At 40.4% G+C, this 144,179-nt stretch overlaps 2 protein-coding genes across 3 annotated transcripts; both read right to left on the bottom strand.

Moving 5' to 3' along the window:
- Positions 1–46,694: 46,694 nt before the first annotated feature.
- On the bottom strand, positions 46,695–47,645 carry LOC135713586 (uncharacterized). Its single transcript, XM_065236716.1, has one exon. It carries the CDS (start codon positions 47,643–47,645, stop codon positions 46,695–46,697), a length of 951 nt encoding a protein of 316 aa, XP_065092788.1.
- A 6,417-nt stretch (positions 47,646–54,062) lies between these two features.
- Dr (Drop) lies at positions 54,063–129,329 on the bottom strand. Of its 2 annotated transcripts, XM_065236699.1 has the most exons (3): positions 128,265–129,329; positions 74,157–74,186; positions 54,063–55,294 (listed from the first exon to the last, which is right to left on the bottom strand). In XM_065236699.1, exons 1-3 carry the CDS (start codon positions 128,860–128,862, stop codon positions 54,954–54,956), a joined length of 969 nt encoding a protein of 322 aa, XP_065092771.1. In that variant the 5' UTR covers positions 128,863–129,329; the 3' UTR covers positions 54,063–54,953. The 2 variants fall into 2 exon arrangements, with proteins under 2 accessions (XP_065092771.1, XP_065092772.1); XM_065236700.1 differs by lacking the exon at positions 74,157–74,186.
- Positions 129,330–144,179: the final 14,850 nt, after the last annotated feature.

The following is a 144,179-nucleotide window of genomic DNA, read 5'->3' as shown; positions in this document are numbered from 1 at the left end:
GAATAAGGATACCCACAGCTTACGGGATTTTCACTTATAGGGGATTTTGGGTTCAACATAGCATATTTCTTGATCCTGGCCATGTAGAAAGTTACCGTACTGAGCAAAGTTGTTCAGGTGACCAAATCCTTTCAGATGGTGGCCCTCTTAGCTAAGAACTCTCGCAGTACGTGGCGCTAGTGTGCACATGAACTTCTATATGTATCTAGAGATCCTGGCCATATAGAAGGTTACTGTCTTCAGTAAAGTTGTTCAGGTGATCATTTTGGATGGTGGTCATATTAGTTAAGAACTCTCACACTACGCGGCACTAGTGTGCACATGAAGTTCCTGTATAACCTGTATCTTGAGATCGTGGCCATATAGAAGATTACTGTCTTCAGCAAAGTTGTTCGGATGACCACGGTCTTCCGGATGGTGTTCATATTAAAGGGTGTCCCACATCAAATTGCATCTCGGATAAAATTTGTAATTTGTTTGTGATTAGCCCGGTCCCTTTCAAATTGTATCATTATTTATGTACGGTCCTTATATTTGAAATGACGTTTCACATTAATCGATTAACGAACCGAAAAGTAAGATATTTTTAATCGGTTATATCACGCCGATATAAGCATTAAATTCTCTAGAGGATCAATACCGATCGTTTCAAACATGTACCACAAACGAAGTGACAGACGACTAACTGGCGAAGAAATCCATTTAAATAATGTGGTTCACTGTAACAGAATTTTCTTGGAAGCTTGTGCCATCATCCACCAGATGGGTTAGTTTTTTTGTTTTGATTTGAACAAAGTTGATTTTGTGTACAATGATTCTTTGACAGTGTGCAAAGAGTGTGTATCATTTTATCATTTTTTAATGCATTTCAGTTATGAGTAGAGTGAAAGAGATAGAACCAAAACATTCTAGTACATTTGGTGAAAATGCTAGTTCAATCTAGTAGTAGTGTTGCTATGTGGTACAATCCAGTAGTAGTGGTGTTGCCATGTGGTACACTGAAAAATTGCAATAGCAGGTTAGTCACCAAGGTTTTCGAGCCGCTCCGTCTGTCACTTCGTTTGTGCATGTACTGCACAGCAAAGAAAAAATAATCAATTAGTTGTTAATCGAGTAATTAAAAAATGGGACATCTCTGGTTTTGGTATGATTGTTTTGATAAAAAGTGCGCAAAATTTCATCTCTACCGAGGGGGTAGCAAAACCACAAAATTACCTTTCCTACGGGGGGTATTCATTGGATGAAAGGGACCGTGAAAGCGGACACTAAAATAGTAAGTTTTTCTTCCGACAGTTACATCTCAGTATTCTTGTTTGGAATTACCTAGTTGGCCGATCCTTTTCAAACTTTCAGACAGTAAAATATAGCCCATTGGTAAGCTTTTGGCATATTTTTTCATTCATAATTCATCATAACCGTAAGCTTAACTCCACTCATAAGGTTCTGTACAACATCTGACTGCAGCTTCCTCTGTACGGAAATCCACTTTTTCTTCATGTCTTCCTCAGATTTGACCTTCTTGTGATGCTTCCGTAGTGCCTGCTTCATAATAGCTCAGTATTTTCGATGGGCCTTAGTTCCGGTGCGTTGGGGGTTTCGTGTCTTTAGGTACCAAAGTGACCCCGTTGGCTTACTACCACTCCAGGACAACATTTGAATAGTGGCACGAAGCTAGATCCGGCCAAAAGATCGTAGGGCCCTCGTGTTGCATCAACAGAGGAGATCTCCCCCATTACAGTCCCGGTAGTAACGAACGGCGCAATCCGTTTGCCACATGAGCAGATCGCTTGCCAAATTATGTATTTCTTGTCAAACTTTGAAAGTTCCTGATTCCTTACTTCCTCCGGAACATCAAACTTGTTCTGGGCGGTGAAGAACAGTAGCCCCAGAAGTTTGGGGCTTCGTCAGCATCTGGGTGTACAGTTTCCCGGCCCGTGACTTTCTCACTGTATTTTGCCGTTCGTCACGATTTGGAGCCTTCTGCACTTTGTACGTATGCAGTCCCTACTTGTCCTTGGCTCTCTGAATGAAATACTTGGACAGATTCAACTTTTTGGCCACATCCCTGACCGAAGCATTGGGATTCCCAAATACCCAATGGGTAATTTTCTAAAGCGTTTTTTTCCGAGATGCAATTTGATGTGGGACACCCTTTAATTGAGAACTCTCTTAATACGTGCCGCTAGTGTGAATATGCTTTGTCTCAATAGCCTGACCATATAGGATGTTGCTGTGCAATGGGAGTATTTTCGGAACAGAGGGCGAATAGAGGCCGGATATTGATGCAAGACGTCATGTTGGAATCCATGATGGCGGCCATTGGTTTTAGAAAAAAAAAACTGTAAAATACCCTACAATATGGGAATTTTTGGCACGACAATGATGTGTAGATATCAAAACTCGATGTCCGCTGCCATTTTGAAATTCAAGGTAGTATAGATAAACCAGAAATCTTAAATATATAAAAAATGAAATCCAGAGGGCATTACAAATATTATTGACTATCTGAAAATTTTTATGAGAATTCCGGTAACATGGGCAAATATTTAATTTGAGATTTCAATTGAGATTGGAGATCTTCAGAATAATACTTGATGCATCTGATTCAAGCTTTAGCAATATACAGTCAATTTGATGGAGTTCTGTGATCTTCCAACGTATTATGATGGACAGTTATAATTCTTCTGAAAAAAATCCTGGATGACCTGAAGTCTTGAACAAATATCTAGAGCTCCCAGCAGTCGTGAGGTTATTTGTTCCAAAGGTCCACAGGTAAATTAGTCCTAAAATTCCTAAAAATATTTGTTCAAGACTTCAACTTGATAATGTTGATCATTCTGAAGATTTACAACTGCTTATCAATCTAAATCACATCTCCCAGCTATTCTCTCAAATAATCGATTTCTCAGATATTATTTCAAAGACTGCCAACTGATAAGAGATTTCTAAAAAGTTCTCAGGATATTTGTTCAAGGCTTCAACTTGATCATGTATTATTTTGAAGATCCTAATCTTCCTAACATTCCAAATCACATCTCTCAGATATTCTCTCGAATAGTAGGTTGATCAGAAATCATTCCAAAGACCTCCAGGTGACCAGACATCTCCAAAAGTCTTCAAATATTTGTTAAGACTTCAGTTTGATCAGGAATCATTCTGAAGATCTTCAACGGCACAACAATTCAAATCATATCTCCCAGATATCCTCTCATTATTGCAAAGACCTCCAGGTGATAGGTCTCTAAAATATCTTCAAGATATTTGTTTAAGACTTCAGCTTAATCAGACATCATTCTGAAGATCTTCAACTATCCAACAATTCAAATCACATCTCCGAGATATTCTCAATGATCAACAAGGAATCATAAATTATTCAAAATAACAACAATGTGATCATGAAAACCTCAGGTTTTTTTTTCAAGATTTCAGATTGATCAGTTATCATTCTAAAGATTCAAGTATTCCATTATCCATATAGCATTTTCAGATTTTATCTCATATGAAACACGGCAGGTTAGAAAATATTCCAAAGTCGTGCATGTGTTTTAAGATCTCCATAAAGTCGTCTGGATATTTTTTTCAAGACTTCAACTTGATCAGGTACTATTGAACAGATGATCTCAAACTGTTCATCACATCTCTCGTATATCTCTCATGATCCAAGGTGGCTCTGAAAATATTCCAAAGGCCATAAGGTGAGCAGAAATCTTTGTTTTCTAGGCTTCTGGTTGATTATGTTTTGTTTTGAAAATCTACAACTACGCAACAATTTAAATCAAATTTTCAATTATGCAATGAGTCACCTGGTATGGTCCCTCGCAGCTCAGAATTGTATGGAATGGTCACCTTTATATATCATCTTACCTTACTGTTATCTTTGCTTATCTCCACCAAGCACTAATTGGCTCAATATGGTTAAAATACATCAACAGTTGTTGCATTTACCCTATGCTTCTTGCTTTTACTTACTCGAATCCAATAATCAAATCAATTGTAGAAACTTATGCTACTCGGGTAGCGAATCATCATGGGAAAACTCTGGTTCCTTCCAGCTGGCGTAGAGGAGTTTTATTTGCCGGTAGAAGGAATCCTCATCGAGCAGGTTATTCGACGTTCTCGGGGCCGTTGCGATTGCAAACCTTGAATGCTTAGGCTGTCAGAAATACTGGGTTGCCAAATATACCATACCACCCGTATTTTATGAAAAAAAAAATCGCAGCTTGTTCTATGCCCACTGCCGGCAGAATCGGCACACCAGCGGTACACTTGCACTACACTGAGAAAAATGTTGACCCAAAATTGATGAGCGGAGTTAGAGCCCTTGCAATCATTCCTTTTTCAAAAACACGGATATGGCGATTGCTGTGCTGTATCAAGGAAAAAGTCTTATCCTGCGTTCTACAATCGTATCATAACCAGAAATTATTATTGTGAGAATACATATCTGCATGAACACGTACTAAATGCAGTCACGAATGTTTATGCATAATCAACCTGGATCGGGTATCAAGACTGGACTGGACTGCTTGTTTTCTGACAATCGTCAGTTTGCTCGTTTGCTTTTAAAACCCAGCTCAGATTGAGGTTCGCACGGACAAAAAGTTCGGTTTCGCACTGATTTTGTCGAAGGTCCAGCCGTTGGTTCCACGATGGTCCTTGCAGTTTTTCGGAGCGATTCAAAAATTTAAAGTTTTTCGCTTCACTTTTCGAAAAGATATTTGTTTTGCAATAAAATTCTCGCGAGCTTGTCAATTGTGAGTTGTGTCAGTTTTGAGATTTATTAAGCATCGTACAAAATGACGCGTACGTATGTTCTGAACTACTCTCTCCTTGCCATTTAATCTAACTGTTATGGATGACTATTATGAAGACGATCTAGTGAGGTAGAGGTATTTCCAAGTGATGTGCTAGTTGACCGTCATTTTTTAGATGTGACGGTTATGCCAGGATGACCGTCAGGGTATAATAACCGTTATTATAATGTCCATCACTGCTGTTGACCACACAATTGTTGTCATATTGAAGAAATCTAGCAATGAAATAACGAACGACAATTTAATTTGCGAAATAAACGCAATTTACCTGCCGTCTCTGCAATTCACCACTAGCTAAGCGCGGTGCTAGTATGTATTCTCACTGTATACACTATCGAAAAGCTCTAACATTTTACAGTATCTACGATTCAAAAACCTAAACTTAGAGTGAGCACAGAAAGGTAAGTAACCCCCTAAAATCTTTACACTTCGACATACTTAATTACAACAAACAATTCTCCATTACATTGCTGCTACGGAACCAACTGCCCAGCTCACACGGAATCCGTTAATCCCCGGAGTCGAGCAAAGAGGTCCATTACCCAACCGTTAATTTTTCGCAATTTCCCTCATTTGCTGAATGTTTTTCCGCTCCGAAATTAATATCAATTAAGCGGCGCGCTGTTTCCCACCCGAATTTTCGACCATTATTGGCAGGCGTTCGCTCTGTCTCTCTGTTGGTTGTTATTTTGGTGGGCTGGTCTTGGTCTCATGCTCCGTCTTCCAGTGCGGTACGAAACGAGTGCCATCGAGGGGGTGAGATAGCCTTTAATGACTTCATTACGTCTTCTTTTCCGAACCATTAAACTCGCCTCGCGTCCTACCCGGACTGGCCGACAACTTGGCAACAAAACAAAGGAAACCAGTCGAAAATTTCCTACCTGGTCAAATCAAACTAATTAAAGATAATCCCGCCTGCTGCTTAGGCAAAAAAAAAAAAAACAACGGGAAAAATCCATTCGTGCAACAAAACCGCGGTACAAAACAGAAAATGGCAAGCAAATGAGGTAATGTCTTTGTTTGTTTGTTCGGAAGGGTTGACAAAACAATTGTTCTACTTGCTCGAGGAACAATAGTTATTTTTCTCGATGGACAATGTCTGTTTTCGGCTTTGAATGCCAATCAACCATTGAACAACCATTTTTAACCATCCATTGCACTGGCAACACTGTTAAAAACATTTATAAGATCCCGTTTCCACCCCATTCAAGTGATGATTTAGCTTTTTATTGCGCATTTTCCCTCCGGCAGTGACTTCCGCGGTCTTTAATACACCTTCAACTGTAACAAAAGCTAATTACTGTTCCTTCTTCCTATAGAGCTGGCTATACGATACGATGATACAAACGCATAATACCCTGACACTGAAAAACCGAGTGCCCCAGCAATTGCGATTCAACTATATCTGAAAACGGCAAAGTTTTATCGTGCAATCGTAATAAAATTTCATATTCATAGCTCTCGGGAGGCCTTCTGTTTGCAGTTCTCTGCAAGACCTGTCTTCCTGGAATCGAATCTTTCGCCCTCGCCTTCACCCCCCGAACCGAAGGTGAACGGTTAAGCTCATTTGACTAATATTTTAATAAAGCCATTAAAGAGCAGGAATTCACGTTTTTCGGTTAGTTACTTCCTATGCCAGCGGGTCGTTAAGAAAAGCCCAAATGGAAATTTGTTATTGTTTCCTCTCTTGACGTGTTTAGATTTGCCAGTCAGCATTGTTTTTGTGAATAGCTTCCCAACCGCAACGAAACGCACTTTTCGATAAGTAGTGGCAGATTTCAGTCGTAAAAAACGCTTGGTTTCCTACGATTAGTACGGCTCAATTCGGTGCCCAGAGTATGGTATTAATGGGTGATACCTATTATTTCCTTTGGAGGGGAGAAAATGGAAGAAATTGATAAAATTCCATTGATTCCAACAACGTTGCTCGGTTTCAGCTGTATGAAAGTTTTATGAGAGGTTTGATATAACCAGAGAAGTTAGATACATGGATAAACTGCTGTTGCAATTCCAAGAAGTTACAAATTGTAGCATAATTAATGAGGTGGCTTCCGTTGGGCATATCTGGATCTTTTCAACTCCAAATTGTGTGGGTTTGGGAATGCAAACACATTCAGGGTGGTCACTGAACAGGGAAAACCGGGAGTCGTGAATTTACTGGGAATCTAAAACAACCGGGAAGAACTGGGAAATACTATAACCAAATGTTCTTTTGCTCCGATTGATTTACAAAGCTCATGCAAACTGATCGGTTCAATTAAGAAGTGAAACTTATTAGACCATTCTTCCCTTGCACTCCTTTTGGCTAATCATAAATTATCGTATTGATTAAAGGGTGTCCCACATCTAATTGCATTACGGAAAAAAACGTTGTAGAAAATTACCTAGTTGACCGATCCTTTTCAAACTTTCAGCCAATATAATGTAACCCATTAGTAAGCTTTTGGCATATTTATTTCGTTCAACTTCAAAACCATAACCGTACGCTCGCACCTTATGCTTAACTCCACTCATTAGGTTCTGTACAACATCTGGCTGCAGCTTTTTCTGTACGGAAACCCACTTTTTCTTCATGTCTCAGATTTGACCTGCTTGGGATGCTTCCGTAGTGCTTGCTTCATATTAGCCCAGTATTTTTCGATGGGCCTTAGTTCCGGTGCATTTGGAGGGGGGGGGGGCTTCGTACCACTCCAGGACAACATTTGAATAGTGGCACGAAGCTAGTTTTGCCAGAAGATCGTAGGGCCCTCGTGTTGCTTCAATAGAGGAAGAAGACGCTTCTGTAGACAGTTCTTGAGGTAGATTTCCCCGTTTACAGTCCCGGTAGTCACGAACGGCGTACTTCCAAATCATGTATGGGCCCATGTATTAATTATGTCACGCTAAATCGAGCAAAAATTACCCCCTCCCCCCCTATCGTGATGTTTTTCCTATACCTAATGCACAAAATACAAAATCTTAGACCCCCTCCCCCCTTAGAGCGTGACATAATATATGCATCAACCCTATTTGTTGGCAAACTTTGAACGTTTCTGCTTGATCACTTCCTCCGGAACATCAAACTTGTGCTGGGCAATGAAGAACATTAGCCCTGGAAGCTGCCGGAAGTCCACCTTGACGTAAGTCTCATCATCCATGATGAGACAATGAGGCTTCGTCAGCATATGGGTGTACAGCTTCCAGGCCCATGACTTTCCCACCGTATTTTGCTGCTTGTCATGATTTGGAGCCTTCTGCACTTTGTACATATGCAATCCCTTCCGGTCCTTGGCTCTCTGATCGAAAGACTTCGACATATTCAAGTTTTTGGCCACATCCCAAACCGAAGCATTAGGATTCCGCTTAAATGCTTTCACGACACGCTTGTGATCCTGATCACTAATAGAACATCCATTCTGACCGCATTTCTCCTTCCGTTCGATGCTCAGAGTTTCGGAGTAACTTTAATCACACGACTTACCGTTGACTGGACGATTCCGAGTTGTTTTCCGATGTCCCGATGAGAGAGATGAGGATTTTCCAGGTGCTTGCGCAAAATCAATTCGCGACGTTGCTTTTCGGGTAACGCCATTTTTTCCAACTTTCGAAAAACTGACAGCGATAAAAATATAGTGTAAACAATACACTCTAATCTACTTCTACCCAAATTTTCAAGGGAAAATATCCAATGGGTAATTTTCTACAGCGTTTTTTTTTTTCGTGATGCAATTTTATGTGGGACATTTTATCGAATTTAAAATTGCAATGTAGTCAAGGAGTAGGTCACTCCGCACATCTATCTTGAGTCATCTTTTTTTTTTGTAAGTGTGCCGCAAGTTTGCCGATTGTGCCGGTCATAGAGCAAGCTGCAATTGTTTGTAATTTTTTTTTTTTTTTTTTTGTGTCGAAACAAATTTGTTTATTTCCATTTCGTCAAGCCAGTGTAGACTACATACAATGATTATTACAATGTTTACTAACATACTATGCATTAATTCTATTCTGTTTTAGCTTAGTTTGCATTTGCTGCTTGGACATAGTGATGTCAATATTTCCGCAATGCAAATTATATAGGGGCATCATTCGATTGATTGGGCTATTTTTTGCATAGTTTGTTCTGTACGATGTTTCTGAAAATAAATTCCGTGTTCTAAGATATCGACAAGGTGTGTAAAAATTTAATTGTGCGAGAATTTCTGCCGAATCTATGCGCATTCAAATAATGTCGTTGATGAAGAAAAGCATTGCAAATTGGCGGCGCTCATCCCGGGTACCCGGTATTTCTGACACCTTGACTGTTTTGATTTAAAATTGTAACGATAAATCGGATTTAGGATGCCGCGAGAAGTGGCGGGTGTGCGATATTTTGGTGTTTTGTGTTCACAGGATAATAAAAGTCCTGTGTTTTAGGGTTTTATAATGCCCGAAATAATGCCCTCAAATGCACCCCAAAACCCTAGCCTTTCGTTATGTGAAAAGCAACGGTCTATTAGCGGCCGGAAAGAGTTGGAACCAGTAGTGAACATTGTTAGAGACCGACTATAGAGGATGATGAATAGGCTTCTGTGGTTTGTTTTGTGTCGGTTGCAGCATCACTTGAATTAACCGAGGAATTAAGGGAATTAATGAGGTCTAATAAACCACCTCTTTCTCTTGAGTCCACTCTAGACCAACATTTCGAATTTAAATCTATAAGTGAACTGCTGGTCTGAGTTCCTCAAATATATTCAGTTAGAGGATGTTTCTGAATATACAGTCAAACAGCACGTAATGTTCTGAACAACTTCAATAACAGTTGTCCAGCAGTGCTCCCATTTTATTTATTATTCCAATGCCTACGAGATTGTGCCAAAGGTTTGTCGATGGATGTGCCCAAGCTGTGCCGAATCTAATTTCAGCACAAAGTGCTGAGTGACTTGTAGTAATTTTTCAATTTTTCAAATCGCCCCTGAACTGAACTTTTTTCAACGCTTTAGATAATGCAGCAATCAAAAGATTTAGAAACTTCATATCCCAAATCTGAAAAGTTATTTAAAAAATTATTTTTTATGCCAATTTTAATTATGCCAATGTGGAACTTAAAAAAAAAAGTTAAACGTATTGATCTTCACTGTGAGAAGATTATTTTTTTGCTTGATTTGTTTGTTGAAGATGAAGCGACTTAAGACTCCAGCAAGCCATGAATTAGTTGCTAAGAGCGTGTTTAATTGGTTTGAATAAAATGTTCATTCTGTTTTTGACCGTCGATGAAACAAGTTCATTGCATTCTTCGGTCCAATCTACGGCATATTCCCATAGGTTATGGGCCTTTGTGAAGAAAATTCAAGAAGTTGTTCAAGCGAAAGTTTTTTTCCACCGTATAATCAAGTTTTTTTTTTACGTTCCCGGTATGGACGGAAGCAAGTTCGGCCTGGAAAAGCTGAAGAGTGGCGGATACGAATGTTGGCAATTCAAGGTGGAAATGCTGTTGGTAAGAGAAAATCTCTTTTGCAAGCACGCTACGGAGGCCGCCCTGAACTGCTAACAAACACGTGGAAAGAAGGAGATGCCAAAGCATCGTTTTGCTCGTAGACGACAGTCAGCACCCGCTGATCCGGAAGTGCAAGACCGCCATGGAGACCTGGAACGAGTTGAAGAAGCATCACCAGAAGACGAAGATGTCCACTCGGGTCTCGTACCTGAAAAACTGTGCAAAGCTGAGTACAACGACGACGGGGACATGGAAGGCCATCTTTTCCGGATGGAACAACTGTTCGCAAACCTCGCGAACGCGGGCCAGGATCTCGAATCTGTGCTATTAAACTAAAATGAGTAGTTCCACTTTACGTGGTTTCGCAGGGCGAAACAAGGTTTTCCAAATGTAACGAATAAAACAAATATACAGATGAAGCGCCGGCTCAGTTGATAGTCGAAGACCAAACAGCAAACATCGACGGTTCTCTTGCGTTCCGTCAGTCCGCTTTGACATAACAGTTTTGGCGATGAGTGAAAAAGAAGATCGATCGTGCTCGTGCAGTGAGTTTTTCCCCGGTCATACGGATAGTGCACTAGTGGGAAGATTCTGTGAAAATTGATAGCAGCAAGTTTCACTAGGCAGTGGCAAACGTTTGCCAGGCAGAGGGTGAGACCATTTTTCTCCTCGAGGCTCGAGAATGGCAATAGGGCTGAATACGTTTTTTTAGACGTCCCTTCAATAAAATTCGACCGAGGTGATTCTATCATGGTGTAGCTACGGTTTTCAACACAGGTGTCGACTTCGCTCCCAAAGCCGGAAGGTACGATAATCCGTCAGCGGGTGTTGCATACCTGCCTGGTGAAGCTCCTGGTGAACGTCAGTTTAACCCAGAACAATTTGAGGGACGCCAGTACGTAAGGCCAGTTAGGTGATCTTCCGGTTGACAAAGGTCGTTGTTGGCAAAGGTCAAAGGAGTACAAGTGGGGAGTGGACCCTTTTGATTTTCTTTTATGTTCCCAAACCTAAGAACGAGCCTTTTTATTATTTGATAATGGCCCATATTGGATCATTTGTGTCTTCCATTTTGGAATATTTATGAATTCCCCATTGCAATTCTATTAGTTGATGCCCGTTTTGATTTCGTTTAACAATTGCATAAGATATTTATATCTATAAAAAAAATGAATTTGATATTGTATTTGGGATCAACTGACTTTGGAAAAAACCAACTACAATTTTTTTTGGACAAAATCGATTACATTGCAATGCAATGCATTGATCGTATTTTAGGTGAAGTTAGCATAAGTTCACCCAGTATTACTTGTGCGATGGATCCCTACCGTAAGGGTACTACCTTTAATGATTGGTATACTCGGTTAAAGTACTTTTTCCGAGTTAAAAAAGTAAAAGACGAGGACAAAATGGCTTAATTCGTTACTCTTAGCGGGCCAGTAATTTTTGTTACTGAATTTTGAGGAAGCAAAGTTTGATGATTTGATTTCTAAACTAAAAAGTCGGTTGGATAAGACTGACCCAGATCTGGTTTAGAGGGATAAATTTAGTACCAGGGTACAAAACCCTGATGAGACAACGGAGGATTTTATTTTGTCTCTGAAGTTGCAAGCCGAGTTTTGCGCTTTTGCTAATTTCAAAGAGGTAGCCATTTTAGACCGTATTATAGCAGGTCTCCAAGACAAAACTTTAAGACAAAGGCTCCTTAGTGAGGAGAAGCTTACATTGGCAAATGCCGAAAAAAATATTGCTACATGGGAGGTTGCACGGGTCAGCGTACGGGAAACTGTCGAGGACTTTTGAGTTAGCCAATAAATACCAAGGAGGGGAGTACAATGGAGAATCCGGAAGCAACAGAGGACCTGTTAAGGGCCGTTTGGGAATCAAACCGTACAATAGAGCACAACAAGTAAGAGAAGAAAGGAGCTACGTACCAAGGGCTGTCAGATTTGAGCAAGGAAGGTAGAACTCAGAGCGACAGCGACCGGATTACTCTGAAATGGTGTGTATTTTTTGCGGCGTGAAGGGTCATATCAAAAAGAGGTGCTTTAAGCTCAAGAATCTACAGCGTGCAGGATGCAGCTAATCTAGTGGATTCTTACCAACCGGGTCCATCGACCGACCGACACATCAGCGAATTATTTGAAAGGATGAGGGCCAACGACTCGGAAGAGGAGGATAGTGAATAAGGTACAAATTGGAAGCGCAAAAGCGATGGCACATAGATTGCAGTTGAGAGTACTCAAGGTTCCACAGTGGCAACCGCATGTCGTTCTGTACCGGTGTGTTCCGGATAGCACGGTGGTGGACGAAACCGATCAAGTAATCGAAGAGATTATTGGGCATCTCGGTTCTGGTAGAGCAGTGTTAGACAGCCAAAATGAACCACCACCAGTTGAATCACCGAGAAGAGCAAAAAAGCGGAAGGGTACGGAGGTCCAAAGGGACTCGGGGGTTGCCGCAAAAGTTCCTAGAAAATCGCAGAGGAATAAGAAGCCAAAAGTGTATGATATTTATGAATATGCTTAGATTACAGTAGTTTTCGATTGTTGAAAGATAAATGTATTATTGAATTGAAGTTTGTTGAATTGTATTATATAATCTCTGGAATTTGCAGTTACTCCAGTTTTATCTTAAAGGGATAAGGAATTGTGGTATTAAACTAAAATGAGTAGTTCCACTTTACTGTTTTCGCACCAAACACGGTTGACGACGGTCAAAACGGTCAAACGATAAATGTAACGAATAAAACGAAAATACAAATGAAGCGCCGGCTCATGCCGATGAAAACAACTTCTTACCCGAGGAACGGTTTGGTTTTCGGAAAGGTCGTTCGACCTCCACCAGCTGACTCGAGTAACAAACATTCTCAGACCGAACAAGTCTGTTTCGAAAACATCTGCCATGGCGTTGTTGGACGTTGAATAAGCGTTCGACAATGTCTGGCATGATAGCCTGGTGTTCAAATTGCAGCAGTACGGTCTTCCAATCTTCCATTCCTAGTGAAGATAATAAACAACTATCTATTAGACAGAACGTTCCGAGTCTCCCTGAATGGCATCACATCGGATGCTTTCAACATCGGTGCCGGGGTTCCACAAGGAAGCATCCTTGGCCCCATCCTATTCAACCTGTTCACCTCCGATATGCCAGCTCTCCCTGATGGTGGATCGTTGTCTCTGTTCGCAGATGACACATCCATCGTCTACAAGGATAGGGTCATCGGAGCTCTGACTGCCAAACTTCAGAGAGGCCTGGACGTCCTGTCTGAATATTTCAACAGCTGGAAGATCCGTATCAACGTGGCAAAGACCCAGGTCATTATCTTTCCACAATCTAAATCTCCCAGACTTGGTCCGTCGGAGAATAACAAGATCTGCCTGAACGGCACAGTGGTGGAATGGTCCAAAGAGGTCGTGTACCTCTGGCTAACACTAGACAGCAAGCTTCTTTTCAGGGAGCACGTTGACAAAACGAAAACCAAGTGCAACATCTTGATAAGATCGTTGTATCCACTTATCAACAGGAAGTCAACCCTGTCCCTGAAAAATAAGCTTGCTGTCTACAAACAAATCATCTTTCCTGTAATCGAGTACGGTATGCCAATCTGGAAGAGTTGCGCAAAATGCCATCACCTTAAACTCCAAAGGATCCAGAACAAGATCCTTAGGATGGTCCTAAGCAGTCCCCCGCGGACTAGAAATTCTGAGATCCACCTCCTGGCTGGAATTCAGACATTAGAAGAACGGAGAGTATTCATCCTGGAAAGGTTCAGAGGCACCTGTCTGAGATCAAATCATCAGATCATACGTGATCTAGCACGTTAGGTTAAGTTATACTCGAAGTTAGGTAGGTTATCAATTTTTTTTCAATTCAAATAAAACACATCCCCAAAGGGGTATTCTGTAGACTAGTTGAAAAACGCAAATATTAAATTAGAATATCAAATTAAACAAAGATGAAGAGCCAGGTAGGCTAATCAATTAATATGATAAATCAATGTACTACCATAATCAACAGAAATAAATATAATTTTACTACTACTAAAGCGCCGGCTCAGTTGATAGTCGACGACCAAACAGCAAACATCGAGTATTTAATTTATAGCTGCCCAATACATCACGGTTCTCTTGCGTTCCATCAGTCCGCTTTGACATAACAGAATCCAGCCTGAAAGTGGCGATGATATTGAAGAGTATGCCTGACTCTTTCGATACCCTCACTACAGCGTTGGAAAGCCGTTCCGACGAGGAGCTCACCATGCTGGATGAAGCACAGAAGCGTGCTGAAAAATGTCATCGTGGGGGAGTCCATTCTGCGTGCTGGTGGCGACAAGAAGGTTGTGTGCCACAACTGTCATAAACCCGGATTCATGAAGCAAGAATGCCCAGCGGCAAGAGCTGGTGACGGAAGAGCAAGCAGTAATTCGAAGCCGAAGAAAAGTCAAGGTTCAAAAGCGAAGATTGGCAAGGCGAACCCGTTTGCGTTTATGGCTACTACGACCGAAAATAAATCGAAGGTGTGGATCGTCGATTTTGGAGCAACGTCCCACACGTGCTGCAACCGTTCGTTTTTCGATGAGCTGAAGCCAAGCTCGGGGATTTCCATCACGCTGGCCGATGGAAATGAGACGTTGGTGAGAGACATCGGATCTAGCCGCTTGTTTTGCCAAAATGAGGAAGGAGAACAGCAAGAAGTTACCCAAGTAACCACAAGTTCCGCATTCAACGATTAAAATCACTTCCAAGTTCCATAAAGTTCAAATAAAGTTCCAACCGAACCTTCAAGTTCCATAAAGTTCAAATAAAGTTCCGACAGCACATTCAAGTTCCATAAAGCTCAAATAAAGTTCCAACAGAACTTTCAAGCCACATGAAGCAATCCGCACAAGTCTTTATTTGTAACAAAATTTAATGTACGTAAATATGAAATAATCAGTGGCCCGAATAAATCATAATTCTAATATTTATGCAACATCCTATCAAAAATAAAATAAAAATCAAACGTAATTTCTTGGATTCGAACCCGTGTATTTAATTTAGCATGCGATCTACGATTGCTAACCACTGCGCCACAAGTGTGATGGAATAGCGTAGCGGTTCGTGCTGAGACTCTCACGCAGAAGGATTGGGTTTAATTCTTCAAACAGCTACTACTAATGCTGATAAATCAATACACATTAATACCTGCCTTTAGAAATAAAGTGCGAACTAAATATAGAATTGGTGTAGAGGACAAAAACCTTTTTTAATTTATTTTCTAAAAGTTCCGTTCAAGTTCCGCCAGAGGCTGCTTAGAATGCTCTTCAATTATGATACCGGAACTTTCAAGTTCTTATAACGACTTAAAAATGAGGCTGCTTAGAATTCTATAGACCACCTTCAACCAAGCTGCTTAAGCCATAAATAGCATTTTATCAGAACTTTTGGTTACTTGGGTATCCTGTTCGACGTGTACTAGGTTCCAAATTTGGAATCGAACCTGATTTCTGTTGGAAGACTGGTTGCCAAGGGAGCAGAGGTTGTTTTCTCTGATTGCCGTGGTTGCGTGATCCAACGTAACGGATCCACCATTGGCATCGGAAGTTAGGTCATCGTGAACTGTGCGTGAGAATTTGGCGACGGGCGTGACCATCCACAAGTGTGAAGTGTTCAAGACATGTGAGTGCTGTGTCGAAGGCAAGCTAACTCGACTACCGTTCCCAAGAAAACTCGATCGACAATCAGCAAGGATCCTGGATACAGTGCACACGGATATTTGCGGTCCAATGGACACGCTATCGCCTGGTGGTGCACGATATTTCCTTTCCTTGATCTACGATTTCAGTATTTCCTCAAGAGAAAGTCGGAAGCTGCAGAAATAATAGAGGATTACGTGAGTATGGTGCCCAATCGATTCGGAAGAAATCCAACGGTTATTCGCTCGGACCAAGGAGGCGAATATAAATCGAAGCGTTTGGGACGATTCTACAGGGAGAATGGAATAGCGCCCCAGTATACGGCGGGATATGCACCGGAGCAAAACGGAGTCGCGGAGAGGAAAAACCGGTCGATTGTCGAAATGGCTAGGTGCATGCTGATCGAAGCAAAGATGGGCTACCAGTTCTAGGCGGAAGCGGTCAACACGGCCGTGCACCTGCAGAATATACTTCGATCACGGTCCATCGAGAAAACATCTTTCGAGCATTGGTTTGGGAAGAAACCGGATTACGGACGATTGCATATTTTTGGTTGCATTGCGTTCGTTCACGTTCCTGCTGAGAAGCGAAGCAAGCTGGCATCGAAGGCGGAGAAGTTAACAGTCGTCGGTTATTCCGAATGTTACAAGGCGTTCCGGTTCATCGATGAAGCAACGAAGAAGGTCGTAATCAGCCGTGATGTTCGATTCGTTGAAATCGAGGATGATATCGAAAACGAGGGTTCAACGTCACCGAGTATTTTGGAATACGAGTCTGATGTACCGCAGGAAACTCCAGAAGAGGAAGAAGAATCCGATGATGACGAGTCGGTTCAGGAGGAGTGTGAGTCAGATACCTCGTCTTATGACTCAACATGCGACGGCATCGATGAGGGCAACGAATACGAAAGCGATTCTGCAGCTGTGGAAACATCGGTTCGTTATGCAGAAACCACTGGAATGGCACGCTGGCTTGTGGCGGAACCAAGGGCATTCGCTGAGGCAATGAACGGGTCAGAGGTGAAACAGTGACGTACGGAGATGGATGAAGAGATCAAATCGTTGAAGGAACATGGTACCTGGAAGCTAGCCAAACTGCCCGCAGACCGCAAAGCAGTCGGCAGTAAATGGATATTCAAGCGCAAACTCGATGAGGACGGCAACATTGTGCGGTACAAGGCGCGTCTGGTTGCGCAAGTATTTTCCCAGATGTATGGAACGGACTTCGACGAAGTGTTCGCCCCGGTGGTGCGGCAGGTAACATTTAGGACACTGCTGACGATTGCCAGTGAACGGAACATGCTGGTGAAACATGCGGACGTGAAGACTGCGATCTGGACGAAACGATTTTCATGCGGCAACCGCCAGGCTACGAAGCTGGTGGTGTGGATGCGGTATGTCTATTGCAGAAAAGCTTGTACGGCCTCAAACAAGCGGGACATGTTTGGAACAAGAAACTGGACGGCGTATTAAAGCATCTTGGTTTCTCACAGTCAGCAAATGATCCATGTTTGTACGTGCGACGTCGAGGCAAGCAATTCACGTATTTAGGTCATCGCTTGCCACACCGAAGAGGAGTACAACGAGTTCATCGCAGCCCTTAACCGTAGCTTTACGTTAACATCGTTGGGAGACATCCGCCATTGACTGGGCATCCAAGTGCGACGCTACGAGAAGAAGTTTTTTCTCAACTAGCGGGCTTACATCTAGAAGTTGTTGGAGCGTTTTGTGTTGACTGACACAAAGTCATCGAAGATTCCTTTGGGCCCCCTCTGGAGATGAACCAGCGTCTGGCTGAAAATCTCCTTAATAAAGACAACCAACCAACTTTTGGACCCTGGCCATCTGCAACAACAGGAGTAGAACGAGCGACTGCCGAATAATCACCAGTACTCAAGTTTGGTTGGTGGTTTGTTGTACGTGGCAGTAGACACTCGACCGGACATCGCTGTCAGCGTATCGATTCTTGGAAGATCGGTGAGCTGCCCATCACAAGCGGATTGGACGAAAGCGAAACGGATACGTCGATACCTCAAGTTCACCAACGACCACGAATTTGTTCTTGGATCAGGAGAAGCTGTCATGAAGGTTTACGTCGACGCTGACTGGGCCGGCGATGTGAAGACCTGGAAGTCGAATTCTGGATTTCTGGTAATGTTTGGTGTTGGTCCAATCCACTGGGCATCCCGGAAGCAGACATGTATTGCTTTGAGCTGCTGTTGCAAGATTTCTCTGTTGTCATGACGAAACCGATCCAAATTCACGAGGACAACCAGTCGTGCATCAAGCAATTGGAATCAGGAAAAATCAACAATCGATCAAAGCACATCGACACGAAATATCATTTCGTCCACCAGATGAAGGAGGAGGGCAAGATCTCGGTGTAATATTGCCCAACCGATAGTGTTCTGGCAACACTGGTCGTTGCCCTGCTCCATCGCTGCAGTGAATTTGGATGATGAAGTAGTAAGTATGGCAGATGAAGTGACGGATTGAAGAGAGGAAGATAGATAGATAGATAGAAGATAATCTGTCAAAGAACGAAAGGTAGCATAGAAAATCACAAACAATACAGCATCGGTTAGAAAGTGCGTAAAAGTGAGTTTTAGTATTTTGTGCTTTGGGCATTTGTGGAAAGTTTGTGGACAAATTTAGGTAAGGCACGTATAGTGAAGTGCAACGGAGAGCACGATATAAAGTTGGAAGTGGAGGTTACAAAACACGGAACGGCAAGCAGACGACTCACAGATAGGTAAAACGAGAAAAACACTGTAAAAATAAAATAAATTAAAGGACTGAATTTGTAATAGGCGAAAGAACATTTCAGAGCGGTCAAGGTAGAAGAAAGGTTGTTTGAAGGAGGAACAACAACTAAAATTGTGAGTACTTTAACTAAAACCCCAAACTGTAAACACTAACACTATATTAAACGAATTCCTGCAGTTTGATCAACTTTATTTACGGTTGATTTACAAAAAAAAGTTGTGTTTTTCTTTGATCCGAACAGATAGCATGGTGGCGGATATGTTGACGAAACCATTAGCCAACCTGAAATTGAAAAGATTCCGAGAGGCAGCTGGAGTACAACCGTCGAGGAGGAGTGTTGAAGATGAAGCGACTGAAGACTCCAGCAAGCCATGAATTAGTTGCTAAGAGCGTGTTTGATTGGTTTCAATAAAATTTTCATTCTGTTCTTGACCGTCGATGAAACAAGTTCATTTCATTCTTGGGTCCGACCTACGGCATATTCCCATATTGTTTTTCGTTGATCTTGTTTTCCGTGCTTAGCACCAATGCTACCGACACCAGGGAGGCAGTTTCAACACCTGGACCCTACCTATCGACCCATCAACTCATGAACCGGTGACCAACGCCTTTACTTCCCATCATCAGAGATCAGAGATGTTATGCCTCAGAACATCCAAGTGGCGCCGATTAGGATTGAACCCAGGCCTGCTGGGGTAAGAGGTAATAACGCTTACCACTACATCACCGGTGCCACTAACTGTGCGAAGATTAGTTAAATCACAATTATCAGTATAACTAAGTCGCTTAGGCGTTTCGTGATAGCCATTCGATTTCAATGGATCATGAGGCAAACAAGTTGCATGTGGGCCACATTAGGTTCTAGTTTCACATTATTTTTTCGCAACGGTTGGAGTCGGAGTTGGTAATATTTCTTCAACTCCGACTTCACAGCCCTTCTCCAAACAACTATTACAGGACGCTATGTTCGCACTTCCGGACTTCGACTTTTTATTCATGTTGGGCCAATCAAATTTTAACAATATTTGAATTATAAAAATATTATATTTAGTCAGAACCATGTTTGCGGGTTATGGATCGAACTAGACGTAGGTGCATGATTTTGACAATTCCAGTATGAAACACCTTAAAGGTCATAATTGATTGGTCACACTTCAGCCAAAAAACGTGCTCGTATACTTGACTTTTTACTTTTGTGTGCATTCTGGGAATATTTTTCATGCCAAACAAGCTCTGACATTTATTGCAGATAACAATCAGCACAGTCGAATCTTCTGGCTTCATAAAATCGTCATCACTTTCTCATAATCTCATTTGTTTTTATATAGATATGGAAAATCTACGAGGATCGCTCCCTAGAGACCATTAAGTCACTCACATCTCAGCTTTTCTGTTTTGCGGACAGCATAATCTGCAACAGTCGTTCGGTTCAGGTACATTCAATAAATTGACAATACCTCACAAATGACAAAAAAGCTAACCAACAGATTAGTATCCTAATCCATTGTAAGCTTGAGCATCCACAAAGGGTCGTATGAGCAAAAGAAGACTTTTTAATTGACTCCTTCGAAGATTCACCGGTGATCGATCACATCCCGAGTAGCACACTTTCATCACAATAAGTTACGGCAACTTGTTTATGACTGAAATAAGTCGTAAATAAGTTTCTACAATTGATTTATGACAAGCGTGCTACTAGGGATCTTTTCTTATATTCTATTAAAGAAAACAAAATTTGCACTTCTCAACAGATGTCATCCATCTCACCCATGTTAGGATTGTTTGGTGTGTTTGAACGATTTCTGATGTTGCCATCTGCTAGTTGGCTAACTGTTAACTCAGGAAACATCTCTCTCCTTCCCACAGAGTAAGTCATACCGGGCCGATAGTGGAGATGATGAGCGTATTGTGCAAATAATCTAATATTTGCTTTGGAATTTCACCACCACCCCCATCACCGATCGGCTCTTCACTGACCGAAGAAACCTACTGGAAAGAGCAAACACTAGCTCTCGATGATTGCCTCACCGAGAGAAGGGTTACAAATGGCAATCGTAATAATAATGGCAATAAGCAGCCTTAATCAAACAAACGCGGCGAGGCTTCCCTTCGAGAGTTGAATAATTTTTTATGCAAACACTCACCATTCGACAGTGGTTTCCTTTATTAGTAACGATTACCTACTACTTCCCTGTACCTAGCTTGAACAGCAGCCGAACGGTTTCCCTCCGATGTCCAACTCGTCTACCGTCCCACCACACCACGCCACTAATAAAGACATTTAATGAGCTTTTCTTTATGGGGTACTTTTCACGATTTCACGTGCAGATTCAATTGTAACCAACCACCCTCGATGACGGGCTGACGCGACGATGCCTTTGGTATAGGCGGCAAATTTGCATAAAAGCAATCCCACACCGTACGAGCAAGTTATGAACCCATAGCTAGGTTAGGTCAACTCTTTTTTCGAGTTAGGTATTTCACCTTTTTTCCTCCATTTGGGTATTTTCATCGCAGGCTACGGATCGCGAGACTCGCTGCCATTAACGAAAGTGAACACGTTTAATTGCATTGTTCTCTTGTCATCTGCTCTGTTGATTTGGTTGGCATTTTGGAGCATTCCGTGCTTGCTCGGGTCGTAAAACCAAGCGATAAATGAGCAAATTGAGGGGAGGCCCTTCCACCCCGAGAATACTGTTGAAGGGGTGCCGGCTAGTTGGTCTGGGAAAACGTTGAACGATTGCTTGGCACCAGGTAATTGTTGAATCATTTCGAGGGAATTGATAACGAATAATGGCCAATGGCTAGGTGATAATCTTGGGATCAGTAGAGCGTCTCGTTGTGGATAAATAGTTGACTGATTGAAATCTTTGGTTGAAAGCTCTTTTTCTTTACACATTGGCCGGCGAACCGGAAACACCAGAAAAAACATAACCTACGGTCACTCGACTTATAGGTTGTATTTATTGTTATTGATGTTTAAATTGAGAAATGTTTATTTTTTTCTACACAAACTTATTGATGATTTCTTATGATTTCTGTGTTATTCAGGGTTAAATTTTATCACCTAATGTGTTATTTTTCCATTTGTTTAACAGTACCCAATTTCAAATAAAACAAAGTTAGTTTAGTTTAGTTTTCTTTATTAACGAGCCTTGGGCAACAACATAAAATAAAAATTTCGATGACTAATGACATTTTCCACTTAGGAAGTTGTATGCGATGTCGGCACATAAAGTAAACCAAATTCCCTGATAGTTCCTGATTTTCCAGTTGGTTGACAACAAATTTCAGGTTTAGAAAAATACCCATATTTTTCTTAATTTACAAATTTTGAACGTGGCAAGTGCCATAAAATCAGTTCAAGAAGTGACCACCAGTGTTACTATTATTCATAGCGATGTGTAAAACAATAACCATCTGGATATCAATCAGCAAAAACGACTAGGCTACTCACCGTATTGTTTTCATGAAGTTCATGATCCGTTTCTTATCTCGATTTACTCCATGTTACGTGGAGAGTTCCTTGACATGATATTTTTTCACTTCTAGAAGTTACTTTTCTGACTGTTTCTGGACTTTCCGCTATAGGCAGAAATCCATCTGATTCTCCTCAATCTTGCATTTAAAACACTTGCGATTAATCCCGCTATAACATATATTTCTTGAGCACATTTCGAGATCCAACACCGCAAAAAAATTCTTCATGAAAATACACTTAATCAAACGCTATTTATTTCGGAAGTCTGCGAAAAATGTCTGTGAATTTCAGAAATGTCTGTAATTGGACTGCATAAAATTAGCAGAAGTTTTGCGTCTGAAGACCCCCCCCCCCCTAATCATCTTTTGTTTCAAAATAGTTTGTGAAATTTTAAATTTAAGTGAAAGTCATGTTCGAGCAAAAATACCTGCTTTTAACGAATTGAACCTAAGTGGAGTTGGGAATGTATCCATTTACGCAATATACGTTAAAAGCAATTAATAAAAAGATAAATTACGATTACACGACAACCTTAAATTTTAGTCTTTCTTATATGCCAGCAACGGGGGAACGAGCACATCTTAGTGAGAGATTCAACTTAAGTAAGGACAACTTTAGTAAGGTACAAATCGGTTTTATCATCTCTTTTTTACCAAACTCCCCCTTTGGAGAGCGATGGTGAGGGGTGTGTTGGTCAATAAACCTGACGAAATAATAATAATAGTTGTAGATTTGAAGGTTTTCACCCAATTACATTAGATGAACTAAGAGTTATTTGTTCTTCATTAGGAAAATCGGCTGGAGTAGATAATGTTAATGCTAGAGTTATTCAAGATTGCTTAGATGTCATTGGCCACATCTTGCAGGACCTTATTAATGAATCACTGCAAATTGGACATGTGCCACAAATTTCGAAGCAATCCTTAGTGGTCCCAATTCAAAAAGTTGTTGGAGCAATTAAAGCCGAAGAGTTTTGTCCCACCAACATGTTGCACCCATTAGAGAAAATTTTAGAACTTGTTGTTAAAGGCCAGCTGTTAGAGTATTTCAATAGTAATAGTTTGTTGATACCAGAACAATCGGGATATCAGGAAGGTCATTCTTGCGAAACCGCGTTAAACGCACTTTTGAAACAATTCCTAGGCCGAGATCAATCAAGCGCTTTGGAATTACGAGTTCTGCATATAAATGGTTTGAAAGTTATTTGTCTGATAGAACTCAACGGACTGTTTTTAATGATTCCGTGTCCAGTCCCGTGGGGAATACCCTTGGAGTGCCCCAGGAAAGTGTATATAAATGACTTGCGACGTGTTTTACGGTTTTACGACATTAATCTATTTGCAGATGATACTGTGTTAATGATTTAGATGATGCCGTTTCAAACTTGACTGAAGATTTGCGTTCTCTAAGTAGATGGTTGAAGTATAAGCAGTTGAAACTGAATACAAGTAAATCTAAATTTATGGTAATTTCACGGAATCGATTAAATGAGAACGTCTCTGTTGTAATTGATGATGAGACTTTTGATCGCGTTCGGGAGATTAAATATCTTGGCGAGATTATTGATGACACACTTAAGTTCAACTCTCACATTGACATGTCATCAAGAAAATAGACAAGAAGTAATAAATTCTATGTCGACTGAAAAACTATTGCCAGTAAAATACAGCTATACAAATCAATCATCTCTCCTCATCTAGACTTTTGCCCTTCCATTTTATTTCTGGCCAATGCAACACAAATATCGAGATTACAGCGCTTGCAGAATAAAATAATGCGTTTGATTTTGAGATGTAATAGATTCGGTGAAGCAAAGAATTGCGTATTTGACTATCGTTTTCTTTTTAAAGTAGTTAACGGTTTGCCGCTTCGATATTTGCATGATCGAATTGAAAGAGGAAGTGACTTTCATAGATATAATACTAGAAACGTGGTTGAAATAAGAACACCACATTTCTTGACTTGTGTTTCACAATATTCATTATATTTTAAAGGAATAAATGTTTTCAATTCGATTCAGCAACACTTACAGAATTTGAAAGACACTGCATTTCACCCGTTAAAGCTGTCTTTTGAACAGTTATCCAGTGATTTTTTTTAAAAGAATTATCAAATTATGTATCTTGACGAAGTTATCTCTAACGGATTATTTTGTATGGATAGTTGTCATAATGACATAATGACGGATTATTTTGTTGGATAGTTGTCATAATAACTTTTTAATAATTATTGTAGCTCTGCAAAAACGATTTTGTTCGCCATTTTTAATATTTTATGTAATAGTAGAAGATTTAAAAAAGTAGTCTACAAAGGTTTGAGTCTCGCGCGCATATTACGGATATAGAGGGCTGAATTTAACATTTGATACAAAAAAAAAATCCAATTTTGAAGCTTGTTTGGAAGATACCTTTAGTTAGTAATAAGTTTTCTGGCAAATGTTGGGGGTTCGTGAGAATTCCCGCCATTGCTGAAAATTATGATAGCATCAGATTGCGGGGTTGCTAGTGAAACAGGATGCTTTGTTGATTGTTCATTAACTCTTGATCGCTGGAAATAAAGTCTGTTAAAAATGCTTAAAATACCTGAAATACTGCATTTGGAAGTTGAGTGTACATACAATGGTTGCTATGATGAGTTTTCACCGTTTGTTCTCCAGTTTTCAAAATGACGTCCTAGCAAGAGTCAAAATTTTGCTCCCGAAGCAAGATAATCCGACGTTCTCACACGCCAAGTTAGCAAAATTGCTGGATGTGGCCAAATCGGCCGTGGCAAACGTTTTAAAAGTGTTCGGGGAGCGTCTGTCGACCGCCAGAAAGCCTGGAAGCGGCGGCAATCGTAATCCAGACGTGGCAGCGACGACGAAGAAGGTGGCGGTGAAATATAAGCGGAATCCTAACCTCTTCATCCGGGACCTCACTGGCAAGCTCAATGTCTCCCATTTTACTGTGCAGCGGCCCAAGAAACGAGCCGGGTTGTCGACGTTAAAGAAGGTGAAGGTGGCAAACCCAGATAACAAACAAAAAACATTGGCAAAGTAGCGGTCCCGGAAGCTGTATACGAATCTGCTCACAAAGTTCCACTGTGTCGTCATGGACGACGAAACTTATGTGAATGCGGAATTCAAGCAGCTTCCGGGACAGGAGTTTTATACCGCATCAGGAAAAGGGAAGGTGGCTTAAAATTTTCAAAACCATCAAACTATCGAAGTTCCTGAAAGAATATCTCGTCTGGCAGGCCATACGGGAACCATCAATCAAGAGATGTACGTCCAGGAGTGCCTGGAAAAGCGGCTGCTACCATTCCTAAAGCAACCTAATAGACCTGTGCTGTTCTGGTCGGACTTGGCGAGCTGCCACTATGGGAAAAAGGCAATCGAGTGGTACGATGCGAACAACGTGGTTGTGGTACCCAAAGACCACAACCCTCCCAACAGCCCAGAACTCCGCCCTATCGAACGGTATTGGGCCTTGGTAACGGAATTAAAAAAAAAAAAACTAATAAATCCATGGAAAACGAGCAGCAGTTTAAATCTAGCTGACTTTCGGCGGCAAATAAGGTCGATGACAACGGCGCCGGTGGTGTAGTGGTAAGCGTGATTACCTCTCACCTCATCAGGCCTGAGTACAATCCCAGTCGGCGCCGCCGGGATGTTCTGAGGCATAACATCTCTGATCACGCCTTCCTTCGGATGGGAAGTAAAGCCGTTGGTCCCCGGTTCATGAGTTGGGTCGATAGGTAGGGTTCAGGTGTGGGAGCTGCCTTCCTGGCACGTCGGTAGCATTGCACTATGGGAAGTGCCCATACAAATAGGTGGCCAAAAATATGTCGATCTTTAAAACTGTTTTTTTTGTTACCCTTGATGTGTGCGATAGCATTTTATAACTCATAACTCTTCAGTGAAATGGTTAAAATTAGGTTTAGTAGGGTAAAGTACGTCTTCATCAGTATTTATGAAAATATCATTTTTTTTCCTTGGATTTGTTTTCCGTCGATCTTGTTTTCCGTGCTGAGCACCAATGCCACCGACGCCAAGGAGCAGCTCCCACACCTGGACCCAAGGGCGTAGCCAGGTTTCGAGCTAGGGAGGGGCGAAAAAAAAATTACCATGGAAAATTTGGCCGAATGTCATTTCACCGAACGCCATTTCCTCGAAAGCCTTTGTGTTGCCGAGTTTAGGTGGGGGCAGTCGACCCCCCCCCCCCTGCCCCTATCTGGCTACGCCTATGCTGGACCCTACCTATTGACCCATCAACTCATGAACAGGGGACAATGGCTTTACTTCCCTGAACATCTCGGCGGCGCCGACTGGGATTGAACCCAGGCCTGCTGGGGTGAGAGGCAATCACGCTTACCACTGGAAATATCCATGTCTGGAGATATAAATGTATTCAACAGCTCATTGATAGTTTGATGCCCGTATTTTGTCAATGAATGTGAAAAAACACTTTTTTTGTAAAATTTAGAGCCTATTCAAATATTACGTATCGTCAGAGAAGATACGCCCACGATTACCCCCTGAAATAACGGTACAAATGTATTACACAAAGAAAAAGTGCTTGATGAGGGATTGGAAGGTAAACCAGCACTCAATGTTTAGCGTTACGGACTATTTAAACTAGTCCCTTAAATAATACGTCGCAAATTACAATTCATAAATATCCTATGCATCTTATCAAATCAGTACCTCTACCGAACTTTTTTACCTTAGCTTACCGTGTATTTACCTTTTCATTAATGAATAAATGAACCAGTCAAATCTCAAACATATAAAACAAATTGAAAATGTTAGAATAAGTATGTTGTAATAGATAGCATTTTTGTGTATTGAACAGAGTTATAAAAAAATAACAAAGAATAATAAAAAATGCACAAGGGAAAGATTTAATAAAAGTTTCATGAAGCATAAAGAAGATTAAATCATATTTTCATTAACGTTATCAGAAACTGTGGTCTCGAAATCGAAATCTGCTACATATTCCATTATTTCGTGTAACTCGTTTCTTTCTTCAGAGTTGTTCTCCACATTTGTTTCTCCATAGCTGTCGGGATCATCGAATACAAGGAAATTCTTCACAATTTCTGGCAGTTCAAGGGTATTTCTGCCCTTGAGCCTCTTTCCTGGAAGGAAAATTGTATCAATATGTTGTCAGGATGTTGTTTACTTTATACGTACCAATCGAAATTGAACTTATTAACGGATCTGAAGAATTCATTGCACGAATGAAGACATCATATAAGTTATCTTCCCGTGATGTTTTCCTGGCATGAATTTCTCGATCTCTTCGATAAAATTTGTTACGACATTCGGAAGCCTCTTCTCCTATCATGCCAACAGGTGCAGGAGAATAAATTATAATTTCTCCGCAATGTGCAAGTACTTTGTGTACCGATGCTGGAATTTTGTACCATGCATAACAGCGAAGGTAATGGTGGTATGTTTCTCGAGCATATACGTCTACTTTTTGCGGGTTTACTGGTTGTTGACAGTTGATAGTAATCAATATATTTCTGAATCTGACAACCAAGTCATGGTCTATTTCCAGAATGCTGCTAAGCAGTTCAGTATCCGAGAAAAGTCTTCGACAAACATTCCCGGTTGTGCTGTTTCCCGATCCTCCTGCTCTTGGCTCATCAACCCGCACGCCAAATGATTTGTAGAGCTTCTTTGTAACTTCTTGTTTTCGTTTTTGGTACACCTCTCTAAACTCTTTTGTGACCCGCCATTGCTTGAATTGAATTCTGTATGGAATGTGAAGTAAGCATTCCAAAAACCTCATCCAGGCGTGTAATGGTGAAATTCCATACTGCAATGTCTCCAATCTTGACGAGAATCCTTTTTCAAATTCACTTTCATCGTTCATTTTATTTGGCGATGCACCACAAATAGGGCAACATTGCATTGAAGACGTGCCGGTTATAAAGGTCAAAATTTTTCCATCAATCATACTCATAACGAAGTCGAATAAAATGTGACTGATTTTTCGTCAGATAATTCAACTTGAACTGGCTTAAGATTGCTGAATTCTAATTCAACTTCCTCTTTCGTTTTAAGTACAACTTCTTTGCTCTCTTTTATAAACTCCAATATTATTGGTCGACAAAACCGGACGCTCTGAGGCATTTGATTGAACCAAAAGATTTTGTTCGAATCATTGCTCAGTGAAAGCCGAATTGGTGTTGTGGCAGTAGCTAATAAATCTTCATCTGTTAGTGCTTGCTTCTGACTACAACTTGGAAAGTGTTGGTGGTATTGCTAGTTCCCAGAAGATCCATCTAATCCCCATGTACTGAGAAGAATCAATTCTACATTTTTCAGGTCGTTTGAATCCAAGTATTCGATCATTTCAGCTTGTTGCATCACAATCAACCGTTTAACTGTATGTTCCATGAGATCTTGAGGGTTTGCCTTCATTGAAGAAAATAGATAAATATATCGAAATACCATTCAAACAGTTTATACATAATATAAACAAATGAATAAATATTTTATTGGGCAGTTTTCTGTCTTTAAGATCCTCGTGATCTTAACATCATCATTTTAAAAATGTTAAATAACTGTTTTAGGGATAAAATCTCCTATTAATTAATAACTATTTAAGGAATAAAATCTTCCCTGAAATAGTTATTTATTAAATGTATGTAGAAAGATGCAAAAACATATTTTATCAAGCAGTCGCACTTCAGTAAAACGATTAAAAATTACCTTAATGTTTTTAGCTGTTATTTCAATCACATTCACAGGTAGAGCACATATGGCTTTCATCTTTCGAATACTCCAGTAGCTTGGGAATCGTGCAGGATCTGCACTATGTATGTTTTCATACTGCGATTTCGAAAATCCATTATCGATGAAGAAGGTAAACGCTTCTTCCGCTGACATCAAACCACGGTGCTTTTTCAACTTAACAAACATGCTATGCGCGTTGTTTTGATTCTTCAGGATGTGGCCAAGAACGTTCATTAGATTGAATTGCTGATTATTGAAGGCTGTTCTTCTTGCAATCATCAGAACTTTCTCGGATGAATCCGATTTCCGATCAACTTCATTTGCGATTAGACGACGTTTACTTCTATCACTAAGTTCTGAAAACTCTTTCTCAGGTCTTCCACGTTTACTGGACGAGGCAGAATCTTCGATGCCATCCTTTTGTATGAATTCGTCGATACCAAACGATGTATTGAGCCACACTTTATTAACCCGATCGAACTTTTCTTTCTGTCTGTTTGCACTTCTCCACTTTTTAACGAATTTAGTGTAAACGTTTCTTATTTTACACCGTAGAATTTCTTTTTTTGACTCAATTATTTCATAAGTTTGACAAATTTCTTCGAATGTCGTCGTAACTTTGTCAACAATTCGTTGCTTAAAATCATACGATCCAACGATGTCCATATATTTCAATGCCATTTTCACAATATTAAATACATTCACTTTAACCTATTTTTCAAACAGAATTCTGCAATGTTCATTCAGCTGCACTTGTTGACAGTTTGTAGACAGTGGTGATGATGGATAAGGCGAGTAAAACAAAACCAAAACAAACACACCAAAATAAAACAACCTATTTTAGGTAAAATAAATAATCTTAAGTAGGAAAAATTTCACCTTCGGCAATTTCTTTGCCAGGGAGATAAACAAACTTCCTGAGCACTACATTTTGGCCAACAGATGAAACGTTGAACTGATGATTATCATGATGTACCCTTACATAAAAAAAAAGCGCTAGAGTACATAATCGACTTATTTGTAATCCATCCGGTGTTTGATGAATGAAAACATAAAATTTTCAATTGGTGCTTTCTCGAGATAGAGCAAGTAAGTGCAGATGCAACCTTTGCTGAAAGTTAGCACTAGGATTGTACTTTATTCTCTTATGAACAGTTGAGCGAACCGAGGTGGACTTTTTTATTCGACATGATTTAGTCTTGAAAAATCGTAATTTTTTGGTATTTTTTCATGTGACTATTCAAAAATTTGATCGATTTGTAATGTTGATAACGCCAATGGAAAGCTTAGATTTCAAGCTTTAAAATGCCATGTTTCAATATTTTTACATTACTGTATAGCATATGGGAAACATAAGATGAAAAATACGCTTGATTTCTATGATCTTCCGCTTTTTTCAACTTTGGTAGCATGTATCTTCCGTTAGCCACAATATTATGTTGAAATATTTTCAGCTTGTCTCAACTAGAGTATGTACTCTCAATTGGCATATCAATATGTGAAATTAAAAATAGTAAATTTTTATATTAATGGCCACCCTTCTCCCCATAGTGCATTGGTGCTCAGCACGTAAAACAAGATCAACGGAAAAAAACAAACCAAAGGAAAAAAAATAAGGTCGATGAGACCACTACTGTCTAAAATTAAATGAAAGGGGTTAAGCGGAAGGCACGGCAGTTTGGGTTTGGCAAACCAAAAGAATAAACGAACATTTTTTCCTTTAAATATATGAATTGAACTACCAAAAGAAAAATAATATTGTGATATGAATTTTGACTGAAAGAAACGATTTTTGTCGACCAATTTTTGCGCGTTCCAGTCTTTACTTATGAATATTTTAGGTGGACAAAAAGGCGAACTAAGAGGTGGACGCCTGAGCTTTTCCATATTTATATCGCTACTAAGCAAATGTAAACTCTAGAGGGAAATAATATCTGTAACTGTAACCAGTTCGATTTGAATTTGAATGAATGTTGAAATGTCATATTTAATTATCTTAAAGATAAATCATCATCATCACAGCAATTTTTCGTTCGATGCCATTAGTTTTGTCCCGCTATATTGCATTCTATTCACTGCGCGTTTGTATGATTTTCGGAAGCAATTGGTGAAAAAATCATTTCAGTTGGTTAACAAATAGATTCTCGGAAATAAAAAGTTAGATTTTAAGGTTTTTGCTAAACATCAAATCTAAATCAACTATTTTTGTTTTTTTAATTTGGATCCAAGTTTGCTTTCAATTATAGCTTCGGCATATATGTTAAAAATTGTGAATTGATTCGCAAGAAAATTATTGGAATCTATTTTTCACATCTGATCGGAGACCTTTCGACTATAATTTGGGAAGGACACAATTAAATCAAATACATACAGTATTCCACGTATGATTTTAGATCATTCATACCTCATGAACCGTTCTAATCCTACATGCTACACACGCTCATTTGCAATGCTCCGAGATTCCAATCAGTTGGTTAATAAAATATCTATTTAGTCGCAACTACGGATGTACATATGTACCTCCCATTCGCAAAACGAAAAGAACTCGCGTGTTTCCCAGAATTAATTAAATCAAATTAAGGCCCGAGTGAATGCGTGTAATGGTAATTATATTTCACATAATTAGCAATAAAAAAACGACAGCACTCAGTTGGAGAGCCGAACACAACTGGTTTGATTGTGTTGGTAACTTTGTACGCTATAGTGGATAAGTTGGGGAAAGAGTCCGAGGAGAATGCGAGGGGATTGATGCGTGCCATATCGGACACCATTCCAATGGGACAGATTTCCGAGAAATTCAACGGCTGGCTCAACACTACTACCAAGCAACTTGTTGGAATCGGCTGCTGCCGAAATGGGGCGTCATTTGGCTCGGCATAAAGGGTTTACATGAACTGGGAACAGAACAAGATCCTAATCAATGAACAGCCGCAAGTCTCGCTGTCTGGTTTCTCGGCAATCGTTGAATTGAACGAGAGTTTCGGCTACTGGTCTAGTACCGTGGGGAATGGTTCTCTCTTGTATGTGTGTGTGTCATACAGCCACAGCGAGAGTGAGAGGACATCAGGAGACGAACCGAATCCGAGAATCCAACTGCAGACAACTGATGGCTGGATGATGTTGAGCGTTTAATTGATTAGAAGTTGAGATTAGAGCTCCCGTCTGTTGCCTTGTCGGACGGTTGGCACTGTAGAGAAGATGCAGTCCTGTGGAAGCGTTTGGCTTTCGGGGACCAGCCGATGGTTTATTTATACAAATACAAATTAACCGGGCAAGAAAGATGAGATAAAAAGGAAATTAATATCGTACACGGCACAGTGATGACGGCGAGGAGACTCACTCTTTGGAATCAGTGACGACAGTTTAGACAAGTCTCTGTCCAGATGATGTGATCTTGGCGGCATACGCATGGATTTTCGAAGCATTCTGACGGCAGATGGTGCATTGCTTGCATCTATTCTAGATTGATATCAACATACAGGCGATCAATGGGCTTTGGGTCGTTCTGGGATTGAAAAACAGATGTATGTATATGGTTTCTGATTCGAATATTTTTACGCAATGGTTTGGCCAGTCTTTTTTTGGAAATGAAAGAAAAAAGTGGACACCATTCTTATGTGGAAAATCTGCTAGATAATATCACTGTTCAACACGATTTGCTAGGACAGAATATTTTACCATATTTCACTCCTGTGTTAAAATCTAGGATACCGCTCTCTTTGGGGGTCATACTTTAATAATGTCACGTGAAATTGAGGATAAATTGAACTCCCTCCTCCCATTCGTCACGCTTTTCCTATACCTAATGCATTGCTTAACACAGATTGCTAAAATCCTCCCCCTTCGTTGGAGAGTGCCATAGTTAATGGACACTACCTCGAACGCCATTATCCTGAATGTAATTACCCCGTATTATATTACCCCGCATTTCATTATCCCGAATCGCATTATCCCGAATTTCATTACCCCAAATTGCATTACTCAAAATTGCAGTACCCCGAATCTGATTACCACTAATTTCACTCCCACGAATTTCACTACCATGAATTTCACTACCCCGATTGTCAATACCCCGAATTTCATTACCGCTAATTTGATTACTCCGAATTACACTGGCCCGAATTTCATTACCCCGAATTTCAATACCTTGAATTTTAATACCCCGAATTTCATTACCTCGAATTTAATTACCCTGAATGAACCATTACCCCATATACCCTATAACCACATTACCCGAAGAAACGTGCTCAACTTTGTGGCTCAGCTCTAGTACTATCAAAGATGAATACTAAGATGAAACTGTCGGAAGAAAAACTTTCTATTTTAGTGTCTTCTTTCACGGTCCCTTTCATCCAATGAGACCCCCCCGTATTCAAGGTAATTTTGTGGTTTTGCTGCCCCCTCGGAAGAGATGAAATTTTGCGCTCATTTTTATCAAAACAATCAAACCAAAATCAGAGATGTCCCATTTTTTAATTACTCGATTAACAACTAATCGATTATTTTTTGTTCGCTGTGCTGCAATTTTTCCACCAATGAGAGTGCAGCACATGTTTGAAACGATCGGTGATGATCCTGTGGAGATGTTAATGCTTATATCGGCATGATCTAACCGATTATAAATAGTTTACTTTTCGGTTCATTAATCGATTAAACGATTATTCGAATGAAAATCGGACATCACTAGATGAATGTGAAACGTCATTTCAAATAAAAGGCCGTTCATAAATAATGATACAATTTGAAAGGGACCGGGGCTAATCACAAATTACGTCTCCATGGTAACTGAAATAAACACGAGTGTTCACCGGTTGGTACTATCTTCGGTCCCAAGAAAATCGATGCACCCCTCGAAACATAGGAAAATCCACGAACCCCTCATCACCTCTGTCAAACTTTCATAGCGAATCAAAACAAGCATTGTGTAGTACCGTTAAACGGGGTATCTTTGATAATGCGGGTAGCTTTGATAGAAGAATATAATGATTTAATTTACTCTCCTTTTTTTTCGAATTAGAAACATTGATTCCATATTGTAGCTTAGGGCATTTCCCTTGATATCGCATATAGTTTTTATATAATTTGTGTTACATGTTTACAAAAACATATTGAAAAACAATTTTATTGCTTTTTGCCTGTTTGAATCACACATTGATGATTAGATCGCAAAATTGAGGCACAGACAAAAATGTTCAAATTCAAAGATTTAGACAGATTTTGACAATTTGAGAACAGTCAATTTTAAATATCTAGGACAAAGAAGAAGCGATGCGATTAGCGATTAGTATTTATTTAAAACAAAATCGTTCTCCTCTTTGTATCCGCTATAGCGCACTGGTCATCTCTATTCCTTCCAAGAAGAGAATCTTCTGTAACACATAGAAACAAATTCATAACTGTGGGACCTAGACTTGGACCCTAACAATTTTTCTAGATCGCAGTTTAAAAAAAAAAACATCTCATTAGTATGGTACGAAGAAAATTATCCCAGATGGAAAGATTACGGACATAAAACAAAATTTGAATGCGTCTAGGACTAAAAATCTCGATGGTGAAAAATTAGGGATTCATAGGAATGCATTTTAGAGTTTTGGACAAGGGGTAAGTCACTCAGCACATTGTGCCGAAATTAAATTTGACACAACTTGGGCACATCCATCGGCACATCCATCGGCACATCTTCGGCACAATTTCGTAGGTATTGGTACATTTTAAATAAAATGGGGGCACTGCTGGACAACTGTCATTACGTTCTGTTTGACTGTATATTCAGTAACATCCTCTAATTGAATATACCAGAGGAACTCAGACCAGCAGTTAACTTATAGATCTAAATACGAAATGTAGGTTCTAGAGTGGGCTCAAGAGACAGAGGCAGTTAATCAGACCCCATTCATATCCTTAATTCGAATAATGCTGCATCTCACACCAAACAAACTACAGCAGTCTATTCATCATCCTCTATAGTCGATCTTGAATTGTGTTCCCCACCGGTTCCAAATCTTTCCGGCCGCTAATAGATCGTTGCTTTCCACATCACGAAAGGCTAGGTTTCTGATCTGCGTTTGAGGGCATTATAAAACCCTAAAACAGGACTTTTATTATCCTATGAACACAAAACAACATAATTTCGCACACCCGCCACTTCCCGCGTCATCCTCAATCCGATTAGACTTTTTAGTGACTGGCTTGAAAATAGTGACCAAGTCACTAAAAAGTGACCTGCTACCAGCCCTGGGGGGAGGGGGTCAAGAATCTGTCTACGTAGTTAATGAACAGCCCCTAATGAGTTAATAAGTCAAGCCTCTTTTCTTTAAAATGGGTGATATTCTACTCATCAGTGGGTATTTTAAGGTGCCTGCGCTAATCCAGCAAATGCAGCCGAAAACTATGAAAGCGAACACACGCACAAAACAGAGAGCAAACTTTAAACACCACCGTAGTCGAAGGGGTTCGAAACTGCACTGTAAGAAATTATACTTCGGTCAAGACAAAAATAAACTGCCGGCCAGGATGAAAACCTGTAACGTTGGCCCTATGCACCACTGTGTTGTGAGATGGATTTAAGAATTAATGATAATGATTTGTTAATTCATTTATTAGAATCGTTTAAAATGATTGCTATTATCTATCACAAAGTATTCATTTATTTATTTATTGTTTAGTAAATCATCTGACAAAACAGTCTTAATGAATACCTTAATTATGTTTATTTTTCTTACTATATTCACAAATTGAGTCGTGGACATACCAAAATCGAACGCGGTTTCAACCGATGCAAACAAACGAAGCATTGCAGATATAGGCTGGTTATAACCATACAGAGGACGATGAAATTCCGGCTGCATCAGGGACCGCTGACGTTATATCTTACCTGAAGCACGAAAGTCAAGGAGCGCCAGAAGATACACACAAACAACGAAAATTGTATTAATAAAAATAATGCATTTTCAAATTAAAAGTTTCCCAAAATTTGTAGATTCAACAGCAAAAAGATTCAAAATAAAAGTTAGCTTTTTTAATTGAAAGTTTTTCTTTTACTTTTGATTCGTGGTTTTAAAAGTACATATTTTTAAATCAAAAGTTGTTAAACTGTCAAAAGTACCCCTCTGCGATGTTTTTCCTGGCTGCACTGACATCTCATATGCCGCCTTTTCTGCTAGTCTGGCCGCTGTGAACATGAAATCCAGCTCTGAAGTTACCACAAGAGTCAGGATTCTTCTGTGGGATACCAGACACTGAAGTTTTCTTAGTTGGATATTCCGACATTATTTGCTGCTATGTAGAGACCCACTTGAAATTGGCATTCCAAATGGTAAGTACACTATTTTCATTGTTATTGTTATTGGATTTTTAGATTCTTTTTTTATCAGACTATGGAATCTACCAGGAAGAAGTCGCGACAGTTTTCGGTATCGACCTTATCAAATTCCTGTTGGAGAAGGATCAAGCCCTACTGGATAATAACGAAAAAGGTAAATTAAACTTTGATCGGGAGAAGGACGAGAACCCGCTGCCCGTAAAACCCGTCACCAGTTGGTACTTTATGAAGCTGCGGCATAGGATTTACAGATTGCGAAATGGTAAACAATATCAAGCTTGCCTTGCCAGTGTTCGGATTTTGTGTTCCTTCACTCGACCTTTACTTGACGGGATGTGAATATGTGTCTCTTCGTGAATCTCATTGCATAACGCTTGTAAAGGAAATGGATAATGAATGTATTTTAATCTTTTTTCTTATATCTGAAAACCTTAAATTAAATATTATTTAGAATTTAAAATGAATAAAGATGTTATTACGGTGAAAATGTGTATTTTTTATTTCAAAATGTTACTTATCGTTTTAACTATATCACATTTTCAAACCAAAACTTCGTCTTGAATTGAAAAGAACCTGATTTTAATTCTATCACTGCCGTGTTTTTAATTTGACAGTAATACAATTTATTTTGAAAGCTTTAACTTTTAAAAGTATTTATAGAGCGAACAATTTTTGATTTAACAGTTGGCTGACTTTTGTTTTGAAAGTCAACCGCTTTCTACCAAAAAGAACCAATGCGAACTTTTAATTCTATCAATGATTTTTTTAAATTTTAGCAACGATTTTTCTTTGTGTGTAGGAGCAATCGACGTCACCGTTGAGTAAGTTAATGGCAAACGTAGCTTGTTGTAATTTTCGTCTTCGATCCAGCGTTTCAAGACCAAGCAGACGGCATTCATTGGGAATACGCTGGAATGTTAGACGGATCAAGCTATGGTAGATTCCTGAGAGCAAGCCGTATGAACCTTTTTTGGACTCGCTCGATTCTTAGGTTGCATAGATCGTCGTTTGGACCACATATGATTAAAGTGTTTTCTAGGATCGGTCACACGACGGAACAAAATAGCGTTTTTAGGCAGTGTGAATCCATGAAGTTCTTGGCAATTTTGGAGATAAAGCCAAGTTGACGGTTTACCTTGGAAATAATCGATGCGTAATGGGGATGGAAGGAGAGCTTCGAATCCAACACAACACAAAGATCGGTCACATGGTCCACCCTCTCAAGCACAGTATCTTTTTTTTTCTTTGATTTGTTTTCCGTCGATGTTGTTTTCCATGCTGAGCACCAATGCTACCGACGTCAGGGAGGCAGCTTCCACACCTAGACCCTACCTATCGACCCATCAACTAATGAACCGGGGACCAACGGCTTTACTTTCCTTCCTACGAAGGAAGGCGTGCTCAGAGATGTGGTATTCATAAATAATTGGGTCTTTGGAACGATGAAAGACATTTTGAGATGCTGATAACAAGTTTATTCGAGCAACACCAGTGAATAAACATGTTGAGCAACATTTGCAGGTGAAGACAATCCTCGTTGAAACGTACCACCACATATATCTTTAGATCATCATCATATATGAGCTTGCATCTACAGCCAAGTGAAGATGCAACGTCATTGAAAAATATGACAAATAGTAACTGCCCCAAATTGCTTCCTTGTGAGACGCCGGATGTGCTAGAAAATGGCGATGAAACACAAGACCCGTGCATATGCAGCACCCTGCCAGGCAGGAACGTTGAAAACCATGACACCAGTCTATTCGTTATAATTTCCTGAGTAACATTTTGTGATGGATTTTGTTGAAAGTCGCCTTCAGGTCCGTAAAGATTACGTCTAACTGCGCTTTTTCTTCCAGAGCCGTAAAACAGGTGGTAGTTAGATCCAACAAATTAGTAGCTACGGACCTGCCGGGAATGAATCCGTGTTGATCGGTCGAGATGTGGGTCTTTGTAGCACGCAAAATATGATCGCTGACGATGATCTTGAATAGCTTCGAAGCGGCAGAAAGACTGGTTATCCCATGGTAGTTTGTGACATCTCGCCGGTCACCGCTTTTGTGCACAGGTAATACATATGTAAAGACTGGAACGCGCAAAAATTGGTCGACAAAAAAAATCTTTCTTTCAGTCAAAATTCATTTCACAGAAATCTTCTTATTTTTCGTTTGGTAGTTCAATTCATATATCTAAAGGAAAAAATGTTCGTTTATTCTTTTGGTTTGAAAAATCCGAACTGCATTAAATTTTTCACAGTGGTCTCATCGACCTTATTCGCCGCCGAACGCCAGTTAGATGTAAACTGCTGCTCGTTTTCCATGGATTTAATAGTTTTTTATAAATTCCATTTGACCAAGGACCAATAGCGTTCGATAGGGCGGAGTTCTGGGCTGTTGGGAGGGTTGTGGTCTTTGGGTACCACAACCACGTTGTTCGCATCGTAACACTCGATTGCCTTTTTCTCATAGTGGCAGCTCGCCAAGTCCGGACAGCACAGGTCTATTATGTTGCTTTAGGGAATGGTAGCAGCCACTTTTCCAGGCACTCCTGGACGTACATCTCTTGATTGATGGTTCCCGTATGGCCTGCCAGACGAGATATTTTTTTTCGGGAACTTCGATAGTTTGATGGTTTTGAAAATTTTAGCCCCCTTCCCTTTTCCTGATGCGGTATAAAACTCCTGTCCCGGAAGCTGCTTGAATTCCGCCTTCACATACAGGGGTTACTCAAAATAACTAGGATAGGCAAATTTTTGGTCAACTTTGGAGTGTTGTTACTTCGTCAAATATGATCTGATTTTAAATCTTCCAAGAGCATTTGACTGGAAAACTAATATTGTTCTACGGTGTAGCCACGAAAATAATCCTCGTAACCGGATTTGGGGCCTCCCTTAGCTCAGTCGGTAAAGGCGCAGCTACAAAGCAAGACCATGCTGGAGGTGGCTGGGTTCAATTCCCGGTCCGGTCTAGGAATTTATCGGGTAGGAAAATTTCTCGACTTCCCTGGGCATAGAAGTATGATTGAACTTGCCACACAATTATACCAATGCAAAAATGGTACAGGCATCGATAGCTCTCAATTAATAACTGTGGAAGTGCATCTAGAACACTAAGTTGAGAGCACGCTATAAGCTAATATGCGATATGCAATAAGCTTAAAATGCGAAGAAGAAGAAGAAGAAGAAGAAGAAGAAGAACCGGATACCGGAGATATTCCGGGTTTCCGGAGGGCTTGTCTAACTTGCTAAATTGTTGGTGAAATTTTATATATGATGCTGGTTAAATATATATATTTTTAGTGAATACAACGAAAGAAGAACCATTTTTTAAACGAATCATATGCCAAGAACTAAAATCGGCCCATAAAAAACCGAGATATGGCCATTTCCCTGGAATCGGTTCTGGCGAAGGGTTCTGAATGCGGGCAGATCATTTAATCACTCAAAACATGCCGTGCGACAGCTCTTTTTTCATGGTTTCTCGTCAAAAGACTTTCGATAAACTTAAAATGCATTATTGACCACATTGGCCACTCTCGGAACATCCAGTGTGCCCCCGGGGGAACCTGGAGCAGGGGACAATTGCATTTTTACACCAAAACATGCCGTGCGACAGCTCATTCTTCATGGTTTTTCATGAATAGGCATTCATTAAACTTCAAATGGATCACCCCCAGTGACTGGGATACCCCGAGAGAACCTGTAGCAGGGGACAATTTCGTTTTAACTCAAAAACGTGCCGTGCGACAGCTCTTTCTTCGTGGATTTTCATGAATGTAGTAGGGGGCAATTGCGTTTTTACTCAAAAACATGGCGTGCGACAGCTCTATCTTCATGGATTTTCATGAATATGCTTTCTATAGAACTGAAGTGGATCATTGACCACATTGACCTTTCCGGAGTCACTGGAATGCCCTGGGGGGAACCTGTAGTAGGATGCAATCACATTTTTACACAACACAAAACAATGCCATTGGGGAGCTCATTCTGGAACCAGCAGATGCCCCAGGAGTATGTAAGAGGAAAATTGTATTTTCACTTCACAATGCCGTTCGCCAGCTCGAACTATCTGAAGTCTTGAAATGGACCATTGACTACTAGAAGTGGATAGGGAGATTAGGTCTTTAAACTCTGGTTGTAGACCAATAAAAGTCTCTCTCTTGTATTAATGTAAGGTGTAGCATTCAACAACTCTTTAATGAACAAAATGACTGTCGACGTCAGCTCTGGAGATGTTCGCCAGCACTTTTGTGCTCACTAGTGACCATCAGTTAGTGCCATTTCCTGCATTTCAAATAATCAATAGTGACAGTGCGAATAAACCATTCTTATTTGAAAAGTTGCGCTTTTAATCTGGGTTTCAAAGCTATTTGCTATTTGCAAAGCTATGTATTATTAATGAATTATTATTTATAAATTAAGAATGCCGTTTTAATTGTAGGAAAATGTTGTAATGGAATCGTCTAATATGATCTTGGACCACCATTTGCTTCAATGACAGCTTGGATTCGACTGGGCATTGATTCATAAAGTTTTTGGATGGCTTCAAGTGGAATGTTGTACCATTCTTGGATCAGAAGATGTTCAAGCGTTTTCACTGTTTCCAGCTAATGGGAAATTCTCCTTGCTCGAACGAGTGGTTGAATATGAAGGCTTATGGCTCAGCTATTGCGTTTGCACAGCGACGGAGAACAACAGTAGGAATTCCATCAGTGCCAGGCGCAAATGAACTCTTCAACTTTTTTGAAGCAAAGATAATCATTGCAGGCAATATTTCGAACGCATCCAGATCAACTGCATCCAGCGATATGTTTGACGCAGTCAGTTCGGCCTCGGAGTCGGACGATGACTCTGATTGGAATACGGATGCAAAAAGTGTCGCGAAGAAATCGCACGCTTCTGCTTCACTCTAGGACTCCTTGCCTTCATTGGGCGGAACTGACGGATTTTTCCTCTTGCTATTTACGAAACCCCAACAGGATTTTGGATCCCGGCGTAAACCAAACTGCACCCGTAGAACATGTAATTTGTAGAGTGCAACATTTAACTTACGGTAGTCTACACTCGGTCGTTTGAAATTAGCTTTTGTAAATGAGGATGCCATCGATTGCGTTCAAGGTTTGATTTTCGAAATAGAGGCGTACTCCAAGGAAGCAAGACAGGTTTTCTCTTTATAGACACGTTTGGATGATTTGGCTGTCATAAACTATTTAACTCTCTCGCCTCTTGATTATGGGGTCATATTAGATCAGCAAACAAGCAGTTTTAAGCCAAATATTTGCCTAATTTGGATCAAATTTTGGTCAATTTACAATTCAATAAATGCTATTGACACTGGTCTCCGACGGTCAGACGCAAACCAAACAGAAGAGTGAAAACAACTTCCCCAATCGCGTGCCCCAACTCTAGAAATCCCAAAACACACAACATATATCATCTCCTATCGCCACCAACCACCTCGTTCAGTTCTCAATCAGCGCTAAATCGACCGCACACTTTAACGATTTGCTTGCTTTTTCCTCCTCCAATTGGTTGCCGCAGTAAATATTTGCTTGCCCCAGCCCCAGCTGGCCGAATCTGTCGGAAAATCAAACTCCAAATCATAATCATCATCATCATCATCATCCACGAAGGCAAACGGATCCGAAATCCGAGACTCCCCATCGCGCGTGCCGTTCGTATAAATTCCATAAATGTACAATCCTCTCATACACCACTAGGGGCGACGCACTCATGCGCGCAACGGATCCGTTCAAATAAAACCAAGATCTGCGAGGGAGGGAAAAGAGGGATTTTCTTGGCTTGGATGTTTACAGTTTACTTTTCAGGCCAATTGGGTCACCCCTCTGTATATCATCGTCTTCCCGCTGTTTGTCACCCCATCGTCACAATTTCACTCCCCGCCGCGTCACGGGGGAAGAACGATTAAACGCAATTTAGTTTAATTTTCATTAAACACTGTCATCTGAGGGCGGTAGGCTGAACCGTAAACTTTTCTCAAATACATCTTGAAAGAATCACTCGAATGTTATCCTTTGTTATCCTTTGCCCTTCTACAGTTAACAGCTATGAGTAAATCTCTAATTTATTTCATTATTATTTAAAAATTAAATGAAAGTAATTGAAAGAAGTCACGCAGTTTATTTCTCTTCCTTCAGAATTAATTAATTTGCGATAAATCCTTGAGATGGTACACACTTATATTATTAAACTGGAGTCAGTGATTCTTTGCAGTGTTTTGAAAGTATTGAAAAACCATCACAATTTCAAATATACGTAGAGAAACCTGTACAGTTTCATGTTTTAAAAATTTAGTGAACTGTTCCGCTTTGTTAAAATAACTAGACTAGGCTAACTACCTATATTCTAGATTAGTGTGCCATGGAAAGATCTGCAAGACCCTCAGTAAACCACATCATTTACGCATTTTCTATCTAGGGGAATTGGATGTAATGTCGGCCTAAATGCCCCTAATTTGGGTCCATACATAAATTCAGCAATCGATTAAATTTTCAATAGTGACCAAAAATATCCATTAGTACCGTCCCAATTACGCATTCATCTAGATAAATTTGATAAATAGCAGATATTAAGTTATGGGCCCAATTTAGATCCATAGGCCAACATTAGAGCCATTTCCCCTATAAAAAAAATGAATTTCTGTCTGTCTGTCTGACCTTTATAGACTCGGAACCTATTGAGCCGATCGTCGTGAAAATTTGTATGCAGTGGTTTTGGGGCCGGGAAAGGTTCTAATGATGGTTCGAGACCCGTCCCCTCTCTGTAAGGGAGGGCTCCTATACAAATGAAACAGAGAAATATAGCATGCTTTTTTTGAATTGACGCATAAACTCAAGCTAATATTAAATCCCGAGCAAGGCCGGGCACACTCAGTTAGTGTAATATAAAAGTAAATGTTTGCTAATTTTGAATTTATGCCTAGAATATGTTTTTGTGAAAGTTTTATATGAAAAGTCTGCTGCAAGGACGGAAATTCAGAAAATAAAAAAGGATGTAGGAAACCCAAACTTACATTTGACGCAACACCCAACATACAATTTGAAATGATTAAAGACTGAATAAGCCATTTTTTAGCTGAAGAAGCATATTTTTGCCTAAATAAGCTCTTATGCTGCTTCGAATGTTTGTTGGGTATGTCTCTTGGTTTGCTTGTCCCGCCCTCACAATCACCGTCAATATCAATTTCTCAACTCAGTTTCACCAACATTGCCGGCTCTTCATCCTCCCCCCCCCCCCTCCATCCAACATAAGTAATAAACAAATACACCCAAGAAAACATACAAGCCGACCCTCGTTATGTTTTCAGATAAACCGCACCATAGGTACTCCCTTACCACAAAGCTTGATCTTCACAAGTTCCGACCGAATCTGCCGAAAACTCATATTTGACGAAGAAACGCTGATGAAATAATAATAATCGAATCAAAAATAATTACGCGCTATAACACTCACCCACGGAATCCCTGATCCATGCATATAAAGAGATATAGCCGACTCAGCAGCAGAGCGCCAACGGGGGGTGGTTACGCAGATTATGATTTTATTACCGAGCAAACGGTTCAGTGATTGAGAACGAGCGAGCGAGAGAAAGTCATAAAAGTCCGCACGGCGGGTGGTAATCCGCACTGAGCGGGGGAATCACTTTCCGCTTATTCGGGGGTAATTTGGAGGGATAACCTGCTGATTTGGTGGCCACCGGACGAACGCCGCTGGTACGGTTCGACTGTTGCCACTGCACTGACTGACGACGGCGGCCGTCGGAAGATGGCGCCACCTGCTGGGCAGTGCTCTCAACTTTTGTCACTGGAGATACAGCACACCGATACCAAATGAGAATGGATTATGAACGCGTTAAATGGGTGAATGAAAAGTGATCTGATTTTTGGACACATAAATGATTATAACACGCTAATGATTACCATCGATATCCACTGGTTCGCCGCAACCGGGACTCTGTACCTTCCCTAAACTTAGTGTTCTTCGATCACTTCCACAGTTGTTAACTGTAAGATTTCTAATGGGCTGTCCAAGTACCACGTGGACAGATTTTGAACGTTTTTAGACCACCGCTCGCGTGGACAATCGTCCATAGATCAGTCGATCGATTTTACAGGGTACCTGAATAAAACGGTCCCCTTTACGGTAAGAAAAAATTGCCCAAAAGTAAGTTCTTTTCACTCATCTCGGCACTATAGTGCAGGAACCCTAAATTAGGTAAAGCGGGTCAAAGTAGTTTTCATTTACTTGTGTGCAATTCATATTTATTTAATTAAATCTTCAACATAATGTTGTACAGATATTTTCTAGGCTAGGTGTCGAATTCTATGTCTGTAAGTAGACTTACTAATGTTAAAATCATATGAATACATCAAACGTTCCATTAAACACACGACAGCACAAAGTCCACGGTTCGTTGAATCCATAGTTGGTCCGATGGGTAGGTTGCCACAGAAGCGTGTAACTACGTAGAACTCTTTGAGGAGCATTGATGTAGATTTGGCTCACAAGAGAGTTGCAATCCAAACACAAAGAGTCGCTGAAGTAGTTTCCTCCTTGCGGCCAACGTGTCCAGGTCAATCAGCCTGCACCGTTCTTCGTAAGGCGGCAAATTTACCGAATCGTTCCAGGGCAGAACACGTAAAGCGTATCTTACGAAGTTTCGCTGAATGGCTTCAATTCTGTTAGCTTGAATAGCGTGAAAGGGTGCCCACACAACAACAGCATACTCTAGAAGACTGCGGACGAGAGCACAGTATAGTGATTTCAGCGCGTAGATGTCCTGGAATGCGTTTGTGTTTCGTTTCAAGAAACCTAATGTGGCGAATGCTTTAGCAGTTATCATGGAGATGTGCTCATTGAATCTGACTTTAGAGTCGATGATAACACCCAAATCCTTAACTGAAGAAACGAAGAGCAAACTACTGAGTTCTATTCTATAGTCATGTCGTAAGGGCTCGCGTGAACGGCTAAAAGATATTGCGCAGCATTTTGTGACATTTACCTGCATACCGTTTAATGTACACCAGCGCAAAAGGGAATCAATGTCTTTCTGGAGTGCGCAACAGTCAAGTCTTGACTTAATTGTACGAAAGATCTTTAAGTCATCGGCGAACATAAGTTTCGAAGAACACAGTCGACTACACCGATCGTTCACGAACAGGATGAAAATTAAAGGCCCCAAATGGCTACCTTGGGGAACACCAGAGGGTATCTCGAAACTAGGCGAATTAACACCGTTAATGCTGACATACGCAGTAAGACTGTAGCCACTTCGTGGCCCAATTAGGTAATCCCATACACCTCATTTTGTCCACTGCAAGCACATGTGGAACCCTATCGAACGCCTTACTGAAGTCCACGTAGATCGCATCAACTTGTTGTCGTTTTTCAATGGAGTTGATCAGCGAGTTGACAAACACCATTAAGTTGGTTGTTGTAGAGCGTTTCCTCACGAAGCCGTGCGGATGTTCGGTAATTATTGGCCTAACCGCTTGATATACGACCTCATATACGATCTTCTCCAGAGCTTTTGGGAGGCAGCTTAGAATCGAAATTCCGCGATAATTTTCAACGTTGTGGATGTTTCCAGCTTTGTGAACAGGTGTGATGGACGCAACCTTCCACATTGTGGGGAAAACACCACTAACTAGCGAACGATTGAAGATAATCGACACAGGTGAAGCGAGAGATGCAGAAAATTTCTTAATGAACGATGGCGGCAAACAGTGTGGACCAGGGCCTTTAGAAGGATCTACAGATGAAAGAACTTTCATCACCTTTTCAACAGATACATCCAACTGCGGCAAATGCAAGTTGTAATGAGCTATGCTGCTCATCCAGTCAGGACGATCATCCGGAGAATGAGCGGGAGGGGTAGTCGAAAAAACATCCTTGAAGAATTTTGCGAATAGATCAGAAGCTTCTTCCGCGGAGTCAGCACGAGCTTCTTTATAGGACACTTCGAGTGGTATACCGCCATTCCGCCTAAGTTTCTTCACGTAGCTTTTGAAGCGATGACGATGGATCCCGCTTTGCCTCCGACTCAATGCGCAATATATATTCATGGAAAACTGTGTTCAACCGACTATGGAATTTTCCAACCGCTTTCTACCCAAAAGTAAGTTAGTTGTACCCAAAAGTAGGTGTTGGATAGCCGGCTTACCTCCTTCGATGTGTGGTGGTAGTGGAGCTTCCGTGCCGACACCAACACTGCTTGGGGACTTTGTTGTTGTTGGTGTTTCCTTTGGGGTGAAACGGGGTGCGGAATTGTGTTTGCTGTTGGTGTCTAAATTTTTCGTATTGTACATTAGATTATAAGTTAAATTAATCAAATATAATATAAGTTTACCTCCAATTCAATCAATATAAGTAATTTTAACTTCGTAAACTAGAATTTTAATAGTACAATTTAGGATAAATTTTGTGGACGCACATTTTAATTCGTCTACTTTGTGTCTTTGTTCACTTGTAAACAGTCATTGTCCGCTTGTGCTCTTTGTCCGGATTGAAGGTTTTCATCAACGTCAAAGCTATCTGTTATCCGTATCCAATGCCTAACGTTACGGATCGACGGTGAAAGGTGTGTGCTTGCAAGGTGAGGACTGTCGCGAACATCCCCCGACCCGTATTGCTGCAGACTTCCATCAGCTATACCTCCATCCATCACGTTCAACACTGCCAGCTTTGTTACTGGTCGCCGGAACACGCCACTGCCTGTCTTCACATCAACGCTTCGAATCCTTCCATCTTTCCCTGGATGTGTCTTGAGGACCCTGTCACGAACCCAGCTGTACCGTAAAGCTTCATCCATGACGATCACCAAATCTCCCGCTTGCACTGGTTTGACCTCGATGAACCACTTTGTGCAGCGACTGAGGGTAGGGAGGTATTCTCTAATCCACCTTGTCCAAAACCTGTCCAAACAAACCTGAACGTGTCCCCAGTTGGTTCGGAGTGTAGTTGCAACGTCCACAGGCTGCTTTGCTGGTTGTACGACACCACTGGAACTCAACATCAGAAAATGGTTGGGAGCCAGAGCTTCCTCATGTTCTGCGCTCACGGGAACGTACGTCAATGGCCTGGAGTTGACCATCGCTTCTACTTCGACCAATATAGTGCCAAAGGATTCCTCGTCCGGGTTCCTGGAGGTAGAGAGAGAGCCTAGACTGACCTTGACGGACCGAACTAAGCGTTCCCACGATCCACCCATGTGTGGGGCTGACGGTGGATTGAACCGCCACGACGTATTCCGATTGGTGAAGGTATTGGCCAATGAAATGTTAATTTGTGCTATCTCCCGCTTCAAATCGTTGCTTGCACCTTGAAAATTCGTGCCCTGATCACTATAGATTTCTTGCGGAGCACCTCTGTGAGCAATAAACCGCATCACCGCCATTTTGCAGGATTCTGTAGACAATGAGTTCGCTACTTCAAGGTGAATGGCTCGTACCGTCTGGCAAACAAACAGAGCCACCCATCTCTTGGCACTTGCTCTGCCAATCCAGATAAGGAACGGTCCACAATAATCCACACCCACGAAGGTGAACGGTCAAATGTACGCTGCTAGCCTGCATTCTGGAAGCGATGCCATACGAGAAGGTTGAGGAGTTGCCTTTCGAACGACGCACCATTTGCACGTCTTTGCTACTTTCCAGACAGCATTCCGCAAACTGGAGACATGGAACCTCTGTCTCACCTCGTTCACCACAGTCTCAGAGTTTCCGTGACCATATTGTCGATGATACCAGTTCAAGATAAGGCCGGTGACGTAGTGGTTTTTCGGCAGAATAACCGGAAATCTAGCGGCGTACGGTGAATAATGACCGGCACCAATACGTCCATCCATCCGCAGCATTCCTGTCTCGTCCAACATCGGAGACAACTTGCAAAGTGGACTGGTTCTCTCGAGTCTGGGGGCTTGTTCCGGAAATCGTTGATGCTGTTCTTCGACTGCGATCATATCGTCGGGGTACGTTTCCATTTGTATCAAGCGAAAGAGTGTTTCTTCCGCGCACTGCCGCTCTTCCTGAGACAAATATTCACCGGCTTCTGTTGGATCTCCACGCTCCTTTCCGGAATAGTTAGCACAGAAGCGGAGCATGTACGCGGTTGCTCGCTGGAGTCTTTCCCACTTGGAGAAACGTCTGTAGTAGATCAATGGTTCGGTGATTTCACGATGATGTGCGTGGACGGTTCGTAATTCCTCTGGTATGTTCGGTTCTGGCAGCTCGTTGCCTGGCCATTCAGATTAAGCCTTGTAGAGGAACTCCGGACCTGTAAACCACCGAGAACCGTTTTTGAAGCATGGACCTACTCCCCATTTTGTCGCCTCGTCAGCCACGTTCAGCTTTCCAGGAACTTTCCGCCATTCGCCTACACAGGTTTCGCTCAGGATTTCACCGAATCTAACTGCATCGAACTGTCGATATCTACGTTGGTCCGACTGGATCCAAGACAATACCGTGCTTGAATCGCTCCAGATCATTCGACGTCGTATAGGTAAGGTGTGGCTCTCTTGAACAGACTTCATTAGGCGACTGCCAAGAACTGCCGCTTGCAGTTCCAGCCGTGGAATGGACAGTGGTTTCAACGGGGCTACCTTGGACTTTGCTGCCACCAATGCGCAACGTATACTTGTCCTTCATCGATGATGCGAAAGTATGCCACGCAAGAAAATGCCACCAGACTTGCATCCACGAAGACATGTAATTCTATGTTGTCTTAGCCGGCACTGCATCGCGGCACTGTTTCTCGATCCAGTCCTTTAAGTGCTTGCACCCACTGACGCCATCGACTGCAGATTTCCTCTGGAATTCGCTGATCCCATCCTATCTTGCTCCTCCATATGTCTTGCACCAAACACTTCCCGTGAACAACGTATGCTGCTACTAGTCCCAGTGGATCAAAGACTCGCTTGGTCGGAATCATATCGCCACTCAGCAACTGCGCGACGTCTTCCCGCAAGCAAAGTCTGAATGTGAATTCGTCGTTGATGGGCTGCCATCGCATGCCGAGGACTCTTTCGATCCCTGTAGATTTGTCCGTCGTGAAGCTTTTGCATTCGCTTGCAGAGCTTTCCCCGACCCGTCGAACAACTTCTTCCGAATTCGACAACCAGTTACGGAGCTCGAACCCAGCCTTTGCATGAACTTGCTTAACCTCTGACGCTATTCGGATTGCCTCTTCTTCGGTGTCCCTACTGTCGAGGTAGTCATCGACGCAGTGGTTGTTGACTATTGCTTCGACGGCTTCTGAAAATTCTATTCTGTTCTCCTCAGCATTCCGGTTTTTTACGTACTGCGCCAAGCATGGTGAGCACGTTGAACCGAAAGTGGCAACATCTATCACGTAGACTTCGACTGGTAGTGATGAATCATCATGCCATACGAAGCATTGCGATTGACGATCCCAGGCGCGAATGAGAAGTTGGAAAAACATTCCCTACCACAGCTACCTGTCGCTGTCGGAAACTGTGTAGAACTGACTTGAGGGATGTTAGAAGATCGGGTCCTTACAGAAGCATGCCGCATCCCACACCATACGGATCTTTCCTGGTTTGTTTGGGTTGATAACCAATCCCAACGGAAGGAACCAGATTCTCCGCGGATCAAAGTCCGCCAGTTCCTCCGGTGTCGTCTTATGGATGTATCCTTTGGCCTCCAGGTCAGCGATGTGTAACTTCACTTTCTTGTAAAGTTCCGCATCTGCAGTCAGTTTACGCTCGAGACACTTAAGCCGCCGCTCTGCCATCGGGCGGCTTTCGGGAAACTCGATACAGTCATAACGCCATAACAAACCCGTTTCAAATCTCCCAGATGGTGTACGAATCGTGGTTTTCTCCATGATTTCCCGTGCCCGACGATCATCATCTGCTTCGACTATCGGTGCGACCTTCACACCAGTACTCTCAACGGTGAAGAACTCCTCGACGAGATCATGTAGTTCACGATCGGTTGATCCCGAGCAAACGTGCAGAAGGCGATGTTCTGGTGGATCATCAAGGCCTCCCACGTTCCCATAGACTGTCCATCCTAGCTTCGTTTTCGTCGCAACTGGCTCCAGAGGTTTGCCGATCCGCTTCTTCAGTGTCACCATCAAGTCGGTATTGTCTAAGCCAATCAGGATACGTGGAACTGCTCCGCTGTAGCTGTTCACTGGTAGCCCCCGAAGATATGGAAATTGTTGTTCCATCTGTTCGAAGCGAAGAGATTGTGGAGGTAGCCCGAGACTTTCAACCGTTCTTACTCGCTCTAACATATATCGCTTGTCACCGCTAATACTGGAGATTCCCAACTGTACTACCTTGGATTCCGATGCCGTGCGCGTAACATTGTTTGTCCACTGAAGGCAAAGGGGTTCAATCACACCGTCGATTCCGAGCTGATCCACAACTCCTTGCTCCATCAACGTAAACGACAACCCGTCATCCAAGAAAGCCAATATGTCGATTGATGAGTCCTTACCGTACAACCGCACTGGCACAATACGTAGACCGCGAGCCTTGACGGTGCACATTCACCTTCGCAGTTGATTGAGAAGAGATTTCTTTGATTGCTGGAGTCTCCGCCTTTTCTGAATGCAACAGACTATGGTGCTTTAATTCGCAGCCATTCTGTCCACATAACGGTGCCTTGCAGGGCCATTTTCCATGGCATGCCAAACAGCGTCGACACAGATGTAACTGCTGTACCAATTTCCAACGCTCACCGATGCTGTTCTTCTGAAACTTGTAGCACTCTTTCAGCTTATGGCCATTCTTCTGACACACTGGACATGGTTTCGGCTGAACTGGACCTTTTTCCACAGTGTTGACGTTGCGCTTCCATTCACCTTGCACCTTTACTCTATTACCATCATCCGCATGAGTGTTCAGGAAACCCTTTTCTTCCCCTTACGGTTTCTCCGACTTCGAAGCTGCTGATGAGCGTATCGTTTCGAAGTCACTTTGAAACGTGACGTTGCTGGCAGCAGATACAATGGTCGACATGAACTCCCCGAAAGCACGCAGATCTACAACACGAATTCGATGTTGGTGAAGAGCCCAATCGAGTTTGACTCCCGCCGGAAGCTTGGTCACCAGCTCTTGCAACAGAGTCGAGTTCGACAGATGGTTCTCCATACCCATACCCTGAATCGTGGAGTGGGCACTTGATTTGCCGAAAAAGAATCTAATAGCTGGCTTGACCTACCTTCCCACGGTACCCTACCGTGTTAACTTGAATCAGTTACAGCTGGAATTTGAGTCATCAGAATATATCGATCCTGCTGAGACCGAAGTCGATTCGCTGACTGACGTTGAAGATCGTCCATCTGTTGCTGCAAATCGAGTATCTGTTGCTCCAGTTTCCTCTGGGCCATCACTGCGTTCGACGAGATTTTGGAGAAAGTCTTCGCAAGTTCCTCTTGTTTTGAAGTTGGTGGGGAGATCAAATCGCTGAATGCAGGTATTGGATTACGAACGGGAGCCGGAAATGTATCGACGTTTGATACTGGAACTGATGCGCCGACCGCCTCGAAAAATTGTACCAGCCACTGACAGGGGCTGGTACTACACCTACTGCGATGTCGTATAGCGAGTTTTCATCCGTATACCTGACCTGTGCTTGTCTCGATGAAATGCTTGTTATGACAGGTGTGGTTGGGTTCCTACTGATAATTATGCTCCTTGCAGTGGTCCGTTTCGGGATCGTTCCAGTATACGATGTGGTAACTACTGGGACCTCAACGTTCCCAGCACAAGCTGCCATTATCGTTTCTCTCTGGTCTTCCAACCACCGATGAACCGTGCTTTTAGAGCTACGATTACTACGTAGGCTCCTCACACTCACATTGTCGTCACCTTCATTCACGGAGTGCAGAAGGTTGAACTTCCTGCCGATGAATTGCCTCTCCAATTCCCACCGTTACTGATTCACTTTCCGCTTGCTTTCAAGCTCTTGCTGCATCGATTTTTCTCGCAAAGCCTTCTCCTGCTCCTCAATTTCCCGCATGAGCCTCTCCTGGACCCGCTTCTCTTCCTCTATACGTTGCATTTGAAGTTCGACCCTTGCTTGAATGGTACTAGTGGTCGATGATTTCCCGACTTGCGAGGAGACAGGCGAATGACGATGTAAACACTGGGTACAACAGAAGCTTCGATCCATCACCGATCCATGAGGACTGTCGCAAACAGTAAGTAAGGGTGATTTCTAAAAAATCGGGTTTTCAAGCTAAACTTTTTATGCTTTGATTTCTCGCACAGTATGTTCTAGACACTTAAAAAAATATATAGCATGAATTTTTGCCGAAGCAAGTAAGATGCTATCTTTTTACTTTGGTAATTTATGAAGAGTTTTCGATAAAAAATACGCCCATTTCAAAAGTAAATTGAATGTTACTCATTCTAAATCAATATAAATCGTGAACCAATGAAGATAGAAAATTGCTTCCTTGAAAAAAATTTGTTTCAAATAACTTGTTCTTCAACTTTAAGGAACATTACACTTCTATCTAGAATAACTAAAAAGTTGGTATTTGGAACTCATCAACTGTGTGGATCATTAACGGCGCCGGTGGTGTAGTGGTAAGCGTGATTACCTCTCACCCCAGCAGGCCTGGGTTCAATCCCAGTCGGCGCCGCCGGGATGTTCTGAGGCATAACATCTCTGATCACGCCTTCCTTCGGATGGGAAGTAAAGCCGTTGGTCCCCGGTTCATGAGTTGATGGGTCGATAGGTAGGGTCCAGGTGTGGGAGCTGTCTTCCTGGCACGTCGGTAGCATTGGTGCTCAGCACGGAAAACAAGATCGACGGAAAAAACAAACCAAAGGAAAAAAAAAAAACTGTGTGGATCACCCTAATGCATTGCACATAAATAGATTAGCTAAAATAAATGAAATAACTTTCGCCAAGACACTATTATACCTGCATCTGCTGTTTCTGCACCACTGTTCACAGTGGACCTAATATTGTATCTCATCTCGTGCTATACTGGCCTTCGTTTCACAAACCAGGGATGAACCACGGAGCGAGTTGCACTCTAAATCTAACGTCGATTGTTCCTATCCGGTCACCGAGTCTTAAGAACAACACTAGCACCTAGTATGAAGAGCTGATACCTAGTTTACCACCAATCACCACCACCATTCGCCAATCATCATCAGCATCACCGTCACGCGTCGCCATCTTTCTCACAACTGAGGCCACCACCACCACGTGCAGAATCACCACCCAAAGTACCCAGCAGTTACCGGTCGCCCACCCACACAGATTTTAAGCTTGTAGTGCAGTAAACGGTGAAAAGTATAATTCACTAGATTAGATTAAGATTGAAATCTAGATCGAACATTTAAAGTGGTCTATGAATGGCCTTATGAATTTCGAGCTAAACCATCGATTTAATGCAGGAATTTAAAAATGCTGTGATGTTAGTTGGGTACTGAACACTTTTCATCATTTAGATTTTTCTCAACCATTGTGATTTACAGGATTTCAATAATGGGCATTCTGCTTTGTAGCATTTCCCCTGATGTAAGTCCGTATTGGTCTTGGAGATTTCTTTCAGAAACTTCAAACTTATTGCTTTAATTTTTTCCATTACTTTTGACAGTTTTATTGAACCTTTCAAGAGTTGATAGTTTTTCAATCATTTTGCTTTCTCTTGCCGTATGTCATCAATAAAACCACTTAGCGGTTTTCATTCTTTTACAATAGTTTATTCATTAAGATTAACCTTACCTAAGAAGACGTATAATATTGTTTGCTTTATCTTTTCCTTGCTCTATCAAACTCTAATCCATTTGTTTAAATTACACATGTGACGCATCACCTTGTCATTTGTTTTTTTTTTCTCTTCTTCGCTTCACCTTGCCTCTTACGAACTATATTTACAAAACGGTTCTGCGCAGTTCTATTTCGGTGATTAGAAATTACATTGACTATTTACACAAGTTTGCCTCTTCGGCTGATCGGGTTAGGTTTCTTCCTCCTTTGCTTCGTTTTGTTGTTTTGTGCCGGTAATTTATTCATCTCAGTGTTTGACAACAATTAAGTCAGATAATAACCTCACTTTTCTGCTCATTGCCTGGAGCGAAAATATTTACACGCCTTTTCTGTTTTGTTTGGTACACTCTCCTCATGGATCACCGAATCTTCGAATGCGTGAGCTCTCAGAGTGACGAGCAAAGTGCTGAAATTAATTGTTTTCCGAACCGTTTTCCTTTTCAGCCTGATTGGTCTAATATTTACAGCCTGGCACTCTGTCCTCGCGACCGATTTTTAGTTTTTGTTCGAATTTAAATTAAGATAGGTAAATAACAGCTGACTAACTGACTTGGTTTCTGTTTGTATATTTGGATCGTTTTTATATTCCTCTGTCGAGGAGAGGATGGAAGAACCGAAACTTTTCAACTGAAGCTCGAAAATGAATATTTAGGTGGTGGTAATAAATAGAGAGTGAAGTGAGCCCCTGCGCTACCTGAACGAACTTTTGCTACATTTCTTCATTTACATATTTGTTACACCCTTTCTGGCTGGGTGAGAGAGACTCGTTTGCTGTACGGAGGATTACCGTAGGGGAGAAAAGTAATAATAATTTGGTTTTGTTGATCGAGATACTTTTTACAATACGCGAGATCCTACAGGCTAATATTCACAGAACAGGATGGTTGCTTGCTTTGGAACACGACAGTCATACTAGCGAGGGGTGAGGCGGTTGAAAGTTGATCTCAACCTAAATGCATCGCCCCGCCCATCAGGCTGGGATGGAAGTAGCCCATGTACAGCTGGGCACCGGGTGCTCGTCCGAGGGCTGCCATTTTGATCTTTTCCAGTTCGGCCTCTTGCAGTCGTTTCGCCTTCGCCCGTCGGTTCTGGAACCAGATTTTGACTTGGGTTTCGGTGAGCCTGAGCGACGAACTGAACTCGGCCCGTTCCGCTATGCTGAGGTACTGCTTCTCGCGGAACTTCTTCTCGAGCGATAGCAGCTGCTGGGTGGTGAAGGGGGTGCGGGGTTTGCGGTTCGGTTTATGCTTCCGCAGGTTGCACTTGATGCGTGGGGGTTCGTTATCTGGAAGGAAAGGAAGAGACGGGAGATTAGTGATGATGGTCGCAGAGTTTGGTGGTGGTAGAATGATCAAAGTTTGGAATTGACGATGGTTTGTTCATGATTTGGGTTTCGGGATTTTATGCTACTTCGTCTTTTGCGTTAAAACCAGAATTTGTCCACCTGAGATTTGACCTTTCTTACTTATTTAAATTCCGACAAAACTGCTCAAGTTCGCATGTAGGGAACAGTCGTGAGATAATTTCTTCCTGTTATGTGGGTCTGTGTTTGATCTTTCATGCTATGTGTTTTGAGTCATGGCAGATTGTTGGCAGGGAGCACTCGCAATTTATTATTCTTATTTGAGGATTCAGACAGTATAATGCGTCGCGGGTATGCCCAATGTGGAGCCTGGCACAACAGAAAAGTTTATTTTATATTCGCATGTGACTTCATGCGTCATTTGAAAGATTTTGGATTAGTAAGGTTTTGGATTCCCCAAAGGTACCTGAATCAAGTCCTGACTCCTGAGAACTCAATACACATTTTTTTTACGTTGTACTACGTCTGTGATTTCTATATGAGGGTACACTTTGAAAAAACCAAAAATGGAACATGTAACGAAATTATGAAAGATTTTGAACGTTAATAACTCAGCTGCCCTGGACCAATTTTAATAATGTTATCACCAATCTATCAGAAATATTTCTACGCATCGATAGCAATGTTGATTTGACTGTTGATTTTCAACAAGAAACTATCAAAAAATTGTAAATGTTAAGCATTGTCCAAAACCGGTGAAATAACTAACAAATTTACCGATTACGTACGTGCATATGCTGCTTCCCCAGCACTGTCATCAGAGAGTCGTTAGTATTTAGACGAAACAAGTCGAAGATCGGCCCCACCGATCACAAAAAATGCTCTCCAGAGTTGTAATTTTGTAACTAACCTTGGAAGCAGGGGTGCAAGTAATTTTGATCGATTCTCATCGATCGACTTTCTGTTTCGTTGATAACTCAACGGCAAACACATTCATTGATACGTTTTCTGTTCTGGATGATAGAAGAGCATAGCAGAAATAGTGCGATGTAGATTTTTTTTAAAGCTTTATTACCGAGATTTTGAGCTCATTGGCTATTTAATATCGTAGACCATTTAGGTTTCTTATGACTTGTTTAAGGTGTTTCGCTGTGAGATCCTCATTCTCGTAACCACTTCGAAACTGTAAGTTCACAAATATCAGCTTCCCCGACACGTACCACTATGAAACTGTTACTTCTCGTTTGCTGTACTGCAGCATACATGAAGTAGCAATTTCAAGGCAAATGGGGCATTATTTTCCGAGATTTGTGTAATGGAAATTTCGAAGTGGAAGTGCATGTATAGCCTACGTGGCGGCCATTTGTGGACTCTACAAGGAATCATCTTAAGTTTGGAACCAGTTATATAAGGTTGGTGACGATTGTTCATATTTGACAGCCACATTCCACCCCCCTGAGTGGAAAGTGAATCAAATCAATCGACAATGTCCAGGACCAATTCATAAATTGATCGAGAATTCAGCGTATAATGAGCTTTGGTTCAAATCAGAAACTGGCCACGTCCTCAGCGGTACCCAGAACATGTCCAAATGTGACCAGTGTGGTCCTGGGAACTTACTATAGCTACCAATGAATGTGTTCTTGAGATTCTCATGTTATTTGAGGTGTCGCATGATGGATTGTGGTCCAAGTCAAAAACGGTGCCTTAACCTCAATCTACCTGTTCATCAACTCTCAAACCGTAAACAAATAAAAAGCTTTTGCTTGAAATCGATACAAATAGGTGAAACTAGAAGACCCTCTGTAGTTTGGGACCGATTTGAATACAATTATGACTCTAAATAACGATTTCAAAGTGGTTGAACAGGTAAAAAGTGAACATGTCCGGATGTGGCTAAAATGGTTTTGGTTCCTCGATGTGGCCAACATTGAACTTGGTTTTGAGTTCTCATGTGATTTAAAGCAACTTATGATGGGTTCTGGTCCAGAACGTGGCCACTTCCCCGGGGTACCCGAAGCATATGTAGATGTTACAAATGTGATCCTGAGCACCTAATATAGCTACCATTGAACTAGGTTTTGAATTCTCATGGTATTGAAGGGAGGGACGTGGAGCATAACCGGATGTGGTTAAAATGGTCTTAGGTTCTCGACATAACTAACATCATATAACATATGTGGAACTTCATGCAAAAAGCTGACTTAAAGCTGACCCCTTTTTTGTTTTGCCTCAGTGGTATAACTGGCATAGATGGACATCGATCTGTCAAAATAAAATTTTCGTGATATCGACACTGAGCATTCATAAGGACCAATGTCGAAAACATAAATAATGGCTTCTTTCGTAAATGTCTCGTACGTCAAAATCAATCCATGTAAGCCACCTGTTTTATCGGATAGGAGGACACTTTCTATACACAATCATGGTGTTGGATTTCTTGATTGAGTTTTTATTTTCGAGAAATTATCGCAAAAAGTAATTGTTTACGTTTGTAGCTTTGGCCCTTATGAAAGTAAGCATTGACTATGACGGCGACTCTGCAACTCTTTACTCTTGGTAAAATCCCATAAGCATCTGACAATCTATGCATGAAATCTAGCGGACTTTGTCTTATCTCTTCATTCCTCCAGCAAGCAGCCGTTTCTTCACGTATACATTGACAGAATCATATGGGTTTTTCATAGGAGTGAAAGAATAAGGAAATGTTCACCAAGTTTCACGCACAGACTGATGTCTGCTTATGGGATTTTACCATAAGAGTGAAGAGTTACAGAGTGACCATAGGAGCGAAGAGTTACAGAGTGACCCAAGAGGCGAATTGGCAATAGTCACGGTAATGCGTAATGAGATGTTAACAGGTGAGGCCCAGATAATTTGTCATCTCTTTTGTTATCCGCTGTTTGAATGCTTGACGGAGTTTGACCTGGGGGGGAGGGACGTGCTGTCAAATCAGCCTACTGATCATTCTTGTATTAAACTGGTTCCAAACGTAAACAAACGCTGTAGGCTTCTTATGGCTTGTTTACGTTTGGAACCAGTTATGCGAGGTAGGCGACGATTGTTCGTATTTGACAGTCACCTCCCCCCTTGAGTTTGACGTGTGGGCATTCTTTTTTCGACTAGTTCGACAGGGGGCTTCGCAAAGGATTTTTTTAATTAGTATTTTCAAGTCGGTTAGAAGCCAATCAAGAGCGTTGTTATTCAGTAATATTGCCTATTTACAGATGCAGTATTTCTTAGTCTCTTCGATCTTTTTGGTAATGCAATTCATTACGGACATTATGTTAATTGCATGTAATTGGATATTGCAGGTATTGATAACCGCTCGATATCATTTATCGTCCTGCTTGCAGAATTATTGCGAATGAAACGATGCAAAGTCAGCTCAAAACACTGCATATTTTTCAAATGGGACTTATGACTCTTGTTCCAAATTTTGCTGCTTCTCTCTGGACTTCAAAATGTAAGCACTTAATTCCAAATTTACGTGGTCGTGTTTTTCCTTATACGAAACCTAATGAAATCAAACTTTGATGCAATTGATTTCAAAAAATTAGGAAATGTCCACAGAAGGAAGTGTTACATACATGTTTCTTCTAAGTTTACCACAGTTTTGCTGTGTGAATCAAGGTGATGAATTTGTTAAAGTTAGCTATATAATTATAAATAAAGCACATAAATGGTTAAGGAAATAGTAAGACATATCTTCAGGAGTGCTAGGAACACATAGAATTATAAACCACGGTAGAATTAAAGGAATTGACAAGCCCCAATTGCACAGATCGATGTCCATCTATACCACTTGAAATCACTGAAATGGGGTCGATTTTTGTTGATCGAGGTCCACATATGTTATGTGCTAACATTGAACTTGATTTTGATTTCTCATGTGATTTGAGGTGTCGCATGATAGGTTATGGTTCATGTCAGAAACTTGTCATAAACCTTTCGACCGAAACCTTTTAAACCTTTCGAATTATCATTATCATTACACATGATAATTCGAAAGGTTTATGGAGGTCATAGTGAGTGCCCACATGCCCGTTGGCCACATTCGGACATGTTCCGAGTAGGGGGTGCTGTGGCAATGTGACAAGTTTCTGACATGAACCATAACCTATCATGCGACACCTCAAATCACATGAGAAATCAAAATCAAGTTCAATGTTAGCACATAACATATGTGGACCTCGATCAACAAAAATCGACCCCATTTCAGTGATTTCAAGTGGCGTCGCATGACGTGCTTGACACATTTCAGGTCACTTCTAGTCTTAAGGCCCGTATTCAGTGGAACATGTTTCGGCGATATGTCGTGACCGATTCCAATTCGGTACTGTGGTTGCCGAGAAAACTGAGTCTCAAAGTTTCGTTAGACACACACACAGACAGTTTTCGATCTCGTCGAATATACTGAATACTGAAAACAAAATTAGCTCAGAGAGTGAGTAACTTTTTACTCAGTTGGGAGCCACTTTTATTTATGGGGGGGTTTATGATTTTGTGACAAGCAATTCATTAAGTATAGGAAAAACGTCAAGAAAGGGAGGAGGGGGGGAGTTAATTTATCCTCAATTAAGCGTGACATAATAAATGGATCGCCCCTTACCGTATGCGTGATAATGTTTGGACCATTAAGCAATGTCAACATTAAAAAAATTCTCAAAAATTACGTTTTCGAGTTTTTTTATTTATTTAAAGAGGGGATGTTTCTCAGAGTCTTAAACTATGTTAATCATCGATCGAGTTTCCACTTGCTGCAATTACGGCCTCCACACGCTTCCGAAATGCACGGCAGGTTCTAATAATGTAGTCTGGATCCATTTCTCTCCAGGTACGGGTCAATGTTTGTCTGAGGCTTGCTGTACTCGGCTGGCGTTTAGAACAGGCCTTGACGTATTAAGATCGGGGCTGGATGGCGGCCACATATCCTTCGCCCAGAACGGAAGATGTTCCTGCAACCACTTCTGAGTGCGGTTAGAGTTGTGGCACGGAACCCCATCTTGTTAAAATACAACATTTGGCTTCGGACCGTACTGTTCTTTGATCCACGGAAGAACATACCTACTTAAAATACCGATGTAGACCTCCGTGTTGACCTTGTCGCCTTCTGGAATGAACACCGGGTCCATTTTTTTGCCATCGGTAGCCACCAATCCAAACACCATAACGCTAGCAGGATGCTTGGTCAGATATACGTTCTTGTGCTCGTCAGCCACGTCTTTTACCGGAATAGAACTAATATACCGGTCGGTTCTGGAATTTGATACGGGATCGAAGGTGAACATGCTCTCGTCGGTGAACAGGATTACCGGATTTTTTCGCTTAAGGAAGTTCAAGATTTTCTTGCATCGTTCGACTCGTAGCTCCCGGATGCGGTTGGTAATCATGTGAGTTTTTTTTTCCGTGCCCTCGACTTCGCCTCGCAAACTTCCTTTGCGATCTTCCGTGCCGTGAAGTTTCTGATCCCGTGTTCCTTTGCCATTTTCCTTATTGAACGCACTGGATTCACCCGAATTTTCCTTTTGATTGCAGCGATAACCCTCGGAATACGAGCTGACCTCGGACGACCTGTGGCCACCTTCGCGAATAGTTATCCTTTCTTTTCTCGGTATAAAACCCTTTTGACGGTCCACCGGGACACTCCCACGGCGATTGGGACGCGTGGGACAAATCACGAATACGCTGCCACTTCGTCATGGTGCAACTGTCAAACTAAGTAAATCATTTTCTTTTATACACAGCCTACTACGGTATGAGCTATAGGTTACGTGCATGCAAAGAAAACCAAGGCATTGTATGCACAGGTGAAACGGGAACCTTATTTGTACGATGGTGCAAACATTATCACGCATACGGTATATACTCATTCAAATTTTCATATATCAAGAACTAAATTGTTTGAGTTTTACGCATTTTTTTCTACATTCGTCGAGCATTATTGCCGGTTCAGAGAAAAATTAGCATATGGCGTCAGATTTAACAACCAAAATTGGCAATCGTCACTCTTGGGATTTTCGAGCACTGAACCAAAATCGTCCTTTAGCGAACCCCACACGTATCAATATATTGACGCCAAGGGAAATTATTGACAGTAATATTGATGATGTGAATACATAAATATTGTCAAAACCGATATATTGACGTCAATATAGAATGTATTGCCAATACGATTATTGTCAATAAAAGCAGTCGTGTAAGGTCCACTTTTGAAGACCGAGTAGAAGGCCATTTTCGGATGACAACACATCCGGAGAACTTTTAGATTTGGGCGTAATTGATTTTGTAAACAAACACGCCAATCGCCGATTTCTCGCGAATAAAAGAACAATCTTGTAAACAAACCGTACGAAATGATATTCTTCTACCTGTTTGTGTTATTAGTTTTTTAGATTGAGCTTTAATACGCGAGAAACCGGCAAATGACGTGTTTCGTTACAAAAGCAATTACGCCCTAATCTCGAAGTTCTCCGGACATTACAGATAGATAGCAGTTCGCAAGATAAATTGAAGAGGTCTGAAGCTATTGGAATAGAAAAAGTAAATTAAATTGAATGTATCAAGCAGTTCGATCCGCCTTCAACCGAGGCCTCGAAAATTGATAGTTATCTGGTTATGATTTGCTTCGTAGTCTACATAAAACAGCAAAAGGGCTTATCTTCCATTTAATTCCACTTAATTAATTTTGGTATCCATGACAGATACGTATTTCGACTACAATGTGCAGTCTTCATCAGTATCATTCCCACTAAAGAACTTATCAAAATCTAACCCCCTTAAATACTCATCCCCTAGGTAAAAAAGTCAAGATCATAGGTATAAAAATGAAACTACAATGTGTTGAATCGGAACCTACCTAACTAATAAAAACCAAAGATTTAAGTAAGCTAAAGGAGAGAATTTGATAAGTTCTTTAGTGGGAATGACACTGATGAAGACTGCACATTGTAGTCGAAATACGTATCTGTCATGGATACCAAAATTAATTAAGTGGAATTAAATGGAAGATAAACCCTTTTGCTGTTTTATTTAGCATTCCGCTAACAACCCCATTTCATTACTTCATTATGATGGCTACCAAGCCTTTGGGGATTTTCCTTATTAAAGATTTGTATAGATTTCTCTCCTTTAGCTTACTTAAATCTTTGGTTTTTATTAGTTAGGTAGGTTCCGATTCAACACATTGTAGTTTCATTTTTATACCTATGATCTTGACTTTTTTACCTAGGGGATGAGTATTTAAGGGGGTTAGATTTTGATAAGTTCTTTAGTGGGAATGACACTGATCAAGACTGCACATTGTAGTCGAAATACGTATCTGTCATGGATACCAAAATTAATTAAGTGGAATTAAATGGAAGATAAACCCATTAGCTGTTTTATTTAGCATTCCGCTAACAACCCAATTTCATTACTTCATTCGTAGTCTACGTTTTTATTACGGAATTGTTGTTGTGCTTAGATTATGAAATGTTTCATTGTGAAATGGCGATGCATGCTATCATTTCTGTGAATCAGCAATATCAAAGTAACCCCTAATCAAAATACTGATGTTCGGTCACAAAACTAAAAAATAGTGCACAATTCATTATACCTATTCTCTAATTGACACTCTGGAAGCGAAATTGACAGGTTTTATGTATCGTACACAAACTTTACCTCTTGTTATTTCATCTTACATATTCCAATTATTATTATAATATCTCATAGTTTCATAATTTCGAAAAGTAGTATTTTAGCTGTAATGAGTATATTCAGGCCTGGTCTCCATAAAAATGAGTAAAACTAACTCACTCTCTGAGTAAGATTCGGTTTTCAGTATAGTTATGACACTCAGCCATCTGGGCCTCAGATCAAACCCGGTTTTCCAAGCTTTATATACGCCCTTCTTTGTAAGAAGGATAAACAAAGCTGACACAAAGCATCATTCATCATGAAACCATCAATATCTTTCCTCATTACACGGGAAAAAAAGAGTTCCTATATTCGTGAACCACAGCCGTGAACCATAGTTCACGGTGTATATTTGAGAAAATTTTGTTCTGGATAGTTGGCCGTGATTTTTAGTTCACGGTCCGTTCCCGTTTTCGGGAACGGATTTTTTTCCGAGTAGCTAAATTATGAACGGCGTTTCATGATACGAAAATATCCGCACACCTACAGAAACATTTGTCTTCCCTGAAATTCCTTCCAACCCGAAGTTAAAGTTAAAGAGTTGTCCTCTGCCATTTCAACCGCACCAACATGTGTCAAAACTGTCGAAATTCCTTAACGTCTTACCACTCGCTTTCGGTCTTCCCTCCTTGTTTCAAAAATAGAAGCCACGATTACAAAACGCAACAACAAAACATGTCACATTGGTAAACAATCTATTCAATTAACAAACTCTACACCGTCTCGACCGTCCCCCAACCAGCTGACTGAAACGATCCGATTGAGGTTATAATTTATTGTGTCACTTACTCGAGTGAGACTGTTCATTCAACAGCAATTTAAGCAGCGCATTATTGGCTGCACCTTCCCTGCTACACCTCATCGGTATCACCTCCCCGCCCTCCCCTTGCCACAACTGGAAAAAGGTCTCATCGTCTTCTCAAGTGCTCTTCACAACACAAGAGTTTTCCTTTCAATTAACTCCCGAAGAGAGCAGGAACCCCGACCGTCGTAGTCGTCGTCATCGTTGTCGGTTCGTTGGTGACTTGACAGTATCAATTTAAGCTAATAGTCTATTAGTAGCGTTGCGCTTCCAGAGTTCTTTTTGTTGCCCTGTGCTTAGGAAGTCGGAACGGGGAAGAAAATCGACCCAGCAAAGAGAAGAATTAAAAATAAACATATCGGTGACTAGCATGGTGAAGCTGCGCCGTCTTCAAGGACCGAGTTCCGATCTCCGGGAGCAAGAAAACGAGAATGAGGAAATGGGAAGCCGAACGTTTCAGGCATGCTCGACTAATGAGGTGGAATAGCTCGCACAGAGAGGGGAACTAAACGGTTTCCTTTTCGGGAAACAATTTCTAAAACTAGTGCTAAATCATCTTGGCCTCCACCCGTCAAAGTGGGCGAGGAAAATTTATGGAGATTTTAAAGTTTTTCCGTCGCTTAGCAGTGTCAAGTTCATTAATTTTTTCGACTGCATTGAGCGGCCTACTATGTATGTACAAACCTCAAAACAACGTGTCATAACATTAACGACTTTTCCTGCAGAGAAAGAATGCCGTCGGCGGTTTTTGTTCGTAGTACAAAGTAGGCTAGGCGCTAAGAGCGCTGTTTGCTGGATCGATTCCGAGGGAATTCCTCCGTTGGCAGTCAGTGAGTTATGGTGGTTTTCAACTCTGCTTGGAAGTGACATTCGACAATTAATGTAGTCATCGAGAGTGTAAGATTTTTTTTTTGTGCTCATCTGTGGGATGGGTGTAATGATCATAATGTGTTTTATATGAGACGGCATTCCATGTAAATTCAAAACGGTCCATTTTCAAAGTAAAATTTAAAAATTCAACTTCTCTTCAGATGACATCCCGAAAACAGCACGAACACTTCATCAATACTTCAAACTCTTTCCGAAGGTTTCCGAGTCGTCACTATGCCGCTGGGGTGCCGAAGGCTAGTCACGTTCGACCATTTTCAGCCATTTATCCATTAATTATTGCCAGCAGTGATTAATTGTATTTTATTGTTTCTCCCTCTCTGTTGCGGTGTTGGCAAATCCGAAGTGAGCAAGCAGCAGTAGCACTCCTTCGAAATCGCTTAATTAAGTAATCATCCTCCTTGCATCCAAAGCCTCACCCCCACCCCCGTACCCGACGTACCCCGCACTGTGGCAAATGGCCGCATTCAGCTGACAGATAAAACTATTTGTATTCAGATGTAACCATGATAGAGATATAAGAGTTGTTTGCTTTTCCTCGTCTTCTTATACGGTTCCCTCCATGTATCGACCGAACCACCTTTCGGAAAAGCTCCCCAACATTTCTCAATTAAAATTAATTACATTCATATCGCTCCTCGTCTTTTTCTTCCCAACTCCGCTGCTGCTGCTGCAGCAGCGATTTCCATCCAGTACGGATCCCCAAGAAATGCAAATCTGGTTCTCCTCGTTCGTTGCAACCAGCGAGTTGCATTCGGAACATTCGGGCCAAAAATGGTCCGAAGCGAGCCGAGGAGAAAAAAAAGCGGTAGCATTTTATTGCAGCTAGACACGCTAGACTGTGCACGGCGGCCGGCGGTGTTGGTGGAGAAAAGTACAATCAGAATGATGGACCTGTGGTAGAAATCGAAAGGGGGTGGGGGCTAGCAACATATTTTATGGTGGCATTTCAAAATTCCATTGACGGCATTTAATTTGTTGCATTTAGATTTTTGCGCTAGCACAAACCGCTTTGGATCTGTTAGGCTGCATGAGTGGCGCATGTGCTATTGAGATAGTGTGCTCTTTTACGTCACTTAGGAAGTTTACGGAAGGGACGGATGAAAAGTTGGTGTGGTTCTTTTCGCTGCTGCAGTTGTATGCACTGACGAGTGGTAGTATCCGGTTTGGTTGGTTGCATTTCCGTCGCCAGCACAAACAGTGTGTTAATTGAATACAAATACGGGCAGGGTTGAAGTGGGTAGCTGAAGAAAGTGACCCAAGCAACCGGAGGGTTCAAACCAAGCCTTTGCCAAGAAGGAGGGTTGCTGAAGCCACCACCATTGATGGTGTCAGCACGGTAGCCTACAGTTTTTATGCTATGTTTATAAGTGCATTTACGACACGTATGCGTTAAAAAATTCTATGTGAAAAATCATTAATTAAACTTGAATTTTTCATGATTAGCTTGCCAAATTTAAACATTAATATAATAAATGTTTAATTCCTACATGTACGCGCTTGTTAAACATTCACCACGATTATTTTGCTGCGCAACACATCAAACATCTATGTGGACGGATCATAATTTCTCAATGTTTGCATCAGCTGTCTTATACCCCGTACAGACTATGGCTTATATCATATAATATTATAGGCTGTCTTGCAATGAGCACTCATACATAGGATTTCCAGTGAAAACTAGATGTATGAGTGCTCATTGCAAGACAGTCTATATTACATGATATAAGCCATAGTCTGTCTGGGGTATTAGATTGGCAGATAATCGAGCCAAAGAATCAACAACTTTGGCTTCAAGCAAAATGTTCGTGGAGACATGCTTGGCATACACAGTTGTACACACCAACTGCTCATTTGTTATTAAATTTTCACTCAGTTATTGAAATTTGTTTTTCTTTAAATTAATTGATAGATTAGGATCATAATTAACTATATATATGCAAAGATTAGGTAAATCTTAACATTTGAATCAACGCCAATGATTTTTAACACTTAAACTCCGAGATGTGCAGCGAGTATTTCTCACTTCATTTTTACAACGCAAAAAAAAAATACAGTTTATTACTAGAATTAAAATCTACGTTTTTTACGTATCTATAACAAGCTTAAACTCTATTCTATCTACTGCTTCCAAAAGAACTATGTACGTCAACTGTGTGCGAAGTTATTAGTAAATGAGCAGTTCGTGACCAAAACTGTGTATGCCAAGCATGTGTGGATGACGTTTCTGCCACCGGAGTGGTTCAAACCAATGTATTAAATCGATTTTTTTTATGTTTTCAAAATCATCTTTTGAGACTTCTTACTTCGGTTTCAAACTGTAATATACTAGGTGTCCAGTGATTTTTCATTTTTGAATTCCCGGTTTTTTCCCGGATTTCCCGGTTCAAATCTTAAAAAATCCCGGTATTTTTTTAATCGTGACCAAATTTGACATGATATTAGTGAACAAATTATCCTCAATAGCAAAACTTCAAGGGGAAAATGGTAAAGATGATAGTACCGATTTTCCTACCCTCGATTTTGTCAGCCTGAAGATTTTGCTGAACTTTTTGGCTTTTAAGCATGAATTCGCAAGCATTTCGCTCCAAATGACACTTAATTGTTTTGTCGCAACAATAACAGAGCAAACTCAAATAAACTCAATTAATGCGACACAGCACAGCTGTATCGAGTCGCTCCCGATAAAGGTAACTAGATGGCGGGCAGATACCAAATTCAAGAAGAAGGTTTCGTGATCGTCAAAATTAACGGAATAGGGTAGAGAACTACTTCGGCCTAATCGCCCATTTTGGGCCTATCGAGCAGAAAACTTCAAATAAATCCCTGATTTCAGAGTTAACAAGTCAATTATGCGATTGGTACGATACTTTAGTTAATAAGCTACGGAACGAAGTCAATGAGAACGCGTGATATGAAGGTTTGCACCCATTATTCCCAAAAACAAAAGAAGCGCTCCTATCGAATCAATTTTTATTTTCATCCGATTGGCCGAAGCGAATTCATTAGCGTTTCAATGGTTGGTTTCTCTTTATCAAATCTTACGGTACGTACGGAAAGGTAAATACATTTGGAAGCCATCAGTAATAATAATATTCCGTTTGGTGATAAACTGCTAGGAAATACTAAGTGCGGGTTGTGCTTATTAGGCCGGAAATGGGGTAGTTAACCCTATTCATATACAGTTGCTACGCACCCGATGGACGATGGAGCAGTTCAACGAGACGCTAGTTGGACTTACCGAAGAGCTGATCGGAAGAAGACCGGTAGTCATCGGAGGAGACTTCAATGCTTAGGCAGTTGTGTGGGGGAAACAGATGTACCCACGCAACGGGCACATTCTACTGGCAGCTCTGGCAAAGCTGGAAATTAGGCTGTTAGCACTTTTCGCAGAGATGGCCGGAAATCCATTAATCGCTGGTGGAAAACATGAATTGGAGAGTGTGTGAAGAATCGTTAGGGAGAGCATGTGACACGGGCATGCCGTGGAAACTAGAGCTACATAACAGACAGCCTCCACCTTACTGCTGCAACGAGGCAATTAGCACCCTCCGCGCTAGTTGTCTCAGAGGCAGAAGACGTGTTCAGAGAGCAAGAACAGAAGCAGACAGAGAGGAACGTAGAGGAATGTTCCGAGCACATAAACGAGAGATAAAGCAAAGCAAGTCAAACTGTCAACTGGAGCTGGGTCAAGATGCTGCTGCCAACGACGCACACCTTGTCGTGATGACGAAGATCAGATGTCAAGTCATGCCCCCTGAAATGTGCTTAGAGAACCTGAAATTCCTGATCATCGTGGAAGGACTCTTCTCGAAGCACGATCCAACGACCTGGCCACCTACATCGTTCGGAGACGAAGAGCGAGATAACAACGAAGTCACCAACGAGCAACTCGTAGCAGTGCCTGCTGGATACTCCGGAAAACTCTTTGAGAGAATCATCCTAAATCGAGATGGTTTTATCACAGGTGGATAAGAGCTCACGGTCTCCCAGTGTTGGTGAGTTCTTTGCCGTTAATGTTCACGAAAAGTTCACTATTTTGCCATAGATAAATTCAAAACCAGAAAATTTATGGACGGATTTGGACAGTTTTTGACCTGTTTCATACGACCGGAAAGTGTATGCTGGTCACAAATGCCGTGCCAAACTGATTTCCTACGCAATTAATCAACCTTTGATGTGAATTTCGCCAATAAACACTAGGAGCATTTCTTATAGCAAAACTTGCCATAACAAAATGGGCATAGTTCATTTTAGTAAACAAACTAACACTTCTTCCTTGTGTGTCACCTTTGATGAAGCTCCTAGGTCGGAGAGGCAGTTCGGAATTTGAAAAGGAAGAACAAAGTGGATGCAATTCGGACAGTTGTCGAGAGGGCATCGAAACAGAATTCGAGAGGAGATCGATATTACGCCGTGCTAACGATCGACGTCAAGAATGTGTTCAACAGCTCCAGCTGGGAGGCCGACGCTACTTTCAGATCCGGGTTCTGATCTACGAGCCAAATATGGGACAGGATCAGGATTACGATCACGGTAGGAATTCCACAAGGCTCCATCCTTGGTCAAACGCTCTGGAACGTGATTTAAAACGGCGGTCTAACGCTGAAGCTACCCAAACGAGTTGAGATCGTTGGCTTTGCGGACGACGTCGTCTTACGGTAACAGGCAAGACGCTGGAATGGATGGAAATGTTGGCGACCGAGGCGGTCGACATGATTGGAAACCTAATGCGTGGAGTGAAGCTGCAGATAGCCCACAACAAAAGCGAAGTGGTATTGATCAATCACTCACTCTTTACAATTCGGTCAGCTCAATAATAGCGTTCGGCCTAGAGACCCAAAAAATGCCATGACACTGTTGCTCCGTAAATTCTCGGGCTTTCCAAATATACGAGGTCTCAAGATTAGACAAGTGAGCAAATTGAATTTTCTTAGTACCTATCTCGAAAGTATCATTTACTTTTTATGTCTAATCTAATCTAATCTAATCGAACTCCAACACTGCCAGTTCTTGAAAGCATCCTGGAAAATGATGGACATACCTCCATAATTCTTCTTGTCTATTTGATATATGTTTCACATCAAAGATGCGTCACACATATCAAAATGGCCAGACCTACTGTGCAGCATTTAAGGGGCAAGATGATTCAGAAAACATCGGGTTACGACGTAATCCTTTGATTACTGGAAATTCCTGATTCCCTAGTTTGAAGTTGTCACGACTAGGGTTCGGTGGTAGATCTTATACCAGTAACGCACCACAAAATGGTGATCTCCCAACGTTACTGGTTTGAAAAGATAAAAATTTACAAAATGGAACGAACTCACCAAGTTTAGTCAATTGAACCTGAATGCTGCCTGACATGTGTTGATGTAGAAGTCCAACTTGTAGACGAAGCTTGACGAAGATAAACATGAACTAGTCCGGTTTATGGTAGTTGCGCGGAATGTCTTCCGTCGATTTGAGATAAACAAATGATGTATGTAGTTGATTTTTGATCGTGGCCAATAGTCAGGTTCAACGCTGCGGCTCAACGAATGATGGGACGCCTCGTGGAGGTTCTACTTGGCTTCGGAACAGCTTCTCAGCGGCAAATAATTAGCAAGCCTCTTCGTGGTCAATAGTCACGTTCAACGCTGCGACTCATAGAATGATGGAACTAATTATAGGACGCCTCGTGGATTCGGAATAGCTTCTAAGTGGCAAATAATAGGGAATGAGGAACTACAAATTGTCTCTTGGGCCTGGTTTTGGCCAGATCAGCAACCGATTATCAAGTATCATTTACTTTTTATTTCTACCAAGCCTAGGCCAAATTTTATTGCGCTGAATGGGCCGTTAAACCGAATTGTAAAGAGTGAGAGATCGAATTAGGACATTGTTTAAAAAATCTTTAACTTGATACAAGTGAGATCTAGAGAAATTTGTTGAAGATCTCAGAGTAAGCAAATGTTTGAAAATTTCGTAGCCTTAACTAACAGAACTCAAAATTAATGATATTTTGTTCCAATATCACGCGTCATTGAGAGCGGAAGTTTTTTATTTGATAGATGATTTTACCAACACTGAAAGCGAATGTCACGTCAACACATTCCTACCCATTCCTTTCTTGACCTATGTTCGGGCGCGGCCGGCGCTGGTATTGCCTAGTTTGTGATCACCAATTTTTACACATTGAGGATGATTGCTAGTCCGAAGCATCGTCTATTGGTTCTCTGTGTAATTACAGCTGACCTAGCAACCATGGGCGGTCAATCATGCTCATGCTCGTGCTCTGAAGAATAAAATGTCTGAATTGAATTCCTAGATAATTCTAAAAATAAATCCATGGAAGTTGTGAAAATAACATCAAGAAGAATTTTAACGTGATTCTGAGTTAAATTGTATGGGGATCAGAGGGATCATGAGGATATTAGCAAGTGAATTTTAAAAATAATTCCAAGAGAATTTTGGTGAGAATTCAAAGATAATTATTATTATTCTTTAGGGGAATTTACGTATTCTCGGTAACCTAAGCAGCGACCTTCTTTCTATAGCCTTTTTCTCTTTGGAACGCACACATATGCAGTATTGGTTTGTTTACAATCTTTTGCTACCACCTGCTCTAACAATTTCAGTCGAAAGAATTGTCAAAAACTGTTTTGAAACGCTTTTACAAAGCTCCAATCTTCTCTAGTGAGAGCGAGTATTGTCGGCAACCAGTTTTTCTTCGGCAACCGTTCCATTTGAACTGCATGTAAATCTGCTGTTCTATTATCGGCAACTCGAAATCAGCTACAATTTGTAGTGCATGTGTTGCATTTCAAGAAAACCTTGCTAGATTGCTTTTTCTCAGTGGTAAAAATATAGTCAGATTGAAGCTGAAAGCATAAAGAATCGTTTGCATGCATTCAGCGAAGTGTTTTCGTAAGAAAATCCAGTGAAAATAGTGTTTCAATTTAGGTTGCCGAAAATAGTCTGTCATGCCGAAGCCGTCATTTCCCCTATATGGTGTTCTGAGGATAATTTATAAAGAAATATACTCTGAAGGATTCCTGAAGAAAGTTTTCTAGTCTAGTCTAGTATAATTTACAATTAGGAGAAAATTTTTGAATAATATTTTGAGAAAATTTCAGAGTGGCCAGTGAATTTTCATTTTGAAATTCCCGGTTTCTCCGGTTCAAATCTTACAAATTTCCCGGTTGATAATATTACAAAAAAAACAAATTGAACGTAATTTTGAAAAAAAAAACGGGCCAACTGTAAGTAAGTTATTTGGGGGAAAAATAAAAGCAACATTACAGAAAGTATTTTTTAAAGCTGAAAGTATCAATTCAACTCTATGAGTCACTTAATGTATTCAGCATATTTCGAGATACTTTGGAAAATCAATTTCTCTCATTTTTTTGAGCTTGATACATCTAATGATTTCAAAGCCCTACAATTTATTGAGTAATAGAGATTAAGGTCATTTGGCCAAATGCTATCTGGATGACTAGGTTGTGACAGAATTGTGTAGAATAAAAGATTTAATTAAAAAAAAATATTTCAGAAAAAAAATGAACCTGATACAAATGAGTATTTTAGAAAATTGTTAGGGATATCGCATAAAGAAGATGTGTCTTCACTCAATTTTCTATACTAGCAAAAGTTTTAACCTTTCCGTACTCGCGCAGATGTAAAAAAATAAACACGAAAAAAATATGTGAAACCTGCATACGCTGGAACTTGCTCAACGTGAAACTAAACATGGCTTATGACATTTAATACCCACGTGCAATAGACCAATACTTGAAGAATATTACTGAAAGGTTATTTACTGAAAGGAATTTATTGAACGCATGAAAAAAAGTGATTTAAAAAGATTCCTAAGATTCTGGGGCTTTGACATGTGTGTAGAGTCTGAAACTAAAAATTTTCTTCATAATTTTTGATTAATAACAATCTTCGTGATGCAAGATTTCAAGCAAAAACTATTGAATAAAATGCGAGATTTTGATAAAATTGCAAAATCACAGATTAAAATAAAAACATACAAATGTGACGTGGAGTAATAACTGTGAAGGCTCTTGAACTTGGAAACATTTTAAGGGTTTTAACAAATTACAGAACAGTCTATAGAATCTTGCGGACAAACTCTGGATTTTTTAGTAAAATTTAAAAGTATTCAAAGTGTTGGTTTCAAACAAATATTGAGGAGGAAACCCATATAATTTTCGAAGGCGAAGTTCTAAGCAGAATTCCACAATTATTCTCACATGAAGTCCTTAGAAGTTGTTAGATGAATTAGAAGAAATTTCTGTGAAGAAGAATGCAAGCTCTAAAATAATAATAAATAATTTTAGATAATTTCAAAAGGAGTTGTGAACACAAAATTAAGGAAAATTCCTACGTGATTTTGAGAAGATTTGTATAGGGATCGTGACATATAAAATTTAAGAAGAATTCCAAGAGTAGTATGATGAGAATTCAACACGAAACAGAGTTCTTTGAATGTTGTGGGGATTTCAACTCAGGTGCGAAAGATTCATCACAGAGGTCCAACAAAATTTATTGCAAAAAAATTGCTTATAATTAGTATGAATGCTGTTTTGAATAGAGTTAAACCAAATTTTGAAAAGAATTGCAAATGAATTAAATAGAATTAAATCGAATAGATTCAAGGAAATTCCAAAAATAATTCAGCGTTTATTAGTACGCGGTATGTTTCTTGGTTAATTTCAGAAAAAATCCATGATAATTCAGAACAGAATTCCAAGTTAGTTCTGGAATTTATGTCATGAGAATTTGGAATAAAATTGCATGGTTATTTTGATTTCGAAGCATCGTCAATATTTTCTTTTAAGACCCATGAATTTTACATCTGAAATTGAAACTACAAAAATCAATTTGAAGTATTGCTGAGTGATTAAATTGACTCGCAGCTCCATGAGCGAATGCGAACGGGTGGTTTTGTTTACTCTTTTTTTCCGTCGGATATAAACGCGTGGATAGGGAAACGAATGGAATGGTGCAACGTTGAACTGTTGAGATTTTTAAGATTGAGGTTACACACAAATCCAGATCATGACATAAACAACAATCGAATTTTAGAACTCTGTTGTCATTTGCTTAATCTGCAAATGCAATATTATGTACGGAAGGCTTCAAATGTTACGGAGGCCTCTTGAAAGATTAGTACTACTAGACTAACACTAGCAAATATTCTCGACTTAGGGCATTGTGCTTGCTAAACGATATGCCAATGTAAAAATTGTTTTGGCTCAGAAAGCTCGCAATTGGTAACTGTGAAGAAGACCTCTTCCTTTTGAGACATTTCTGCTCAATGAGCCTTAAGTTGTTGCTGAAAAGCGGCCTCAACTTCATCAACAAATTACATTGTCATATCAGTAGAACGCTCGTAGATCGCATTCCATAAAATTCAGCGCATTGCATCATTGTGTTACTTGCGATAAAATCTGTGGGAAAAGTATATGAAAAAGATGAGAAACATACCAAAAAGTGCATGCACAAGTTGTCTGCAAGCTGAAATTAGAAAAATGTTCCGTCAGTACCGCTTCGAATTTCATCACATGGACAGGTGCACAAAGACACAATTTTGAAAATGTATAGCTATTGACGGCCATCGAACACTAAACTGCGCAAATCTTCACCCATCAGATTTCCACCCTGACGCGTGCAATTGCATCCGTCTCCACTGCTGCAGCCACATGCAGCGCAAGGTGTGAATGCAGCAAATAAAAGTTAGGTCCTACCATAGTACACACCCCCTCACATCTTCTCCTGCGCGCCATTTCTTGTGTATCCGAACTGGTACGGATGCAGCCATTACAAAAGAAGGGGAGCTGGGTCGGTAACCAGCCGCATTTAGTAGCCGTAGTGGCATTGTATTTAGCTTGATAATTTTCACTTTTGCATTCGTTCGATGCAACCTGAAACAGGTTTTCGACGACGCGTCGCATCGTCTCATAGTGCAATGCATGTAAATATGTGCATGCATAACAGGTATCGTGTGCATGTGCATGCATCTATAGCGACAACAAAGCAGCGTTCCGTGGCCTGTGTATGTGTGTGTGTGCGGGGGGGTGTTTGCAGGTACAGCACAACGTGTAAATTGCAGTTTAATAAATTAATTTTATAGCCTTTTCAATTGGCAATCGCTTGCGGTGAATCAAAGTGTTGTGGGTGAACGAGGTACTCGCTTGCACGCTACTAATTTGTAGGGCCACGAGCTAGCATGGTTCAAACGAATTTGCATTTCAAGACGGGTAGCGGTTCACATTTCATCGAACTGTTGTTTCAGTTATTTTATTTTCAGAACTTACACTCGGACTTTATGTCACGTGGCAATACGTCCCCATCTGCTTGAGAGTTCCATCACCGCGTCATCTCCCCGCCGTCGCCAGAGGATGGGAGGATGTGATGTCTCAGTCAATCACACTCCAATTGCACACACTTAATCCTATTGACTCGTACCCTTACCGCGAACTCGTCCATCTGATTCATCCTGTCTTGGCAGCCAACGGAGCACCAATTCATTAAGTGCAATCAAATAAATAACTATCAAATGGTTTCGCTCCCGGAGTAACAAAAACAACGGCGGCGACGACCCGCGCTTCGCCACTGCGAGTGATTATGTTATAAATTTCGCGCTTCGCTCCGCTACAAGAAGCGAGCGAGTGAGCGAGCGGCGTGAAACAGAAGGCAAATCTTTTGACAAATAGTCCTACATGATTACCATTTAGCTCTGCTGCTACTGCTGTTGCTTCTGCTGTTTTCGATGTTTCGATTGTGCGGATTTTTCTCAGACTTGAACAGATTCGATCAGACCCGGTGGAATTTCGGCAGTAAATTCCGTTTTTAGCCCGTTTGATGTTCTGCCTTCGAAAATAGCCCCACAGCAGCTTCAACGGTATCATTCTCACAGTCGTGTGAAGTCACATGAAATTTAGCGAGGGGAATAATGCAGACGGTGCATGAAGGTTTTGTGACTTTTGTGAAGTGAATTTTCAAAGCCACAGAACCGTGGATGATCCAAAAGTATCCTTTACTACCTGCAGGGTTCGATTACAAACGGAATTGAAGCATACATCAGAAACGGAATTGTTCATGTATTGTACCGTACCGTGTTCATGTACCGAATCAAAATATTATCAGTTTTCAAACTTCTGTTGATTGTGGTCTTTGATAAATTTCATAACCTCGTGACCCACCACTAATGAAGACTGATATTGTATGGCCAAAATTACCTTAAAAACGCTTAAATATTTTGCTTAAGTCGTCCATCCAAACAGGATCATAATTCGAACTTTTCATTGGATAGCTTAGTGTCTAAATTTATCCAGCTCTTAAGCACATAATGACGAACTAGAACTTCAAGTATTCAGAAATATATTTCGTAACTTTTTGTCATTCTTGCATTTACACAAAGACGTTCCAACCCATTTCCAGAAGTTAAATTTTTGTTGGGCCAAACTAAACACCGCGCCAAGGTGAGACTGCTTTGCTCTGAGCTGCTTTTTTGCAACGAGTAACTCAATGTACCTCAAAATTCAATCGACGTTCATCGATTTTTTCTCTCTGCCTACTCTGTTTACTCTCTTTGAAAAAGATTTATCTTAGACGTCAGTTTTATTTGTAACAATAGTAAGATTGTTCAGATCTGCTATTAAAACGGTGTGAATTTCAGTACCACTTGGATCAAAAGTAATTTGTCCGGAAAACGGCTCGAACTATGCTGGGAATGATTCCAAAGGGGGCCTCCGTCACCAGCTGCTGTATCTGTTTTGGAAGTGATTTTTGTTCTTACTCTTCCGTCTCGTCATTTACTCTCCAAATGTTGCTTTGATGCGAAAAGTGAATGACAGTGATTTTGCTCACTGAGCAATGTGAGTTACTCGAGGTGCCCCAAAAGCAACTCTGAAATTCCTCATGATTAAGAGCTGTCTTGCCCCTTGCACCGCGCCACCCAGGAACGCGCTAATCCACTTGGAGCATGAATTTCGTCACAACCAACCAGGGATGGCCCAAAATCATCTAAATTCAGTTCGCCAAGCAGAATCACACGAACACTAGCGTGTAAATTCATGGGATTTTGACAGTTCTTGCAGTAATGTATCTGTAATTTTAATACAATACATATGCAGCTGGAGAAGACTATATTGTTTAAGAATTAAAACAATTCATTTGAGCACCCACAAGCTCACATTTCTATTAAAGATTTTATTAATTTACAAACATCCTTAAACTTCACCGAGTAATTGAATTGTATGAGACTAGTTTAAAGAAATTCCCTGAGATTCTCTGATTTTCCAGGACTAAAATGGAATTCCCTGAAATTCCCTGATTTTCCATGTTTTGTTCATCATGTTATGAAACCTCTGAGGATGTGCTTCATGAAAAACGAAGCTATCAAAGTCAAGTGCTCTTTAACTGGTCCGTTTCACCGAAACTTGAAATAAAGACCAATGAACCCACGGGAGAAAGAGAGACAAGCGATTGAAAACTTGTTGGTAGACGCAGGTTCTAGAATACTGCGAAGCTGTTTGACTTCAACCGAAAAAGAAAGCTTGCAATCTCTTCGTCGCATCGATTTTGTTAATTGAAACTGATATTGTGACGCCCTGATGGAGAGTACGATGTATGGAACAAATAAGGGGCCGCTGAATCCATCGAGTTATAGAAAATATCGAGTTGTATAGAAACTCTAAGGTATCCATTTAAGAGCAATTTCACGCCAAATGCCGAATCGCACAGACTCTGTCTTCTCAGATTTGCATGAATCTTTGCATTGTTGTTTTTTTTTTCAAATAGGCAATCATTTACATTTGAACCTTTTTTTCAAATCATGCAACATTTCTCAGAATGGCAAATTCGATATTTTCAATGAATCCTAGCAGAAAAACGTCACTTCCAATCGACGTGACACCTGAGACAAAATTGCAGGCAAAGGTATAGCAAATACTGAAAAAAATATACACAGGTTATGATTTTTAGTCATTTTAGGTAAAACATCCAGTAGATGTGAAAAAGTTGTGCATCAAACCACCCTTTTGACGTAGGACTACGTCTGTGATTTCTAGATGGGGGTATGAAAGATTTTGAACGATAACAACTCAGCATCCCCTGGACCAATATCAATAATTTTACCACCAATCGATCAGATATATTCCTACGCATCTGTTACATTTAAGACTTTATCATTTCGTATGTTGTCGTTGAAAATTGCACGAATGTGCAACTTTTGTTTTGATAATTAAAATTATCACCCATTGCCTGCGAAAAGCGATTTCCCAAACACAGATTTCAATGTTTAATTCCATCCGGTGTTTTCCAGTACACAACGAAAGGCTCTCCCACAAGCAGGTAGCTGCCGGGTAAAGCAGGTGCATAAGAACGCCTATCAATGGTTGTTGGGTTCTGCTCTGACCGGCGATTTGCGACCTCTGTGCACCTGAACTCCGATTCTTACCTCCACGCGGTGCCCGGTGGGGTTGCTGGCGGTGATATTTGCCGTCAGTAATGCGAACAAGAACGGGGGATCATTGTCGTCACTAATGCACTATTGTTTATAAGTCGCTACACAGCAAAAAAATAATTTTGATATCACATCAAAGTGGATGCACTACAATCATGTCGAAAATGTCATGTAATTTTTATGACCACATAAATAAACAAATGCAGTAAAAGCAGCGTAATGTCAGTTCATGCATTGTATTAATGATAATTTTGTCCTTTTTAGCAAGTAATATTACACCATATCTTCGACATGATTGTAGTGCATCCACTTTGACGTGATATCAAAATTATTTTTTTGCTGTGTAGTGCCGGTGATGACGATGATAGAGCAAATAGGTTATAGCCAACTCTAAGTAGCCCGTGATTATCGCTACCTGGGGATGCTAATCGGCTGGGTGCTAGTTGCGACTTGGCCGTCCTGAATGAACCTTTTCCACCTCTTCAAGGTGGTTCGTTTAAAAGGACGTTAATAAATGGAAGCATGGAAGCCCACAAGCAGCTAGCTACCAAGGCCGACCTCAACCGCTGATCGGATTAAGTTCCAATCACCGTGTTTGGTGGTGTCCGGTCATCAGCATCAGCTGCAGCAGCAGCAGTGCTTTCGGCATGTGGCGTTGAACATTGTTCTCCAGTACACAACGAAAGGCTACCTGCAAGCAGTGAGCATCCATAGAAGGAGGAAGAAGCCGCACCGCTATTGATCGGAATCAGTAGCTCTTCGTGAGTTGCTATGGACCATCTATGTCAAGCGCGTCACCCCGAGCAGGAGAAAATAACTAATGAATACCTAATTCTGATCTGATACCAAAATTTGGTATTGACCATGACATAAGAGGTAAAATACCAAAGAATAATACAAAAAAATTGCATGAAAAATACTTTATAAATAACAAAAATCGATACTTGAATACCAAAATAATAACTGTGTGGTATTGTTTTGGTATTGCATTATCATAATTTGGTATTGGAATGGTATTGTGGGAACATTTTTTTGGTATTATTTTTTGGTATTTTACCTCTTATGTCAGGCTCATCCATACCAATTTAAGCTATCGAGATATTCGTTCCTGCTCGGGACCCTCATTTCAAACAACATTGAGCTTTCTGACGTTTATATCACGCACACTTGCGTAATCCCATTTTCAAGTGTGAAGTTTGTTATCCTCACTTTCGCCTCAGCCAAAAATGTTGGTTTGTTATTGTTATCCTCACTTTCGGACTGTCAATACTCGCGCACATAGAATGGACTATACAGCTCACCAGCCTTATCTGTGTTTAACACCTTAATAGCTCAGCATTACTCAACCATTACGACAAAACGGTCCATTTCAGGACCACCGTAAATCTGTAAAAAAGTATTTTTTGGACATTTTTCAAGGTCATCAATCGGATGTCAGTTCCCATATCAAGATAGAGCTGGAATTAGGGCGTAACAGCTTTTGTAAACAATGACTTCTTTCGATGATGTCTTGAAAGTCAAGGCTCGCCAACGAAAATCAACATTACCATCAGGTAGGATAAGACTTCCTCTACCCAACGGTAATGTTAGTTTACGTGAGCGCACGGGAAAAAAATATTATCTCCAAAATGAGAAAAATGACTCATGATTTCATGAACACAGCGTTTTTTCATGTTATGAAAATACACCATGAATAATATTCATGATATCATGAGCAACTTTTGCGTAACGCAGCAAACATTCCCAAAATCATGAATCATCCGAGTTGAAATCATGAGCTAAATTCATGGGTTTAACCAAAAAATGCAAAAAGAATAAAATAAAGCATCAGACTGGATTCGAACCAAGAATCTTGAGATCATTAAACCCATACTTTGACCAGTATCAGTACTTGTATAAGATTGAAGACAAAAGGCGTATAACAGATACCTATGTAGTGCGGTTTATGAACACGGTTTGCCAAGTACGTGTAACGCTTGTAGCGGTCTTGATTCCACTGCATTATGAAATCATGAATTTCCATGACGAAATCATGAATCATTGTTACGATTTCATGGGATGGCAAGTTTTTTCATTTCATGATTTTTTATTCATGAAAATGGAATCGGATTTGTTTCCGTGTGTGCCTTGAATTCCTAAAAGTCATCGAGAGAAGTCATTGTTTGCAAAAACTGTTACGCCTAATTCCAGCTCTATCTAGATATGTTAAAATCTAACATACCATGTACTTTAAGGCAACATTGGGGGTGTGATTTCAAAAACAAATGTCGGTCGCGGCATGAAAGTGGTCTGATTTTGATCCAGAAATGATGGATTTTAAATCTTAATACGGCAATCGATAGGATTTTTTTTACGAATCTGTTAAAATTTAGACTATATCATTTTTCAAAACTGTTGCTGTGATATTTGAAATTATCACCGATTGCCTGCGAAAAGCGATTTCCCTAACACAGATTTCAAAGTTGAATTCCATTCGGTCTCACCAAACGAGAAATTTTCCAACCCGAAAAATTCCTAGACCGGACCGGGAATTGAACCCAGCCACCTCCAGCATGGTCTTGCTTTGTAGCTGCGCCTTTACCGACTGAGCTAAGGGAGGCCCCAAGAGCCATTTCCACTATGTGCTATTTTTGCACAGACAATTATTTTAAAGGTCGAAACATGGTTAACTGACAACGATTTTGAGTCAAAAATATAAATTTGATAATTGACTATATTTAATCTAAATTGATTGATGAAATTTTTAGTAGAATAATTGCATGCCTTATTACGTTGTTTTTCCTTTTATTTCTACTACTATTGTATCACTTTCACTTTCACTAGTTAGTGAATTAGTGAAAGTGAAAGCTATACAATAGTAGTAGAATTAAAAGGAAAAACAACGTTATAAGGTATACAATAGTTAATGTTCTACAGTATTTAAATTTTAAAGTGTTCAGTTTGAATATTGAATAAAAGTCACCATTTTCTTCAAGCTTTTTTAAAATAAAAAATCCATAGTTGATGGTCAAATCAAAGGTTGCAGAACACATCTTCACGGATGACCACCAACTATCGACGGAAGACATCACGATTTTACGAACCGTATCTACACCATGGAAATTGCAGGTTGCAGAGAGCCTCGAAATCAACAAACAACGGAATTCAACTTTACTCAACAGGGATCGAGGAAACGAACACACATGGCTTTTCAAGTTACTACCTAGGACAGATAAACGAGTAAGCAGTGCTGCTTCTACAGGAGATTAGATTTAAGTTTACCTAGCTTCAAAGTGAAAATGTACCTAGGTTAATATATATTGTACATTGTAGAAGAAATACGCGTATTTGTCAAGGACAAACAAATAAGGTAGTGAAATGAAATGGAAAATACTAGTCCTTCTTTCTCATTATACAGATATTCCACTAAGACGCTCACATTCGGCAAGAAGATAACTTATTTCTAATTAATCTCATTATCACCTCGAAACTTCAAAAGCAAAACATTAGCTATCACAAAACGTACGTGACGTCCCAACGGTGTCTGAGATTTGTGCTCTACACGGTAAAAAGTTGTCACATCTAATCCAAATGCTCTTGCACTTGACTTAGTCTGTCATGCGGCACTACGAATCGAAGTGATTTATCATTGATTTTCAAATGATTTGTCGTTGAAAAATAGGGGAATGTACGTATTCTCGGCAACCTAAGCAGCGACCTTCTTTCTATAGCCTTTTTCTCTAAGGAACGTACACATATGCAGTATTGGTTTGTTTACAATCTTTTGCTACCAGCTGCTCTAACAATTTCAGTCAAAAGAATTGTCAAAAGCTGTTTTGAAACGCTTTTACAAAGCTCCAATCTTCTCTAGTGAGAGCGAGTATTGTCGGCAACGAGTTTTTCTTCGGCAACCGTTCCATTTGAACTGCATGTAAATCTGCTGTTCTATTATCGGCAACTCGAAATCAGCTACAATTTGTAGTGCATGTGTTGCATTTCAAGAAAACCTTGCTAGATTGCTTTTTCTCAGTGGTAAAAATATAATCAAATTGAAGCTGAAAGCATAAAGAATCGTTTGCATGCATTCAGCGAAGTGTTTTCGTGAGAAAATCCAGTGAAAATAGTGTTTCAATTTGTGTTGCCGAAAATAGTATGTCATGCCGAAGCCGTAATTTCCCCTATGTACTGTATAACACCTTTAAATCAAAATGATTAAGATTTGAATTGGCACCACTGCTTGCATCCATTAAATTCGATTATAATCTATAACTAAAGTTTTGCTTTTGGAAGCAAATGTCAAAAACGCACATGCCAATCATTACTCGCAAAGATGGCAAGTCAACAACAAGACAGGGAAGAAGGCAAGTCATGAAATTGATGCTGTATTCAATAATAGTATATAATAGAACTTCTATTACAAAACATTGTCAAACTTATCAAATTTATTGCTCAATGTCTCGTCTTGCTTCTACTACAAGCCTTGCAATGTTGTTGAATATCACTTGGAAACTTGTGATCTGGGTAGTAATATGATACATGTTCTTCATGTGATTTACTAGTTGATTTCATCGTGCTTCGATATGATCTCTTCCAAGGGATTTGCACATCGAATTGCAATGTTTGGCAAGTAGTGCAAATTCAATAGCAAATCGCTCAACATGACCATGATGTTTTTTATAGTGTAGAACACTTGAAGTGAAAAACCATAATGGCCATGTTTGAACTGTTTAAGGAATTAGCTGAATAGAATCAATTAGAAATTTTTCATCCGATTTCAATGCAAAACATTGAGGATTCCGTTAAAATCCGTTGATTTAAAGTAAAAACGATTTCTATTGATGAATATCTGTTTAAATTTTCAGCAACAAAACAATCTGCTATTAGCTCAGATTTTTTCACAGACAGCTCATCCGACTAACTTCCCTCGGAATGTCGCTGCTACCACCGAATCAGTAGAGCATTGGCGGCATGTACGCTTTTGTCTGCTGCCAAATATGTGAAATTCTAGCTCCTCCTAAACCGCGACAAGCGCTCTCGCTCTCCATCCGTCTCCCTCTCTCGCAGCACACTCTCCTCTCACAGCTAACGATCGCAATGACATATCGTCGCTTTGCATCGCATCACACACTGCTTCCGCTGCCCTTAACCTCGATCTGCCGCTGCCGCTGCTGGTTGCTGTGAAATCACTTTGATGTTACAGAGCTGCTGCCGATCGTGGTGGTATTTAGCATGATTCAGTTCTCTCAAATAAAACCAATCACCGCCACCGCGCACTTTCAGCAGCAGACAATGAATGCAGTTCATTTTAATTTGATTCTAATTGAAAAGAAGGTCACACCATTAAATTAGCGAACGATTTCGGGGGTTTCACTCATCACCATCACCATTTCACCCTCACGTGGGCTGCACAGGGCAGGATTTGCGACGGCGCAGATTCTCCTCCTCCCATGCACCATGGTTGGCGGTTGGTAATGGTAGTGGCATACAACGAATCAATAAGGAAGCACACACATACACAGACTAACATTCCTGCATCTGTGTGGAAACAGCGAGTCGTCGCGGTTAGGATGTTGCCTTCAACATCTACAGATGGGATGAACGCCAGAAGGTAATTATCCTTTTTTTTTGTCCTTAGTGGAAGACCTCCGACCCACTACTGCCTTACAAAACTATAAATTTCCAGTTCGACAGTAAAGCTGCTGGTGGTGAAAATACAAGCACCCTCAGCTTTTTATTTTTTACGGTGTCTCGGAAAGTTTGTGGCGCACTCGTTTTGATGAGGTTATCGTAAAAAATCAACCCTTTTTCTCTCTCCTAACGCCTATGCCGCGTCGTAACGGTGGGGTTGTAGTTCAAAGGAATCCTGGGCTCATAAATAAGCAATATTCCTACGGGGAAAAGGACTGCAAGCTTTATCAAAGGTGACAATCAAGTCGTATAGTTTTGATGTTTGTGTGTTTTTTGAGTAACGAGGAACATCTGCATGTTATTTTTTTTTGGGTAGGACGTGGAAAATGGTAGTCCTTGGCAAGATGATGGGCGTTGTAATTAAATTTAAGGACTAATTAAACACCCTTCCTGGTGGTGGCTACATTTATGTTTGATAGAAGAAAAAAGAAGAACTAATTTATTGCCAAGCCAAATTGTGAATAGTCATGAGTTCTCAGCATATGTGGTTCGATTGTTGAGTTTAGGAATATTTTAGAGAAGAGGATAATAAAGGGGAACAATTCTAACAATTAAATTGATATACAATAGAATGAAGCAGGTTATAATGAATAGAACGAATAAATCTAGCTCCAGTGAATTGTGGTCTTTTATGCACTTCCTAATAAGATCGATGCGATCATGTATTTGTTTATTTCGGGACCATTAGTTAGTATATGGGCTCTTTCGCTATATATATATATCTTAATCAGTCTTCTTCTTGTACGCATTTCAAGCTTATTGTTTATGGCATATTTGCTTATTGCGTGCTCTCAAGTTAGTGTTCTAGATGCACTTCCACAGTTGTAAATTGAGAGCTTTCGATGCCTGTACCAATTTTGCATTAGTATAATTGTGTGGCAAGTCGAGACATTCTCCATCCCGAAAAATTCCTAGACCGTACCGGGAATCGAACCCAGCGTCCTCTCCAGCATGGTCTTGGTTTGTAACTGCGCCTTTACCGACTGAGCTAATAACGCTAAGCTAGTAATAATGATTAATTGAAATTAAGCTCTAAAAGGATATGTGTGATATAATGTTTTGCTTAATACATTACATTACAGCTATCGGTTTCCTTTATGCTGACCATTTGGGATTGTTAGCCCAAGAGTATTCCATGGGAAATTCTGAGCTAAATTTCAAAGGAGCGCTGACGGCAATTCAAAGATTTCTGACCAAAATTCCATGAAATTTCTGACAGGAGCTCCAACCAACTCCGGACATGAATTCCAAGAGAATTGCGACGATGACTTCAAGGAAATCATAAACTGAAAACAGAACGCATCAACACATGGGCTGGGACCAACGGCTTTACTTCCCTTCAGAAGGAAGATGTGACCAGAGATTTTTCTCCTCAGAAAATCCCAACGACCTCGGATGCGATTGAACCCAGACCGACTGGGTGAGAAACAGACACATCACCCGGTGGTTGACTCTTAAACAAGAAGGTTGCTTTTTTTCAAATATCAGCAAAGGTGCGCCATTTCCAAAGATTGTTAAGGGCTCAATAAACTCTCACTACACCGCTGAGGATGTATATAAACATATTGAGCTTGTTACTGTTAGAAAACGCATGTCCATGTGCGATGAAATCAACTCAAAAGTGAGTCGGATTTAACATCAAATCTAAAATATGGAGTTACTCACTGAGTAAGTAAAATTTTTCTCTAATTTATTGATAAATCAGCTCGGAAAATCGAGTAAAAAGTTATTCAGTCAACGAATCTATACTCGAATTTCCTCATATTTAAGCTGATTATTAAAGGAAAATCGTGGACAATTTCACTCACTCAGTGAGTAGCCCTCTTTTTACGATGTTTAGAGAAATCCTACTCAATTTAGAGTTGATCTCATTGGCAGTGAATAATACAGGGTTTGAAATAAGTGCAACTGATCTACACACTTAGTTTTTTCTACCGAGCTCGGCTGTGAAAATCTCGGCGAAAATAAGTTTCCCTAAGATCTCAGCAAAAATGACATTTGATTGCTGAGTCTCGGATAATGCTTAGCTGAATCTCAGCAAACAAATGAAATGTTTGCTGCGATCTCAGTAAAACTTTTTTTGCCGAGATTTGCATAGCCGAGCTCCGTAGAAAAAACTAAGTGTGTTATGTTTTGTTTCAACGAGTTGATTTGGTTTTTCACCCTTCTTACAGAGAAGAGTATACATACCATTTGGAAAACTGAGTTCGCTTGGTCCTATAGTTCGGTATTGAATATTTATGGAATCGGTCAACTCGTTCTGGAGATATGGCCGGAACATGTTCTGGTTTTTACACGGAGCCGGAATATGCAAAATTCTTTTACAGATTTACAAGAAAAGTATGCATAATTTGTAATGTTTTACAACATGAATAGAGTATTTGTGTCTAGTAAATCATCCCGTGAAAATTTTTAACAAAAATATGCATCCTGAAAAAAAAAATTAAACGGTGCAGCCCATTGCAAGATCTGCCTTGCATTTGTTGAATGAAACATATGTAGAGGATGTAATAAAGCCAACCTTACATTAGATATAAGAGAAATTTATATTGTGTGTATGAGCTATGAGACTAAATCCTTCCTGAAATGATTAAAACATGTGTTACAGCAAATCACCTGAAAAAACCAGTTCAATCTTGGTCATTTGGATTGCCCAGGACTACACTGGCCACATCCGGACATATTCCAGAAGTGTCCAGTTTCTTACTAGATTCAAAATCCATCATGCGATAGCTCAAATCACATGAGATTTCAAAATCCAGTTCAATGGAAGCCATTTGGAGTGTCCAGGCCTACACTGGCCACATCCGGACATGTTTTGGATACCCCAGTAGAAGTGGCCAGTTTCTGACTAGGTTCAAAACCCATCATGCGATAGCTCAAATCCCATGCTAATTCAAAATGCAGTTCAATGGTAGTAACTTGGAATGTCGTGAACCGCACTGGTCATATCCGGCCATATTCCGGGTTCCCCTGGAAAGTGGCCAGTTTCTGATTAGGGTCAAACATCATGCGTTAGTTCAAATCACTCAAGAATTCATCTATCACATAACATCATATCAGCAGTTTCGTCGGAATTTCTATTAGTAAGAAGGGTCAGATCTCATTATAGGTGGATTATTTCAGGTTTTTCTGGTGAAAATGACATACTGTCTCTTTCAAGACCTACCAGCTTCATCTTTTAGAGTTGCCACCTTGGAATTAAGGACATGTGTCTCCAAGTCTACAGGCTGTAGACTTGGAGATATACTTCAAGTCTCCGCGTACATCGTACGGGTTAGGCAAAGATGTGCGTCTATCTTTAAAAACTGTCGCATTAATGGCCCTTCGCTCATTTTCAACTTCTACTCAATTTTCATACTGCCGTACTCTAACGGAACTATCCACCTACTCTCTTCTAAAAGATCATTCTCTAGCTAATAAATTATCGCACTAAAGCTTCATGTTAGCATTTCCAACCAACTCTGAGGTTTAATATGTCAAACACATTTTTTGCAACCTCTTCTTGTATCCTACCAATTCAAAATATGATCATGGCATCTAATTATTTCATAATAAAAGAAAAACATTGTTTTAGCTGAAATGAGAATTTGCTGAAATGAGTATTACGATCAATTTTGATATACATAGTATATGACTTTGAATGAATATTTAGTAATTTATGTTTTAATCTGGTCTTGGTCATAAGACTTTTGGTTCTCTGGGACATCCAGCTTTGATGAAAGCATATTAACTTCTCGAAATATTTGTTCAACATTATATTTGCTATCGATAAAAAAAATTCCAATGGAAAATTGAATTATCATAAGGCCAATTTCACGAAGTTGACCAGTTTCCTCCAGGCGGTCTGGTATTACGCCAAGAACCATAGAAAGCCGGCGGTTATTTCCAAGAAAGGACAATAATATACCAAATCTAATGCGTGCTACTGGTGAATCTGTATCGCCAAGCCTAGGCAACTTCACTGCGCCTGTCCCAGTGGAAAAGTTTTGGTTTTACCCATCTCGGATTTCTGCAAATTGGTGAGCTGGCCAAAAATCTTTTGTCAACCGACGATGTTGAAGTTATCCGACTGGTTGCAAAGAACAAAGATGTCAGCTCCATGTCTTTCATTTGTTTCAAAGTCGGTGTCTCAGCAGATTTGAAGGCGAAAGCACTTTCGTCCTCTACATGTCCCAAAGGAATGCTATTTCGTGAATTCGTTGACAACCGCAGAGTCGAAAATTGTTGGAAGCATCAAAGATTGTTACAAACGAACATAGCGCAAACAACTCCGAAGTCCGCCAATTCCATTCATCATTCATCTACGACGGAGTGATATTGCCGGGTCAAGAACTTGAATTCTACATCGGATTTTTATCAACCGAATACCGGGACGCTCAGTCACTAGCATTTTGGAAGCCCCTGATCCTCTAATCACAGTCGAGCCCCTCACGCCATCGATCTGCAGTCGTCTCGGTCCTGTGTTTGAGCCTCGAAAGGGGGTCTTCCAATATCCAACCGCAGGCAAATATGATCGCTTTCTGAACAATTCCGTCCCTGCAACGTTTATCACTTCTAGTCGAACTTCAACGATGAACTCCTTCGTTATTGACCCAAGTTGGACACCGGGACGCACGCCTACCATATGTGTTATGGAAACTCCTAACTCATCCATCACAGTCGAGTTAGTGCTGCCAGCCGTCCCTGTCCTGTGTTTGGATGTGGAGAAGGGGTCTTCCAAAACCCTATCTCAGGCAAGTACGACGATATTTTGAACAATCCACTTCCTGAAATGTATTATGCTTACAGCTGATCATTTCCGCTAAAAGCAAAACCTGCTTTATTCAACTCGACACACGGACGCACACTTGCCACTAGCCTTGTGGAAGCCCCTGATCCTATCATCGCAGTCGAGCCTAGGCTACCAGCGTTGAACAGTCGTCCCAGCCCTTCGTTTGAGTTAGGAGAAGGGGTCTTCCAAACTTCAACCGTAGGCGAGTACAATCAGTAAGCAACAACTTCATTCAACAATCTTGGATTCCAGAGTGCCATCGACAATTGTGGTCTGAAAATAACATTAACAGTATGCCAGCCCCACCATGCCAGAAGCCGAGATGTACCACATAAAATTCACCGGAAGCATCCAAATCCTCTGATCTAGTCCTGTTGAAGAGTGACGACGTACACCATTATGATGAATCAACTTCTGTTTGTTTACTGGGTCGCACTGCCGTTGGCATCATGGAAGCCCCAGAGCCCACGCCACAGTCGAGCCGTTTCCGCCAGCGAACTTCCAACCACTCGTTTACGGCAAGTATGAACTCGTCCATGTGAATTCGACTGTTGATTTCAGTTCATCTTCGCTTTCGGTTATGGTCACCACTTCCAGCCTTTCTACGCCAGGTGATATTTCGCTCCCGCTCGGATTCTGGACAAGTTACCATTGACACGACTCACCCCGAACCCTCTAGCGGTTTACGAGTCTACTATCAAAACATCAGGGGACTCATAACTAAATTGGACGATGTTTGTCTGGCTATGCTTGACGGGGATCATGACGGAAACTTGGCTCGATGGAAGGATCAATTCAGTGCTTGGCGACTCTTTTACTGTCTACCATAATTCATCCAACAGAATTCGAACTTGCGGTGGTGGTGTCCTCATCGCTGTTTCCAACGCATTCGCCTCCTGCGCGATCGCCGACGAACGGTTTACTACAATTAAAGTGGTTTGGGTTAAGGTCAGCCTCACTTCGCGGAACATCTTCATTGGAGTGGTTATACTTCACCTGAACGTCAACATGACTGCAGCACAATGCAGCTTCATCTGGATGCTTCAGAATTTGATTAGGGTTATGGGCCAGGGTTATGCGTTTCCAGATCCGAGTGCATCTTCAACTACTCCGGCCAGTCGCTTGCTTGTAGACGGCACGGCTTTTCATGGACTGAGCCAGTTAAACCTTGTTCCCAATTTCCAGTCTCGTTTTGTCGACTTGGTTTTTGTAAGCGTAAGTGCACTTCTGGACTATGTCGTCGCAGAAGCGCCATCGTTCCTTTTGACAATTTCCACCCTGCTTTGGGTATGTCTATCGCGAACGGATCTCAAATTCGTTTTGATGAAGCCTCGACTGCCAATCGTCTCAATTTTCGAAAGACCGATTTCCGTTTGCTGAGGCGTTCCTTGTCCTAGACCAGTCGATCTGGATGTATTGGATGACCTCGATATCGATACAGCCTACCTCCCAGAAAATCGCCTTGGTCTAAAGCTACTCTCCACAACCTAAAACGAGTGCGAGCTAGATCTCTCCGCGCTCTAACTCATCGACGACAAACGGAGTTTTTCAATTGCCAGCAATGATTATCGCCACTACAACAAGCTTCTTTAAAAGAGGTATGTAATTCGTAATCATCATAACCCAAAGGATCCTGGTCGTTTGTGAACACGAAGAGGAAGGAAACTGGTCTGCCGTCAAAAATGTTTCGCGGCAATGACGTTGCATTGACAACTGAGGAAAAATGCAGCCTATTTGCTGGGCACTTCTAGGGCGTCTTCTCGAATGACTCACCATCGCAAATAGAAATTGAGAGAGCCGTCCGTGATGTGCCAACCGACGTCCGTGATGGATGTTTTCGCCGTAGATGTACAAATGGTTCTCTCTGTGATAAGTAAATCCAAACCATCATTTTCACCAGGTCCGAGCGTTATTCCATCGGGTGTCCTGAAAAAATGCTCCGATATGTTAGCTGCTCCGCTGTCCTTGCTCTTCAACCTGTCGCTTCGTCAGCAGAAATTTCCCGCGCTATGGAAACGCTCTCCTATGTTCCCTGTTTTCAAGAAAGGAGACAAACGCAATGTGGAAAACTACCTTGCTCGGGGTTGAATCTAATGTGTTTGAGTCGCTGATAAATGAAAGATTGTTTGCTTCCTGCAAGCATTGCATAAGTACCTGTCAATATGGTTTCTTTCCTGGCCACTCCGTGGAAACGAATCTCGTCAGCTTTACGTCGTTTTGTATGGAAAATGTCTGCAAGAACCGTCAAGTGGATGCTATCTACACGGATCTTAAAGCTGCGTTTGATAGAGTTGTGCACGACGTTCTGCTAGCAAAGCTTGAAAAAATGGGATGTTCTGCTTCCTTCTGAAGCTGGCTTAGATCGTACCTCGTGCAACGTGAAGTTACTGTATGTATTGGAAACTACTCATCGTACTGCTTCTCGAACAGATCAGGAGTTCCACTTTGGGACCACTGTTCTTCTTTTTATTTGTGAACGATGTAACGTTTATTCTACCACGTGGAGGTAAATTGTTTTTTGCCGATGACTTGAAGATTTATCTAGTCGTTCGAAGCTATGCCGACTGTTTAGAACTACAAAACCTTCTTGAAATCTTCAATGATTGGTGTGAATGCGTAACTATGTTTCCGTCGAACAAGGACTGCCGTTGTATTTGAATATAACGTTTCTGTGATAATTGACTGCCTTTGCTTCCGACACTTGCAAAACAAGCTATCAAATTACAGTACCAAACTAAAATGTCATATGACAGGATCTGTCATACGACACTGTTGCCGAAGACCGTCACGAATGTATGTATTTAAGTTTTTCTCATTATAAAAGCTACTGATGTTGTGCTTGTGTGAATTCTGAAAATAGCAAGCAACGATGTCCTAGTAATAGCATTTCTGATTAGAAATGGTTTAATTTACACCAAATTGAGGAATTAGAACGAAATCACACATCTCATATGATAGTCATTTGAAAATTTTCTTTTTGCTCGAATGTTGTTCTACCGTTTGTGTTGTGTAAAAGAGGCGATGGTAGAGCATGAGAGTACGAATAAAAACAGACTGTCGCGCATGACAACGAAGCAAGTGTCGTAAAAAACGTCAACAGTTTCAACCCGTGGCTGGGACTGCACTTCAACGTGTCGATCACGTTAATGACCTCGGTGTTACGTTGGATGAAAAGTTCACGTACATTCGCCACTTCTCAACCACGATCGCACAAACCAAATCGTCAGCTTGGATTCATTTTCAAGATCTCTAAGGAATTCCGTGATCCTCTGTGTTATAAAGCCCTGTATTGTTCATTGGTACGCTCACTACTGGAATGCCTACCAAGCAGTATGGACTGCACGATTCGAAGCTGTTCAACGCAAATTCGTCAGATACGCACTGCGCTATCTTCCTTGGAGTGACCCGCTGAATTTACCACCGTATACTGACCGCTGTCGTTTGCTGGGTTTGGATACTCTTGCTGAGCGACGAGGCGTATCGCAGGCCGTCTTCGTTGCTTAAGTATTGCTCGCAGAATATGATGTTCCTGAGTTAATGGCCAAAATTTATCTGTATGCTCCTGCCCGAAAACTCCGTCCGAGAGCCTTGCTACATGAAGTAGTACATGCCACCAACTATGCTGCAAACAGTGTTGCCATGATTCATCAATCCAACGAAGTAGGTGACATGGATCTAATGTTGGCCTATGGATCTAAGATTGGGCCCATCGCTAAAAATCTGCTATTTATCGATTTCATCTAGATGAACGCAGCATTGGGACGTTACTGATGGATATTTTTGGTCGCTATTTAAAATTTAGTCGATTGCTGAATTTACGTATGGGCCCAAATTATGGGCATTTAGGCCGACATGCACTAATAATAATAATAAATAAAGTCTGTCCCGCACGGGCCAACGAGTTGGATACATTTTGGAAAATTATATGGGAAAAGTGATCAAAGTAACTTAAATATTCTTGGAGTTCATGAAAATTAACTGCATTGAGTTCTCGTTTTAAGAAATTCTGATAAACAATGTTTCACTGTGGCTTTAGAATAATAATTTAAAAAAAAGTCAAACTGGAAGAAATCATCCTGCTCCAATTTGTTTGCTTTAGCTTGCACACTAATTAGCCAATTTAATTTTTGCGTTTCGAGTTCGTTTCGCCCAACCAACTTAACTGCTACTGGTGACGAGAACGGCTGACCTACCTAAAAAAAAAAAACAGGAGGCAACCAGAAGCGGCGGCTGGTGAGCAAAAACAACTCCACCTTTTCACATTCACAGGCGACTCAGTCATTCAGCCTGGCGGCTGTGGCGGCAGTTCCCAGAGCCTCTAATGGACTAATTAAATCAATTACACCTGTGATAAAACATTTTAATGGCTTAATATAATTTATAAGCGCGTAATTTTGTCCCTTTTGCATACTGCCTATTATCACTTCATTAGCTGATAAGAAGCCGTTGGGTGCGAGGCGAGGATTCGGATGAATGCCAAGAACGAAAGGAGAAAGATCCTAATTATCGCTGCGCTCAGTGAGCATCGGTGCGGGAAGCGAATATTTATTAATTTTGGGTTGGGACGCGGCGATTAATTGGTCTCTAACCACAGCAAGGTCACGAAAATAAAGGAGCATCTCGCAGAGGAAAACAAAAAATCGAGGAGAAACGAATTTATCAGCCAATTAAAATTTACTATCCAAATTAGCGATAAACACGCAAATTTTACTGACTGGCTTGCACCGCGCCGCAATTTGCGTCGAACGGGTGACAATATTGACGACACCACCGCCGCAGCCAAACTGGTGAAAACCAAACGGAAAGTAATTTCTTCCTGTGATAAATTGCTGGATGGATCGAAAAGTGCTGGAGTTCAGTTCCGAGGGCGAGTGGAAAGTGGACACCTAATTGAAATAAATTTACGCACCCCGTGCGTCTCGGTGTCACTTCAAAATATCTGCCGGGTTGGCGACGACGACGGCGACGGGCAGTGTTATCTCTGCAACCCTAAGAGACCAGTTTGCTGTTTGGCTGCTGGTTGGTGATGATTATTAATTTATTTAAATTTTAGTTCCGGTCCAAGGGTTTGGGGGAGAATGAAGCATAATACAGTCTTGCTCTTGTTTGTGGGAATTCAGGATGTTTGGTTTCCGGATGTGCACAATATTTCAAATTATCAAGTAAGATGTGCGGTGCAAAATAATCGCAAAAATGGAAACAGCACTGTACGAACGGTGATGTTACTTTGTCGAATTCAACTACCAATCGTCGTGTCGTACACAGATACTACTACCACAACTGTTCCGATCCAAAGTTCATATATAGCCAACGAAAAGCGATTCGAAGAGCGAGACAGTGTCAATTGAAAATTATCCAATCAGTGCAAACCCCCACAGAAAAATAAATCTGACACCCATATAACAGACTATGAGACATGGCAGCAACTCACCAGCAGCACTGCTGCAGTGAAACAAAAATTATGATCGGGCAATAATGCAATTAATTTTTATAGCTCAATTTATACGCGCCCGTTGCCCCCGAGGGGGCCTAAATTGAAACTTCCTACGACTTTTTTTTTGCCTGCCCGTCGATGCGGCTGGAACTCTGAAAAGGTGCCATATTTCGGTTTACCCATGTCAGAGTGTTTAGCCTTTATTATCGCTATATTTACACTTTTGTTTGCCCTGTGTTAATCATTTATTTACTCCCCTCACCGTCAGTTCCTCTTCCCTCCTGCACCTCCTCCTCCTCCTGCAGTTCTCCAGGGCAGGCAGAAATTACCGGCTCGAGATCTTACGACATGATACCGTCATCATGGAATTAATTAGTACCAGAAATTGAATAAAAGCCTGTGGCTTGAACCGAAAGCCGTTGAGCGAGAAATATAAAATATAAATATTTCATTTAACCTGAATTAATTGCCGGGCCTGTGGATCGGTGGCGATTACTACATTTTCTCCTTCTCCTTCTGTTCATATTAATATTTTTTGTGGTCGGATCCCGGTCCGAAATCGCGTGGAGGTGCGATTAGATCCTTATCTCGTAAATGCTAGTTTTGTAATTCCAAACACACAAACACAGCGAGCGGCTTCTCGCCAAGACCTTCCAAAAAGTTTCCTCTGTCGGGCAAAAGGAGAAACTTTGTTGACGGAAAAGGGTTTTTACGAGTTTCTTTTGTTAGCTGAAAAGCGACCAGAAAAACGCGAAAATTAATTTTCAGCCAAGTTCCCGGAATGCAGCCACTGCATCCCGGGAGCGAAATGCGCCGTTAAATAAAAGAAATATAAATTAACAGCTTCATTTACGACCACCTTGCCTGAGTCGTCGCCCTGTTCCCGCTGAGACCGAGCGCCTGAGAACGGGAGCAGTTGAAGTTGTCACCAGACCATTAGCCCAGAGGAGAGAACGACGAATTCATTTGCATCCACAATTTGGCGCGCAAAATGGACCACGACGACGTGCCATGCCGTTCATTCGGCGCTACATTTGGTGCACTTTTAATTAATTGTCACTGCAGCAGGGGTAATTTGTCTTGGCCGTTTGCTCCCGGCTCTCAATGCCGTCTATTCATGAGTCAAATTGTTGCTCATGTAGCAAACCGCACGATTAGTATGAATCAAGTAGGCAGCGACAATGCTTTGCCAAAGGGCAGTACTCATCGAACCAAGTGCGATTGTTTTTGAATGTCTAAACCGGAAAACGTTGATATAAATTAGATTGCAGGATCAATCTCGGTAAGTACAATTACATGAAGATAACTTCGTAGAACTGTAAGATCTGTCAACTGTCAATCGCCAACTGTCCATCCATTGCAACAACCATGAGGAGCGATAGAACCAAACTTGCACAGCGCCGAGATTTAGAACTGAAGCCTCTTACCGTCATTCAACCGTATCTCGCCAAAATCAACCCAATTAAACATCCCGCCGGCTTTCGATCTGCAAAACAAAAACCGAATCGGGAAGAAGTCACTGAAATATGTCACTCGTTTTTATCTGCCCCCAAATCTACTACCGAATTTTCGTCGCCAAGAGAGAGCGAAAAAAAAAGCAGAACAGAAACGACAAAACAAATTAAGAGCCCCACGCTTGCTGCCTTCCCCCCGTAAAACCCCTCCAAATCCAGATTGAATTACTTCTACCAGCTTCAACAGCTGCGAAGAATTCGAAATACGAAAAATAAGGAGAGAGAGGCAAAGACCACATCGGCTTAAGTAAAGTGCCTACTTAAAAATTATAATAACAAATAAATTAACAACAATACTTTTCCATGTTTTCCTTTATTATAAACAAGTATCAAATTAATGTAATAATAATTTTAAATCACTTCCACTTCTGTTCGGTCCGGTCGGAATTCAGGGAAGGAACGGAGTGCGAGCCAACCAAGAGCCAAACAGTCTGGACCGTGAGCCGGCCGAGAGGGCGGTTGGATTCGTACCCGGTAATGGTTCCCCGACACGCAATCGGCACCGGTACCGGCAGAGGGCGTGTGCGTGTGCAGTTTCTGGGTGTTGTGCATACACGCACACACCGGATTGTTTGCTCGCTGTTTTGCTTTGCTTTTGTTTTTATTATTTATTATAATTAGCGGGAATTAATATTAATTTCTGGTCCGGCTCAATGTGTTCTTTTATGGGTTTTAATTTAATTTAGTCCGGTTTTGTTGTATCGCTCACACACACAGATTTTTTGTAATAACTTTATTCAGATCATTGTGTAGGGCGAAGGGAAGCAACAATACGGTTATGAATGTAGAAAATGAATTGTTGAAATTTTGTAAATTTGACACAGGAAAATTTGAAAATATTGACTACTTTTGTAATCACATAAGGTCAGTAAGAATTATCAAAACATTCAACTATTAAATATTATAGGAAATGTGCACTATAGATACTATAGATTCCATAGATAAGCGGAGGCAAAGTATATTGTAGCCAAACGAACTGTCAGTTAGTGTAGCCAAACTAGCATGACGTCATCATGGTGTTGTTTGAGGGAGAAGTATTGTAATATTATGAGCACCTTAAACTTTCTACACTCCACATTCTGATTTATTTCGCGAAAAACGGAAGAAGGAAAGATAAAGCTAACCATTCCTCGACTCATTGTTGCAAAGATTTGCTTTGCACTTCATTTTGAACTTTTACGCACGAAACAAAACAAAACTGCACAAAGAAGAGCTCTATGATGGCATGAACTTTTTTCACGGATGCCAGTAAGATCATTTATTTTTCATGGTTGCCAAATCAACTTTTTGTGCCTCCGCTTATCTATGGAATCTATAGTATCTATAATGTGCACCAGTTGTGGCACTACTTAAAGTTGGATCCAGTATTGTCATATGTACCAGTCATGGCCTATGTGTTTTAAATGGGTAGGGGCCAAAAACTGGCACCATACGCCTTTTTAATAGAAACTAAGCGATCTATTCAACCTCTGGTGGTAAATAGGAGAACGTCTCGAAAATGTTTGTGTGCAAAATGTTTTTCCGCGAGATATAGGAAGAAGAACGCATTTTTTCACTTTTCATGATAAATTGATTCATCTGAGATTCTCTAAAACTGTATTTACCATCTCCCGAGACAGAAAACCTTAGTTTCACGTACCCACTTACAAATTGTAGATGTCTCCACCGTACGTAAACAAAGGAGTCAGCAATCGTTGGTGGAACAACTTTTTTCACATCAGGATTTTCGTTGTAGCTAATGAACTTACGCATCAGAACAAACCTATTATTGATTTGTTCACGGTGAAATCATTGATATTATTGATCTTTTCTGATCGATAGAACGGAAATGGGCGATTACGACGAAGTAGTGTTCTACCCTAGTTCCCATTTTTTTTTCATATAAGCAAAAACAAATCGCCGTACCTTTTTCTAGTGACATCGGCGACATCGGCTGCGTCTAGAATTAAAACTCACTTTGACAACGTTAATCGACTGGTGATTTTCACAGTATCTGCTGTTCGACTCGGATAATTTCTACAGCAAAGTCTCAACGCGATCATCGTTGGACATGTGATTCTGCTGTTCGTCGGCCTGTTGCTGTTTAACTAGCTCCTTAATGCGAGCTTCGTACATCTCGACAAGTCGCTGCTTCTTGGCATCAATGTCATCGTTGCTTCCGCAAACACGATACTGCGTGTGTACGTAAGAAGCCTTTGAATGGACCGACGAGGTCGTTATGTCCTCGAAACGACCCGAATCGTCAAACGAGCTCTGCATCTCCGTGGATGCCATGATTGTGCAGATAATGCCGGAGACTGGCTTTGCTACACTCGTCCGTTTGATCCACAATCGATGACATGCCCTGATAGCTGGGCGTGTCTGCATCGTTGGTGGTCTTCTCCCGCACCGTTACGGCTTCACTGGAGTTTGAACGTTCCTCCGGGGAACTGAGTGATGCCTTGCAGAGCCGTAGCTTAACAACCTCTTTGGTAAGCCTTAGCATTTCAGTATCACGCTGTTCCAGGTCTATGCGAGCCTGCGAGAGCAGCTCCTTCAGTCGTCTGATCTAGCGCCGAACCCTGAACCCGCTGGGTCGGGGTACGGTATTCCTCACCCGTCTGTCCGGCATGGCTCGAGCAATGTACCAAGTATTTCATCTTACGGCCACTGAACGTGGTGCCATTGCGGGCCACGTATGGATGGTCGCGTTCTATTTATGGGGCCTTGCCACTGCGAGACGATTTTTTGCAAACCCGTCCTCACTCGTTTTCTCAGAACGGCCGTCGTCCCGGTCGCGTTCTATCCTTTGCCACGGCGAGGAGACGATTTTTGCAAATCCGTCCTCACTCGCATTCAGAATGGCCGTCCCGGTCGCGTTCGAATATCCAATTTTCCTTGCAAGTGGGTGATTTGCCCTTTATTACCTATCGGGGGTCTCCAAGATTCCATGTTCGTCTCCTGGCAGGATCGCCAGAAATGTGAAAATCCGCCGATATTAATTATAGGCAAATCACCCACGACGCAGCTAATCAGTGTTAAACTCACCCGGGCAGCAGCTTGAATCCAAAATGACCTTTCACCAACTGTCAGAAACTGTGTATGAAAAGCCATGACCTACCTAGTTATTATCCATCTTAAACTGTGTTTGAATGCTTCAAAATATGTCTTTATTTTAACTTCCCTGAGAATTTAATCAAAAATCTTAACAGGATTTTATTTAAATATTCTTAAACATTTCCTTTTGAATCTTTTCCCAGCGTTTATTTTAGAATTCTGCTTAAATAAGATTGAGATTCTCCCTGAGATACATTTTTTTATTGCAGTCCAGAAATCCTCTGCAGATCCGTTCAAAAAATCCATGAAATGCATTCTTAGATCACAGACAAACAGACGTAACTCTTTGAAAAAGTTTTTCTTGAAAACATAGTATCTCAAAACATAGGACCTCAGTAACGACATCTCTCGGGCTTCTCGCGGAAAACAAGCTTGCTCGCTAACTCGCTAAAAATATTGCATAAAAGTTCTATAGAATGTGTAGAAACGTCAAAGTGATCCGATGCCAGCACTGCGGCGAGTAGTTCGCGGAACTGATAACATTCAAATCAACCGTTAAATGCATGAACGAAGGTACACAATGAAGAGTTACGTCTGTTTGTCTGTGCTTAGATTCTCTTCAAATTCAAATTTTAAACCTTTTTTTTTACAAATTCGCTGCAGATCCCGACTATAATTGCATTCAAAATTCACTTTGATTCTCTTTTGAATTCCTAACCAATTGTCTTCAAATTTGGTTTAGAATTGTCTTGGACTTTCCCCACTAAATTCATCTGCAATTTTGCTAGAAAGTTTTCTTAACATTCTCTAGTAATTCGTTTCGTGATGCCTTTGGAATTATCCTCGGAATGTTCTTCAAATTATCATCAGAATTTCTTTGGAATTATGCGATCAAAATTTGATTAATGATTTGGAATTTTCCACAGAACTATTTAAAAATGTTGCTCTGAACTCACACTAGCAGTGTTGGAAAAGTTCGCGACATTTCACGAAGTTCACCAAGGGAAAAGTTCGCGAGTCATAGTGAGTTTTCGCGAACTTTTCCATCACTGCACACTAGTGACACGGAGTTAAAGTCTACAGTCATTAAAATAATCTAGTCTAGTCCAAGAATCTTGAGAATTTTTGAATGTCCAAAATCGTATTTATTGAAGACTTGACTAGACTTGAAGCAAAGATATCTTATTAACAAGATATCCCACTAATCAATTCCTCGAACAGGGCAATGGATACACAACCCTTATGTGCCATCTGGTGAGTGCACATTGAAATTGATTCCCCACCAACTTCACCTCCAGGGCTCAATAGCTGACAGGTGTCGGCATGACATGTGCCAGCGCGGAAGTTGATCATCAGCCGAAGAAGACGAATACGACGATATCATCCTCGATGTCATCATCATTATATTGCGATGGCAAGGCTCTCACTCTTTTGTGATTGCTCCGATTTTCATTCATTACTACTTTATACGCAACAGAAACATTTGAGAAAGCAATCACACATCCAAGCTCGCATCATCATGGGCTTGTAATATGTGTTGTTTTGGAGTGAAAGAGTTTCCAATATCATCACCGGTAAGAAACAAATCTCTAATAGTAATTGATTATTTGCGACGCTGTTGCACAATATAATCTTTATAAGCATATAAGTAGACATGGAAACACATTTACTCTCCATGAAGAATTACACACACAAGCCATTGGAAATGCCGTCTTCCTTAGTAAAATTATGTTGGATAATGAATGCTTTCCAATTGTATAACATAGGAAGATATTTGTCAACGCCTGCGAATGCAAACGCAATCGGAAGCTGCCGAAGCTGAGTGATGACGATAAGTTATGACACCGCTTCGTGTTTTGATTTGCGCTGTACCGTCCGCTCAGTGGTGTGGGTTCGTAAATGCATAGATGTTGGTGTGCGTGTTTACTTCCAAGGCTGCAGTTCAATGTTGTCTCGTCACAATCCTTTTGGCGCTGTTATCTGTCTCTATAAATTCCAAAGAGTGAAGAAGGTCTGCTTGATGTGAACTAATAAAAAAGCATTGGAAATCCCGTTGCGTGAATCACCAGGACGGGATTTCATTTTCCTTTTGATTACTTGGACAGACTCAGCTCCAAGTAATTTAGTCAATTCATCTTTGATCTGATCTAGTGATTAACCACTGGCCAGACCTTTCAAAACAACCTTGAACAGACGTTCAGTTTTGGTGGCATCACCCCCCGAGCATCTAGACAGAAAACCTTAGTTTCACGTACCCACTTGCAAATTGTAGATGTCTCCACCGTACGTAAAAAATGGGGTCAGCCATCGTTGATGGCACAACTTTTTTCACATCAGAAAACATGTTTTTGTTTCACTTCATGTGGACGTCGAAAGCAAACCAAGAATAAATTTTGAGTGAGACGTATTACTGGTGTTGTATAGTATCTTGGAATTCAATCGATTTAATTATATCAAAATTCATCATCATCGCTTGCGTATGTGTGTGTGAGAGATAAAGAGAGAGAGAGAGAGAGAGAGAGAGAGAGATAGAGAGAGAGAGAGAGAGAGAAAGAGAAAGAGAAAGAGAGCACGTCTGTCTGTTCCATACACGAACCATAACCCAAATGGTTTAACCATATGACACATAGTTCGGTACCTGCACAGGTTTTTAAGCACTTTTTATGGTTATTTCCCATGTGGGCACTGGGCAATAACCCGATTAAAGGGTTTCGTTTATTTCGGTTATGTGGTTGCCGACAAACATCACTTAGTTCCCGGATTTTAGGGTCTTGTTCCGTCCATATATCCGGAACCAGTTAATCGATTGAAAGTCTATTAATTAACATTCTATAGAATCATGGTAGCTTTCATTTGGTTGTTGTTGCGTTCAATTCGGTAGAGTGGTTGCCGAGAAATACATATAAGAAAATTGTCTTACGCGCTCTCTCACACACATAAATAGACAGACATTTTCCGATCCCGTCATGCTGAGTCGATTGGAAGACTATTAGAAAAAATATCAATGTTTTTATAAAAAGTTAAAAAAAAAAAAACAAAAAACTTAAAAACGGGAAAAAAAAAGTTGATAAAAAAATAAGACCAATTGTAAATTTACTCCACCATTATTCGATTTGACAGAACCAGAGTACCAGAATTTTCGGGGTACATTAGCATTACACTGGAGCTGTTTAGTTGCTCCCGGGGTGGGTGGCATAAGTAAAAAAATGTGTGTTGCTTCTCAGTAAGGTACTTAGAAGACGTTTAAATCCGTCCAAGGTTTCAGCCAATTCACGGCATTCACTTGAACTTAAGTTCGAAGTTCAAAAATTCCGTACGAAGAGCATAGAAATCGGAATTGGTTATCACAATAGGGGGGACCTTTTCCTTCATTAAGCTGGAAAAGTTTAGTGGAATTTAACCTGAATGATGGATCATTCTCATCATCCGTGAGCATATCAAATTGATTGCTCAAATGAATTTTATCAGAAGGGGGGTCAAGCGCTTAGGCGCCATGGCGGTAGTACCAAGCTTCTCCAAATCGATTTCAAAGTAGATTACTATAAGAATCTGAAAGAAGAAGAAGAAATCCGAATATATTTCTTCCAAGTCGATGGCCAAGCAGGATTACCTCGGGTCAAGGATCGAAGAGGAATAACAAGGTAGAAATTTGACACGTTGAGGTTTTCATTTTAACAATACTGAAAATAATTCTTCTTAAAAGTACTTCAAAAGAGTTTTGAGGAAATTTTAAACGTAATTCCAACCAAAATTCCAAGGATATTCCAGTGATAATTTCTAGAAAATTTAAACGAGATTTCCAAGGAAATTATAAGGAACAATTCAAAGACTTAATGGAAATTCTGAGAACAATTAAAAAAAAATTTCTTTGTTAATTCCATGGGAATTTTGTGAGAATACTAAGTGCATGCTCTGGAGAATTTGAAGGGATTTTTTCAGTTATATTTTTTTAATAATATGAGAAGCATTGCAGAGTGAATTAAGAGAGTGTTCTGCAGAAAATTTTCAAGCTTATTATGGAGGAAATTAAAAAAGAATTAAATTTTTACCACCATTGGAAACAGAAAAAGCTCAAAACTCAGTGAACTTGGTATTTTTCACGGATTCTGGAATCCTCTTCACAAGTGATTTGGAATTTTCCACAAAACTGCTTGAAAATGTTACTCTGAACTCACACAAGTGACATCAAGTTAAAGTCTACAATCATTCAAAGATCTTTCCAAAACTCCCTTTGATTTTCTCTGAAAAAAAAAAACTTTAGTATTGCTCTCTGAAAATATATTGGAGTTATCCATTCTGAAATTTTCTCAAATTTTTTAGAAAAAATAATCTAGTCTACTCCAAGAATCTTGAGAATTTTTGAGTGTCCAAATCTTATTTTTTGCAAAGAAAAATATTAAGTCAATGGGGGTTATACTGAGAGTCGAAATGACTTTCGTCATCAGTGCAGTGAGAAAAGTCACGTCGTGGTCACGTGACTCTTTGTGCAAATCAAACGGCAGGGTTGCTTCCACTCACTTGCTATAAAAAAATATTTTTCGGAATTATGCAATCATTAGATGTTTTAATGGTATGTTGTACTTTTAAGTAACATGAAGAGGGTGTAAAGTATGTGTTTGACTCATAAAACCTGTCAATTTCGCTTTCAGAGCGTCACAATCAGCAATATTAGCAGATTTTATGTGTCAAACATAAACTTAATGACCACTTCTTGTAACTTACAAGTACTAATTAGCAATATACTATTTCATGATTTCATAATTTCGAAAAACATCTTTTTATAGCAAGTGAGTGGAAGTAACCCTGTCAAACGACGCGACGTGACTTTTCTCACTTCACGTCATTTCGACTCTTGGAATAGCCTCCAATTTTTTCCCGATTTGTCATCGAATTCATGGGTTTTCCCGGTAACTTCGATTTCTCGACTTTCCCCGGTTTTCTCGATTTCCAGGTTCACTGCTTTGATAGTTTATGAGATCTTAGACTTAAAGAATTTTTTTTGTGTATTTGAGGTTTTTCGCCTATTGACTAGTTCATCTCATACTTAAGTAAATGTTAAACTTCAACTTTTAATGGTTTCGATTGTACATTTGATCTTTCAAAACTGATCTCTTGTCTTGAAATCATTTGTGGAAATAGATGTGTTGTGTGTTGTGGATACAATCCATCTCCCACTGACCGGCAGTGCTTTTATGGTAGAAACCTGCCTGCACCTTTTTGTTGATAAAACATTTTTAACCGATTGATGCAATCATTTTTAGCCCTGGAGATGAAAGATGATAGCTCTTTTGTAAATCCAATGACCCATTTCAAAAATGTCTGTTCATACACGTACATTCTGAGGTCATCTTCATTTACAATAAGCCCCGCATGAACACCTTCACATATCAAATGGACATCTGAAGAGTGAAGTGTAGTAACACTCATCCAAAAAATCTAATTTGATACTGGCACGTATTAAGTTATTAAGTTATAGTTGTAATGTATATGGATAAACAGAAACAATTATATGGCTGGTAAATAAACTTAGCTGAGCGTTCCGAAGGATTTGATTCTACATTCAGCTCATATCACTTATCACTGCGACAAACACTGGGGACACGTGAGACTCGATAATTATCACTTGAAACACTTTCTTATACCACTTCTGTGCATTAAATTTTACTTTTTCTAGATGAAAATTGAAATTACTTTAATTTTTGCAAGAGCGTAAATGACGCAACAAAACAAAAACACGTCATTCTCGCAGCGCGGCCTACTCCGATCTTTTTTTTTGTGGAAATAGAGTTGTTGTTTTACCAAAAATAACATATTTTCTACGCAATTAAGGGCCACCCACAATAGTCCGTCACCGACAGCGTCAACGCATCCGTCATGTACTAGAAATTCTGACGGACGCATTGACGCAGCGCTTGCGCACGTTGCGTTGCGTTTTGAAAGTAGCATAATCTCGTTTTAATCATTTGTTTTGGTAGAAGATTTAGTATTTAAAAAAAGTCCGAACATTCTGAATTTGGGAGGCGATTGGTGAATGGTGAGTTGGATTTGCCAGCACCGGGCAAGTTGTCAGGCTCAAATAAAGTGATGGCGTATTTCATTGTTGGGGATGCAGCATTTCCTCTTAAGAACAACTTGCACCGGCCATATCCAGGCGTTGACCTACCTCCAATTCAAGACAACTTCAACCAACAACTGTGCAGACCTAGGAGGACCATCGAAAACAGCTTTGGAATTCTAGTGGCGAGGTGGAGGATTTTGAAGAACACGTTAGTTATGCTTCCAGGCTCGGTTGACAAAATTGTGAAAGCTTGTGTCATTTTGCACAACTTTGTAAAGAGGAATTCAGCGAATGATTACTGCCCGCCATGCTTCGTAGATCGTGTTGATGGTGATGGGAACGTCAGTGAACCTGGTGAATGGCGTACATTATAGTAGTTGATCCACTGAGATGTTTTAACTCTACGGCCCTTCAGAGAGGCAACAATGCGGCACGATCTGCATACGCTAACCGAAATGTGTTGGCCAAACATGTATTCACACAATATTGTTAAAGGATATATAAAACATTGCAATAGTTTAAATTGTCAACAAAGCTATTTCACTAGTTGTATTTTAATGAATAATTTCACTGAAATTTGTTTGGGAATTGGGGTTGGCCCTTCTTACACACTTCTATTATACACAAAATACACTTCTGATTACGCTGACGTGAAGAAAAAGCAACATGACACTGCGTCAATTTTGAAAATTTTCAAAATTTAGCACAGCGTCAGAGTTTTAGTACTGGCGCGCAGTGAGCGCAACGTATCTTTGTGGGTTGCTAAACTGTCATTATGTCTCAACATCATAATGTTATGTTAACTTTAATATCAAACCTGCAAAATGTGTGTAGACGCTGTGACACAGCCCGGCTGTCTCGATTGCGTGAAACGAGCTTGACCGTAGCATCGCCACGATTTTTGCAGATTCCAATAGAAATATTGCATTTAAATTAAATACTGCATTTCCAGATTTCAGTTCCAATATAAAAGTTTAAAGTGTAAGCTTAATGGTTCTGTACTCATACAATCATACTTCAAAATATGTTGCGCCATTAGTAATGGAAAACTGGATAAATTATCAAAAAAACTGGAAGATTTTTTTAACTGTTTGGTAGAATCCAGTTTGAACTGAAATGTTGGCATCACTGCTCTGTACATCATAATACACGATAAACAATGAATTATGCAATTTCAGTGATAGCAGATCAGTCTCTCCGCGATTTTCGCGACATCATTTAATGTTTCCGCGACTGAAAGTTCAAATCCACGAAAATCGCAAAACCGTGAAATTTGCGAAATCCGCGCTTGTTGTAACAGCCCTGCATCTATCTTAATTTCGTTAAATCACTATATGATTTATAAAATTGATTTACCTCTTTAGGGTTAGGCGAATTTTTTTCAATCTCTCTGCCAACTCTTCAGCTGGGCATCTTAATTAGCATACCGAGCTCATCGATATCCCCTGATATAGTGCAACAACCCTGAATAACAAAAAATCCAAACCAATTAATCAAAATCACTCATGACAACCAGTGGCTCTCACTCTCGATGAGCTGCAAAACCTTCAAGCTCTATGCTATATGACGCAAGAGAGCGCTCCGTCCACCGCCACCAGCGCCATCCAAACAGCAGTGAACACGATTTTGCACGATCAATTACAGTTGCTAATTAATGTTAAAAGGCAGCGAGATTAATTAATTTAGATCTTCTTCTGTACTGAATCTTAAGAAGATGTAGAAATCCCTGCGTTCTTGAAAAAGAACATTTTCATACAACGCCACCACGATTCAGCTCACGGGGTTGTTTGGGAGCATTGTAAAAATTTATAATTAATTGACGAACCAACAGGGCCGACAACGGCCGAAAAGCTTCCGATTCCCGCCGCGTATTCCGAGAACATCTCCGTCCGCTAAGGGTCCGTTGGAACCGAACTTCACTAATTACAACGATGTAGTTTTATAAAGCAAACCTAAAGCATCCACAACGGTAGCAGCGCCAAATGGTTTTCGGAAACACGGAGCACAACAAGTAACAAATTTTTAAGGTTATTGTTTGCTCGGTGGCCCAGAAAGGGAGGATGGCATCCCAAGTAACAATTTCCAGTTGAAGAAACGCTTTCGTTTTGATTTTGTTCAGCTGCATGTTGAATAATAATTGCACAATGTGTTCACTACAACTTTTATAAAACCCTTGTTTACACTGGTTTGGAGAACCTATACAACTGCAACACAAAGGTGTTGTCTAACGTATTCAGTAAAACGTTTATCCAAAATCAATTTCTTGTTGAAGAAACGCTTCCATTGTGATTTTATTCAACTGCATGCTGAATAATAACTGTACAATTTGTTTATTACAACTTCTGTAAAACTCTTGTTTACACTGGTTTGGAGAACCTGTTCAACTACAGCATTATATGTATACGCGGTATAGGAGTAGAAGCAACTTTTATACAACGTTTATAGATACATATTTAAACTCAAGCTTTATTATTTTGGTGAAAGCTCTAATACAACGTTTGTAGACACCTCCTAACAGCTGCTTTGAAATTTAGTAGAGAGGAAACCTGAGAGGCGTTTGTTGCACTCTTTTATGACTCCTAAATAATCATTGTACAGCAAGCGGTGAAAAGCGTTTATAGCACTTTTCAATGACTCCTTAACAACCGGATAGAAGCGACTTTTATACAACGTTTATAGATACATATTTAAACTCAAGCTTTATTATTTTGGTGAAAGCTCTAATACAACGTTTGTAGACACCTCCTAACAGCTGCTTTGAAATTTAGTAGAGAGGAAACCTGAGAGGCGTTTGTTGCACTCTTTTATGACTCCTAAATAATCATTGTACAGCAAGCGGTGAAAAGCGTTTATAGCACTTTTCAATGACTCCTTAACAACCGGATAGAAGCGACTTTTATACAACGTTTATAGATACATATTTAAACTCAAGCTTTATTGTTTTGGTGAAAGCTCTAATACAACGTTTGTAGACACCTCCTAACAGCTGCTTTGAAATTTAGTAGAGGGGAAACCTGAGAGGCGTTTGTTACACTCTTTTATGACTCCTAAATATTAATTGAACAGCAAGCGGTGAAAAGCGTTTATAGCACTTTTCAATGACTCCTTAACAACCGGATAGAAGCGACTTTTATACAACGTTTATAGATACATATTTAAACTCAAGCTTTATTGTTTTGGTGAAAGCTCTAATACAACGTTTGTAGACACCTCCTAACAGCTGCTTCGAAATGTTTTAGAGATTGAACCTGAGAGGCGTTTGTTACACTCTTTTATGACTCCTAAATAATCACTATACAGCAAGCGGTGAAAAGCGTTTATAGCACTTTTTAATGACTCCTTAATAACCGTTGTGTAAGTACTCACAATATGCACAGATTAAAATTAGTTTAACAATTGTCGTGGTACGCCAAAATAATTGCTTGTACAGTTTTTATTAATTTATTTGTGCACATTGAAAAAATATGTAATTATGCCATAATTCACATTCTGTGATCATCGAGGAAGTAGTTACAAGCATCTGTTTAATATTTGATTGATATTCTTTCAATTAATCTCTCTAATCATTAATTGAGAGAATTTATCTAGAAATGTTATCGTTGATTATATGATATATGTCTTAAATTAATGTTTGCATTTATTAATAACACCTATATATAATTTACCTCTACTCCAACCGAGGGTTTCTCGAAGCAAGATTCGAACTCATGATCCCGGATTGCCAGCCGCTTCTGTTTCCATCTGCTCTGTTCTTGAATACATATTTTGATCATATGAGAGAAGTATATCAAGCTCATCTTGAGTGACTTCTCTTGCAGTCGAATAATCATTGCCTTATGGTTATATAAACATGCCTATCACTTGTGCTATTTTTAGCAACAAAATTGTGGTTGGTCGAACGTAAACAATCATTTAAGAGTGCTCCAAGCAGCTTTTGAAGCTTTTAACCAAAAAGACAATACAGCTACATTCTTGTTCAACTCTGGAAGCTATTATTCAACGTTTGATCAACTCAGGTGTTTATAAGAGCTCCAAATGGTTTGTTTTGATGCGTTTATTGCACGTTCTGTATAGCTCTTGTGAATCAGTTTAACTAAGGTGCTATAAAAGTTATCGTAGGTCTTATAAAGCATATAGTTAAACCGAACGTAAACAATCATTTAAGAGTGCTCCAAGCAGCTTTTGATGCTTCTAACCAAAAAGGCAATACAACTACATTCTTGTACAACTGTGGAAGCTATTATTCAACGTTTGATCAACTCAGGTGTTGTATAAGAGCTCCCAATGGTTTGTTTTGATGCGTTTATTCCACATCCTATATGGCTCCTGTCAAACAGTTTAACCGAACGTAAACAATCATTTAAGAGTGCTCCAAGCAGTTTTTGAAGCTTTTAACCAAATGGCAATACAACTACATTCTTGTACAACTGTGGAAGCTATTATTCAACGTTTGATCAACTCAGGTGTTGTATAAGAGCTCCCAATGGTTTGTTTTGATGCGTTTATTCCACATCCTATATGGCTCCTGTCAAACAGTTTAACCGAACGTAAACAATCATTTAAGAGTGCTCCAAGCAGTTTTTGAAGCTTTTAACCAAATGGCAATACAACTACATTCTTGTTCAACTCTGGAAGCTATTATTCAACGTTTGATCAACTCAGGTGTTGTATAAGAGCTCCCAATGGTTTGTTTTGATGCGTTTATTCCACATCCTATATGGCTCCTGTCAAACAGTTTAACCGAACGTAAACAATCATTTAAGAGTGCTCCAAGCAGTTTTTGAAGCTTTTAACCAAATGGCAATACAACTACATTCTTGTACAACTGTGGAAGCTATTATTCAACGTTTGATCAACTCAGGTGTTGTATAAGAGCTCCCAATGGTTTGTTTTGATGAGTTTATTCCACATCCTATATGGCTCCTGTCAAACAGTTTAACCGAACGTAAACAATCATTTAAGAGTGCTCCAAGCAGTTTTTGAAGCTTTTAACCAAATGGCAATACAACTACATTCTTGTTCAACTCTGGAAGCTATTATTCAACGTTTGATCAACTCAGGTGTTGTATAAGAGCTCCCAATGGTTTGTTTTGATGCGTTTATTCCACATCCTATATGGCTCCTGTCAAACAGTTTAACCGAACGTAAACAATCATTTAAGAGTGCTCCAAGCAGTTTTTGAAGCTTTTAACCAAATGGCAATACAACTACATTCTTGTACAACTGTGGAAGCTATTATTCAACGTTTGATCAACTCAGGTGTTGTATAAGAGCTCCCAATGGTTTGTTTTGATGAGTTTATTCCACATCCTATATGGCTCCTGTCAAACAGTTTAACCGAACGTAAACAATCATTTAAGAGTGCTCCAAGCAGTTTTTGAAGCTTTTAACCAAATGGCAATACAACTACATTCTTGTACAACTGTGGAAGCTATTATTCAACGTTTGATCAACTCAGGTGTTTTATAAAAGCTCCCAATGGTTTGTTTTGATGCGTTTATTCCACATCCTATATGGCTCCTGTCAAACAGTTTAACCGAACGTAAACAATCATTTAAGAGTGCTCCAAGCAGTTTTTGAAGCTTTTAACCAAATGGCAATACAACTACATTCTTGTACAACTGTGGAAGCTATTATTCAACGTTTGATCAACTCAGGTGTTGTATAAGAGCTCCCAATGGTTTGTTTTGATGCGTTTATGTCACGTTCTATATAGCTCTTGTCAATCAGTTTAACTAAGGTGCTATAAAAGTTATCGTAGGTCTTATAAAGCATATAGTTAAACCGAACGTAAACAATCATTTAAGAGTGCTCCAATAGCTCTTAAAACTTTTAATCAAATGGCAATACAACTACATTCTTGTTCAACTCTGGAAGCTATTATTCAACGTTTGATCAACTCAGGTGTTGTATAAGAGCTCCCAATGGTTTGTTTTGATGCGTTTATTCCACATCCTATATGGCTCCTGTCAAACAGTTTAACCGAACGTAAACAATCATTTAAGAGTGCTCCAAGCAGTTTTTGAAGCTTTTAACCAAATGGCAATACAACTACATTCTTGTACAACTGTGGAAGCTATTATTCAACGTTTGATCAACTCAGGTGTTGTATAAGAGCTCCCAATGGTTTGTTTTGATGCGTTTATGTCACGTTCTATATAGCTCTTGTCAATCAGTTTAACAAAGGTGCTATAAAAGTTATCGTAGGTCATATAAAGCATATAGTTAAACCGAACGTAAACAATCATTTAAGAGTGCTCCAACAGCTCTTAAAACTTTTAATCAAATGGCAATACAACTACATTCTAGTTCAACTCTGGAAGCTATTATTCAACGTTTGATCAACTCAGGTGTTTATAAGAGCTCTCAATTGTTTGTTGGGATGGCTGCGGTAGCTCATTGACATTTCAAATTTTTGTAAGTGGGGGCCGGCAAAAACAAACCTAAAGTGGTACGCGCAAACGTTGGAAAATGGAAGAGCTGTACTCGAAAGCATTGGGCGTTGTTTTTCTACGATTTAACGGATCTGTAATCCGGCCGTTGGCTTATGGAAGCGCTTATAAATTGGTCAATTTTCCTCAGACAGACATCTATGGTTAGTGGTGCCATGTTGGTATCAGCTGTGAGTGTTTTTCCATGTTGCTGAACTCAAGTAGCGGAAGATTAGTGTTATGGTTGAAAACTAAGTGAATTTTTTAAACCGAACATCTGACTTAATATGGTTTTGAAAGATCAAAACCAAAACAGCATTATTCCCCGCCAGATAAACCCAAATATGGTTAATCGAGGATTACCGTGCAAGAGTCTGCACCATGCACGTGTCAACTGGAATTTCTCCGGACAAATCGATTCAGTTCTCTTTCTCTCTCTCTCTTGGAGGGAGCCCTGTCGAAGGAGCGAAAATGTATGCATGGAAATATAATTTAACAATTTCATTAGGCTCGTTTCCTTCGCCGTCATACACTCGAAGGAGCGACTCCCTGGCAGTCTGTGTCAAGATGGCGAGGACCAGAGAAGGTGGGGACACCGGCGAAAGATAATTTACTACTTTATTGTTTTCCCCTTGGGGAAGCGATTCCGTTGGATTCCGAAACTGATCGCGCACGCGGAAGGCAAAGGGGATAGGAATAATATCACAAGAACCATGCAATAGTTTATGATTTTATTGTGTGATTCCCCCCCCCCCCCCCTTCGTGCCTCCCCTTGCCCGTAGAAGAAACCGACGGATAACTTTAAAGCATTCAGATTGGACAAACGAGAAACACCAAAATCGATTGAGATTGCAAATTTGAACTTTCCCGTCTCGTCTTTGTCGCGTAGCAGTTCTGAACAGCAAGGCTGCATTATATGTAATACTCGGAAAGAGATTGATGGAGAGAGGGTGGAGGTGAAGGTAGAAACTATTGTTTCTGTGTTGTGTTTTCCAATCGATTCTGTGGTCAGGACAAAGTTGTTACGATTTTGTTTCTTTGCTGGGCTTTTTCGCTCTTTCCAAGCAGCTACTCGGATTTGAAATGCAAATTTTTCTGGCAAAACCGATTTGGACACAATAGTACATCGGTTTTCGGGACGCAACCGGGGAAGAAAATCTATGTTGAGTGGGTTAAGCGAGGCGGAAAGTCGGAAGAGTAAACAATTTCCGAGGACAAATTCTGGGTAAGTTGTTCACGAATTTCGAGAAAAGTTTTCATTGTATAGGAGGGACGCTTCCAGACTTGGGTCAACCGGTGCAAATATTAGTTTAATTAGAAATGTTCTGCAGTGTTCACTCGGCTTTCGACAAAAGCAGGCCACTCTCGATGTGTGCCACGCGATCGTCTGTTTTCTCGGCAGCAACCATTGTGTGGTCCTTCTCATTGTTCTTCATCAGCAGTTCTTTTGGTCGATGCGTCGTCGACTTTGGAAAGCAACCGTTTCGTGATGAGTGTGTGAGTGCTGGCCACGTTTTGCGTCCATTGCTGCAATGGAAGCGCTCTGCCCCCGATGGCGTAGCTGCCATACAATGAAACCACTGGAAGCGGCTCCAGTTCTGATGGAGGAGGCTTTTTGGATAGCGGAAGGTAAAATGTTTATAGTTTTAAGATGTATTGTATAGTGACCAGGAATCCTCGGCTCTGTAAAGTTAATTCGTTTGAGCCTTATCAAATAAATTAATAAATAACAAGAAATGTTCTGACATTTGCAGAGTGTCTAATAGATAATATCATTAGGTTCGGTTATTGCAGTTAGTTGTAATGTAACGAGAAATGTAACATCAATATACAAATATTGTGCCGCAAATAGAAAAAAAATACATATTGGCTATAAGACATTGGTATGCCATGGATTGAACTACATCGTTGCTTTACGTTTACGTTGCGTTTTAACGGAGTAATTCATAGATTGTATACTGGCAACAGTCATGAATCTACTTTAACGTTCTTATTCTAATTGCTTTAGGAAAACTGTTTGGGAGTGAATAGCACACCAATCAAAGTTCAGAATAGGAAAAGCATGACAATTAGCATTGCCGGCCACGCCCATCTTCTCCATTACGGGGAAAGGAAGGATATTGTTGATGAAACATCTACTTAACGGGAGACTAGTGACTCACCGACGTCCCCATAGATGCTACGGAGCTGGATAGTTGGGTTGGGATTCGCTTAAGCAGGTGATGTTACCATAGTAATTATTTTATTTTGAAGGAGCCTGGGAGTAAACCACGATCTTCTACTCAGTAAGCAAAAGTGGCAGCCACCAAGCTAGCCGAACTCCTCAACTTATATTTAGCGACCTTGGTAAACAAATTAAGAATGCTGATTGAAATATAATGTAAACAAATAAAACAGAAGAGCCTTACCCGAATCAAAGATAATACGTATTCATTGACAATAAAGTTTACATAGGTTAAAGTAGAAAACAACAACAATCTCATCAAATCAGTCCAAGTGACCCCGTGGCAAGCAGCTATTTCACGTGTGGTGTAGCAGTTCCAATCATAGACAGCCCGCCTTACGGGGATCATTTGTCTGGCCGGATTTTGTCGATTGCTCACCCGAGCAGGAACCGATAACTTTCCGATAACATATGAATATCTTAATGTGGTATGATACCTTATTTTGGTATGCTTTTGTTATAAAACCTCGTTTTAATATTATTCAGTTATCAAAATATTTTGTAAAATATCAAATAAATATCAAAATAACAAAATGTGATCCTTCAGTCTTTAGACAATAACACCTCAAAGAGTTATTGTGTTGGTATTAAAAAACCTTTCAAATAACAAGTTATGGTATTCTGGCAAAAAGCGTCTCTTATCCGTCAGTTATTATAATAACTAAATTCGTTATTAGTTCTTATACGTAGACATTTTGAGGTATTATTTTTGGTATTTTACCTCTTATGTCAACCTCGTCAATACCATATTAAGGCTGCCAGTACAACATCACATTTAAGATAAGACATAATCAACAATAGCACGCCACAATACTCGGTTTGCGGCTGCCGCTCTCCATCCTCGGTTAGGGTGCTCCCGATGAAATTGAGAGATCGACAGTTCCACGTGCCGAGTTTCCAATCGCAAGTCCTATTTCGTCGCTGGGGTCATTGCCGTTGGTCTCGATTCGTATTCCTCTGTTGCTGATTTTCCGTAACAATGTTTTTTTACGGTTGGCTCGCAGGGCCTGACACCAACCCTCTAACTTTTTGGAGGACCAGGGTGCACAGTTGTGCTTAGAGTCCTTCACTGGCTTTTGGACGTAGACACTGTTGTGAGCCGCTCCTCCTGGAGAACAGACGCTCAAGCTTGTCGAAGCAAACCCTCCCTTCCCTTCCCTGTCAGCTTATGACCAAAGTTCCCACCGGGGTTGGTTACCCGATATTCCCTAAGACTGCTCACAGTTCCCGGCCGGTACCACGGTGAGGTAGGGATAGGAGTTGCTGGAAGCAGCTAGTGACCTCAATGGGATCTGTATTGCGCATTACCCAGCATTTACCGACAAAAGACACACTACTATAGCCTTAAAGCATCAAGAACGACCTTAAAAATCGTCAAATTGAAACAACATCATCCTAAAACGCCGAAATGTATTTATAAAATTATAACGATATGTATAACAAAGACAAATCAGCATTGAAAATTTAATAATTGATTTAAATGCAGAAGAAGCATTCAAAGTGTTTTTATGTTACTTCATACGCGAAGTTTGTGATTTTCAGAGTTGGTTGTTTTAGTTTGATAATTTATTAGTTAGAGAGTACGGCAGTATGAAAATTGAATAGAAGTTGAAAATGAGCGAAGAGCCATTAATGCGACAGTGCAAGTCAAACGCACACTCTTTGCCTAACCCGTACGATGTGCGCGGAGATTTGAAGTATGCCTGTAGATTTGATGTAGAATGATCCATCATCCAGGCTAAATTCCATTAAACATTCCTGGCTTAATGCCAAAAAGGAAAAGGCTCCCCCTATTGTTGTAACCACTACCGATTTCCATGCTCTACGCAAAGAACTTTTGAACTTCGTTCAAACGTCTTCTCCAGTACCTTACTGAGAAGCAAAACACATTTTTTACTTATGACACCAAAACTGAACGTCTGTTCAAGGTTGTCTTTAAAGGTCTGCCCAGTGGTGAATCCCTGAATCTGATCAAAGATGAATTAACCAAATTACTCGAAGTTGAGCCTGTCCAAGTAATCAAAATGAAAATGAAATCCCGTCCTGGCGATTCGCGCAATGGGATTTCTAATGATTTTTATTTAGTTCACTTCAAGTCTAGTGAACCTTAAGGCCTTAGAAAAATTCAGAAAGACTGGAGGAAATTGCCAAAGCCTAAATGCATGAATCGTGGTTATTCCTCTCACGCTAAAGACGACTGTCCTGTGAAGGAAGATCTTAAAAAATTTAACTGTCCAAATTTTGGAGAAAAGCACAAATCTAGTTCGATCCTACAATCTCATGCTAAGCGACGTTCCACGTTCCCGAAGAGGTACTAATTTATCTGCTGTTAACAACGGTCAGCGAGAAACAAATTCTACATTGGTATCCGTAGGTAGAAATATCACCCCTGTTTCAAATTAATAATCTATACCTGCTCTTCTCACTACTAAAAATATTCTGCGAGTATATGGGGCTACCTATGCTGCACTTGCAGCTGGAAGAAATCAAAATTCTAGCCAATATAATTCTAACGGAAATTTTGATAATTTTGACTTACTGATCGTAAAATAGAAGTTATACAGAAATCATTAATTTACATGATTACTGATATGCTGAAAACTAACTACATGTTTGATGCTTTTCAAACTGGAGCTAAATTTGCAAACTATATCGTCATGAGTTTGAAATTTAAATTTAAATGAAATAAAAATTTAAATCATTAAATATTTTAAATTGGAATGCTCGATCTCATAAAGATAATAAAGACAAGTTATTTAACTTTTTGAGAGTTCATAACGTCCATATTGCCGTTATTGAAACGTTACTAAAACCTGATAAACCCGGTGATGGCGTTGCCATCATTGTTCAAAGACGAATCAAACTTCAAATTCTTTCTTCGTTAGAAACCATGGGTTTTTGAAACTTTGGAAGTTTCTGTCTAAACAAAATTTAAACAACTTAATTTTATAGCTGCCTATTTGCCTTTCCAATGCGTAGGCCAGTAAAAGAAGTTTCTCAAAAGTGACCTGCAGAAACTCACTCGTCATAGGTCTTAATTCTTCATTATTGGTGATTTTAATGCAAAACACCGCTCATGGAATAATGCTCAAAGCAATTCAAATGGTATTGTTATGTTTCATGTTTGTTATATAGGTTATTAAACCATTCAATATTCAAATAGCCCAACATGCTTTTCTTCGGCGAGAAATCCCTCAACTATTGATTTGGTCTTAACTGATTCATGTCAACGTTGTAGGCAATTGGTTACCCATGCTGACTTCGGTTCTGATCACTTTCCAGTAACTTTTGAAATATCCCAAGACATAATCCCAACAACTCTACTTTCAATTACCATTGGGAGCAATATCGAACATTTATGGAACATAACTTCGATTCAAACATTCCTTTGCAAACCAAAGATGAAATTAATTATGCTCTTGAATCTCTGACTACTTCTATAGTTGAAGCAAGAGCTGCCTCAGTACCAAAATGCGAGGTTGAATTCGATTCAATTATAATATACGACGATCTTCAGCTCTTGATCCGTCTGAAAAAATGTCCGTTGGAGGCAATATCAAAGAACTCGCGATCCTGCCATAAAAGTTATCTGTCGGGATTTGCAAAAAAAAATAAAAAGTGACACTCTGCCTTGAGGAACACAACTTTTGAAAATAATGTTTCGAAGTTAGACCCGAGTTCCAAACCCTTCTGGAAATTTTGCAAAAAGCCTATTCCAGCGCTTAAAAAAGGTGCTAACATTTTCAGCTTGGGTCTTACTAGTCCTATGGAGAATCAGGTTGCTCGGGATCATCTCAATATTTTCTCTCGTAAAAATATTTTCGATGAATTGGACGAATTAAGATCTTTAACTACAAAGTTTCATAATAGGAAAGCTCCAGGTGATGATGGAATTTTCTATATCCTCATCAATGAACTCCTAGAGAGTACCTTGTCTTTCTTGGTAAAAGTTTTCAACAGATGTTTCCATTTGGCATACTTTCCTGATAAATGAAAAAATGCAAAAGTTGTTCCAATTTTGAAGCCGGATAAAAATCCAGCTGAAGCTTCTAGCTACCGTCCAATAAGTTTGCTTTCTTCAATAAGTAAACTTTTTGAAAAATTATTTAAACTGGAATGATGCTTTACATCAATACGAACTCAATTTTTGCAGATGAGCAGTTTGGATTTCGCCATGGAGCATTTCTAGCTCAAATCGTTAAAAAAAATGTCAATTTTGTCTCGACCCCTTCTGATTTGAATGAAACATTGCTCACGTGTTCGCTGCTACTAATGGTTGCATTTTTCATTTAAATATGATTTTTTCCTCCAGAGTAACTTTTGAAAAGGGCGTATTAAAAAATTGATTATTTTTTATTCAAAAAATCATAACTTGAAAACTATTGATCTGATCAAAACGGCATATGAAAAGAAGTTTTAGGTAATTAAATTATCTTTAAGGAAAAAATACACTGAAAGAAAAAACTTAGTAAATTAGTATTTGAAAAACGTAAAACGATGATTATCTCAAAACACCCCCCCTTCGATCTTTATAATTTTTTTTTTCAAGAAAACTGAAAAAATGCCCTAATATTTGGTGAAAAGTGTATACTGGTAACTTTCTTAAAAAAAAAATTATAATTTTTGAAATTTTTGTTGGTTTTTACAAATTGGTGAAATTGCATATTTTTTAGTAAAATAGTAATTTATTTAGATTTTACGCATAATTTTCAAAAACATTGCATATAAAAACTTTTTTCCTAAGGCCAGCCGTTCTCAAGTTAATGCAAATTAAAAAAATATAGTTATAACAATTTTCAACATTTTAGGCCATTTTCAAATGTTCGTCGAGATGTCCAGCAACGAGATTTTATTTCATGATTGCATATTAAAAACCAAACAATTCATTCTCAGATATGGTAGCTGTCAGACTTACCCGTTTCTATCTAGAGGCAGCGGAAGAGAAGCACGTTGATGTGGTCAAATGAAGGATTTGTTGAGATAAGAAACAGTATATATTTATTTATTATTTCATTTTACAACTCATATTATTTGAATACATTGAATTATTTCGGTGTATCGTTTGAATTAGAGAATATTTTTACTGCAATTTGGTTGTTTGAAACTGGAATATAGCAATGATATTTTCGAGTTCCAGGAATTGGTTTCACTTTCTTAAAAATTGGATCAAATTCCGTGTCAGCCTTTTTGTATTCTTCCGTAGAAACATAACAAAATGACATTTTTGTTTGAAGATCTTCTTTACGACTATTTGCCCAGTCGTACAGTTGTTAAGGGTTTGTTATAGGGTGCTCGTGTTGCTTAGCTAAACTTGCTCTGGTTGCCATTCTCTTAAGGGTACCGCCAATCGCATCACAATGACCTTTGCCGTGTGAAGTTGCAAAAAAATGCCATTCAATTTCTACATTATGCTTATCTTTAAATCCACAAATGCTAGCAAAAATTTTTATGTTTTTGTATTGTGATGCTGCTCCATCTGACATAAAAATACACTTTTGGACTGTTATTTGCAACTTTAAAAATTATAATAATTTTGAGATAAACAACTGAACTGCTACTGTGTCATGCTTTGAAATTGATTTTGATGGAGGTTTACAACACTTGAAATTGTTATCCATCGTAAAAAACTACTTGCTTTTTAACTTGAAACGCTAAGAGAGATGAACTGAATGGAACAGGTGAAGATCGTCCCAATATATATATATATATATATATATATATATATATATATATATGTAGCAGAATAATTACAATGTTGACATTATACCTATCTTCATTAGGTACAATTGATTATAGCAAACTTTTTTAAGTGTGAGTGTAAGAAGCCTCCACGGGGTGCCTTTTTATGTAGTTGTGATATCGCGGGATGAGCTCTTAAGGTACAATATGGTATACGTCAGAGAAGTACCTAGAGAATTTTTCTCAATTACAGGTTTAATAACATATTTGTTTACCTGTTTATATTTTGAGCCTCTGTTATGACATACACAATTCTATCCAGGTATACAACTAATAGAGGACAGAAAAAAGGCACATGAGTGGGTTTGTTGATTATTTGGGTATATTTGAGAGTATTTACTTATAAACTTGTTTCTTTTCCGCTGCGTCTAAATAGAAACGGGTAAGTCTGACAGCTACCATATTTGAGAATGAATTGTCTGTTTTTTAATATATATTCATGGAAAAACATCTCGTTGCTGGACATCACGACTAACATTTGAAAATGGCCCAAAATGTAGAAAATTATTATAATTATTTTTTTTAAATTGCATTAACTTGAGAATGGCTGGACTTAGGAAAAAAGTTTCTATATGCAATGTTTTTGAAAATTATGCGTAGAATCCAAATAAATTACTATTTTACTAAAAAATATGCAATTTCACCAACTTGTAAAAACCAACAAAAATTTCAAAAATTATAATTTTTTTTTTAAGAAAGTTACCAGTATACACTCTTCACCAAATATTAGGGCATTTTTTCAGTTTTCTTGAAAAAAAAAATTATAAAGATCGAAGGGGGGGTGTTTTGAGATAATCATCGTTTTACGTTTTTCAAATACTAATTTACTAAGTTTTTCTTTCAGTGTATTTTTTTCCGCAAAGATAATTTAACAACCTAAAACTTCTTCTCACATGCCATTTTGATCAGATCAATAGTTTTCAAGTTATGATTTTTTGAAAAAAAATAATCCATTTTTTTATACGCCCTTTTCAAAAGTTACTCTGGAGGAAAAAATCATATTTAAATGAAAAATGCAACCATTAGTAGCAGCGAACACGTGAGAAATGTTTCATTCAAATCGGAAACACTCATGACCAACCGGTTTGCGTTTTGGGCTGGAAATGCTCCATGGGCATTCAACTACTCATCAACTCTTAAGAGAGATTTAATTCATTCAAACAAATCTGAAGGCCACTCAACTGGAGTTGCTCTTCTAAACTTAGGAAACGCATTCGCAGTTTTTGGCATGAAGGTTTGATTGCTAAATTGAAAAAAGTTTAATTTTCCACTTTATATTATGAAATTAGTTCAAAATTATTTAACTGACAGAACTCTGCAGGTAAATTATCAAAATTCCAAATCTGAACGACTACCTATCAGAGCAGGAGTTCATCAAGGTTGCATTCTTGGGCCTATATTGTATAACATTTTCACTTCGGACCTCCCCGATTTGCCTCAGGGATGCCACCAATTTTTGTTCGCTGATGACACAGGCATTTCCGCTAAAGGAAGAAGTCTTCGTGTTATTTGCAGCAGACTGCAGAAAAGTTTAGATATTTTCACTTCTTATTTACAAAAATGGAAGATTTCTCCCAACGCTTCCAAAACTCAATTTACCAATATTTCCACATAAGCTTAGAGCTTCCTCTTTGAAACCTAGTATTAGTCACATAGTCGCTGTGAACGGAGTTCCGATTTCTTGGTCAAGTCAAGTGAAGTATCTTGGATTAGTACTTGACCAAAAATTAACTTTAAAAAATCAGATTGAAGGCATTCAAGCCATATTTAACAAATATATAAAATGTGTGTTTCCTCTTATAAACAGGAAACCAAAGCTTTACCGGACGAATAAACTTCTAATATTTAAACAAGTTTTTAGAACGGCCATACTTAATGGTATGTGGTCTAATTGAAGCACTTCAAAGGATTCAGAACAAAGTTCTGAAGATAATTTTGAAGTTGCCTCCCTGGTACAGTACTACCGAGGTACATAGAATTTCGAATGTTGAGACTTGAGAACAAATGTCCAATATTATAAATTAATAATTTCAGTCAAAAATCGTTGCAATATTTAATTGCTGTAGTAGCTCGAGCACCTAGGTTAAAATGAAATGTAATTTATGTTGAATTTTTACCAAATAAAAGTTAAAAAAAGCTTTAACTTAACAGCAAAAAATTCTGAATTTTAATTGTGATGTAAACATTGATTCACGTAAACATGAATTTCATTTCACACAAAGGAGCAACTTCTAAGCTAATATGAGCTTTTGTAAACAATATTTGCAACTTTTCATGAAATGTATCAGAACTATACACGATTTACAGTGTTAACTTAAATGATATGTGACGCTCCATTTATGTGCATCATATTGAACAGAAATTTACACTAGGGGTATTCACTATGCGCATCGTAAACATATACAGTGTCGTAAAAATACCAGGGTCCATTGGAGTGTAATGGAAGTTTACGCACTTACGAGGCTGTACACGTTTACGATGCACTACTTTTTCAAACTTACGGAATTTACGTATTCTCGACAATCTAAGCAGCGTCCGCACTTCTATTAACATTTTATCAGCGTCACGTACAAGTATGACGTGTTTGTTTGTTTAAATTTATCTGCTGCTTGCTTCGCAATCCATTCCAATCGACAGAATTGTTCAATACTGTTTGAAAGCGCGTTTACCACATTCCAAACTGCTCAGGCAACCTTACAATTTGAACTACATGCAGGGCTGGTAGTGCTGATGCGATATACTAGTAGTGACTTTAGTAACTAAAATTACGGAAATAGTGACCAAATAGAGACCAAATAGTGACCAAATAGTGACTTTTAAATAATAAATAAGTAACCAATAGTGACATTTATATGATGACTCAGAAACTCAAATAAGGTTTAATATTCAAATAATGGTACTTAAAATCACACTTCATGAATGTCTCTAATTATATCGAAACTCTCAACGGAATCTCCTATAAAGAGCATTTGAAGTGATTCGAATAATTTATAATAAATATAGAAAGTAAAAAGCGAGCTTAAAACAATTTTGAGGAAGGTACTAATCGGGTAGAGCACCCCTTTTACCAAACTCATCAGTTGATGAGGGATAGTGAGGGGTGTTTCACTCCGCCACACTGACATGTACCGTCGATCTGCGGAAACAGTTCTATCAATTGTTTCACACTCCAATCGCCATCTGACGTAAGCACCTACCTGATTGCTCTACCTGTTTTCGTACCTTCCTAAAAAATGTCCTTTGCTCGCTTTCTACTTTCTATATACAATTTTCACACTACCGTACTACAACGGAACTATTAACTTTATACTTTCATCTCCTCATCTATCGTATAAAATGTCCACTTTAAGTCTGATATTTGAAGTTAATCATCTCCAACTATGTAAATCGTATGTTAATAATTCACGCATGAATTAATAAAACATAATTAGGGATGGTCCATTAATTATGTCACGCAAATTTGGCCCATTTTCAACCCCCTTCCCCCCTTTGTCACATTTTTTGTATGGACCTTAATTTTTTTTGTATGGCTCGTCGCAGTTTTCAAAAACCCCCCTCCCCCCTAAATGTGTGACATAATTAATGGACGACCCCTTAGTTAAAGTAGATTATATTTGATTTTTTAATTATTCTTCCAGGATTTCCATGAAGATTATTCCCATGAATTTACTTGAATTCTCCTTTGAATTTACTTGAATTTATCCTTAGAATATCCATGTAATTAACCTCAGAAATATCATAAATTTCGGCTTAGAATAATCTTGGACTCCTCCCCTGAATTATATTGAAAATTCAATTCGTATTCTCTTCAGAATTTCCTTGGTGTTTTCTCAGAATTCTCAAAACAAAAATCCATCTCAGAATACCCTTGAAACTCTTCGAAGAATTCCTTTGAGATTGAACCCCCAAAAGCCGATTGCAATGGAATTCTTCTCGGAATTCGAACTCTATAGAGTTCTCTTGGAAGTATCCTCAGAAATCATCCCAGAATTCTTTTATAACTTCCTTAGTGCCAAGTTCTCAATTTAAAAATGTTGTTGATATTCTTTTCCATTTCACTCTATTTTAGTTGTGAAAAAGTGACTTTAGTGACTTTTTGGTGTGACAAAGTGGCCTGCTACCAGCCCTGTACGTGTTAACCAGCTGTTATATTTTAGGCAACTCGAAATCAGCCGCATTTTTGTAGTGCATATATTGCAATTAAAAACACATCTGGCATAACAGGATTGACCAGTCGTAAAAATTTAATCAGATCTAAGGAATCATTTTGACACATTCAGAGAAGTGTTTTGATGGGAAAATACAGTGAAATTAACGTTTGAATTTTGGTTGCTTTTTCTTTCCTCTTACTTGTGTTTTATTTGCAACAAATCTTATGGGTTGCTTGTTGGGGCTGCCACAACACCCTGTCAAAACCGCGGGGAGCAGTTATTCAAAAATAACCTAAGTAACATTTGCGGTTTTAACTTAGTTTTGAAGAGATTTACAACGCTAATAATGGACTTGAAGACCTTAATAAAACCGGAAGTGTTACTTGGAAAGCTAAGGACTACTAATTGGGGCCTGCATTGGCTTCTTCTTTCATACCAGTTATAAAATATCTTCTTCATATTGAGGAAAAATCTATATTTATATCTGGGTTTTTCGTCGTTTTGACCCAGTGAGCTTTCCTTCTTCCTTCTAACTATCCTGATGGAGTAAAATGAGACTCTATCCTTGAAAAATAGTCTAGATTTCATTATTTCATTTTTGATTTGATTTGAACTAATTTTATCCTTTATTTATCTTAACTGAGCCTACATAGATTCTAAGATTATTTTTAAATCCATCCGGCGACCACATAATGCAAATCTGTAATAGAATCTTACATTTCCCGGTTGGGTGTGGTGACAGCTTCATCTTGATTCTTTTAATCAACGTCGGCCTCTGTGTCGAGCAATCGAGTGTCAATCACCGACGGACATTGACATTGCCGGCAATCGAATGCCACCCATAAACAAATGGGCTGGGACCAACGGGGTTACTTCTCTTCCGAAGGAAGACGTGACCAGAGATTGTTTCGCCTCTCAAAAATCCCAACGAACACTGATTAGATTGAACTCAGACACACTGGGGTGAGAAGCAGTCACGCTTACCCCTACACCAAGTCAATGGTTACAGCTGACACCATGTTTTGCGGTAATTTGTAAATATTGTTTTAATAATAGACCCATGGCTGACTTTGGTGAGTTCTACAATGGGTTGTCCTGCGCTTATGTCCAATAAGGAGGCTGTGAAAACGCCATTTTCAGGTGCTAAACAAATACTGGATAAAAGGGTGTCAAAGATTTGTGGTTATGGCATGACCAAACACTCCCGGGTAACTAGCTCAGTAGCATGAGACCCCTGAACTGTGTCGCAGGGCCGGCATGTTACTGGGTATTCGGAGGAGCCACGCGGACAAAGTATGAAAACAGGAATATTCACATTTTCTATAACCTTTATGTGCCCTTTTCTGTGGCGTGTGGGTGTGGGTTTTCACATATATGTGGCGTGTATGCTAGGGTTTAAAATTTGCACTGTACTCACTGCTGCAGCGGCGTCGCGTCGCTGGCGTTGGCCCACACTTGCGACTGGAAACTTGCCACGCGGGCTGCAAACAGCGTTTCGTTGGGAGAATGGCGGATATGGTGGCGTTCATCAGCCATATACGGCTCAGCAGACGTCGCTGGCTCGTTTGGCTGGCAGGCGTCTTCCGTCGTTGACGACATTGGCTGACCGTAGCATGGCCACCTTGGTCGAGCCGAGATGAGACCCTCCTTGGCAATCAAGGCCACCGGCCTGAGGGAATCGCCCCTGATGGACGATCGAGGATCATTAGCGATTAGGCTTTGAAGCCATCTTGACTTCCGAGCCGAGCCGTGTAAGACCGTTTTATTTTACGGTACGAGGTCCTGAGGTGTACAAAAGCACAAGAGGTCCTATTGTAGGGTAATATTTCCGTCAGGTTGGCTGAGAGCAATAATTTAAGCCTATTTACCTGAACGGAGGCAGTTCTTCCATCCCGAGTCCCTAAAAAGGGGGGGGGGGGGTATAAACCATTTCACTGCACTTCACTATGGTCTTGTTCACACGGACGCCTGTTTACTTCTGCCTAATTTTTCATATCTAAGATGGCTCTCTTCAATCAATTTTGCCAATCCTCTTTTCAGCATATGCGCATCCATTTTTAGCTTGAGGCTTCGATTTTCCTCCCTTTAGTATCGTTCGAGTGTTTTTGCAGCGATACTAACGCTCTCGCTTCTGTCTTTTATATTAAAATACGTGAATTTTCCAAACAACAACAACTCATACAAACGAAAATCCACGGATTGTAACCAACTGGTTACAGATTGACGGAATCCATCCACTTCACTATTTCTGGGCTACTAATCTCAACATCGAGTATTTGTTTAGATCTGAAAATTATACTCGTTGCTTAATTTTCTGCAGCAAACACTTATACCCCGTTCACCCTACAGCCTACATTACGTGATATGGAGTATCTTAATATCATAAATTTAATCATTAAGAAAAGACGTAGCATGTTTTTGACCGATTTAAGACCCCCTCCTCCCCCCTCGCAGCGTATTTTTGGTATGAAGATATGCCATTTCTGGAGTCCTTTTAGATTTTGTCGTATGTTATTTTTTCAAGTTAGAGAAATGATGTGTTTGTGTCGTATGTAATATTGAGCTATGTTTTAATCGGTTGGCACGTACGACAAATAGTTTTTTTTTTTATGAGAAAATTAAACAGAAATGTAGCGGGCCCAAATTTTGCTTGTAGGAAGAGTAAGCAGAATAGTTAGGAAAGTACATTTTCACCAATTTTATTTTTATGTAATGAAATTAGAATTTTTTTTTTTTGAAAAAAAGTGCATTACATTTAAAAAATTAAAAAAAGGAAAATAATACCACGTTAAACATAGGCATATAAGTAGATCTTCGGATGTGGACCCGAAAAAAGACGAAGGAAACTTACTTCACTTCTCAAACTCGCATCGCATTCAACAACTCTCAGAACAACAAATGTGTCATCCTCGATAAGCTTCCTGACTGCTCCATCAGGCTGATCTGTCAATTCAATCGGTTGAAACCGTACCACTAGTAGGTATCAGTTTCACAACTCATGCCACCAGTTCAGCATTTGAGACTTCCCAAGAATTTCGTCAAAATCACACATGCGTACCGAGTGTCGGAAAGATATAAACACCAAAAATCCGAGCGTAACAAAAAAAGAACCTTGTCAGGAAGCATCCAATAAAAGCCACTTTGACGGACTAATTGAAGACAACAGCTCTTAGCTTGACACTGTGCTGCTGAAAATAATTACACGGTCCATATTCTCTACTCCACTCTCATTCTGGTAAAACTAAAAGCCACATGTGGCGGTTTAACCCATATGGAAATCTCACTCAATCGTGGATTGAATCGCTACTGCGCTGATTCGGCAATGAGAACCCTTTAGGAAGTTTACAAGCTTCCATTCAGAGGAAACCACAAACAAACCAAAATCACAATAATGTGCAAATCATAATCCTATAAATCATTCCTCTTTGTTCCGGGACGAAAAAGCGCATTGCTGACGATGACAAACGATTCGGTGGCCTCGTAATTCTTCAAAGAGTCCCCCGAAAAGTATCCCCAGTTTAAAAGGAAGACAATGAAAAAGCCCAAAAACTGTTATAAATAACATTCAAATTAATTGCTGCCAAGGGAGCACACACTCAAAAAAAAAAAGACCGACGGTCAAACAAACGAAGCAGCGACAAAAAAATTAAAAAAAAAACACGACAGAAAAAGGACAACTCCCTGGTTCCCGGAATCTCCGAATTTATATCGATCACACACCATAATTAATTGGTTTCGAATCTACCGTGTGTGTGCCTCTGGGTCTACCTGACTGGATCCGTAGATGTGGGAAGCTTCGGTCTGAAGTGTAGTCGGAAGAACCGGAGGATAGGAATCCGAAAAATTGACATGTTTCGTTTCTCTCATTCAATGCCCGTCTTTCGTTTGTTTTTTTTTTGTCATTCAACTCGTCGAAAGATTTCGGAGGACAACAGATAAGAACGCTAATTAATAGATTTTAGATACATGAGTTTTATCTTGACGATAGTTCCGAGGGGGCGAAGACGCGCGGTGACAGAGGAGGTTGGTGGATCAGGTAGCTTCTTCGAACCAGAAGTGTGGGAACCGCGTTCGGAAGGTGTCGGCAAAGAAGAGCGAACGCACTCGCTTAATAGGCCCAGTTTTGAGCGTTCGGATGCTGCTTGGAGTTTTATGAATTTTCGAGTGGCTTAATTAACTTGTAATTAGCCCCCTCGAGAGGGCGAGGCAGTCGGCATTGGGCTTGTTCATTCATGAATCCAGTGTCCGGTTTTGTATTTGGGAAAGAGAAACAGTAAGAAGAAGCTGTGCACACAGTAGTCATTCAAGCTTTGGGGCAGTTTGTTTTATGGCAGCCGGGAGATGTGTAATTGGCTTTGTCGGAACTGGAATCGCCTTATTCCGGATTGGCCGGGAAGTCGTTATTTGAGTCGATGTTGAAGTTGTAACTATTAGAAACACGGATGAAAGTGTTATTCTACTCTCTCTAGTTTTGACCTGATTCCAAATAGCAGGAAGTTTGAAAATCGAACCAATACCACCACCAACAGCAAGAGGCGATAAAGTTCACTCCTCGAAACACACTCGATTCACGAAACAAAAAACAATTCTATTTACATAATTCCCCAATCTAAATTCTCCAATTTAATTAGGCATTTGGAAGAAGGTAAAAAACATGCCCGGGACCCCATTCGGTGTCGGTAATTAGTTACAGTTTGGTTGACTAGAAGGAATGCCCTATCATTAGAGTTGGTCGGAGACGATAGAGAAAGAAAGGGAGAACGAGCGAGGAATTCATCCCACGAATACAAACTATCGCCATTTTACCGGCGCTCTCGATCCACGCTCGATTAAGACATTAGCGTTCCAGCTAATTAAAAAGCGCACCACCATCAGCGGCTTAGGTACGTATCCAGCTGTTGTCCACTCAGGGTGACATTTGAACACTAATTAAATATACAAATTTGAGCGGCATCGTTCGGCCCCAACGCTGCGAAACCAACGGAATTAGAATCTAATTGACCCCACTCGCAGCTCGCACGCGTACACCCGAGGGAAGTCAACGACCTACGACGATCGCCAATAGTAAAAACACGCACTAATAGCTAATGACACTCACCTCCACCTAATTGTCCCGATCCGAAACCCTGTCCAGGGAACAGACCGGGCGGACCGAACGGAGGCATCTGTCGGGCTGCGGCCGCTGGCCATGGCATACCACCACTCATGCCACCCCATGCCGCCGCTGCTGCTGCCAGGGCACTGAACGGTGTCGGTCGGATAGGAACATGTCCAGCGGCTGCCAGAGCCGCCGATTGCTGCAGGAGTGCTGGGGAACTTTTATCCGGTAGGCCCGGCTGTGAACTACTGTTTTCATTGTTGATATCCTCTATGTCCACTATCGAGTCCTCCTGGTTCGAGTCGTAATCATCAGATTCCATCAAGCTATGTGGAGTGTCCGACCGGTCCAAATCATTTTTGAGCGATCCGCTATCATGGGCCGATCGGGGGGAACTGCTCGCATGGGAGAGATTAGCCGGCAGCAGCACTTCCGTAATAGACGTCACACTCGATGGCGTCTTAGGCCGCGTATCGGCCAACAGCGACGCCACACTAAAGTTACTGATCCGCGAGGCACTCTTCTGTTGCGCGGGAACCGTCGGGCTGGTCATCGCCATTCGTATCGGAGTTACAGTCATTCCTGATGATTTTAACATAAATCTTAGCTGTTCTCGTTCTAAATGTTTCCACACATCAGCCAATTCGGTATTGGTCAAACACCTTGCACTTCTATCCAATATTTCTTCCCAAAGAGGATCTTCCAAAACACTCGCACTGTTTTTTCGTAAAATCACTGCGCTTCTCCGTTTGTTTAATCTTCTTAAAGTGTTACCATCCAAGAAGCAATTTCACGCAATTTCCCTCTTTCTGACATACACAACACCCGGGGTTGAAGAAAATCGATAACTCTTATCTCCCGGTACACGCCACACGATCTCCACTGCTCACTACTACACAACAGACAACGACATCGACGGCAGCGGGTGCGACAACAATTGGACACATCGGAACAAACGCTACTCTAGGCGCAAACAACATAAAACTAGGAAACGACGAGAGCAAGGGATCTTCGATCAACTTCGATTGCGTGCGTGCGGTTCTACGACTGTCATACAACTGGCAATCAACCAGTTTGTCCACCACTAAGCCAACCAGCTTCAAACAGGCCGGTTCTCTGCCACCACAATCACCAATACACACACGCAACGACAACAACCGACTGCTGTTGGCTTGGAAACCCGATTCGAAAAGGGGCGGAGTCACGCTTTCTTAGATGTTCTCCTCTCTTCTTCACACCGTTTGAACCAATCAACGTTCAGTACATAAGCCTCCTCGTCGGGGACGTTCTGTCTGTTTTGGCTTGATCTCACCTCGCTTTGTCTCGCACCCTGCCCGCCTGGAACAACCACACAACAAAAGCCAGCAAATGAAGTTGTTCATATTTTACGATTATGTCCCTGGTTGCTTCCCTCTCTTCCAATTCATATGCAGGCTGCTGCTAGCTGATGGTCTGGCTGGTTTTCCCTTGCAGTTGTCGACGACGGTGACGGTGTTGGTGTTAAACTTGGCGTCTATTCCACTCAGCACACTGCTCTTATTTTCTGCGCTATGCACACGTTCTGTGTGTTGGTGAAGCTGTCAGTCTTCTCTTTAGGGAGCGCGAATTCAATTAGCTTCTCGTTTCTCGGGTCTGCGGCTGTTCACGTCCGCATCAGGCGCGTGAGCTAGACAGAGACAGCAACTCCCAAACCAACGAGCAGATGAGTGAAACCGGGGATACACGATTATATTCAATTTTCATTCCATAATTTCTTATTTACTGTGTAATTAATTTTGGACAAAATAGTCTCTCTTGGTTTTCCTTCACCTTCCCCCACCGTGTGTTTCCTCCAGCGAACCGGACACAATCGGGTGGTAATTCTCCTTATTTCAGCTCATTTTATTCTTGTTAATTTTTAATGGGTTCCAGGCACAAACCAGCAGAATACGCACAAAACGGAACGATGTGGTTCCTTCGGACGACGGTGGTGGTGGTGGTGAGTGAGTGATAAGCACTTTTTGCTGCAGAGAAAATTTTTGGCATTCTCCCCTTCTATCGTTTCTGTCGCTTGAAGGGGTCACTTTTAATAATAATTTTCAGGCCTGGAATAATTGAAGATTTGTCCCGTGGGTAATTGGTGGTGCTACTTTTGGAAGTTTTTCGTGCTCTGCTTCGTGAGCGTTCTGGGTGACAATTAATTCAGCGAATTATGTCTGGTGTGATTTCGTTTCCGAGGATGGTACGTGGTTTGAACATGAAGCATACAAAATTAATTATTGGACGTTGTAGTCTCGTTCGTTGGCCCCATTCTTAAAATTGCAGCTGAAATTGGTCTATGCTTTTGATTATATATTTAGTAGATCTACAATTTTACTAATAAGTATCCAAATCCTGGTAGCAGAAATTGTTCATAAATTATCAGCTATCTGTAATCTGAAAATAATAGTGCTGTGAATCACAAATAAGTTTCAGGATTTGATTAATTTTATAGAAGGAAGATGTGTTGGAAGATAAACACCGACAACACCATGCAAATTTATGTTATTTGCTTTTAAAGTGTTTGCATTGAAACATTAAACAATATACTGAATTGTTTACAACTTTGCTGAAGGTTACAGCATTAATTTATAAATTATAAATTGGAACATGTACCGTTACGATTTTAAACTTTTAGCTGTTGGTGGACGAGAAAAGCAAATATTTCACGAATAACATTTGAAAAGGATATACGGATAAGAGCTTGTTCAGTGTTTTATATCAATATATACCCACATAAAAGAATGGACATTTTATTTATTTAATACTGGAGTGTTAATTCTAAACAAAATAGCTTAATCACCAGGGTAAGTGTCTTACCTATAGAAAATGTACAAACATATCCATGTCATCTAGATTCATCATTCAAGATTCCATCAGAATCAACTAGCTGAAACAACTTACAGTCTTGAAAGAATATTTGAATTTTTAAACACTTGGAGATGCTCAGAACGTGATCAAACTGAAGTCTTGAAAAAAATGTCCAGAGAATTTTACTAATATCTTCGTCTACATGTAGATCTTCTTAATATCTCCTGCAGTCTAGGAAGGATGTCTGAAAGAATATCCCGTATTTGATACAACGTTTCCTGAACGTCTACAAAACTCCGTAAAGTTTTTCAAAATTTAACGAAGTTCCCAAATCTTCCAAGAAGTTCATTGAGCTTTTTTGAAGAATGATCTCTGACAAACTGCAACGAAGTTCCCTAAGCTAAAGCAAGAATCCAGCTTTTCAAATCCTTTGAAATTTCTAAACCTTCTACAAAGTTTGATGCACTTCTACGTTCCTCATTGATTTTCCACGAAGTTCTACGTATGAATTTTTTTTTGAAATTGTACGTAATTCCCTGAGCTATTCCAAGCTCACGAGGCTACAAAAAAGTTCCCACTTCTACACAATCAACTGAACTTTTCCAAAGCTCCCTGAGTTTCTACGAATTTTCCTGAAGCTTTATGAAATTCCCAGAATTTCTACTAAGTTTTGTTAATTTTCAAGATTTTCCTTGACCTTCTTAGAAGACTTTGAAGTTTCTTGAGGTTAGAGAAAAATCCCTGAACGCTTCGTCAGCTTGTAGAGCTCTCTAGAAATTGAGAAAAGTAGGCATTAATAAAAATCAATAAAAATAAAAGGTAAACTTTAAAAACACCCAAAATTCCTGGAGGGAAATAGAACATTCTGGAGGGGTCCTGGCCCCCTTGGCACCCCCATTAGCTACGTCAAAGCATGCCGCGAGAAGCGTAGTCCATGTTATGGTTTCGATTTATTAAATAGGTAAGGTAGGCTAGAAAAGACAGCATCATGGTGAGAGAATCTACCATGTTGTGCCCGTCCACTGACCTTTTTTAAGATCAAAATCAGATTCACATAGTTAGTAAAGGGATCGTGCATTAATTATGTCACACTTTTAGGGGGGAGAGCGAATTTTGGAAACTGTAACGAGCCATACAAAAAAAAAATAAGGTCTGTACACAAAATGTGACAAAGGGGAGAGGGGGTTGAAAATGGGCCAAATTTGCATGACATCATTAATAGAACTTCCCCAATCTGTTTTTCATAAGCATACCTTTGCTCTAATGCAATGGTTATTATCATTGTAGAATAAAACATGACAAACAATGCTGTTAGAATTGATTTCGAGAAAAAAAACAATGCCACAGTGGTCCAGGAGGGTGTTTTCAGGTACAAACTAAAAAAAGTGCATAAAGGTGCAGTTTAATCAAGTTGACGTCTTCAGACAAGTTTAGATATGAAAAAAGGCGCATCTGATGAAGAGGTTGTTCAAAATTTAAATCCCATAGAACAAACAATAGATTTTCTAACTCTTTTCTATGCAATTTAGAAAAGTAAAATGTTCCACAAAGTTGTAGATCTTATCATTTTCACAAACTTTGCTCAAAACGTCAATGGTTTAAATCGTCGTTTTCATCGGAATATGAAGTATTTTTTAAGGAAGGTTCCATCAAATCGTTCTTTTAACCATAATTTTTTGACTACGTCTGTGACTTCCATATGGGGGTACACTTTGTGAAAACCGAAAATGGAACATGTAACAAAATCATGAAAAATTTTGAACATTAATAACTCAGCTGTCCATGAACCAATTTCAATAATTGTATCACCAATCGATCAGAACATACAGGGTGCGTGACGAATTTTTGCAGTAAATGGCATATTTGAGAAAAAATACACCAGTTAGTTATTCTAGCAATGAATTTTGTGCGACATATTTTTCTTTCGCAACATATGGAAGTTGTAAGTAAATTTATTCAAAAAAAATTGCCTTCCCTTTCGACTACTGTAGTTAGACGCTTCCGGAAACTGCAGTATGCACGTTTTAAAATGTTTCGATCCATAGATGTCATCACTACCTTGATTTTAGCTTTTAGCGACTTAAGTGTGGTGTGAGGGGTTCTATTAGTATCCCGTTGGACGACGCCCTATACAAAATAATCCAACGGATTGATATCGGGACTGCTTGGGGGCCAAATTTTTTCCTCCCAAATTTACGAAATATTTTCCGTAAGCCATTTCTGTGCTTTATTAGCAGTATGAGCAGGTGCTCCGTCTTATCACTTTTTCAAGCCTTTTTTTAATATTATACACTGTTCTTTCAGACACATTTACCGACCGAATTATTTCTTTCATGCATACTCCGGCGCGCAACAAAGCGACATCGGCTGACAGATTGCTCTCTTGTTTCGACATCTTTACGTTTACTCAACATTGTTTGTTTAAATCTTACACCTAACAGTATAAGCTATCCAGTGCTGCCAAATATATATACATCATGATGCACAAGCATGAGAAATTACTATTTGAAACTTACTGCAAAAATTCGTCACGCACCCTGTATGTCATTGACGAAGAGAATAAATAAAAGTGGTCCTAAATGGGAGCCTTGAGCAACTCCTGAAGTGACATCAACGGGATTTGATGTCTTTCCTTTGTATTTTACTATTTGATGGCGGTCAGTTAAATATGATTCAAGCCACTTGAGGAGTGTGTAATGAATTCCGATTTTTTGAAGTTTAAAAAGAAGCATGGGTATGTCAATTCGATCAAACGCTTTGCTGAAATCTGTGTACAACACTTCTACATGCTTTCCGTGATCCATTGCATTCAAGGAATAATTAATTAATTCGAGCAAATTTGTAGTTGTTGAACGGCCTATAAAGAAGCCATGTTACATAGTAGTTATTCTTCCTATTTGCGTCTTATAAAACCATAATACCAATGCGGAAAATGGACAGTGTCTTCTGGTATTTTCTTAACGAGTATCACTCCATTATCGTATCGCATGAGCTCCATTTTGCAGCTCTTCGTTCACTTTTACTTTGTTGACTCCATAGTACCGGAAAAGATATACATCCATTATTAGTAATGCTGTGATATAACCACAACGGGATGGCCATTCAGAATGGTTCAAAGGATGTAAAATGAGGGAACATTTAAATTTAACACGGTTTAAAGTATTTGAATACAACATTACATTTGTTCACTAACAATTAACACATTTTTTTATATGTTATCCTGCCTAATTTCTGGAAGAATTTACAGGTTGCATTTTAGGATAACGGAGGAGGAAGGGGTATAACAATAAAACATACATTAAGCGTTTCTTTGTTCTCCAATTTGGAGGACAATCTTAACATAGAATAATCATGCATCATCATTATGTACTTTACAACATGTTCGATAGGATGTTTCCTGAAAGAAAACAACGTGGACTTCTTCACGCATGATCTGCCATCGAGCAAGCCACTGAAGGTGGTTTTGCGTAGATTACCGTCGTTTGAGGCGGCTGCGGTGAAGTCCGAGCTGGAGCGGCTTGGGCTCCAACCTGAGGCCGTGTTCCAGATGAACCGGCGTTCCATCAACAATACCAGCTTCAGTGACCAGTTGTTCCTGGTGCACTTCACGAAGTGATCCACCAGTCTTGCGGCTCTGAGATCCATAATCCGGGACCTGTTTCAGTTCATCATCAGTTGGGAGCATTACAAACCCCAACATCGTGATGTTACGCAGTGTATGAACTGCCTCTCCTATAGCCATGGCAGCAAAAACTGCCATATGAAGACAAAATGCGGCAAGTGTGCTGGAGCTCACTCAACTGCGTCCTGTGAGCAAGTTGATGACATAGAGCCAACGTGTGTCAACTGCGGTGGAAACCACCAAGCGAGTGGAGTTCATTAATATCCATCGGAAGACTACAAACAACACCCAGGTTGGTCGCTTCCGTAATCATCGTTCGCCTCCTGTACCCAGCTCTCCAGCCCCGTCGACATGTTCCGAACCTAGCCCCGCTTCCGCTCAACAATAAACAAGCCAATCCTGCGAGTATCCAAATGGTTCCCAAAAGTCGGTCATTTGAGCATCGTCTCGCTTCTGCTGCAGCGCAGCCAATTTCAGGTTCATCCACCGCCCCTGGTTTGTCATACGCTGGTGCTGTCTCAGGTGAACCTGTCGCCGATTCTCCGTTCACCTCGGAGGAACTTGTGACGCTCGTGGCCGAGGTCATCATCATCATGCGCACCTGCAAGACTCGATCTGAACAGATACATGCTGCCCTGTCCCTTGTCACTAAGTATGGTGAAGCCATCAAGATCGTAAATTGGAATGTTTGCTCCTTGAAGAGAAAAAATATTGAGTTTGTTGACTTTCTCAACGAACGGCACATCGACATAGCCGTCATCACCGAGACTCACTTGAAGCCCGAGCTGAACGTCTTCCTTCCCGACTTTCGGCTTGTAAGGCTTGACCGCACCAGCTCCGGGGGAGGGGGAGTGGTCATCGCTGCGAGACGGAACATCAGCTGCCGGCTACTACCAAGCTTCCAGCTGAAAATTATCGAAGCCATCGGAGTTGAGGTGAGCACATCGCTTGTTCCAATCACCATCATCGTGGTCTACTGCCCCAAGCAAACCAACATTAGGGACGGCTCGGCCGCAGATCTCCGAAGTAACATCATCAAGCTAACACGACGGCGGCAAAATTTCGTCATCGCTGGTGATCTGAACGCCAAGCACCAAGCCAGGGGCAATAGTCGGCGAAATCAGAACGGCACAATATTATACAACGATCTGCAGCAAGCCGCTAGAACATTCTGTGTCCGGACACTCCCACCCGGTTGAATCGTTCCGGAGCTCATGCCACCATCGTCATCTTCATCAGCAACATTGGCGATAACATCTCCCAACCTATCATCTATCAGGAACTGAGCTCGGAACACTATCCGGTGGTGGCCGAAGTAGGTTCCTCGGTTAATAGGTTTCAAGTTTCCCGGCGAAATTACCATCGTGTCAACTGGCAGCAGTATCGGCGCTATGTGGACACAGCAATCGATTACAACGTCCTACCGGAGTCGTACGAAGAAGTCGATCAGTGTCTGCAAGCCATCGAGGAGGCGATATCCCGTGCCACATAATCTTGGTCAAACCATGGTGAGCCCCCATGGGCCTGCCGTACAGGAGGCAATGACTACAGTCGCTGACACCCCCGTAGTAGTGCATTATGATAGTAGAATATCGGCTGATGAGGTAATAGCAGCTATTATAAGTACTAAAAAAATGAAGGCAGCGGTTATGGATGGTGTAGTCAACCTCGAGTTGAAAAACTTAAGTATTGACTTCTTCAACCATCTTACAGTTATCTTCAACAATTGTTTGGAGCTTGGCTACTTCCCTGCATGCTGGAAGTTAGCCAAAGTGATTCCAATACACAAGCCTGGCAAAGATCCTACCAGTGCCAAAAGCTATCGCCCCATCAGCCTCTTGTCCTCCATCTCGAAGCTATTCGAAAAGTTGATACTCAGCCGTCTGCTGGTGTTTTCAAATGACAACAACATCTTTCTTAAAGAGCAATTCGGGTATAGGAAAGGGCACTCTACCATCCACCAACTCGCACGGGTTACTAACATCATCAAGCGGAACAAGTCCGTTTCCAATACATCTGCCATGGCATTGTTGGATGTTTAGAAGGCGTTCGACAATGTCTGGCATGATGGCCTAGTGTACAAGCTGCATCGATACAACTTTCCGATATACCTCGTGAAGATCATCAAAAACTACTTGTCGGGCATATCATTCCAGGTCTACTTGAACAATGTCCCCTCTGATACGTTCAACGTTGATGCAGGGGTCCCTCAGGGTAGCCTGCTTGGGCCTATCCTATTCAACATTTTCACGTCAGACGTTCCTTCCCTGCCGGATGGCGGTATCCTGTCTATGTTCGCAGATGACACCTCCATCATCTATAAGGGTCGAGTGATCAGTGCTCTGGCAAGTAAACTACAATCAGGCCTGGATGTTTTGTCCGACTATTTTAAGAGCTGGAAGATTTGTATCAATGCAGCTAAAACACAAACCATTCTGTTTCCACACACGTATTCACCTCGGCTTGTTCCGCCTGCTAACGTCAAGATCCATCTTGATAGCACTCCCATTGAATGGTCGAGTGAAGTAGTCTACCTTGGTCTAACCCTCGATAGCAAATTGCTATTCCGATCCCATGTGGACAAGACATCCACCAAGTGTAACATCTTGATCAGGTCGCTTTACCCTCTGATAAACAGGAAGTCCACCCTGTCCCTCAAAAACAAGCTTGCTGTCCACAAGCAAATTATTCTGCCGGCTATTGAGTATGGTATGCCAATCTGGGAAAGTTGTGCTAAGTGCCACCACTTAATGCTTCAGAGGATCCAAAACAAGATCCTCAGAATGATCCTTAACAGTCCACCGCGAACTCGTAATTCTGAGATTCACCACCTGGCCGGTCTTCAAACACTTGAGGAGCAAAAGACTTGCACGCTCCAGGTTCAGAGTCGTTTGTCTGCGATCAAACCACCAGATCATTCGTGATTTGGCAACCTAGTTTAAGTAGTTAGTTGCTCAATTAGGTAGGTTATCAAATTTTTATATTCAAACCAAAACAATCCCACAAAGGGTATCCCGTAAATTAGCGCTAAACGCAATCATCATATTAGAATAACCAATTAACTAGAACAAAGATGAAGAGCCAAAGGCTAACCAATTGAAATGTTAAATCAAATGTTGAAAAATAAAAACCCAGAAAATAAACGTAAATTTTACTACTACTGCTTTACTGTTAGTTGGTGGTAAATCACCAACAGAATTACATCAAAATATCGTGAGTGATTTTTTTCCCTCAAATTTGAAGCTCTCTGAGCAGTGGTATACCATAGTATACTATAGTAAGCGGGTGAAAAATTAACGGAATTAAAGTTTCCTTTTTAACTTAATTCTCGTTTGCTTAACAATTATTTCACAGACAAAAGTGATCGTCAAAGTCCATATTGTTGTTATAGGGGAGGTGGGAGGATATTTTGCATAAATATTTTTTCCGCGTTTTGTATTAGGGGTTGTTCATTAACTAGATAGACAGTTTTTATGGATTCTTACCCCCTCCATCCCCCTGCGTAGACAATTGTCCATACATTTTTTAATTTGTATGGGCTGAGAATAATTGCCCCTCCCCCTCCCCCCTCTAAACTGTCTACGTAGTTAATGAACAGCCCCTTGGTTGAACGAGACCCAAGTCTCCTTCCACCCATCGCTGGTTGACAAGGTGATCACGCCACCTTTAACCGATGACTTGCTCCTGCTTACTGCAGGACCCAGTGCCACGCCGTCCGAAGCGGCAACGAGCAAAGGCACAAAAGCAACGCTGTTTTATATCTTTTCAGGTTCAAGCAGAATGATGTGCAACCAAGTATATGACGACGGGGTTTGGAAAAAAAAAACGTTAATTTCATCCTTTTGGTTTGTTTTTTTTTCCGTCGATCTTGTTTTCCGTGCTGAGCACCAATGCTACCGACGTGCCAGGAAGGCAGCTCCCACACCTGGATCCTACCTATCGACCCATCAACTCATGAACCGGGGACCAACGGCTTTACTTCCCATCCGAAGGAAGGCGTGATCAGAGATGTTATGCCTCAGAACATCCCGGCGGCGCCGACTGGGATTGAACCCAGGCCTGTTGGGGTGAGAGGTAATCACGCGCACCACTACACCACCGGCGCCGTTAACGTTAATTTCATGAAAACAGTAATAAATTATCATTTGTACATTTTTCAAAAAACAAATTTAATGAAAATTGAAAACAAAATATTTCAGCAGATTCGTATTGTAATCAGTGCTGAGATTTGTCATTGTCATTGACAGACTTTTGCGCGATATTGACTAAATTGTTTTTCACATAGTCAATGATAGACTTGATCCTCAAAAAAATCTTTGTCAAAATCTCATTCATTTTTTCGTCAATGACCAAGATTCACCTGGTAACAGAAAGTGTAATTTCTTGCGTTCTGAAACACATTATTGTTATCCAAGTGGTTCATGACGTAGATGCTTATTCACTTTAATGGCTCCATGTAATTGTTTTGCTCAAGCCATTAAATTTCATTTCAAATTTAGCTAATAAACAAATCAGCACATGTTCGTCACTGACAAAAATGGTACTGACAATTGACATGGTTTGCCTTGACGATGACTGTTAGCTCAAACGAGTGACCAAAGCAGAATTTTGAGTATCACCGTGTATTGTCGAAATTTTGCAGCACTGATTGTAATATCCTATCGAATGGCGTACTTTGATTTTAATTTCATTTGTAAATGACAAACTTATAAGCATTAAAAACCTCACACATTTACATACAGCCGAGTCCTGTCACTATCAACAAGGCATAAAAAGTAACAAGGACTAAGACGTGTTCCTTGGATTACTGAAAAATCCTGTTCCCCTAGTTTGAAGTAGCAAGGACTAGGAATCGGTGGAAGATCTTACATCCCGTAACGTACCACGAAAAGGTGATCTACCCACGTTACGGGGCTAGTATGGTCGATACAAAAGTTGTAAATGATGTAACCGGTACCAATACCCAATCCTATTTGTGGTTGTACGGGGAAAAATCTAAACGCTGTCAAAAGAGAAGATGACCCGAACGAAACCGATACATCAAAATACACCAAAATTCTACAACAAAATCAAGTATCTATGACCACATTGGCCACTTCCAGGCATGTCCCGGATGCCTCCGGGGAAGTGCCCACCACCAGACTTGATCCAAAACTCATTATGCGACACATAAAATTACATCAAAATTCGACAACAAGATCAATGGTGGCCATCGAGTGGTTTGGACTTCATTGGCCACTTCCGGAAATATTACGGGTGCCCCCGGGAAAGTGGCCAGAACTGAACTTGATCCAAAGAATTAGCCAGAAATCCGCAAAATACTACATGACATACATTTGTATTACGGAGATAAGCTAGCTTACGGCTAAAAATCTCATAAATAAAGAAAAAAACATTTGTGATGAAGAAATTTACATACATTTGAATTTAATTTTCTGAGCATCACCCGCATCTGTCACACTTGAAACACAATAATTAACACTAATTTTGAGCCAATTTCTCTGACTTTTCAGCATTTAATCCTCCTAAAATCCCTCATTGGTGATCGCACTTTTCGAACCGATCAAACCAGACAAAGAAACCTAAATCCCAATTCTCTGAACCGAGGCCACCTTTGAGTGGCATCAAATGGAGCTTAAATTCTCTTTCAATTGGTTGCAAAACCTATTCGAAAAAAAAAGTCAATAACAAAACCAACCATCATCATCAGCATCGTCTGTCTACGCACGTGAAAGTAATCCGGAAAAAAAGAAAGAAAACAAAATAATTGACTTCCATCTTTTGTCGCTTGGGATGGACTCTCCAGGATCCCTCCTGCCGAGTTCGCCAGACAATGGGCCCTGTATGAATGACCTACTCGAGTTTTGCACACATTTGAAGCACATATCGCACCTTGTTCCATTTGTTTCCCCGTGTGTAGGTACAAGGAGCAGCTTGCCGTGCACAAACTCGTGCCTTCGTCGAAAAGTGCAACAACGGATGACAATAGAGAATTTTGGAAGAAAAGAAAAAGAGCAAAGAAGATGCAGCCGAACGATTTTGGGAACAATCGACTGTGAACAAACTGTCAAGCTGATTCGGGTGTTTAAAATGCAATTTATTATCCATGGATGAGATTTGAGAATTAAAATAAAATTAAATTTTCCTTAAGCAAGGATTTGAATTTGATTCAAAACAAACGATTTTCATCTCGAAACAAGTTTCCATTGGCAACGGGTGCAATTTCTCCCCACAAAATTTCCGGCACTGCTTTTATTGTTATCACGTGGCGACGAACACTTTAAACTTCCGCTTTCACAGCTTGCCAGGGTTTGTTTATCGTTGACGTTCTGAGGGTTGGGCTTTAAAATGAGTATGCAATCATGTTGAATGTCTATGTACGCCTTTGAGCGGTGAAAACGGACGGAGTCGTACCGTCTGACGCTTCACAGCTCTATTTCACATTCCTTGCGTTTCGATGTATGCAGCCTGTATGCCTAACCGAGGGAAATGGCAGTCAGTAGCTAAGCTCAATTACAATCACTTATCTCGTTAAAATATTTGTTTTCCCCTTCGTTCTCTCTCGCTCCGTCAAGACCACAACACCATCAAATCTTCGAAGAGGGATTCTACCGGTTCCAAATCCCAATCCCATCAGGAGCAATTTTGTTCGTCCATCCCACAGGATGGGGGGCGGGGGGCTGAAAACGTTTGCACCATGATATGATATCTTGACTCTTTGTTCATGGCCTGTTCATAGTTGCTTGTCTACTGTCCTACTACCTACTTCTGCCTGCGTGGGGAGGACGATGATGATGGGATATCGTTCAAACGCATGAAGAATCCTCAATGTGCTTTGCCTCTCTGTAGTGAATCGAATGGAAATGGACGGTATATATGTACATCGCTATATCTGCACACACGTCGAACAGGACGACCGTAATCGACCCTTGGCAAAAATTCATTACCACACATTTATTTTCCGCCCCACAAATAATCGCCGTTGTCGTTTTCGTTCTACTGTCTCTTTTGCAGCACGGTGGAGCTTTGTTGAACTGCAGGTGAACTGAGCAGCTTTAGTGTTGAGATTGCTTTCAGTGCCTACAGATTTCACAATAGTTTTGTTTTGCAGTAATGGTTATTCTTTATTAATTTAATTATTTGTTAACCACATCTTGAACCATGTACTTGTGTATGACATTTCTTGCATTTAAAATTATGACCCTTCTGTGGAATATTGGGTGTTGCCATACAGCCAAAAAAAACTGTAAATAGCAATAATTTGTTACACATCTGTTAAATTGGCTTTAACTTAAATTGATTAGAATTGTCTGCCCTCTCCTTGCCAATAGTCCAAGAGAGTGAGACTGGAGGATACGAAGGAGTTAAGAGCAGGGAATCAAAATTCTACATACTTTTTTTTTTCCCTTGATTTGTTTTTCGTCGATCTCGTTTTCCGTGCTGAGCACCAATGCTACCGACGTGCCAGGAAGGCAGCTCCCACACCTGGAACCTACCTATCGACCCATCAACTCATGAACCGGGAATGAACGACTTTACTTCCCTTCCGAAGGAAGGCGTGATCAGAGATGTTATGCCTCAGAACACTCCGGCAGCGCCGACTGGAATTGAACCCAGGCCTACTAGGGTGAGAGATAATTACGCTTACCACTACATCACTGGCGCCGCTTTATTCTATAGAATAATACTTAGAAATAACTACTTTTACACGAGACGTAATCCATATTGGATGTAAATCATGGAACGTAAACAAGCATTTCATGTAAAATTAAGTGTTATCAAACCGAAACATAAGCAACTCGACGAAGAGAACGTTTGAATGAATTAATTTTCTCGTATCTTTCAACTGATTCGTATGTCAAAAACGCTCTGGTGGCAAAAACGTCAACCACGATCATTTCGCTTGAAGCCAAAGTTGTTGTTTCTTTGGCTCGATTATCTGCCAATCTAAAGGCCGGCGCACAATAGATACGCATTATCTGTCAAAAAAAAAACCCGAAAACGTATGTGCCGGCCTTAAGACAGCTGATGCAAACATTGAGAAATTATGCTCCGTCCACAAAGATGTATGATTTGTTGCGTGGCAAAATAATCGACAACCATGGTCAACAAGTGCGTAAATACAGGAATTAAATATTTATTACATTAATTTTTAAATTATTCAAGCTTATAGAGGAAAAATTCAAGTTTCATTAATGATTATTCTCATAAGATTTTTTAACGCACACGTGTCGTCAATGCACATATATATACAGCATAAACACTGTAGGCTACAGTGCTGACACCACCAATGGTGGGAACCGAAATTTACATGATGTTTTCGTAGTGTGAGCTTCATATGCTTATCGATGATAAAAACACTAGTAAACGGAATCATGATAAGTGTACATCTGAGATTGTAACCAGTGGTGTGTCTATCTGTCTAAGATTGTTGAGATTGTCGCGAATTCAGTGTTTCGATTTAAATGTTATGAATGCCAGGAAAGGATTCAAATATTAGTGCCAACACCGTCCACCACCCACTGGACAGCACGCAACCACTCCACGAAGTTCCGCTACTCACAGCCAGATGCCGTTGACAGCAGGATTGGAAGGCCATCGGGAGGTGGTGTAAAGGGGGCCATGATGGGGCGAAATTGGGCTGAAGGAAAATGGATTAACGATCGAGAGCGCAAGGAAATCACCCGCCATCGTTGCTAGCCAATTGCCTGGCAAAAGTCAAAAGTAGTAGTCGAAAACTATGCTAGACAAACCCAAAAACGAATGTGATATACATCATAGTGAAAGATCGTTATTCGAAATAAAGTTATTAGGCTGCACGAGTTTTGAGGCGTGAAACTCGATCAGTAGTGAAGGAGGAGCCAACCTACTGAAATATCCAGGTAAAAACCCCTTCAAGCCAAAACCCGAATTGTTCTCATCACTAACCGCCATCATGGTATCCTAATGTGCCCACAGGACCCCGTAATTTACCGTTAACATTTATCTACGGCGCGGTGAGACCCCGTAGTGTTCGTTGTGTTCGACCTACTGCAGTCAAACCCCAAAGCTATCGTGTAAATACAACCGTATTCCAATCCATCCTAGAACCTGCCGCGTTTAGTAGTCCGTGTTCATCGCCATTGTGGATCTGCCTTGAGCGTCGTGGACACGTTATACCGTTCGCGAAAAGCTCGGCAAACGGTACCGTGGGAGCAACCGTTGGAGGCGAGGAGAGTGAAGGTTAAGAGGTGAATCGACTGGGCCACCCACAGTCGAAACCGAGGGACGAAGCAAAGAAAAGGAGAAAGTGAAGGTGAAGGTGTAGCGGAACGGAGGAGAAGGGGAAGACGAAGGAAGAACTAGTGAAGGCTAAGGTAGGAGATAGCCGATAAGAAAGTGGGAAAATTAGGGAAATAAACGATACCTGTGTGAAATTTCATCGCGGTGTGTTAAGAGTATTTGAGTGTTTCCTTGGCCGCGAT

Source organism: Ochlerotatus camptorhynchus, unplaced genomic scaffold, assembly GCF_037179485.1.
Source record: "Ochlerotatus camptorhynchus isolate MF236.1 unplaced genomic scaffold, CSIRO-AGI_Acam_v1.1 ptg000569l, whole genome shotgun sequence".
NCBI lineage: Eukaryota > Metazoa > Arthropoda > Insecta > Diptera > Culicidae > Ochlerotatus > Ochlerotatus camptorhynchus.
This window is presented reverse-complemented; position numbering and strand designations above follow the sequence as displayed.

Excerpts from the sequence above, each read along its gene's own strand:
- LOC135713586 (XM_065236716.1), bottom strand. The coding sequence starts at position 47,645 with ATGGCGGTGATGCGGTTTATTGCTCACAGAGGTGCTCCGCAAGAAATC.
- Dr (XM_065236699.1), bottom strand. The coding sequence starts at position 128,862 with ATGTTAAAATCATCAGGAATGACTGTAACTCCGATACGAATGGCGATG. Across the intron at positions 74,187-128,264 it reads ATCGGGACAATTAGGTGGAG|CTTGCAGACAACTTGTGCAT; the intron begins GTGAGTGTCATT and ends TTCTAATTTCAG. Across the intron at positions 55,295-74,156 it reads ACTTGTGCATGCACTTTTTG|ATAACGAACCCCCACGCATC; the intron begins GTATGTTTCTCA and ends CTTTCCTTCCAG.